Source organism: Dermacentor albipictus, chromosome 7, assembly GCF_038994185.2.
Source record: "Dermacentor albipictus isolate Rhodes 1998 colony chromosome 7, USDA_Dalb.pri_finalv2, whole genome shotgun sequence".
In the NCBI taxonomy this organism is placed as follows: Eukaryota; Metazoa; Arthropoda; class Arachnida; order Ixodida; family Ixodidae; genus Dermacentor; species Dermacentor albipictus.
The window spans coordinates 16,061,336-16,204,097 of record NC_091827.1 but is presented as its reverse complement, the minus strand read 5'-3'; the positions used below and the strand labels follow the sequence as shown (position 1 = coordinate 16,204,097).

Here is a 142,762-nt window from a genome sequence, read left to right as displayed (position 1 = left end):
AAGCTTGTTTATCAAGCACCACGCGCGCGGCCTCGATTGTCCATGGCTCGGTTTCCGCAGACCGCCTTGTTGCCATTCTCCGTGCGCACATGGCTCGCCTAGGCGACGACTATACTACAGAGAAAACTATTCACAAGAGGCTAATAGCCTTTTGCTATAGAGTTGTAGAACATAGGCTTAGGCAACTATAGAGTTGTTCGTAAGAGCAAATTCCAGCCAATCCTAACGCTGGGCTTATCATTAGCGAAGGCGGCCGACCAATGGAAAACAGCAATTACAAAATAAAATCTCCGTAAATTCGCCCCCAGGGGCCGAGTTCGAATAATTTTCACTTCGTAATATCCGTTACATCACTATTATAGTAGGTATATGTTCTTACGAAGAGCTGTAGAGCAATGCCCTTTTTTTGTGTGTGCGTGAATATGGGCCCACATTATGGTTCCTGGTTCCCGAGCAATTTGATTATTTCCGTGGGGACGTATCACTGAAACAATCATACTCAGGGGCGATGAGTGTTATTAAACCATGGTGCTCAAACTTTTCGAACATGATCCCCGAGTGGGTCTTTCTGAATTATCAATCAAATACGAATTGATAACTTCATTTTTTCGAGAATTAGATTTTTTGTTTAGGTGCGCGGCGGCGCTTTCAGTTACGCAGCACCGAGCGGGCGCTTTACTTCGCTTGTACTCCATCAGAGTGAACGTGCTCCACCAGTGCGCAAAGCACACTGTAAAATAGTGTACACCCCTAAACGTGAATAAGGGTGCAAGCCGATCTATAACTCATACCCTTATATCCGGAAAGGGTGTAAGGATGCGGATTATGGTGAATTTTACACCCTTATTTTCTTTTAAGGGTGTGACTGTTACAGTGCACATGGCAATGATGCAGCACGTTTTGAGACAGAGATGCTGTGGCATTCCTTGCAAGAGTGAGCACTTTCGTTCCGTATACACCGAGCTTTCACTTGAGAGTTCACGAGAACACTCGAAAGAGTAAGATAAATAGGGAATCGGCAGTTATGTGCCCCTGCAAAAAAAAAAAAGAGCAATCCCAAGCACTCCCTTCGCTCTCGCGCTGCACGGTTGACGAAAGAATATGCCTCCAACAAGAACGCGGCATCAGAAACATGTACGCGTAAGCCAGCTTGTGATTGCATGTGGCCGCGTCTAACACACGGTATAGTTCGTAAATAAATACAAGCTAAAATAAAAGAAAAATTGAATTCGGGGGACTTACGTGCCCATACCGCGATTTTGATTATGAGGCGCGCCGTAGTGGGGGGACTCCGCACTATGTTTGATCACTAATTAGGGATCTTTAATATGCCCCAATGCACGGGACTCGGGCGTTTTCGCATTTCGTCCCCATGGAAACGCAGCTCTCGCGGCCGTGATTTGATTTCGCGACCTCATATACTGAGCAGCGCAGCACCATGCATAGCCGTCAACCCATCCGCGGCGGGTGTAAAGAGAAATGCATCCGAGGCTATCTACATGACAAGTACGCAGGAAAAAAGAAACGCATGGTGAGCGGCTAGCGCTGGCGGAACGCTGTTATTTAACGATTAGCTAATTTATCATGTCGTTCGTAACATCGCCCTCTATCTAGCTCCGGACGCGCGGTCAAGACGCTTGCTAGGACACTGAGAAATTAGCGCAGGAATGCTGTGCGAGTCGAAAAAAAGTGGACTACATCGATTCGAGGCACGGCAGAGGGTGAGACATGGTCTAACGGGTTAATCCCATCACCGACCTGACCCCTATAGAAACCTTGTAAGAGCCAGTTCAGCGCGAGAAAAGCTTCCCGAAACAGCTTAATTAAGTGGCGGCATGGCGTCCAGAGAACTTGTAGTGTAACTCACGTTTATGTGTTGGCTGTCGTGCCGAGCTTTCTGGGAAGCTTGAGATGAGCAGAGCCATGTCATCATGGGCGATTTAACGAGCTGCGCGAGCCCGGAGCAACGGCGTTGCGGTTCTATATTCTGCATAAGAGTATCTGAGTAGGAGGCGGGAGAAAAGGTGGCAGCGTATCAAATGGCAAAGCAGGGTGGCGGCAGAACAAGAAGCAAAACGGTATATAACTGTGCCGTGACGAATTGTATGCGAAAGTGACGTAAGGCAAGACGAAGTCCCAATCGCAGTGATCAGGCGAAACGTGCATATGCTGTGTATATATAGAGCACGTTTCGCCTAGCATATGCATGCACCTTTCGCCTGATCACTGCGATTGGGACTTCGTCTTGCCTTACGTCACCTTCGCATACAATTCGTCACGGCGCAGTTATACACCATTTTGCTTCTTGTTCTGTCGCCACCCTGCTTTGCCATTTGATACGTTAGCGTGCCTGTGAGCGTTCTGTTAAGTCGCTCTGTGTAAGGCCGTTCGTCGGTGGGCAGTAATCAATTGCGATCTTGCGCTGTGTTGAACGTGAACGCAGGATGTCATCTACTACTCGCTGCAAGTAAGCACCAAGCTCGCCTCGTTAATTTTGAAACAATCGGTCATTCAAACACTTCAGCTTGCTAGCGCATACCACATCAAATCCGCGATTCGAAAATTTCAATATTTAGTGCCGAAAGGCAAAATATAGCACGATTTCGAAACCGGAAGGACCTACACAACGCAGGTCTCTATTACCTTTACGGAAGGCTGTAGCAGTGCATCGTGTTCTGAGCGCGATTAGACGGTGATTTACACAACTTAAGCGCTCGTAGAGCAGACGGAGCCTAATCGACGCTTCCGGAGAAGTTCGTGCGAGCCGAATCAACGCATAATCAACGCTCTTCCTGGTCCGGTTGCAGACGCTCGAAGGTATAGATCAAGATCAGGTTATTCGTGCCTCGTAATACACGCGAATCGTTTCTTTCATCCGGAACGAAGGACGCGTGAATGAGCGCCTCTCAAACGCGGCCAAATCGATTCTGCATGGCCCGACCGCGACGTTTCGAAATTTGCTCTTCGCCGTTCCAGGCGCTGCGCGCGTCCTCGAACTGTCGAACAAACCATGCCTGCAGCTGCAAGCGATTTCGCTCCACGGAGGATAAAATCCATAGGCGCAACCATTGGTTTGTAAGCCCGTTGCGGTTGTATTCTTTATTGCTCCCCGTGTGACACGAAATGCGTCCAATTCTCAGCTCCGCCGCCCGCTAGGTGCATTGGCGGGCTTGTAGGTCTTCGAGGTGCGGAACGTATAATCTGTTCTATCCCCCCCTCCCCCCTTCCACCCTTCCCCGCTTTTGTTTTCTGTTATGTTTAGTCGTCGAAGTTCCGTTGCGCGCTACGCAGTCCTTCGTCGACCACAAACCGGCGTGTCTGGCGCGCCATATTTTTTTTCAGATATATAGATAGGCTGGTGCGGTGATGGATCATGACGCGGGGATTGGAGCTTCGAGGTTTTTAGCGCGTAATTACAGCACCTGCCTCCGCGGTGTTCCTCGGTGGTGCATGCTCGCCGGAGGTCCAAGCACACGGGCGGGCGCGCATAAATTGTTTAATCTATTATCCGCGCGCTAATGTGTTGAGACCTTACACGCATGCAGGCCAGGCGAAGCTGCAGGAATAACGCTACTTCCTTTGCATGGTACCTTCGGGATTAACTCAGCATGGGAACGGCGTTCGACTTCGAAGTGCCGCCATTTAAGAGTGCGCTGGGCACTTTGGATTAACTCATTATGTATGCGCGCGCGTGTTTTGGAAGTTCTCCCGCGGACCTGGTGTGCGGCGAAATGTCTCGAAGGTCTTTCGTCGAAAGTGGCGTGAAGGTTCTTCGTATATCCACCCGCGCTGCCGGGTAATATCTCTCCGCTTAAGCTCCCGTGCGAGCTTGCAGTCCGCCTCTCTTAGTGGTTTGTTCAACTCGGATGTTTAAATTTCGATACTGTTATATCGAAAAGACCCCGAGACGCGACGAAAAAAAGAACGATGGTAGTCCTGTTGTCGTTGCCTGTGTTCCATATATATGGAACATATATATAGCTCAGCTCGAGTGGGAATAGCTCAGAATAGCTCATATGTATAGCTCAGCTTCGAGTGGGAATACTTTATAGCGGGACTAGTGGTTAGTTCATGCATGCATTTGAACTAGCAAGACCGCAACGCATTTCTACGTAGTTCGCTTGGTCCCTTCCTGGGTCACCAGAGGAAGCCTCACTCAACAACTGCGTTCTGTCCTAGCTTTTTTTTACTGTTAATACTGAATATTTAATTACCAGTACGTTACAGGAAATGTTTAGTTTTGAGTATATTTATAACCGTGTACGTTCATGCAACGGAGGGCTCGCTTCGAAGAACAGGCGTTCGCTAACATCTGTAGCACTTCAGCATGCACTGTTTCCCTCCTAGTGTCGTTCTTTTCCTGGTGTTCTTGTACCTTGTCTTGTCTCCTATAATTTATCGCCCTGATCCCTTCACTCAGTGCAGGCTTACAAAGCGTGCAGTCGTCTGCCTGTCCTTCTGTGTCTACTTTCCTTACTTATTTACCATAATACTTATTACCACTTACTTACTACCATAATAAACATGTACCTGTCTTGCCCAAGTGGACTTCATGTATGTATACACCGGCAAATTTCCCAATTTCGGCACACCGAATATTCGGCAGTCCCCGACGGCGTTTATATTGTCCGAGGACATATTCTGTAACTCCATAGTGGCCCACTGGTTATATACTGTACGAAGGTACTGACATGGACAGCCAAACTCAATTTATTCCTTTTGATTTCTATTATAACATCGCAACCACTCCTGTTAGCTTTCCAATCCTCTGCTCCTTCCCTCTTTCTTCCACCACTCTTTTATATCCCTTCATCCCTGTGCAGCGCGGTTGAGGTGTCCTCATCTGAGGGGCAGTTACTGCGCTGCACTTTACCCCAATTTTTCCTTCCACAAATAAGCATAAGAATCTCTATCTCTCTCACCGCTGCCTCCCTTTCTCCTAAAGTTGCGCCTAACACTTTTCGTTCCTCCGCTGGTTGTGTAGTGCGTAGCCTCTTCTGAAGCTGCTTTGTTAACCGCTAAGTTTCTGTGCCACATGTTAGCATATCGGCTGAATGCAATGATTGTACACTTTTCGTTTTAAGGATAGCTGTAAGCTGCCGACCATGACTCGACAATGCCTAGCTGTCGCACGTGATTGAAACAATGTTTAGTTATCTGTAATTTCGTTCTCATGATAAGCTAGATTACTCTTACACTTCGCCGGTTAAAGTCCTTAATCATCTACAAGTCATCTTCAATGCTTCTAAGCAGGGCAATGATGTTTTAAAATCACAGGTTTCTGAGATTTACCCCATTGATTCTCGTACTTAAGCCCTCTCAGCCTAACAGTTGTTCGAATACTTTCTTTTTCCATTTACTTAACATAAAAGCCCATGTGGGTATTTCATAGACGGGGAAGAGAGAAGAATTAATAAAGAAAAGTGTGAATTTTCTGATAGCCGGTCATTGAGAAAGCATCTTATTTATTATCTACACTAGAAAAATTATGCTAACCGCAGACTGAGTTACGCCAACGCATTGCTGGCGTATTTTTCGCTGCCAAATTAAAACAGCTATGTGACAAGCTTAATTAATAACGTATAGAAATATCATCAAATTGAACAAAAAAGTGACATGTTTAAACAGTTTCAAACATTATTCATAAACGTAATATAACAAACTGCAGCATTTACCAGTGACAATAAAAATGTATGCATTATCTAGCATATACAAAAAAAAATACTATGTAGGACTGGATTGGTTCAAAAGGAACTTTGTGAATTCTGTAATAAATGAGTTCAGTGTCATTTATTTCAAAAGAAATGGCAGATAGGAGTTAAATGAATGGACGAGAAAACGTTCTTTTAAACAAGGCCACTGTACGACACGCCATGGCAGACGATGTCGTTTCTTTATGGAAGGGGTGACGGCATTGCAATGTACCCGACACCCCACAATCACCTCCGCAAGTAAAGTGCTGTCTACTCTCCTGAACAAAAGCATATAAAGACCAGAAATTCTGCGATAAAGCCGATTTTATTCTTCGCCTATGAATGTAGTGAATTGAAATTGAGGACTGCAGTGCAAAACTTGGCATGACGAACTTTCCGGTGCACCCATCGATTTCAGCTCCTTCAATGTAACAAAATTTACGCCCTAAAGTGAATAACGGTGTAAATCTGTCCTTAACCCAAAAGGGATGTAACCCTTACCTTAACCTTAACCCTTACACCCAAAAGGGATGTAACGGCGTGAGTATATGACACCTTTACATCTTTATTCACTTTTAAGGGTGCAAATTATTTAACAGTGTGCCTCTCAATTACGAAGAAATTCAGTTCTCTTTTTTTTGCCCACGGGTTGTACGTGCAAAGGTGGTAATTCTGAGAAAAGTCCATCGTTCACTTTTATCAAACAACTCTGCTCCGAGGGAGCATCATCCTCGCGTGGGATGGCTGAGGACTACAATCCTTTTTGACAGGACTGAGGATATTTCAGGACAAGTAGTGACATAAGGCGGCACTGTCCTTCGAGAACTCGGTCCCGCCCCGGACTAGCCTTAGACGCTTATGTACAACACATTTCAGCCGGGATATAGCACCACCGTTATCGCGCTGCGCGAAATGGAAGCGCTCATACCGCGTCCAAACGCAACAGGCCTACGCTTCTCACCTTCTTTTCACTAAAATTTCCCTCCCTTTCTCCTACGTCAGTGGGCGCGACGCCGCAAAATACGTCGGAGAGGTGGCTGCGGTTCTACATTCCAACAGCAACACGATGAGAATTGCGGAGAAGTATATATACCGAAGTCAGAGCTGCATGCTCACGAACTAAGCGCAGTTCTTCATCTCGCGGCTTCGAGGAAGTTTGCTCTATCTACGTTAGCGATGAAAAGTGCTGACACACGCCGCGCCGTGGCAAGGCGTATATGAGCGGCAGCGCCAAAGACGCACGTGTTGCGGGTGGCGCATAAAAGCGATGGCTGCTATTAATCGCAAGCCGGCCCGGTCCCCTTAATAAAGCGGTTCCGTAAGCCTCCCGCGGAACCGACGATTTCCATTTTTTTTTTTTTTTACCGGAGAGCATAAAGTCACTTGATCCTTTTCCCGAAAAGAGCGCCGATGCCAAGCAGACTCGCGCAGTATACTATTGATATGCGTTTCATCCCTGAACTCTGGCCCGGTTTGTCTTCCTTTTTTTTTCTTTTAGCTCACCCGGGCAATCTCACAGCAACGTGCATCATAGGCGAATAAGTGGCGATTCCGGTCTATAGGGTGACGCCTTATATGCAAGGCGTCCAAAAGCACCCCGTCCCAATATACTCCCCGACCTCCGTCCTTAATGGATGTACAGCGCCATCTATATATAGGCTACGCCTCGGTGTCTAGAAACTCGAAACTCTCTTTTAAGCGAGGAAGGCTGGCGCGCGCACCGTAGTTTTGATTAAAGCGTTGAAAGGCGAACGAAAGCGACGGCGTTCACACCCACTAAGTGCGCGCGCCCGGATGAACTTGCGCACCACGTGTCCGGGTTGCACTCGACGAGCCTTCCTCTTTGGCTCAAATGAAACCGTCGCTGCGCCCCAACCACCCCTCCCCATTTCTTTTCTCTTCATCCCACATCGCTTCTACCTTCATCTTTCTTTTTTTTCTTTTCACACGGGCCGAGTGAACAGGTCGATAACCACGACCTAAGCGAAAGCGAAAGTCTCGGCAACTCTATACGCGAAACGACGGGAAATTAAATTGAGCGATTTCTCTCTCCACATCGCCTCCTCCCGCATCGGTTACCCACCGCGACAAGCAAGCTCCCCTGTACGCGTGGTGTAGTAGATGGACTCCGAGGTGCGACCTGCCGAGTTTCTAATGTAATGGGCGCAGCGATCGGCATTCTCTCGCTATATGGACTGCGTGCGTGCTCGTATTCGTTCTTCCCTCAGCGCCGCGAAAGATGAAAAGGAAACAAAAAACAAAAGTGATTGAAAGCTGGATAAACTGTTCTTTTCCCTGTTTTCTTGCTTTCTTTTTCGTTAGCATCACGCAGAGGAACCAGGTTCGGAGGGAAGAGGGTCTCCGCATCGTCGCCGCGGTAAACGCTCACGTTCGCACCGCGGGTAGCGTCGTCGATTTATTAGCGCGAGAACACGAGCTCACTCGTGCAGGGCATTTTGTTTTTTACTCGTTCATTCACGGCGTAACGCAGCGCAGAGAGAGATAAATATGGCTGGCGTCACGTCGACGCCGCTTTTTTCAGCACTCCGCGAATGAGAGAAATCATTGAGAGGCTAGTGAGCGTATGTTAAAGGATCCTCCCCGCGTAGAATCGCTGGCTGCGCAATGATCAAGGCGATGGACAAAGAGCGTAGAAAGAAAGAAAGAAAGAAAGAAAAAAAGAAAGAAAGAAAGAAAGAAAGAAAGAAAGAAAGAAAGAAAGAAAGAAAGAAAGAAAGAAAGAAAGGAAAACAAGGACGGACATAAGACAGTACTAAGTATAGACACTACGATGTCTTCCGCCCTAGTTATCGCAGCCAGTTCACCACCGCTTGTCGACCGTTTAACTGATATATATATATATATAATTAAGGGTTCGACGAAAGTTCGTCTGGTCAGGCATGGAAATGAAGGAATTACGGTAACTGACCAAGCCTGATGAATAATCTGACGTTTCGGAACCGCGTACGGGTTCCTTGTTCACTGAGTTAGACAAGAAATCGTCGTCACTTATATAGCCAGCACGTGACGTAATGAACGTGCGTAAATATATATATATATATATATATATATATATATATATATATATATATATATATATATATGAGGATGAAGAAGTTAACCACTTTCAGAAGCTGTCGCGTCCCTCGTAAGCGAGGTGTTGCTCTGCAAAGCCATATAGTTTTCATGTTTTGTTATCACTGACTATATGAAAACTGGTCGTGTGCTACAAAACAGTTTGTAAGACCTGCTTGTCGTCCCATTTTCTTCTGTTCATAATTAAAGAATGCGTAAGATAGATGCGATACGCGTTTAAAATAGCTAATTGCTCGAAACCTCCAGATTTATTAATTTTTTTCAGCTCAAGCTGGAGAAAACGAAGGCCGTACCTTTCGCCTGAAGAATCGTTCGACGCTGGGTTAGGTTGTTAGACATGGCTTTTAACGGTAAAATAGCGCTAAAAACGAAGACAGAAAGTACTTTGACTTTATTCAGGCATGTATACATATACAATGTACCTTACCAACAAGGATAGACAAAAAAAAAACAAGCAAATTAAACGTGTTTCCTGACAAGGCCCGCACCCCTGGTCCTGAAACGAGGCAGCATTGGGGTCGACGAACACGATCAGGAGCAATTCAGAACACTACAAGTTGTAATATTTACACGAATATACAAATAAGTAGGTGAATTACATAAATGAAATTTCTACCATCCTCGAGCAAGGGGGGAACAACGGGTGTATAACCAATATGCGGCAAATACAACAAGGAAAAGAAAAACACTGTATGTGTTCGGAGTGCGTTAATTCTTTCGGCCCGTCTTCGTTTCCTGCGCTGTTTCCTTCGTACCAGGTTGTCACTGAAACGTCAGAGAATTCAAAGCATCTTCTGGTATTCGCTGCAGAAAAAAAAGGAAACAAACAAACAAACAAACAAACAAACAAACAAACAAACAAACAAACAAACAAACAAACAAACAAACAAACAAACAAACAAACAAACCAAACAAACAAACAAACTAACTAACTAACTAACTCAAGAGGAAAAAAAAATGCCAGAACTTAGCTTCGCTAACTCTATAAGTATAGCACATTTAGATTTGGATGTTTCGCAGCTGAGCGGCGGCCTTACACACTGTCATTTGTCAAAGTGACGGTTTTATTTCCTGTGTCCTTTACAAACTTGCGATTTCATGCGCAATGTGACGAGCTGGCGTACGCTCACCGCACCTCCGAAGCGGGTGAAATCAGCTTATGATGCTTTACAGCAATGCGTGATGGAACCTCGGTTTTCCTGCAAAGCAGCCCAATGCTCTAACCTTGCTTATTTCCTGTCAAATTTGTTCTCGGAAACGTCTAGCACGTGCGCCACGTGTCAGTTCCTCGCATTCTTGCCTCGTGACAACTGTGACAATGCTGTGACAATGACAGCCATTAAGTTGGCCTGGGCCCTCCCCTTGCCATGGTAGATAGCGGCGTTTTGTTTAGTCGCACTAAGGCCTGTTCGGGTGCAGCAGAATCGAACAGTTTTTATTTGCAAGCTACTGTACTGAAGACCGCACACAGTGCTATATATCGCGCCTCTTCAAGAAATAGGCTGTGTACAACAGGCCGGCAAATGCGGTAGTACAGGTAAAGGCAGAGGAAAAGAAGGAGCAGGAAGAGTGAACGCGCACGAAACTAAATTGCAGCGTCAGTATTATCAGATGCTTAAGCTGTAGTAAATGAGACAAAAACATGGTGCCTATATGCTCAGCGTTGGGAGCTTTCGTAAGGGGTTCTCAGCGGGACGCCGGGACCTTAGCACTTGGAGATTTTCGAACGAAGGAAAGGTTGAGGAGGGTGGGGTCGAAGAAGCGGGGAAGGGGGGAGGGTCCTAAGAGCGATAGCACTAGAGGCTTTTTGTGCGGTGGGAGGACCCCTTGCCGGGACGAGTACAGCAATTAATGAGGCCTTTCAAGCTATAGAAAGAATGTACTAAACGAGGAACAGCTCCAGCGCTCCGATACGACCGCCGCTCCGCATTCGGCTGAGTATTGCCTTGTCTATTTTGCTGCGTTCCTGTCGACACATTTACAGGAGTGCTCTTATTTCGGTTGTGTGATCTATTTCTAGAACAAGAAACGTTGATGTGGGCCTAAAGGAACCTTTCAATAACTCACTTGCCCTTATCTGTGTTATGCACGCGTGCGAGGCTGCATTCATGCGAAATATTCAGACACTCGTTCTAGCGTGCGTTTATTTTGTGTACGTGCTCTGCGTTCGTTCGAAAGGCCAGATATCAACCACCTTACGGCAGATGCACATACACACGCGTACACAAAAACACACACGTTCTTTCGTTGTGAGCAGAATTCCCACGCAGCATGGTCCCCTCTCGACGCACATCGGAATATTGGCAGCCAGTACCGTCGTCGTTTTTGATGCTATCTCACTCTTCGAAGACGCGAACGCTGGCCTGTCACTCGATCACATCGAAAGCATAGGGAGATCAGGAGGGGTAGTGCGAAGCGCCACGTGAGGCAGGGAGGGCCGGATGAGGCGGTCGACGAGCTACGTGAATGGGCTGTCACGCACGCGGGTACACGCTTGTTCCGTCGGCATGCGCTGCGCGTTCCTATTATCCGTCGGACTGGGCGTTGCCGGTGCTCGTAATGGCTGCCACGGACCGGCCCTAATGCTGATGGATCGTCGCCCGCTTTGACGTCGGCCCAGGAAGGCGCACTCAGACGTCTCGGCGGCGTCCCGGCGGCCACGTTGCCCGCGCTTGTAAGGCCTAAGTGTAGCGCCTGGGCTGAAGGACGCGTTGAGAGCAGAGTTTTATTCTGGCCTCACCTGGCTTTCTGTTCAAACCATGGAATTCCTCGGAATTTGCTCACCGGACTGTTCGCAAACGTGCCTCAACTGGAATCTCTTTTTTGTTGCCTACACGGACGGACGGACGGACGGACGGACGGACGGACGGACGGACGGACGGACGGACGGACGGACGGACGGACGGACGGACGGACGAACGGACGGATGGGCAGACAGACAGACGGACGGACAGATAGACGGACGGACGACGAACAGACGGACAAACAGACGGACAGAGAGAATTTATTTATACGGGTGAAACCCGTATAACACGTTAGTTGTTTGAAAGGGAAAGATTGGCATACACCGAAATTGTAGCACGAAGCTACAAAAAGGAAAAAAAAAGCGTACTGGTTTCTCAAAAAGAAAGCCTCGTAGTTGAAGAAAGACTCGTAGTTGAATAAAAATTGGTCCTGACCCGGGATGGTCGCTCTACCATCTGAACTAACCAGGAGGCTGGCCGATCGCAGAGCGAGGGAGATATAATTGACAACTCGAGGCAGTGGGGCACTGAATATGGCAAGTCAGTTCTGCGGAATTAAGCCCGCAAGATTGGAGAGTACATGAAATGGAAAAATTGGCACCCACCCGAATCGCAGCACGAAGCTACAAAGGAACCCCGTGCAGGTTTCTCGGAAAGAAAGCCTGGCAGCTGAAGAAATGAACCGTTCACCGCGAAAGTAAGTGATACGAAATGCCTGAAAGAATATTAGCATAAACGGATTTCTTGCGTATCTTTATTGTCATTTTAATATTGCACCGTGCGGAGAAACACGGGCAAGACAACCCGCCGTGGTTGCTCAGTGGCTATGGTGTTGGGCTGCTGAGCACCATGTCGCGGGATCGAATCCCGGCCACGACGGCCGCATTTCGATGGGGGCGAAATGCGAAAACACCCGTGTGCTTGGATTTAAGTGCACGTTAAAGAGCCCCAAGTGGTAGACATTTCCGGAGACCTCCACTACGGCATGCCTCATAATCAGAAAGTGGTTTTGGCACGTAAAACCCCATAATTTATTTATTTTTATTTGAACAGCTTGCACGCAGGACAACACTCGCGTAACTAATTGGCCTATGAGCAGTCCCATTGGTACAGAACCCTTGCACAGATGTGTCGGTCTCCTTTCTCTGCAGAATTTCGCAGTGAAACAACAAGCGACACTTAAATATTCCCACTGCAAGAAATATGCGCCCGCCGTGGTTGCTTAGTGGCTTTGATGTTGCGCTGCTGAGCACGAGTTCGCAGCATCGAAACCAAACCGCAGCGGCCGCATTTCGACGAGGGCGAAATACTCTGGGTGCACGTTAAAGAACTCCAGATGGTCTAGAAAAAAAATTAACCTCACAATTGAATTTCTTTTTCAACAAATATGCGCCTCCAAGTGTGTCGTTCATTCAGCGTGCAAAGTCAGAAGCCCTGCGCGTCTCTCACTCCTCTGGAGACCTAAGCATCCACGCGTGAGCTGCGCTTACACCGTCAATACTGAGACAGCACGGCGACGGCGACGGCGATAATAGCCGCAGCGAGCACGGCGTGCACTCGCCTCGAGCTTACATATAATTTCTAGTGCAATTCCTACATCCCTACGTATCGCAAAAAGACCGGCGGGAAGTAAGACGAAGAAGGCCATCTGACGTAGCGATTCACGAAGATATTATTTCGTAAGTGCTCCTTGCCATTGACCGGCTTCCTTCAATAATGATATGCTCATCCTCGGGATTGGCTCAAATTTATTTCCTTGCGAAAAAAATCTATAGCGTAAGAAGTCTCCGAATTCGAGCTGTCGCCTCTGGGAGCGACCTATAGTTTCCCCATTGCTCTCTCGCCGGTCTGCATTTCTAGAACATTGCGTGCAGCTTGTCTTGTCCGTTGGAATTTGAATTAAATTATGGGGTTTTACGTGCCAAAACCACTTTCTGATTATGAGGCATGCCGTAGTGGAGGTCTCCGGAAATGTCTACCACTTGGGGCTCTTTAACGTGCACTTAAATCCAAGCACACGGGTGTTTTCGCATTTCGCCCCCATCGAAATGCGGCCGTCGTGGCCGGGATTCGATCCCGCGACCTCGTACTCAGCAGCCCAACACCATAGCCACTGAGCAACCACGGCGGGTCAAGCTGTTAAAGAAAGACAGGAGCAGCAGTCACGGTCAGTAAAGTCGGGAAGTTTTCTCAGTTAAAAAGAAAAAAAAAGAAAGTGATTTGGAAGCGCGGGCAGGCGCTTCGCGAGACGCTGGCCACATGTAGCATATCCTGACCACAGGTGCATTGAAAACGACTACGTCAGCGTTTCTCCCGTCTCGTCACGCGACGAGACTGAAGCCTACCTGAAGTGCATTCCGACATGCTTATATTGTACATCATCCACACGCCTCATAGCATTAACCAATGGCGGAAGCCTGTACCGTTGTGCTAGTTGCTTCATCTGACGTCGTTGTTCTGTCGTCGACGTTTTGTGCGCTGTTATCTCGAAAACCGTTTGCAAATAGAGATAGCCAATAACTGCTCAGCAGCAGACCTTAGCAGGGAAGTCATGGCTTGCGCTGGACAATCTTCCTTGGATGGTTTATGCTCACGCTTCATGCGCAAGCGTTGGAAAGGAGAGGGGTAGCGATGCTTCGCGCATGGGGCATGTCGTTTGGCCTATAACTAAAACATATACTTACGGACACCACTGTAAGAACCTGGGAATTCTCATGTCGTGGGGGCGCCTCGTGCACGTGGAGGGGTGGCACAATGCTTTTTTCGCATGCACATACCACAAAAGCGAACAGATTTCTTTGTCGCATTCGTCCGTTTTCGTGGTGGTAGGCGGGCGCGGCTTTCTTCAAGTGCGCCCCTATATGCAAATGGCACGTGCTCTCTTGCGGGGGCGCGTCTATCGTTAAACGCCCAACCAGCTTCTGAGGCGCACCCACAGGAACGCGAGGTCTTCGTGGCGTGTGAAGATTTAGATGCTGTGGTGGTGGTGGTGCTGCGTCGGACATTGCTCCACCGCCTGGGCTGACCGTTACGGGGCGCGTTCCTTGCCGAAATCAGCTGTGCATGTATACAGCGTCCGTGACGCGCCCTTTCGTCTCGCCGGTTTGCCACTGTGCGCCGCTCAGACCGTCTCCCGCGCAGTGCGTGGAATCGGCACGATGTTAAATCGAGAGGTTCGTAGGAAGCATCTGGCCGCCGGTGGAGTGAACAAGCGGAGCAGTGCGGGTGCGGAGCCGTTGTCAGGTCATCGTTGTCACGTTTTCGTCATTTCGTTGCAGTCACGCCGCCGTCAACGTCGTCTCCGTCTTCATCGTTCCATCGTTCCTCGCGCCGCCGCCTTCGTCGTCCTGAACCACGCTTTCCCGGCGTCATGCCGTACACCAAAACATGTCGGTGACACAATTTGCAAAAGTTCTCTACCGCGGGCTCGGCTAGCTAACCGCGCACTTGGTTAAGAAAATGGCTGTGGCTTAGCTAAGGTTAAGCCCAGGATGCGAAGCATACTAGCCTTTATTGCAACGCGACAGCGTTAAGGAGCTCGTGTCGCAGAAAAGCCGGTGTCGTCGGTGTCGGCTCAGGCGTGCGGCGCTTGCTCAGGCGCACATTTCGTTGTCGCGCCGAACGCTGCGTTGCTCGACGCTCACCGCGTCCGATGCGGGGGGCGACGCCGCGAGCGACGGCGCGAGTTGGAGCCCCGTTTCTCCTCTGTCGTGACATCACGGTGTCACGTGGTATTGAAGGCGACACCGCCGCGCCTGAGGAGCTGGGTTGAGCTCTCGAGCGACGGCGCGAGTTGGAGCCCCGTTTCTCCTCTGTCGTGACGTCACGGTGTCACGTGGTATTGAAGACGACACCGCCGCGCTTGAGAAGCTGGGTTGAGCTCTAGTAATATGCTTCGCATAAAAAGGCTAGCTGTGGTCGACAGCGGCCCGCGTATGTGCCACTGCGGACCGGAGACACGCGACGCAAAGTAAGGCACAGGCGTACACGTACTCGCCCCAAGCGGCTCCCACGCAAAAAGGCCCCCTCGCGAACTTGGAGGAGCAAACAGACACCCAACCTTTCTCTTTAAAACGCAATTTTACTCTCTCAACGACACAGGTTGCTGTACACCGCCAGGGTCGTATAAGACGCGGGGGCTCGAGGCGGAGGAAGATGCCTGCGGTCAGCGAAGGGGGTCGAACCGGGGGTGGCGGCGAAGCTGCAGCCCGCCGCTTGCGGGACTGTCTCCTCAATGTCTTCGAGGCACGTCATTTTCTGAGGAAAAGGGGGCGTAGTAGTGACGGTGCTGTGTTCGTTGCTTACGAGTTCGTGCCGTCATCTTCAAGCACCGTTATTGACGTCAGAAGTACATCTGTGCCCCGGAAGTACACTTCCGGAGCATGCATGTTTTTGTTTGCACAACTCAAACGGACACATATAGTGCGTGTGTCCGTTTGAGTTCTGCATTCCGCATAAGCTATTCACTTGCTTTGACAGCAATATTCGATGTTTTCTGCGATGATTTTTTTTTATCCAGTATACTCTGCGATCGTTTGAAGCTGGTAAAGCTGATAATAGTAATCTCGTGTGTCATATATCTTCTTTCCTGTCGCGCTGCCTTTGTCTACTCGTTTTTTAAAAGAATGAACGGGTCAACTCGGCAGTGCTGCGTTGTATTATATCCTGGTCGGTTATAGCCGTATCTCAGTGTTACGTGCACTAGAGTCCCTTCCTTAACGAGCGGCGGAGACCCCTGCGGACCTCCGCCCTGCTTGTCGCTCACGTTCACCTGAGTGATGGCCGTCGCCGAGCGGGGCGCGGTAGGAGGTGCAGACGCACTTCCGGTGCACAGCATCTGCGTGGGCGTGCTACGTATACAGTTCATCAGCACGTGGCGCGGGAGGTCACGTGGTTACACGCGAGCGCGCAGCGTTTGCCGTAAATGCAGCCCCCGCCTTCGAGAAGACCAAACAGTGCGCTGTAGACAGCAAGGCGCCTTGACCCTCCTTTCTAAGATCTCTCTTTATTCTTTTCACCTGCCTCATCACCTTCTATGTGGAGCGCCTTTCCATTTGTGTTGTGCCTTCGCAGACCACTCTGCTTCGCCCTCTTTGTTTGGCGCTAACACCCATCTTTGTTGCGTGGGGTTGATGACGGAGGCCGCGCTGATGAGCCGGACGATCTCTCCTTCTTTTTTTTTTCCAGTTTCCTTCAGTTTTGCTTTGTTTGCTGGAGCGTCTGCTATCCAGGTTGCTGTACTTGTCGCTTCAGTAGGTGTCAGGGTTCTTCAGAAAAGAAGATCTCCGCACCATGGCCTTGTGTGTCTCTGGCGCAGAAAGCAACGATAAGGTTACTGCTGTACGTCAAGTGGGCAGGTCTCGGCGAGCTTTCTTTATAGACTTGCGGCGCGTCATTCGAGTGTGTGCGCAGCTGCTGCCCTTTCCCTCCTCTTCTATCTCTCTCTCTTCATCCCCGTATCCCCTTGCACCAGTGTAGGGTAGCAAATAGGACGAGCCGTCTGGTTAACTTCACTGCCTTTCCATTGTTGTATATCTCACTCTTTCTCCCCACGTCACTGTCGCCACTGAACGGATACGCAATCAAGTTTAACAAATGTAATGCTTACGTAATCACTCTGGTACTCACCATGGTAGCATCCCTGGATATTGTTTTCTGAGGCGTTGCAGTAAGGATGTGTGGTGGTAAAATTGAGAAGAATGGTGATAAAGCAAATTAACGGGGGATGTCTTCTGCGTTTCAATTTTATATCGCAGCACATAACTGAAAGCAAGCAGATATTACTAAACGAAGGAGGTAAGCACTAATAAGGGTCTCTTAGGGTTTGCGCCCCCGAAGTTAGGGGACACAAGTCGCTGAGCGTACAAAATAGCGCAAAAAAAGTAAAAAAAGAAACGCAAGAATAGTACAAAAGAGCCCAAGCAGTGCACGGGGCTTTCGTTAAGAAAATACGGTCGGATGCGCTATTTCTCAAGCTCGCTAAGTTGATAAGTTAGTTGTTGATAATAACAGAGCCGACTTAATAGCTGTACAACGTTACTGCTAAATGGATGTCGTTACCGATACCACCTGCCAACTATACTGCTCGTGTGCAGGAATGCATCATGCATCCGCACTTTTCCAGTTGGGAAAAAAGTGGTACCGGTGAGGGTATCCCTATGCTAAGATATCTTAATATGTGAGCTACCGGGGTCGGACGGTGCTTGCTCGAACACGCCGCTTTACTGTATCAACCACAGTCAAAACTAGGTTTAACTAATACTTATTTCATGAAATTTCCAATTTAACAAAGCACTTTTGATTTCCCCAAAACACGTTGATGGAGGGCTTCGAAGACTTCAAAGCAACGGAGGGAATTCAACGTCGCGCCCGATTTAACTAAGCTTTCGCGTGAAATGTTGGTTATAACAATGCAGTCCACGGAAAGATCTGGTGTTCAAAACGCCTCGAAATGTACTGCTACGTACAGCAAGCGTATTACCATTCCTGTTACAGGGGAACCGTTTTCCTTTGACGAAACTGGCCGTTGCACAGTCTCAGTTTTGCAAGCCCAGACCAGATGGCACTAGCCAGCAGCTGCTATTAAAGGGGCTTTAGCTGCTATATGTCAGTCGACTTGAAACGTGTGCTGTGTTTTCAGTGTAACCTTATTTCACGGTTGCTCACTCCCGAGAAGGTCCACGCTCGCAAAAGCTGCATTCATTTGCGCTCTTGAACAAACATGCAATTCGCGCAAGCGCACTTAGATGCCTCCGATTTAACGCGAAGTCCTCGAGTTAACGAAATAGTAATTCTCGGGTCCAATCTAAGTCGTTTTACCGAGCTTCAACTGTACTCCGCGTGTGTGTCTCCTGTTATCGTGTGCTCCAATTTTACAGCTATTGCACCTACTACTTGTGGACGTGGTGATATCTCATATCGTAATTTATTGACACACACACACACGCACTGTGTGCGTGTGTGTGTGCACCCTCTCTCTTCTCCAACGGACACTGCGTGCGTGCGTGTGTCCGTGTGTGCGTGCGCGCGCGCGCGCGTGTGTGTGTGTGTGTGTGTGTGTGTGTGTGTGTGTGTGTGTGTGTGTGTGTGTGTGTGTGTGTGTGTGTGTGTGTGTGTGTGTACCTTCTCTCTTCCTCAACGGACAATGCCGCTCGCCCCGTCTCACGCCTCTTTTGCAACGACTGGAGACTGGCGACGAGAGGCCACGTGCGTTTTCGGGTTCAGGGCACGTCTGACACGTGTCGCCTCCCCGGTAAACGCACGCTACATAGCATCGCCACACTCGGCTCCTCGCAGAGACCCGAATGAATCCCCCAGCGCGCCAGGAAAGCTTGTTTTTGTCCGCCGCCGACGCCGCGTCGTGGGTGCGGCAGTGGCGGGCGTGTGCGACCCTCCCTGTAATACGGCTGACTCATCGCCCCGCCGCCGTCTAAGAAGCGCCCCTGAGCGTCATCACCGTCTCCTCGGACGCCGCGGTTCGCGGAGCGGTATACACGCTTGTTTTTATTTATTGCGGTACATCATTCGTGGCCTCTCACTCATCGCTCCGCTTATAAACCTGGCTCTGGCTCTGGATATGGCTCTTCTGTTTCATTATTCGTTTGTATTTCGTTCTCTGCCAGATGTGGTCGCGCGACGTAGGACTACAGTGCGTGCATGCAGGCAGGGACCGCACAGCGTATAAGCGGGACCGGGCCGGTTAGCGCCGTGTAGCCATCGTGACCGCTGACGTTGCCCCGTTCCCACACGGGTGTTGACGTGGGTCACGGATAGCGGTGACGTCGATTCCTGTCTGGACCTCAGTTTTTCAGTATTACGTCTCTGCACTCAGTTCTTTCTCCCCCCCCTCCTCCTCTTCTGCGAAATCTCATCGGTCGCTGATTCAGTGTCAGCGGTCCAGTGCGCGGTCGGGGATTTACGTAAGCCCCGAATGTGTGTGCTGGAGCCGTACACTCGACAGAGATGCTAGCCGCAGGGGTTTGAGTCATCCGACCGGTTAACTTTTCACTTTCGTGATTCGGTTCAAAGAAACGGACAGATACTTAAAAGAACACACACACACACAGGGTTCTGAAGAAAGCGCACTTATGCGCCGGTATATTACTCGGAAGACAACGCCGCGGAATCTCTTATTCTTATTAGCCTTTTGCGCGCACAAAGAGAGGACGTCGAACGAACAAGGGACACACAACATGTTGTGTGCGGCTTCTTCGTTCGACGTCCTGTCTTTGTGCGCGCAAAAGTCTAATAAGAACCACGTATAACCAAATCGCCAAAATGTAACGCTTTTGAATCTCTATTGTACGCAGTTATAATTAGTGCGGTCATAAATGTCCCACTCGGCGCGTTTCGTTGTCTAGTTATTTCTGACGTGCGACGGTCTCCGCGGAATTATTGCTTCGTATATTACAACTACAGCATGTGGACGCGAGGGTGCTCCAGATTGCGAATTATTTGCGCCCCTCTGTGCTTGATTACAAAGACGGCGCCGAATAAAACAACACACGAAGAAGGGGGACACGAGACAGCGCGTAGGCGCACTAACAACTGAGTGTTTTATTTCTTGACATAGTAACCTATAGCTGCTGTCAAGGATCAAAACAACAAGAATAAACAGGGCAGTCATCTGCATCGCACAAGGAAGCCAAGATACAGAATAACTGTATCTTGGCTTATCTGTATCTATCTGTATCTGTATCTTATCTTGGCTTATCTGTATCTGTATCTGTATCTGTATCTAGATACAGTTATCTGAAGAACTGTATCTTGGAATAACTGTAAGTGTCACTCTCAAGATTCGTGTGCTGTTTTATTCGGCGCCGTCTTTGTAATCATGCTTAACCAACTAGCCCACCAACACATGCTCGGTTCTGTGCCTGCGATGTGTGACGTGCTGTTGTACTTGGTCTTGAGCGCAAGCGACGGCGCTGTGATCGCTGCAGGTCGCAAAAACGTTGTCACTGCGTTTCTTCGGAGACACATGTATATAGTTCGTATCTGCGACGCCTTCGATGTAATAGCCGCGTCAAATTTAGCGACGTGGAATTACCATGGTCATTATTACATTGAATGAAATGCAGCTACGTACCGAGTACCTACACTGGTAAAATAGGTACAAGCGCGCTTCGAGCCTGGTTCTCGGCAACTACGGGAGTTCCAGATGCTTGGAAGGCTACCAATCTATTGGAAAGTTAGCGGCATGGGACCACCAAATTCCTCCTAAAGGTGCTTCTTCCAGCGACACCGCGATATATGTACGTTTTCACCATTCCCTCTTTCGTCAATTAAAAAAAATATATACTTTTCATTAAGCATTGCTTTCCTGGTCTATGGAAAATTGGTACGTTGTTTCCGCACTCATTTTCTTGTTATAATCCGTTTCTTTAGTCATCATCATCAAGACAACCACGATCATCCTCTTCATCAGCATCAGCCCATATATGTCCATCGCAACTTGTCTTCGTGCTGCAGAGGGCATAATACAGCGGTTTCTTAATTTTATCTTGATCTTCAATATTTATTTTATAATTTAGTTTGTGCTGGTATTACTCCTCAGTTACGTATGCCTGCAAAAGCGACGTTTTCTTCGTCTCTTCTTCCTCCCCGGCAAATGTAGCGGCGGCCAGCTTCCCTGCTATAGCTGCCCAGAAGTTCAACTCGCTCAATTTAACGTGATTCCGGCTGTCGCGCGCTTCTCGGCCTGTCTCGCTAAGTGGGTGCTTGCGAGGGCTAAGAACAATCATCATAATTATCATCATCATCATTATAGATATAAACATAGGGTGCCTCGCATTACCCGCTACTCGCCCAATCCCCGCAGTGGGTAAGGGCACGGGTACAAAGCAATGAAGCAACCGCCAGAGCCCGAGCCTTGACATAGTTGAGAATCATGATGATGATGATGATGATCATCATCATCATCATAAAAATGTGTATATGTTGCCTAGTAATGCCCGCTCCTTGGCCAATCCCCGTACAGTGGGAAAGAGCCACTAGTCGGATACCAAGCGATCGAGGAAGCGTCAAAACACGAGCTCCACGGTCACGCAGCGCGCGTCGACGCATCCCAGCTGCCATCGGTCGTGCCGGACGGTTACGCGCATCCACAGCTAGGCCGTCGCGCTTCCAAACACCAGGACGCAGGGACTCGCGGTGCAGGACCCAGGCAGGAAGGACACTCGACCGTGGGCCAACCACCACCGCAGGTCCGCGGGAGCATCGACAGCTGCGGCGAAAGGCGGGGATCCCCGGCATAGTCGCCCCACACGAACCTCGAGGAGGAAGTCCCTCTCGAGCAACAGCTCAAGCAAGACATGAAGCCCGCCCCCGGCGCAGCAGGAAGGGGTCGCGGGACGGCACAGGCGGCCGCCAAGCCGACCGCTTCGCGGAAGGCATCCGTCCCTGCCAAGTACGCGCTCTTCGAGAAGGCTTAGCCGTTCGCACTACTTACGGCATCTTACCTCCTTGACATAAAAATTGATACAGCGCAATCACATGCAACCACAAAGTACGAAGGACAGGACACAGGCAATCACATGCAACCACAAAGTATGAAGGACAGGACACCATTATTGTGTCCTGTCCTTCATACTTTGTGGTTGCATGTGATTGCGCTGTATCAATTTTTGTGTCAAGTATGCACCAACTCGCCCAGAAAGAAGTTTTAATGATCTTACCTCCGTATTCAGAAATGCAACATAATTTGAAGGTCATGCTTGACTTGATATAAATGACGCCTGGTGCGAACGCGCCGAAGAGGCTCATTGCGTTTCTTTCGGTGCGTTGAAGACAGGCGTCGCTTAAATCAAGTCAAGCATGGGCTTCAAATTAAGATGCATTTCCGAATGCGGGGGCTAGGCCATTCATTTTCCGAGCGTTCGAGTCGCACTGCAAACTCCCGCAAGACGGCGTTGGAGCTGCGTTTTGAGGATAAGCAATAGCTTGAATGGCGATAATTGTGGTGTCGTGAGTTTCGGTTTGGTTATTAGTTTCGGTTGCGTATACTGGACTCGGACGTGTACCCGCGGCGGTGGGTGACATAGTGGCTTTGGCGTTGCGCTGTTTGGCCCGAGGTCGCGCGATAAAATCCCGGCAGCGGCAGCTGCATTGCGATGGTGGCGAAGTACAAGAACGCCCGTGTACCTGCCAGTGCCCCACTGCGGCGTCTCCCATAATCATATCGTTGTTTTAACGCGTAAAACCCTATAATTTATTATTTATAATCGACTCGAACGCCTCTCGCGGCTATACAACGAAATTATTGATTTGGTCCCGCTTTTATTGTGAGCTGCGCGGTTTGCAACCTTTCGAACGAAGTGACCTGTATAACGAATTATTTCGGAGGACCCACGCACTAGGTAATAATGGCGTTCATCTGTACTGTGAAATGTGTCCACGACGTCACTCGTCACTGCTCTATATAAGGGCATGCTCGCGTCCAATAAAGGGGGGGGGGAGGTGTTAGTCTCAGTGCGTTCTTCGTGCCTGCTGACTACGTCTAGGTTTTCGATCACCGTCTTCGGCCGCGCTCCCTCGTCCTCCGGTGGCTTCGCCACCGTCTGTGTCGACAACGCGACAATGACCGAGATATTTCAGCTTCAATTTTACTGCGATAGCAATTATATGGACACTTTAGGCGACTTTCCGTCGCCGTCGCCGCCGCCGTGATGGTCTGCATAAACCTCAAGGGCTATAACATGGCGGCCTCGCGCCGTATGGTGTAGGTGCGAGCGAAACCTTTCGAGGGTGAGTCGAGAAGGATGTCCGATTGATGTGGCGGTGTCTTCTCACGCTCGCAAGGGAGAAAAGGGGGAAGGGTGCGCGACGTCTTCTCCCGCGAGCAAGAGGGGGGGGGGTTAGGAGTGGGTAGGTGTGGGCGTGCTAGGAGGGGTAGGGGAGAGGCTAGGTTAGCGTAAAGCCCCTTAAACTTCGTAAAGTAGAGCCACGCTTTGAAGAATGCCGCCTCCTCCTCGCACGCTCTGACCGAGGCCGACACCGCGTCGCTATTGGCCTGATAGCATCACGTGGGCCCTCACGCCGTGCATCAGCGCCATTTTTTGCTCGAGAAGCGTCCACGGAGTGGCGAGGAGCGCATTTTGGAGCCGTTGCTACTCTCGAGCAGTGTAGGAGGCGCCACGGTCGAGGAGGGAGCGTGAATAAGAGGAGAAACGAGGAGGAGGGAAGGCGGAGGAGGAGAGTGTCACTACTTTACGAAGTTTGAGGGGCTTTAGGTTAGCGTGTATCTCCTCTTTTGCTCTAGCTGCGGCTGCTAAGCGCGGCCTTGCGCGTCTTGAAAGCAATCTTCGCGGGGTTCGAAGGCTAGCTGGCCGGGGTATAGCTGATGGCTTCGTGAATGCTGTGTTCTGGCGCACTTAGTTCGCATTGAAGCGAGAGGCAGCACACAGGGGAATTCGCTCGCCCCTGCTTCCTCTCTTCATCACACCGGGGTTTTGACAGCGAGTGTCCGCGGTCATCGAGTGAGACGCGTTCGTGCTTGAGCGTGCGCACGTGACAAGGCGCTTGTTAATTTAGTTAGAATAAGCAATTGTTTACCACAGTATGTGCAGCTCATAAACGAACTAACCTTATTTCGTACAACTGCCTAATGATTTGCTATCGCAATCAGTGCTTCGACTGTGGGGCGAAAGTGACTTTTTTCGTCAAGCTGAGGGGCTGGCGATTGCGTTATATATAACGACACATTTCTTAACTTGAGGAAGGGGGAAAATAGGTTGCTGGAAAGCGCTAAATTGACAGGGTTCGTAATTCTGATAAAAAAACCGGACGATACTTTTCTTTCGGTCACTCCTGTCCTCTCCGTGTCGGTGTCACTCTCTTAATTTATTGCAGTGGTGGGTAGTGCGTGAAATTTGCTGCTATTCGGCATGCCTTCTTTGCGAACCTTCTTTGATTCTTTGTGACGCCGCTGCGCTGCGTGACAGCCTAACATAACATTTTCTTTAGAGCAGTGTAGCCTTTTACTCCGGACAACAATTTTACTCTGTCGGGTGATTTTGAGTGCATAAATTATATACTCAACACTTACGAGTTGCTGTTTTATTAAATATATAACACGTATGGGCAGTGATCCACCTTGAGTGATCAGCAGGGGTGGAACGAGCGATAAGACGTTTGAGTCTCAACACGCAAAGAACCTATGCCGGCCAATTCAGGACTGCTCGGAAGGTCGGCACTTGCATAAGAACTAATGCCCGAGCATGGACGAAGCCTCGTCAGAATGCGAACGTTTAGACGAGAGGTCTCGCTCAAGGGCTCTGTTCGCACAAATTGCGCCTGAATGAAGCTTGTGCGTGTGTGAATGCCGAAAGAACGTGGTATTCAATTGGTCTCCCTTTCAGAGCGGCCCCCGACCCAGCGGCGGCGGTACCGGCTGCGCCGAAGGCAGTGACGTCACCAGCGGGACCTTCGAAGCAGGCGGCACCCGGGGGCTCGCCGGGGCGCGTCGGCCGCGTCAAGGCTCCCGGCGGAGCGGGCACGCCCACCCCGGCGGCCGCTGCGGCAGGCAAGGCGCCGCCGCCTCCCGCCGCAGGTGTGAACGCTGACTTCGCTTCTTTGTCGTGCAGCGGCCAAACGGCTGGTATAGCCGGAAGCGTACGGAGAAAATGAACCGCGATCGCTGCGGCGTGCGGTCAGTTCGTGAAAAATTTTCGTCGCAGGTGTGAACGGTTTATCTTGCTTCTCCGCGCTCTGGCTCGATGAAACTGATAATTCGAAAAGGGGTCCCGTCCGTGTTCAACAAAAAGTTATTACGCCAGAATTGTTCGTAGGAAAATAAATTCAGCCAATACTGATGCTTACGCACTTACGCACTATAAAAACGAAAATCATTGTGAATTCGGTGCCAGGGCCCGTATTCACAAAACGCTCTTGCGCTGAAACTCTCCTTAAGAAGCAGCTTTAGCTCGGGCGCTCCTATCTAAATACATGTAAAACGAGAATTCGATTTTCTCGGCGACCACGGCACCAATTTTGACGAGGTTTGTTCCATTTAAAAGAAAAACTTCCAATCTAGTGACTGTTTGTTTCGAATATTTTATTTAGGTCGTCAATATTTTATTAAATGTTGGCAAAAATTGAAAATTTTCAAAAAACGAGACTCTCAAGCTTACAACTCTGTAACTCATTAACGAAAAATGATGTTACAATTTTCTGAATTACATCTGATAATACATCGCAAGCGGTCAAAATTAATGTGTTACACATGAATCTCAAAAACTTAATAACATGGAAATACAGCTTTTGCAGAACCCTTGTAAACAACGGAAAAAAATCACGTAAGATGTAAAATGACGTATCGAATTTGTCCGCTTTCAATGATCTAATAGACGCCCTTCACAGAACCGCGATATCTGTTCTTGATGCAGAGCTATGAATTTTTTAACTTCGTGCTTCTATATTTTTCAAACTTCCAAATTTTTGAAAATTCTTGTAACAAAATTCAGACCCAAAATCGACATTCCGCTTCCAACAGTCACTAGAATTTAGCTTTCTCTCTCAAGTGAAACAAATTTAATTAAGATCGGTCCAGGGGTTATCTCAGAAAAACGCTTTTGCGTTTTACATGTATTTGAATAGGCCGCGTCGGAGTTGGACCCGAGCTAAAGCTTCCTCTTAAGTGAAACTGTCAGCCAATCGCTATGGAGGACGCACTCTTAGTGAAGGCGGCCAGCGAATGGCTACAAGTACTTACCAACGAAAAGCTTTGTGAATTTCTGTGAAATTCACAAAGTGAATTTCACAGAATTTCACTTGAATTTCACTTGAATTTCACAGAATTTCACAGTGCATTTCACAATTTTTGTGAAAAGCTTGTGAAAGTCTTTCGTTCGTAAGTGCTCTTCGCTATTTTGCCAGCCGCCTCCACTGATGGCATGTCCAGCATCCGGATTGGCTGGAATGTTCTCTTACGAACAATTCTGGCGAAGAAGCTTTGCGTGAATGTGGGCCAACCTTCACGATGGAAAGTATAGACCGCCATCAGTTCGGCCGCGGCGTAACTGAGAAAAGTTACCCGCTGCCGACGTGACCGCTTTCTTCGCTTCTGCTGGCCCCGCTGGACGCACCTGACGGTTGTATGAAGGTCCGGACCACACGTAGCGCGTGCAAAAGTGTCAAGTATAAATGCTTTCTTTGCAACATGTTACTGACGTCACGAACGGAAGAAAAATTAGGCTTGCTGTGTGCATGAGTAAGCAAGTACGGTTAGCTGATATTCTCCGTTAGCTCAAGAGAAAGAAGCGCGGCTTTACAAGTGGCGAAATGCGCAAGCGATGGTCTGTTGGGTTAACAGAATGGGTGCCAATGGAACATGAAGTGCGTTAGAGAACGCCAGGTGATTAGATAGGGTAGTGTTCCTGTGTAGTGTTCTGTAGAGATAAGATATGGCTGGACGTCAAGATAAAAAACAAATTGTGGGCACATAATAGAGTCGGATGATGGAGGACTACAGTTGCTGGAAATGCTCGGGAAAGGTCTTATATACCGCATCGTACTTAAGAGGAAGCTTTATCTCAGGACGAACTACGATTTCCCTATTGAAATACACGTAAACTCGACACAAGAATACACTATAGTGACTGCGGAAGCGTAATTTTTGTGGACCTTTTTACTACAAATAGCTTTGAATCGGCAAGTTAAAGAAAAAAATATAAGCATGAAGTTTACAAATTTGTAACTCTGCACTAAAAACAGATATCGAAGTTTTGTAAACAGCACCTGTTAGAGCATGCAAAGTGGACCATTATTATAAGAGAATTTACAGGTTATCTGAATTTTTTTCAATGTTTACGAAGGTTTTAAAAATGTTCTACTCACAAATTAGTGACATACTTCACAGGGGTGTGTAATACATCAATTTTGTCCGGTTTAGATGCGTTAAGTAAATTTTACAGAATGTGTATCATTGCTGCACTACCGAGTTGTAAACTTGATAGTATCGTTTCTTGATATTTTTTTCAAAATCCTTTGTGCAAGAGAATCGATGTTGAACAAAAGAAATTTGCTTGCTATAGTCACTAGATTTAAACTTTTTCCTTTACATGGTGCAAACCTCATAAAGATTGGTACAGCTGATGATGAGAAAAATCATTTCTCCGTCTCCTTGTATTTAATTAGGAACTCCGAGCTAGAGCTTGCTCTTAAATAAGTCTGATGAAGATAAACCACTGTAGTCACGTTGTACAACATGTGTATGTACGCGACTTACTTTCGCCATTCGGTGCAGTAGCGGCAGGCAGAAAAACATGGTCATTGAGTGGGGGGGGGGGGGGGGGTAAATTGAACGCTCTGCTTACGGAATGCGGCTGCACTTCGCTTAATTTTGCAGAGTACTTCTACAAACGATCAACTTTACTGCAAGTACTATCATGTTTGATGCGGGATGTTGCTTCAGCAACAGTAAAATAATAGTTATTTTTCTTTTTCCTAGATCCTGCGTTAAATCGTCAAGTTGTGCCAGTGTTTATTTGAGCAGGTAATCCAACTCTGTTTAAGAAGCAGACGTGACGTGACATTAGAGGAAGTAAAATCGTTGAATATTTAAATTGCGTTATTAATTTAGCAGGACTCACTAGCAACTGCACCAAGGATCATACCAATACCACCTTGACTTTCCTATAACACTTATACCAGCTGTACCACATTTATATATAACTTTGTATACCCCCCATCTTTCGGTTGGTGCAGCACCTTTACAACCTCTACCACTTTACCACCTAAACCTTATACTACCTTTATATTTTACCTTTATCCTATACCACCTTGACTTTCGTTCAGTGTAACGCACATCACCTACAGTTTTGGTGCCGTAGTTTGGTGCCAGTGTTGTCTACAGCTCCAAAATCGCGTAACATTTGCACATTTACTGACAGTACACCGCAATACGTGTCTGAAATGGTTAATGCTGAAGGTGCAAGTTAAACGGTTCAAACGATGCTTTGGTGAGTCGTACAGCCAACGTCATTTCTCCGCTCGCAGCAGCGGCAGCGCCGGCAGCAGCCGCTTGTCCCGCCGACGCCGCCAAGCTGGGCGCTGCGGCGGCCGCCAAGGCTGCCCAGGCAGCTGAAAGGGCCGACGCCTTCATCTACGAGGAGTACGGCTTCCCGTCGGCGTGAGTATACGGAGCGCTTACCGCTTTAGAGGAGCACTGGGCTCGGCGCGAAATAACACCCTACAAGCGCGCAGTTGTCTACGAAAAATTGACAGTTAAGCCCGAAGCTCCGAGCACCGAAATCGGGAGCAAGGCTTAGTGCTGGGCTGGAGCTCCTCGGGCGGTGTTCAACGAATATGCGGGGGGCGACATTTTTGTGCGCCGCAGCACGCGAGGCAACCGCTGCGCTGCAGCAGAACTTGCGCTCCGGCAGCTACCAGGCGTCTCACAATGCTGGTGCGACGAGGAGCGCCACCAGGGGGCGTTGCAGGCGTCGCTTTTCGAAGGCGCACGAGACAGAAGGAAAACCATGAGCGTCTGTACTTTAAAGTCCGTTACACGCAGACCACCGCGTGCACAGAGGTTTCGTAAGCGCGCAGTGGCCCAGTAGAAAAGCTATAGTGCGTGTGCGCACAACGCTGCATGCCAGCAGCGGCAGGCGGAGCGCTCCGCTACGGAGTCGATGGAGTGTAGCGTGAGGGTGTACTGTACACCATTTTAAGTGAATAAGGGTGTAAATCGGTCTCCACTCGCACCCTTACAACCAAAAAGCGGTGTAAAGGTGTGAATCGTAAACCTATTCACATACTTATTTGTTTTTAAGGGTTTAAGTTATTTTTCAGTGTGCGGCTGCTTGGCTTTCTATTTTTGCACCCAAATGCACAGCGCGTGAGCCGTCGCGTTTGGAGGCATTCTGACCTTGCACGCGTGGGCCGCGCGCGCGCCCCGCTGATACCGTGACAGCACGGCGGCGGCGGCGCCGACGGCGCAAGCGCGCCTCGAGTGTTTGCATCTGTTACTATCTAGATAAAAAACAATTGCTAGACGGAAATCTGGCGCTGCGATTCCTCAGCGTCGACATCACGAACGGCGCGGACAGTGGGGCAAGTGGTTCGGACAGCGCAGACATGAGCTGATTGTCAGCTGATTGTCCCCCTGCATCATCATGTATGACGTGATGGTCGGAAATAAACTTACTTACTTACTTACTTACTTACTTACTTACTTACTTACTTACTTACCTACTTACTTACTTACTTACTTACTTACTTACTTACTTACTTACTTACTTACTTACTTACTTACTTACTTACTTACTTACTTACTTACTTACTTACTTACTTACTTACTTACTTACTTACGTAAATTCGGAGTCTGATGACACACAGGCATATCCGCCTGATGTACTCTGTACGAATCCGAATAAAAATCGGTTGATGGCCAGCGCATCTGTCCCGCCAGTGTTACTTGCCATGTCGCCTGCGCTGCTCGCCATGTTGCACACAAACCAGAGAGATCAGCTTGAAGCCCTCATATCGTTCCCGCTACCACCCAGATACTGAGAAATGCTATGTCTCTCTCTATATATATATTGGTATGTGTGCCTCAGGCGTTGCTATGGGGTGGTTTATTAAGGTATAGTATTTTAATGTTTCCGATCAATGAATCAGGCAATATGTATCTTGAATATATAGGCAATAGTTCTTGAATATAGCATTATAATTTGGGTTTCCGCACACGAAAAAAAAAAAAAAACGTATGGATAGCTTAGAAGCAGTGCAAATGAAAGCAATTAGATTATGCAACAAGTATCGACGTTGTGATTCGCCTTCTGACCTCCTTGCGAGAGCAGGTCTTTTCACAATCAGCAAACACGCAAAGCAAAGAGATGTGTAATCCGACACATCTAGTGAATAGGAGTGCGTGTCGTGCGCGTCTTCCTTCACATGACGTCATGACGTGACGTAACTGTCTCGAAGTTATCTGCTCTGCTGAAGTGTTTCCGTGCTGTACCATCGCAAGCGTTACAAACGGGTTTTTCCTGCATAGCTTTTACTCACGTCGTCGTATATGACATTCTCATATTGCAGCTTATATATCTTGGGTGGCATTCTGGACGCTGTAGCATTACGCCGTATCGTCGAAATCGTCCGCGTATCAGATTCTGATTTACCCACAGGGCTGCCGTGTCTAGTACTTGTCTGGTTGGCTCAGTACGCCGCCACCGCAGAATTTGGCAATCTGGCGGAATCTTAACGGCGTCCAAGACGGCACCCATGGAGTCACGCTTCTGTCGCACCAAGTTTGTTGCAAACATTTGAAGATGGCACGTGCCGTGTTCGCCCTAAGCGCGTACCTTTCACAGTGGTGAGCACTTGGGCTTGTTCGTTTACCGTGTTTTCATTGATTAATTAATTCAATAAATGATTCATTCATCGATACTGTCAGTTCTATGTAGGGCAGAGAGTATCACTGTATGCAACTATATGCATCGACAGGAGGGACAGTTATTACAGTACACTCAATATTCACGCACCAGGTAAAAGATTACACAATACCAAAAGAAAAACATTAATTATGCATAAAATCTACAGCAATACACTCGATACACAACTAGGGAACAGTGCTCACGGCGGAGGGTCAGAGAATATTAGTGTGAACGTTATCTAAGAGGATATCTATATCAGGTTCGCCGATAGAAACAGCACCTGGCAACCCATTCCATTTTGTAATAGCTCTAGGAAATTAAGTATTCTTGAAACAGACATTTCGCACTTTCGGAGAGGAAATAAACATACTATGGCGGTGACGGGAACTATGATTAATCTTAATTATGAAAAAATTAGTTTGATCAAGTTTTACCTAGTGGTGTATAATCAGGACAAAGACTTTAGCTGTTCATAGGCATTGAGGACTTTTATGGGAGAGATGTGAGATCCTGCACGTGCGCTTCCCCACACATCCTGTTTGACCCACTCAAGATGGCGGCCGTCGTAATGGAAGTGAAAATAAAGCGTGAGTGCGTGAGTTGGGGTCGCCTGTTTTATAGACACCAATTTTTCCTTCCCACATCCTCGCTGTTTGCAAAGCTATCCTTGGCCCAATGGTGCCTTGAGTGGGAGGTCGGCCATCGTGTATGGGACAAACTAATTGTGTGGAAAAGCCTTCTTACAGCATTTAGCACAGCACCCAACGTAGCGCATGAACGAGAGAAATAAAACGAGAACAGAGGTCACGTAGGTACTCTTCCTGTGTTTCTGACAAATAGTTGCAGTAACTTAGGAAGGGATGCATGCATCAGGGATCACGTGTTGTTGCTGAAGTGTATAAATTGCTGTTGCCTCGAAATAATCGGAAATGCAAACTTCGACGTTTCCTCTGGTACTTGAAGTCATTAGAGACGTTTAGCTTGTACGCTATTCCGGTAAATGGGAGCGGTTTGGGCGGATTACCGGATGGTCGGGGCGTAAACGTGAGCGGTGAAGCCGCCTGGTGTTGTAGAGCTCAACCAGACAAACGCATAGCTAAAACTGCCGTAACTCACCATATCCTGCTTCGCCACTCGTGCAAATTTTTGGCAGCGGCGTAATTGTGAACACGATAATGCCACTGTCGAAAATTTACGCCAGCAGATAAGCAGAATACAGTAATTAGCTCTGTGTTTGTGTGGTTGAGCTTTGCGCCACCAGCTGGCGCCACCGATCGGGCCGCTCACCTTGACGCCCCCGCTAAACCGGAACACCGCCCGCGCTTGCCCGGATACCGGACACGCTAAAGGTCTCTATTTACTGCGATAGCGGCAGGGTGTTGCAGCGGACATGGCAATCTTGACAAGAAGAACGTCATCGTTGCAATGCACACAATGTTGTCCTCCTCCGCTACAACGGTGTCTGTTGCGGCCACCAAAGTAAGCGACGCCACAACACCCAAGAGTTTGTGCGATGTGCAGGACCCCGCACGAATTACAACGCCACCTGCGTCGGTGATTTGGTCCCGAACGAATTTTAGCTGGTTTGACAGAACGTAAAAGCGACCTGCTTGACGCTTCAAGTGCTGCAGCCAGATAAATGCTTTAGAAACCTATCACTTTGTTTACACTATTATATTTTCTTCCCTCGTGTTCCTGTACTTACAATGACCTTATTCACCTTCTCCAATACGCCGTACTCTTGTTGGCAGGCACCTGTTGCGGTATCCCTGCGTCTATGGCACTCTGCTGCCGAGAACAAGATCCCGGGTTCGATACCCGGCCGCATCAACCGCACTTTAATGAGGGCAAAATACAAGAAGGCTCGCGTACTTAGATTTAGGTGCACGTTAAAGTACCCCATCTGGTCAACACAAGGTCGCAGCCTCAATTCACCACAGCGTGCCTCATAATCAGCTATGCAATTTCTGGACGTTGTAAGCACACAAACTTAATTTTTTTAAGGGCCGAGCCCATGCCAGCGGCCAACCCGCTGCTCATCTTCTCGGTGCTGGTCTCTTACTTCCTGTTCGTGGCGGCCTGCTTCCTCATCATCAAGTACGCCTACCACGGCTACGGTGAGCCACAATGTCTTACTCGCTCATTGGTAGCACCACGTCGTTAGCTCCCTTATTATCATTATCATTTTTTTAGAATTAGACTGCAGGCACATGAAGCAATCGGGAAAACCTAAATCAATAGTTTGTCGAAACGGAAAATACACATGGTCGCAAATGTTTTGAGCATTATTGTGATTAAAGTTCGAGTGGACGAATAGTCGGTTTGAATGCGTGAAACTATCTTATAGAAGTCATGCAGTGTGGTAGTTCGTTCTATAGTTCTGTTGCGGCAAACGGAAGCGAGAAGAATGCATAATTTGCTCGATTGCGTGGTGATGCCAGAGAGTTAGCTGAAGTTAATCGTGTTTGATATGCAGCTGGAGGATTCGTGATGTTTGGGGAAGAGCGATAAACTATAATTTGCGATCTTAAGTGGGAAAACATACGTGCGAACAGAAAAAGAGACGGCAGACGAGTTTGTCCCTTTTCAATGCCGGTCTGTGAGTTTAAGCGTGCTACTAATTCTGCTGATCACACACCGTCTTTGGTGCACCTTGAATATCCCTCCAACTTAGAAAAAACAATTCTGAGTTTTTACCTGCCAAAACCGGGATCTCATTGAGGCACGCTGTAAAGTACTCCTTACAGTGGAGGCCTCCGTAGTAACGGAATCCATAGTGGGGATTTATTCCCAAAGTGTGCAACGAAATACTTGGACGTTTCAGTTGTTTCTGTGCTTCATTGCACAAAACCGGGTATCGTTAAAAAAAAATCTCTGCCGCCTGAGCAGTGAATGTGAGAGAAATGCGTTAGCATTATTACATCGGGCCTCTTTGAGGTCCCGGATTCATGATTTAAACCGCATTCACCATGCCATGTGGTGAACGCAGTTTAATCATGGTTTAATCATGGATCATGAAGGTTTAATCATGAAATAATGAAGTCCAGCTACTCTGGACCACCGTCAGTTTGACGGCGTAAATCTCAAAACGGATGTCATCCTCAGAATTCGTTCACAGTGGGTATGCCTTGCAAGTTCACCGGCTACAGTTCGTAAATCGCAACATGATCCGTGAAGTAGTTAGGTTAAAAAATTAAAGAGTGAACATTTCGTTAATTAGTCGATTACGCATTTTCGTTTCTGATTGTGCTGATTGTGCGTTTCTGATTGATGATTGTGCTATCTGCCACAGGCATTTAAAGATTCTGCGAATACTGAAGAAAGGCAAAATGTCATAGGCTACAAAACTCCTCCGCACCCCATTTGCGGTCAATGACAAGCCTAGGAGCACGGAATCGACAGTGGGTGAACGCTGGGAGTCGCAACTTGAAGCCAACGTTCTCTTTTTTTTTTATGCGAAGCATATTACTAGAGCTCAACCCAGCTCCTCAGACGCGGCGGTGTCGCCTTCAATACCACGCGACACCGTGACGTCACGACAGAGGAGAAACGGGGCTCCAACGCGCGCCGTCGCTCGAGAGCTCAACCCAGCTCCTCAGGCGCGGCGGTGTCGCCTTCAATACCACGTGGCACCGTGACGTCACGACAGAGGAGAAACGGGGCTCCAACTCGCGCCGTCGCTCGCGGCGTCGCCCCCCGGATCGGACGCGGTGAGCGTCGAGCAACGCAGCGTTCGGGGCGACAACGATTTATTCGTGAAGTGCAACGCCGCAGACACCGACACCGACGACACCGGCTTTTCTGCGACATGAGCTCCTTAACGCTGTCGCGTTAAAATAAAGGCTAGTATGCTTCGCATCCTGTGCGTAATTTTAGCTAAGCCACAGCCATTTTTGTTTTGGAAAAGGGACTAGTGTTCGTAACGGCCCTTCGTCAGGGGACGTCGCCTCGCGTTGAAACGTTAAGGTATCTGAAGCCGAATGTCTCGACAGGGTTACACGTGCTCGTCAGGGCGCAACGTTAGTTCCGTCTTGAGGCTTCCATTGTTCGCCCATTGTTGAGTCACTTCGAAAGTAACGTTTTTGTCTGAACTACTGTTTCTTGTTTAGCATCACTGAAGAAAGTGCGTTTTGTGCGCCGCAGATGTGAACGCGCCGGACGTTCACACGGTGACCAGCAAGGACATTCACTCGAAGCTTGAGTTTGACCCGAAGGGTGAGTACAGAAGTGGGTTTGTCAGTTCGTCAATTCGCCGCCCAACGGGCTACTCCTTGTAATTTGGAGACAGCGTATGGCGTTCATTGACGTCTCTCGAGAATTGTTATTGTGATGAGCATGATTACCTTTCAGTCAGTGCGAGCTGTATAATTTCTTAGTATATATAGTGATATGTCCGTCAACAATGAATATTAGAAGTTTGTGCGCTCGCAAGCTAAACAACAAAGGGGCCAGATTAAAAAAAAAAAACTAGAGTCGGCATTTTAGGCGCGCCAGCTGAAATCTTTTAAGTGATACAGCTTACGTGCGCATGTTCGACCAATGGAATTCCACGTTGCGGAGCTGTGCTAGACGAAAAAAATTCAGGGCCAAACAATGAAATCTTCCTTACCTCAGTAAGGAAGCCTTCATTGCGATGCGGCTACCTTATGTCACTCTGAAAGCTTCCTTACTGAGGGGCCCTCGATGAAGGCTTCCTTGGTGCTTCCTCAGCATAAGGTAGCTCCAAAGCTACCTTCATGCGTCCTTACTCCGCTGCTGGCCCTCAACGAGCGCTTCACCTCACTGCTTAACCACGTGACGTTCGCTTGCGCATGCGCGCTGTCGCCCACCTGCGGAGAAGCGCGAGCACGGTACGTCTTGCCAGGCATGTTCGTTTCAGTCACGCGTGCGGCGTGAAAGCGTTGCCAGGCGTTGCTAGGCGTTGCACGACGCCGGCGTGCCAGCGTTGATGGAGCACATCAAGTTTTGCACTGTAATGCGCTACATTTTTTAACTTTAGTAAACGAAACTAGAAGAAAGCATTCACGCTTCTCTATATTAGCGCTTCAATTTAAAGATTGTGCGACGATACAACATTTTTTTTATAGAATAATGGAGTTCGCGTAAAGATTTTAAGAGATAATCTCGAACCCAGGCATGCGGCAACCTCTCTTTACGTGAGGGCGGGTGAAGGGAGCTTACAGAGTACGCTTACTTCCTCCATCGGTCCTTTGCTGTGTAAGGAGGCCTCACGTAAGGTTACGAAGCGCTCGAAGGAAAGGAACGTTTCATTGCTTGGGCCTAAGCTTTTTGATGATATGGACGCCAAAATTTCGCTCGTGAGTGGACATTTTGTTTACTTTGTTTTGCAATGCTTAAGTTATGTTAACTTGCTTGCAGCCTGTTAGGCGCTGCCCTTCAAACCCTTTGTTGCTTCAGCAGACTTCTCATTACTGCACGCATTTTGATGGATTAACGTTATTATTTATTATTATTAGTGGGCCGCATCAGGGACAGCGAAGTAGCGCGAGAATTACATCGACATAAAGAATAACGCGCTGACGCACAGCGAAAAAGATCGGAGGTATTGAGTGGGTGAACTCATTGTTACTAACGTCACAATTAGGCCAACAGACAATGAAGCCAAGAAAAGCATAGAATGAATTTACTGCCCCGATAATTCAAATACGGAAATAACAATGAAAAGGCGAATGAATGTCGAAGTAAAGGACAACTTGTCACCAGTGTGGCAGCCGCACCGGCAATCTTCGCACTATGGCTTGTGATGCTCCCACAGACGTTAGGCCGCGGCTGTATGCTCGTCCACTTGCTTAGGTCTTTCTGTACTGTACGTGAACTAAGTATATAGCCCTGAGAGTGTTAGACAGCGCTACTCAAGGCTATGGCGGCGAATGTGGAAGATCGTTGAAACCGCGTCTGTCACATTGTACCTGTGCTGATGAGCAGGAAACTGGCTGACAAACCCTTTGTCTGTATACGGCCACAGACAAGCGCACAGTCGCGGAATTTGTGTGTTCGTAGGTCTTCCTTCCTGCTCGTGCTTTTCGAGCAGCGTCAACCGACCCATAGCACGTCAACTAGCTCGAGCTTTCACTCCGCGGGTTGGTCAACTTTATAAGTATTTTGTAAAGCGCCCAACCATTCATCCTGACTATCAGAACTTCTCCAGAACAACTCTCGAGAGTCACTTTTGTCTCAGGAGCGTCAGTCTAATTAAGTGGAAAAGTTGAAATCGGTTCACTTCCAACAAACTAATTTTTATGACGGCCATCGCATCTGCATCCGTGGACTTGGCGCCAGTGTATACCTCTGATTTGGACAACTTGCTTTTTTTTCAGACCTCGAGGACAACAAGCCTTCGGCTAGTGCAAGGCGCTTCGCAAGTTTCGGTAAATACACAGATGCTTTGATTAACTCGTTTAAACTATAGCTGTCGCCATGTCGGCCACAACAAGGCTCGGTTGTCTCCGGCGGCTGACCATTACACTTAACTTCAGGGTATCAACGAACAATTCGGCGGGCAGAGTAAGCGAAGCGATTATACCGTTGCCAGCTTTACGTGATCTATTTCCTCCCTGTGAGTAATAGGGGGTGTCCAAATTCATCGTTCAGTGAGTGCTTGCGTTGAGTATCAAATACAGATCATGGGAGGCTATGCGTTTGCGAACTGCATTTGCCGAGAGCAATTTTAGGAGCCGGAAGTACGTCATAGACCTAAGATATTTTACACATAAGCTAACGTGTATCTCACAGTACGATATGAGTGCTTAAGATTTTTTTTTTCAAAAGCGTAAGCATCTCTATGCTTACTCAACGAGGAAAATCGTTAAAGACGATCTCCATGCTTACCCAACGAGGAAAATACCGTAAGACGATCGCTTTCAAGATAGCGCCCGTAGCAGCGAGTGAATTCACCTTAGTTCTGCCTCTCGATTAGGCGGCGAGAACACAGCGCGCGAAGCTATCAGCAGTCGGCGCTCGCTGTCCCCATCGCAGATCGCTTTCAGGATGCGGCCCGCGCGGCCGTGCTGTATGCAGCCGCCGCCGGAGTACTGTACAGTTCATGATGGTTCGACGCGTATGGATAAGGCGCTAAAGAGTGATAACGGAGTATAATGATATGAACGTCATCAGCGCACCTGGCGCCGCCACCTGCAGTGCTTTGCCTGCGTCATCAATTCACCTTGCGCTGCCGTCCGCAGCAGTTCGTGTCTTTGCAGCGCTGTCGTTTGTGCTAACAGGATGAAATTTCATAACACTGATTATCACACCAGGCTGCGTGGAGATGAGCACGTGGGCAATGCTCAGGCATACTTAGACAACTCCAAGAGGAGTTTCTGCGTGAATTTTTTTTCTACTGATAAATGAGCTTCACACCACCTCGTTCATGTTTCGTGGCATCACAAAGTTAGTGAAGTGATGAACACATCGGGGCAAGGAGTCGCTAAAGTGCTGCATTCACGTCTCACTGCGACCACTTCATTTGTTTGAAATTGCGGCAGATGATATTTTAGTGGTGTGCTAGGATCGCCAAGACCCGCCGTGGTTGCTCAGTGGCTATGGTGTTCGGCTGCCGAGCACGAGGTCGCGGGATCGAATCCCGGCCACGGCGGCCGCATTTCGATGGGGTCGAAATGCGAAAACACCCGTGTACTTAGATTTAGGTGCACGTTAAAGATCCCCAGGTGGTCGAAATTTCCGGAGTCCTCCACTACGGCGTGCCTCATAATCAGAAAGTGGTTTTGGCACGTTAAACCCCATAATTAAATTAATTAATTAGGATCGCCAAGGGTCCACAAATAGACTCTGGTGAGCTGAAGGCGTGAAGATTGCGCATCGCGTGCTCGACGCGTGCTGTTGGTGTTCTTACTATACAGCGCAATGCCAAGTGCTTCTGTACATCGTCATTAAATATGTGAGAGCATTTGCGGCAACGCTACAACCACGGAACAGACAGACTTTAGAGGATATTCGCTGCGTACGCGCACGCGTGCGTTGGCTTGCCTACAGTGGGTAGCAGTTGACGCGAGGCGCCATATACACTTGTGGCCTCAGAGATCGCACCGGATAACCCGAGCACCGATAAAACTGGGAACTGTTGCATGGGCCGGGACATCTCGCGCTGCTCACTGCTCTATATATGCAAGTGCGAAAGAATTTTTGACAGGACGTAGATCGTGCGCACGTTCAGCAACCAAAGAAAAATGAGTCATGGCAACTTAATTACGCCATGAAGGGGACGTTAAAGACAAGTATTACGGGGAAGCTGTAGCGCGGGAGATTTTGTATAAAGGCAAGGGATCCTGTCTAAACACAAGATCCTGTCTAAACTAATGCAATGCCCTCGGGCAAGGTGTAGGTTGCATATAAATGAATGAATGAATGAATAAATAAATAAATAAATAAATAAATAAATAAATAAATAAATAACAATAGAATTCGTTTTTCTCGGCAACTGAACCGAATATGATGAGGCTTTTTCATTTAACAGAAAAAGAAAAAAAGTTAAATGTTGTGGCTGTTCGAAACGAAATTTCGACTTAGGCCGTCAACTTATTGGTAAAAATTGTTGAAATTCGCAAGTCTTCAAAAAACGAGACAATAAAAACGATATAAAAATTCCGCAAAATGCATCTAATGGTACATCCAAAGCAGACGAAATTGTTTCGTTGTGCATGGCTCTTAAATATACACCACTAACATGTAATTAAGTAGGACTTTTGCAAAACCTTTGTAAACATTCTATTAAATTCACGTAAGATATCGATTGACATGTCAACTTCGTCAGCTCTGGATGTTCTAACGGATGCAATTTACAGTGATGCGATATTTGTCGCTTGTGCAGAGTTACGGATTTGTAAACTTTGTGTTTCTGTTTTCCTTTTTTTTTCAAATATTCAGCAATTTTTTAAAACAAATTCAGGCCCTAAATCCAGGTACTTATTTCAAAAGTAACTATAATTTATATTTCTGTTTCAGCTGCGAGAAATTTCGCTAAGATCGACCGAGGGCTATCTCAGAAAAGCATTTCTGCGTTTTACATGAATTTGAATGGGTGTTATCGGAGTTTGGCCCGAGCTAAAGCTTCCTCTTAAGTCGAGCTAGACTAAAAAATTAGGCTTCTGGAATAGCAAATTTGTCATTCAAAGCGAAAACAGAGATATTGTACGCGAGAAAATGACAAACTATGGGTAAATTAGGAGTGGTGCTACCTGTTGTGGAGCTATGGGACACTTCGTTGTTACGTCAGCGCCCGCTAATTCACAGAGCACCATAAAGGGAGATCTTGTGAAGATTACGTCTCTACGTGACCTCCACGGGAAGCATTGACTGGTCAGCAGCAGAGATAAGCAAGATATGTTTAGAGTATTGGTGGGAAAAAATGGACGGAAGAAATTGATAGGACCTGATCCGTTACAGGCAGAGGTATATGTGCTGGGTAGATATATAGAAGGTTTGAAGCAGAGAAAAAGTATTCAGTAGACATAGACACAATGCTAGACTGATAATTATCTATAGATTACTTGATCAGGTCAGGTAGGCTAGGTGACTATTTGTCGCCGCGCCATATCAAAGGGGGCGCCAATAAATCATAATTGTCCTCGTCAACTCGTATTTTTGGCGCGGGTGGTTCAAATTGTAGAACAACGGCGGGGACATGAACGGGACCTTTGGCAGCGATGTTCTGTTCAACAAAGTGACATACTGGCGCAGAGAAGACGATGACAAACTTCTAGACGAATAATCTGTTTATCTAGCTCGACTTAAAGTTTCTTCCTTGAGCTTATCTTTGACGTTGCACTTCATGACGCATGTATCAGCGCATCTTGCGTAGCTTTGAACAAAACAACGAGATTAGCTTAATCGGGGATAATTGATGGCTTTCGTAGGCTCGTAAACGTGTCGTTTCGCATGCGATGTGGCTTACGTGTACATTGACAACCTTGCGGAAAAATAAACAGTTCATAGTATGCACTATGTTTCACGTGACTGCATGTGGTTCAGTGTTCACTTTTAAGAGAAAGCTTTAGCTCGAGTGCTCCTATCTAAATACATGTAAAAGGAGAATTCGTCTTTCTCGGCAACCACTGCACCAAATTTGACGAGGTTTGTTGCATTTAAAAGAAAAACTTAAACTCTAGGGTCTGCTCGTTTCCAATTGTTGAGTTAGGTCGTCAATTTTTTATTAAAGATCGGCAAAAATCGAAAATTTTCGAAAACGAAACTATCATGTTTTCAACTCTGTAACTCAACAACGAAATATGATAACACAGTTCTGTGGATTACATACAATAGTATGTAATTCTAAAGCGGGCAAAATTGATATGTTACACATGAATATAGAAACATTTTGTAATATGTAAATACAGCTTTTGCAGAACCCTTGTAAAGTAACGAATTCACGTACGATGTAAAATGACATATCGAATTTGTCCGCTTTGAATTATCTAACGGATGTCGTTTACAGAACAGCGATATCTGTTCTTGATGCAGAGCTATGAATTTGTAAACTTTGCTTTCAATTTCTTTCAAACGGCCGAATATTTGAAAATCTTTTTAACAATATTCAGGCCCTAGATCAAAATTCCGCTTCCAACAGTCACTAGAATTTAATTTTCTCTCTAAGATGCAACAAGTTTCATTAAAATCGCTACAAGGGTTACCTCAGAAAAACGTTTTTTGTGTTTTACATGTATTTGAATAGGCCGCGTCGGAGTTGGGCCCGAGCTCAAGCTTCCTCTTAATGATGAGACACGGCCATGGGTGAGAAACCGAGAACAAGCATCATGGCCTACATCGCATAAACGTAGCGCTTTTTACTGCCATACTTTCTTTGCCTGTGTCAGAGGTATATAAAAAAAAATTCAGACAGAGTCGTGAAGTTTTCGTGACGAAATTTCCGGTGTGTTCGTGTTTAGGGCGCAATGCTTCTTCTCTATTTGGCCGCAAATGTTAGATGCGTATGACCAGAAATACAGGACGTAAGGCATGCGAGATATATGGCGTCGAATCATTCAATTGGACGAATAATATAAGTTCGTCATCTAGACATATTGCAAACGATTGAATGAATGAATGAATGAATGAATGAATGAATGAATGAATGAATGAATGAATGAATGAATGAATGAATGAAATTTGCCAGTTAATAATTTTAACAACCTTATCATGCAGGACGGGTGAAGAGAAAGGGCTCGAAAAAGCCAGTCCGAACCAGGAGTAAGTGAAATCGCCGTAAGCAACTTCGCTTCGGCAAAGCAAAAATTAGTCTTGTATAAGGCGCATATTTTTTTATGATAATCAAAACGGAAAACGTTGTTAGCTGCGTTTAGAGCTACGTTCGCTCCGCAGCACGTCGGTACTAATAGAGCATCAAGCTGCGTGACTCCAGGCACATCATGTTATTGGATTACTTTGATCCGTCTCGCCAACTACGTCAAGTCCAACGAAAAATATGGGCTCCATCAGGCCAGCCAGAAAAGAGAACCAATAGGCTTCTCGCGCTCGACGCCGACTTGATAGAAGCTTAATGTAAGGAACTCACGATGGGTAAGCTGTACCTCCTGATCCTTTCTCTGGAACGACACACGTAGGCCGGCATTCGATCATTACTCATAGGCTGATCCTAACGTTAGACTTGGCTGTGCTTCACAATTTTGCGGAGACGGAGCACCGAACGAAATGCTCGGTACTCATCGAACTTCAGTGGGAATGGGGGCCAGTAAACAGCTTTTCTTCATGATATGTTATACGCATTACTTGAGTAGGCGCAGCTTTGCAGCTTAGCCCATTCTTTCTGCTTTTAAGGTAGTCCACGTTACACAAATGACTCTCTAAAGGGAGCGTTTTACATTTGCGAATAATTCATTCCACTGCATAATTTGGAGCGCATCTCGGCGCCCTTTTTAGTTTGCGTGTCACTTAATCCAGTTGTTGAGTAATAGTTGTCATCCGTAATTACAGCCATTATATTGTTTGCAACGTCATAAGGACCATTGAATCGTAAAAGTTATAGGCCACGTATTGCGAATTGTGTCATTACAACAACTCTGCCATAGAAAGTGAGGTTCAAAAACTTTGATATAAAAATCCACAAGGTCGTTCGAAGCCGGAAGGACGAAGCCTATCGGCCGATTCATGTGCTGTTTATCATCACCATGCTGGCTGAACAACCACGTCGCCACTCGCAATATATATATACCATACGTCGCGCCTCATTTCCCTCTTGTTCTAGGTATGAAAGTCTACAACGCTCTGTTTACTCTCGACAACATAACGGTTTTCTGTGTGAAACCCGTACAGCTGTACCGACTTAAGGAGGTACTTATAGAGAAACAGCAGCTCCTGCATCTACCAACGGTGATTGACTCGAAGCTCTTTCTCGACTCCACGATGATGATGATGATGATCTGAACAAGTACAGTCTACGGCGCCGCCTCTAGACCGAACAATGAGGTGTGCTTCAATACCACTGTGTTGTGATTCCCATAATCAGTAGTTGCTAGACCAACGCACCTTCACTCTGACGCATTCGAGTAGACACTGAGAGTGCCTGCTTACAAAGTGCAGTTGCCCTTCAGCATTTGCCGGGATTGTTGCTGAAGCGCAATTACTATATTAACCGAGGGGCAGCGCTGTCATTCACAATTATTCGCAAGACGGTAAATTCACCCACCAGACGGTCAATTTTATTCAAAAGATGAAAAAGAAGTCCATGCAGATTTACAAGCGCAGCAAGAAAATGAAATCAGGAGAGAGATTCTGTACGATAACACAAAGCGCAGTGCCTGCTATTCGAGGCCGGAGTTGGTTGCCTAAGGATAAAAGCATACCGGATAAAATATTTGCAACAGGGTAAGGCGTGTGTATGCTGCAATTAAAGCCCGGAGATTACTCAGCACAATGTAATGGAATGGCGAGATATTCACCTGGTATGACTAGTGTGGAACGTCCACCTATCCGGAAGCGTTGGGATTCAAAGCGGATCGAATCATTAAAGGGTCAGGAGGAGAGACACGCAAGATACGTATAGAGTATATTGATGGAAAAATAGCAGGGGGGAAACGCATAGAGCCCGAGTCGTTATAGGCATAGGTTACTGTATGAAAAAGAAATAGGGGTTATAAAGAAGAGAGAAAAGATTAAAGAAGAGAAAAAAAAGGAGCTTTTGTCTACACGACAAAAATATTTGCCACTGCGGAGGGTTATCAGAGATCATCGCCGAATTTTGCGACATTCTCTGTTTACTTCTTCAAGCGGACTTCACCCTATTGGTTGCTGAATCACAGGTGTCGTGCTTTCTTTTTGTTTGTTTTCACATGCACCATTTATAAATGTCGTGTTAGTAATACAGGCTAAAGAAACAAGAAAAAAGCCTCAACTTTCAGTTTTTTTTTAGGACGCCGTGGTAGCGACACTGCCTAAGAAACTTTCCTATTGCACACTGCTCCACGTTCCTCATTCCCTCCATTTCCAGAGGTTGGTCGGCGGTCCACGTCGTCGGCTTGGGAGAACGAGCGGGTGACCATGATGGCCGCCGATGTGGACTACCTCGCCGAGGTGCTGGGCTCGCGGGTAGCGGGCGAAGGCGCTGGCCTACATCAGCGCGCCAAGACCACGGTCCACGCCGAGGGTGAGAAATGCTTCTTCGTCATTGGGCAGTGTTCTACATTTCCACTCGATGTTTAAGAACAGGAACGAGGACGTTTATGGAGATAACGGGAAACGTATGGAAAAGTGCAGTGAGAGCTATACGAGGCACTGACAAATTCATCTAAATGACTGCATAAGCCTAGCGCCATTTTTTCTGGCACAAAGAATGCAGGTTCGCAAGATTTACACACCACTGGTTCGATCACCCTTGCGTTATTCACATGATTCCCGCAGTTGCTGTTTTCGCGGTTATTCCCGATCCTGGCTTCACTCTTCAGTACGAGTACCGCCGCTTGCACGAAGCTGAAACTGGCATCCAGATACATGGCCAGTATTCTTGTATCTTAACGGTCATTTCCAAGAAAAAAATAATAAAAAAGTAAACAGAGCCTGATTGGTAATTCAGCTTTCTTTCAGCTCGAAGAAAACAAGATTTACTGGCAGTGTATCGGGAAGCCACGTTCCCGATTCGTGCAAGCTTTGGTATTCATACTGGAGAGTGAAGCCAGGATCGGGAACAGCCGTGAAAACACGAACTACAGGAATTAGGCAAATGACGCAAGGGTTATTGAACAAGCTTTGATTCTCTCGAAGGAAGCGATCATTTCCGGATGACTATGAGTGAATGAGCTTGTCTAACTTTATTCTTTTAGAGGCAGGAGAGCAGAGCGTTTTTATTAACGACAGCAGATAAAAAATCGAAGTGGGGTTCCTAGGTCCGACCTCCCCTTTACGCCATCCTAGTTATCATCGAGAGTCTGCCTTTTGATCGTGGTTGGGGTTACGAATAGTGATAGTGATTCGACAGTTAAGACCCCAGTCATGCTGGGCACTTTCGATCGCGATAGGCTTCTTTACCCGGGCTGTGGAAGGAAGCCAATCATGATCCAGAATATCTTCCCGGATCTGGCTCGATCGCCATCGAAAACGCCCCGCCGTGAGTGGGGTAGAATGCCTTACTTATACGGGGCACACTCCATCGCGATGGAACCCGATCGGGATCAAACTTGTCGGACGCGATTGGCTCGACCTTCCACAGCTAGCACGAAGCAACCAATCGCAATCGAGAATCCCAATTGCCATCGAAATTACCCTTGTAACACCGGTAATTACCCCGCGTAACACCGGTATAAAGGCCGTTATCGGCTTGGCGTAAGCGTAGCAGACAATACTAATACAATCACCTCACACTGTCCAATTTCGAGAAATTAACGTTTTCCTCGTTTACATCATGAACTGCAGCACGGTCACCTGAAACTGTGCAATGTCGACAAATTCACGTTGTCGTTTATTCTCATAAACTGCAGAGGCCGACGACTCTGGCGACGACGCTGCTCCGTCCTCCCCGGGTCGCCCAAGCGTGCGGCCGAAAAACTTGAATAAGAGCGGTTGAGCGGCTGTTCGCGCCCGAATGTTGTGTGGTCCTCGCTGCTTGCTGTGGTGGAGTGAGATGGTGATGATGATAATGATGAAGCGAGCCTACGTTCTGCGCTCGCTTCGGCAATTTCTGTTTTGTGCCGTGCGAACTTTTCTGTAGTCGTTTTTCTTTTTGGAACATGAGTGCGCGCATAATAAAAAAAAAAGAAGCGTTTGAGGACGCACCCATTACGCCCCCCTTAGGATACGCAGTATAACATTTCGGTGGCCCTATATTGCAGACACGCCATCAACTCCGCTAACAAAAGAAACACGACTACCTCGATGCCTTGCACTCCCCCATTCCCCCCCCCCCCCCCACCCTCTCACCCTAGGGACAACTAAGAACGTCATAGAGCTTTCCGAATCCAGCAATTGGTGAATCAAATTCAATGCAATTTTTCCATGAATGTGACTTCGAATATCGAGTGGTATACCGAGTGCTTTAGCAGAAACTTGCGTCTACGAAAGATGGCAAGAAGAAATAAAAATATGGCCGATCGCACGTACACGTGAGAATCAGTTACGAGCTATCGAAGCTTTTTTTCACATGCATGTTCATTTCTAAGTAGCTCAAAAGTCTTCACTTAATGCATGCCCTTGCCCCATTTTATTCAATTAAATGCCATCTCCGCCCTCGGCTGCTTCTGTTGCCGACTCCTCCACTTCTTGTCTCTTGTTCTGCTTGTATACTCGATCACATTCCTTGTGGCACATACCATTTCTAGGGCATTGGCCAATAGCGTTGATATGCCCAGTTGTACATAGCATTCAATGTTCGCTTTAAAGTGCAACTCCGGCAATCTTACAGCGGAGCTGTATATGGCTAGGGTACAACAGTATTCTCCTGTCGGCACTCGAAAACTATCATCATCAATGACTCGGTCCCCCTTGTAAACACTCATACCCGCGCAAGCAAGCAAAAAATGCAATGGCTCATAGCTCTGTAAGGCAGAGGCTACAAGCACTCAGCAAAATGAAGCGAACAGTGCTTACATTCATTATAATCCCGCATACAGCATACAGAACAGCATGTCGAAAACTGTCATCACGGATGGCTCATACTCCCATAAGCAAGCAAAAAACGCAGTGGCTCATAGCCCTGTAAGGTTCATGGCTACTCTGCGTGGGTTAGTTGCTATGCGATCCTCTGAGGTCGTTGTCGGTGATATCAATGTGGATGTGTCGGGATCGAAAATGAAGTGGTTTACGCGTTTCGTGTTGCAGACATCGCTTGCGAAGTCACACCGATCTGGCCCAACCAACCACACAGCAGCGTACGTGTATCGATTTGACTTTATCAAAGAATGTGTTTGCAGTTACGGGTATGCAGGTCAGTGAATATAACAGCGACCACAAAGCCATTGTGACCATTGTTAACAAGTGACAATGACGGATGCAATAAAGTCATTACCACAAGTTTTCTTACCACGATTTTCACAGCTCCTCTGGTCATTCACCTTCGCAGGGCGGAATGGCCTTGCATTTTTTATATCTCCCCTGACCTCAAAAAAATTTTTTTTGAATATACGTTCTCTTTCGCGCCATGGTTGTCTGTGCCAAGCGATATGGTTGAAAGTCATTTAGTTCTACTGAAAATTAATTTTAAAGGTTGGTTGCGTGTTCCCGACTCATGCCCACGAATTTTACTGGCCACCCTGTGTTTGTGACATCAGAGACTACACCGCCACTTCGCCCAGAAACGAGGAAGCTGGCCCCTTTTTCTATGAGACAATGACTCGCAATCATCGTTTTGAGGGACGGGATAACCGGTGCTCCTCATCCTCATCCATGCCGCTGAGTGTGCGGCAGGCGAGGGACCAATCCTCAGCCTTCTCAGCCTACTCAGCGTTCTCAGGAGAATTCTCATCCAATGTTTGCAGAGGTTGTGGTTACTTGGCCGTCCCATACGCGCCATAGTGACTCAGCGGATATGTCATTCTGCTGATCAGGATGAGGTTGTGGGTCTGACCCTGGTCTGCGGCTGAGCTGCATCCTTGGGAGACGACATGCAGAAACGCTTGTGAGCAAGGTTCCAAGTGCATGTCGAAGGGGCGGGAAAGTGGTATATTAAGTCGTACTCTAGAACAGCACGTCTGCACTAGCAAGGTGCCACTGAGGAGGCTCGATCGGTAAGCCAGAAAAGACGCAAAAGCTAAATACCAGCGACGACGCCACACTGATGAAGTGCTTGCGTCAGCTCGCCGTCTCGTGTATTTGGACAGCGGGTGCTACCAACGAAGTGCGACGTGGCATTCCGGAGCAACCAAACGGACAACCTTGCACGTTTCAAAGAATTGTGTTTCCCAATCCAAAATTTACAGAGTATTAGGAGCTATCTCTTAATATATGCTACGCCTCAGTTATGCAGCGGTTATGAGGTTTCGGCGCGAAATTAAATGAAGGTTTACTTTGGCTTTCTGTTATTTCCACTGCCAGTCTATCTTCTCCCGTCAAATGAGCAAAAATAATAGTTTTGAGATAACTGTTTACTACGTTTAGTAGCTTTGCTTGGTCTTTAACATCCCTGCAAAGATACGTACCCCGGGGCAGACAATAATTCGCAGACAGCTTCCGCTTCATTTACAAAAAAAAAAATCGTTTACCATTTCTCCAGTGCTGGGCGCTATCGAATCCGCGTCACATAAATATATGGAGAACATCTTGTCTGAATATGTATTCACACACGCGCCTCGCGCGCATTTCGCGGCGGCGCCGCTAGATGGCCCAGCGGGTTCGGAGGGAAACGTGAGAAAAGAACATGGCTGGCATACAGACCTCAATACATGACGCGCCTCTGCTGTATCAATGCGGTGTGACGCTGCACTGCTTCAATGCTAATCGCATTGACGTCGACATCCATCGTTAGATGGGTTCCGCCGCAATTTATTTCAATTCGACTCAGTTTTGTTTCCCGCCAAATATGCATTTCTTGGTTGCCTCCTTGACAAGATTTCTGCCTAAAACAGCATGAAAGGACCAAAGGGACGCTGGCAGGCAGAAGAGCAAAAGTAATAGTAAACAATTATTGTGGTCAAGTACCAGGTTATAAACATAATTAAACGCACAAAACTCGGTAAATAGTCAAACAATATTGTGATAATGTATTACAAAGGCTATGGGTATTCATATCCCGCAGCTCTGCCAGTTTTGTCACGTAGGCTTGACAAAAATGGGGTCGCATTTATTACGAACAGATGGATAGATTCGATTGGTTGTTCCTCACGCAAATGGCTCGACGCACACTGGTGGAACGGCCACGAATAAGGCGGTACGAGGGTTCAGGACACTAAAAATTTCGAAGAAATTAAGATCGGTTCTGGGTCGATCTTGTACTGAGCGTATACCGACTTCGTTTGTATTGTATTGGATTAGATTTCCTTCCACGACATCCACTAATCCCTTGATCTTCTTCGCAGGGCGGCCAGAACCGTAGGCGGCAACGCGTATGTTTTGTTATTTTTAACCACTCGTTGGTGGCGCATTCGTCTGGGCTGTGGTGTCCGCCGCGTGGGTGTATACGCACCACGGTCTGCGCGCGAGAAAGAAGAAGTGGCATCGGGAGCCTGCCTTCGCCTCTCTCCATCGTTGCAGACGCGTACTATCAGCCGTGCAGTCATGGACGACTCGACAGTGACGACCTTCAGCGAGAGCACAGCGACTCTGGAGCCTAGCAGCACCACTTCGGTCGTCGAGTACAGCGAGAGTGAGTGGCCAGCATACGAACAGTGCGCGTGTAGCGAGTACAGCGGCCGAGGCTCTTAACTGGGACACTTGGAACTAAGCTCATTTTATTCATGTCTCTCTGCGGCGTCGTATAGTCTTTATATCTTACATTTCTCCGCGACGCCCACGCGTTAATTACTTGCCTTCGAAGTGAACTTGTGCTATTCGTGTTTACGGGACGGGGCGTCAAACGTAACGAAATTGGTGTTTTTTGAAAGATAGCTTTATTCGCATGTGCTGTTTGTCGAAGCAAAGTGCAATGGACGAGGAGGTCCCGCAGTTCGGAATTGTACCGGCAGGTGTGTATAAAAAATAAACACGCAAACTGTGTAGTCGTTAATCGGAAGCTAACAAATAATACAATCAGATCAAATATAAAAACGCTACAGAATTGCACTTGAATATAATAGAAACAATGGGGCAATAGCTGAGCAGGTATACATATGCACGTGAAGAGAATCAGCACGTAATACAGAACCAGTAAGGCTCAAATTGTAAATATTTGAAGGCAATAGCTTTCAGGCAGAAGACCAAATGCACAAACTGGCTATAAAGCAACTAGTTCGAGTTTAATGGCGGTGAGATTATTGTATAGTTCTCGTTGTGGTGTGAAAATGCGAAAATGTTTGGACGCGATTGCATCAAAATTTACCACATTGTGAAGCTTTCGCAATATTACGTCATTCGGTCAACTGTCGAATTTTTCACAAAACATTGCCCAGAGTGGAGCTCCAACAATTTTAAGTCCTGTAGCAAAGTATAGGAAAAGGTATTCCAGAAATTCAAGCTCTAAAACGTTTACGACATGTCGTAAAATACTGCAATTCTTAAAAAGAAGTCGCAGTTTCGCCATAAAGTTGAAGCATTGACAGTGATAGCAAGTAATCCGAAGGCTATAGGAAGTAAGGTGAGCAGTTTTATTGGCCCTACAGACTGCTGTAAACAGCCGCTTATTAAGTAATTTAGCAAGCGTGCCGTCACGCGCGCAGAGGCAAAAATGCTCGCGGACACTCGCTGTTAGAACGCTACCGTGATGAAAAGCGGCAGCAGCGGTAAGCGAATTGCCCTTCGTGTGGCCTCTCGCTTCAACGTGAACTGTGAACTAGGTGCGCGGTAACACAGCACGCTTGAAGTCATCAGCCATCTCGGGCTGCCTAGCCTTTGCGACTGCAGATAGAGCGCGCGCGGCCGCGGCCGGAGTAGAGGGGGAGGAACGCGCTAACCTTCCTCTCTTTTTACCCTCGCCTTCCTAGCGTGCGCACATCTCCCCGCGGAGCGCTGGAAACTCTGCAGCACGTGCCCTGCGAGTGCCTGGCTAACGCCGCAGCGTGAAAACCCCTCGTCAACATCTACCGTCAGTACAACCTCTCTTCCTCGGCGGTGCATGGAACACATTCTGCACCCTTCGGGCTGCAACTTCCTTCCCGGGGTGCTGTTCCGTGCTCTGCTAACCTTCGCCGATGATGCCGGTCTTGCCGACCGTCTTTGAGCTTGTCCCATGACGCTCCTAGGCATCCTCTGTTGTCGCTGCTACTGCCACCTCACCTTTCTCTCCCTTCCCCTTTGTGCAGTGTGGTTGAGGTGTCCTCTATTGAGAGACAGTTACCGCGCTGCACTTAGCCCCACCTTTCACCCCCCCCCCCCCCAATCAAGAATCTCTCTCTCTCTCTCTCCCTCCCCCCCCCCCCTTGCGAGTTGTTGAACGAGCCACCATCCTTATCGGCTCGCCTTCGAACACTTTCCCTCGCCCCTACATCACACGGCTCGCGGCTGCGATCGTATCGCACTTGGACCTTATACGGAACGATCCCGACGCCGCCGACGATGACGCCGGAAATTTGCTTGGAGCGTCCATAAAATTGCTCGTAACAGACACGGACAGAAGCGAGGAACGAAATTACACATGCAGCGCAAATGACACGCTATGGCACACTATCGCACTATGACACACTAATGGCAGCTGGCACACCATGGTACATTATGGCACACCATGGCACACTAATGATATAGCAAGAGGTCCAAGTAGCACCCTAATAAAATTGATATCGCAATAAAAATCATTGCACAAAATATGTCAGCACCTAGAGAGTTTGAATTTCGCTGTCTCCTCCTGTGCTGCTTGGCTGCTTCGCAGGCGAGGAAGGTAGCCGCTGCGTAGACTGGCTGTTTCCCGGCGTCTTCTACGTGTTCCTTGCCGCGCTGGTGATCGGCCTGGTGCTCTTCGAGTACAAGACCGCTGGTGAGTGCGGGCGAGCGCGACATTCTTTAACAGCGTCAGCGTTCGAGACTACCTTCGTGGCATAGCAAGCGTAGGTCAAACAGCATTAAAAAAGTTATTTCAGAAGGCCGCCCGAATTTCAATAACTTTCAGTTAGGAACGTCGAGAGGGTACGCCTTTTTATGAACATGTCTATTTACGGCAGTTAGTAGTAACGTACTCGTCGCGTTATAGCGGAATTTCGGCCAGGTATAGAACATTGCTATAACGGGCGTTGTTATAGCGGAATTTCGGCCCGGTATAAAACACTGCTTTAACGGGCCGCGTTTTAGCGGTATTCCGGTCAGGTATAAAACACTGCTATAAGGGGCGGCGTCATAGCGGAATTTCGGCTAGCTATAAAGCACTGCTATAACGGGCGGCGTCATAGCGGAATTTCGGCCAGGTATAAAACACTGCTATAACGCAGCAGGAAAGTCACGAATAAGTGCCCTAAATACGCATTTTATTAGAGGGCTGCATCTTTCGACGTTGCGAACGAAAGGTGGTTGACATTCGGGTGATATTTCCGAAAAAAAAATATTTTCTTGTTTAAAAATGCTGCCCGTTAAGTTACACGCATGCATTACGGAGAAGTTCGACAGCAGATAGCCGCAGGGGCAATGTTCAAAATTCTTGGGTATGGATACAAAGAAAACTCCAAGTAAACCCAAGCTCCAAAAAAGTTTTCTTTGTAGCCTCGCGCTGCAGTAGAGTGGATGAACTTGTGTTTCTTCATTTAGCTAAATGTAATGGCGTTGTACATAAAATAGAAATATTTATGGAACGGCGTTCTTTATATCTGAACCGCTTTCTCTTTGCAGAGCCTCAACAATAAATATATAGAACTACATTCAAGTGAAATGGATATACACTCATACTCGCCCGATCTGCCGTTCTTATGTTCCTCATACCTGTACCTATTTCCGAGAGATTGTTCCACACCTACACCTGGCAGCCTATTTAAGCGTGTGGGACATGGTGCACTCGTAAAATCTCAGAGGCTCAATAATAAGGAGCACCGGTCCTTATATACTTTGATTTTACGTAGAACATAACTTACAAAAATATTAACACGAGTTTATCGTAGTTAATTGTAGCTTGTAGCTAGAACTTTAGTGGAGTGAGATTAGGCATGTGTGTACGTCGCTGATGTTAGAACAATTGCTAGAGGAAAACGCAGAGGTGCATTTTGAATACAACTTCACAGGAATCGAGTAGCTTGTTGGACTCTTAAAACAGTTTTCGACTTATAGAAAGCAGAATCGTACCCATTCTACGCATCTAGACGCGCAGGCGCACACAATTTCGCGATTACCGTCATGATTAGGCTGCAAAAGTGGTGTGTGCACTCGCGAATGGAGTACCACTGGCGTACCGAGTCGAATTGAAGCTGGTTCTCATTTGGGAGCCCTGGTCCATGTTCACGGTGTAAGACCTTTAGGAGGTGAAACTCCCGTCAGCGCGAGCGAGCTAGGGCGACCAGATAAGGTCACAATTGTTGTATGCGCCGACGGGGCCTTATACAGTGGCGGCGCCATGCGGCGCGTCGTAGAAGCCGCAGCGAAAAAAAAATATGCAGTGCCCGTGGCAGGCGGCTCCGGCGCGCTCTCAACGGCGGTAATTTCTTTCCAGGCCGCCAGGCATCGCCAGCGCGATAACGGCTCCGCGGGCTTGTGACCTTTTCTGGTCGCCGCAAACAGCGGAGTTTCCACTCCTAAATCTTTCTTGCTCCGTGTCCATGTTCCACTCATCAGTGGTAGCAGCAAGGGATGCTAAGGAATAAGTAATGACAATCTTTCTTTTCATAAACCTTCCCCCACCTTGCGGACTTCCGCTTAACTGATTTGCCACATTCATAGCCTCCAGTGTGCGCTGTCAGCGCGCGCCCCCCGATCTCGGAGGCCGTGCCATATTCAAGATCCCAGTGCCTCGAGTCGTCGATTAGTTTCGGCCTAGCTTTGCGACCAATTAAAATTAAATTATGGGGTTTTACGTGCCAAAACCACTTTCTGATTGAGGCACGCCGTAGTGGAGTACTCCGGGAATTTCGACCCCCTGGGGTTCTTTAACGTGCACCTAAATCAAAGTACACGGGTGTTTTCGCATTTCGCCCCCATTGAAATGCGGGCGCCATGGCCGGGATTCGATACTACGACCTCGTGCTCAGCAGCCTAACACCATAGCCACTGAGCAACCACGGCGAGTTTGCTCTGCGACCATGTGGCATACCATCTCCAGAGCGATTGGGCAGATCCGTTATACATAGAAAAAGAAAGGATGCATAGAAAGGCAGGTAGGTTAACCAGAGGTAGTTCCGGTTGACTACCCTGCACCGGAAAAAGTAGAGGGATAAAAAAAGAAAGAGTGCGGAAGGGGCGGGCGAAGAGAGAAAGATAAGCAAGCACAAACAAATCGCGTACACTAAATTACTAAATTGCACAGCATATGGCTTTGCAAGGTGCGGAAGCTTGTGTTCGATTTTAAAATGGTCGCTGAGTAATAAGCAGCATTTGAATGTTCTTGAATAATGGAAGTTGGAGTTGGTTGGCACCGGATTTAAGGAACATTAGGGAAAACGTAAAAATACACGTAATGTGGGTCGTACCTCTAAAATGATCATGCGGTGCATTATAAACGCTCGGTATACAAAGTAAAATATGCATTAATGCACCTTTACCATCTGTTTCTCTATACAGGCGTGCGCCAAATGATCTTCGCACCTCCGGAGATCACGCCCGAAGTGATAGCCCCTGCAGTCATACGCAGTAAGCTGGCCTTAGGTTTTTCTATTTTCTTTTCATTATCTAAGAAAGGCCCAAGTGACCACATAGACTAAAGATCATCGTGTTTGTTCATATCTGGACACCTCCTTCGATATTTTTTTTCTTTTCACGGCCCGTGATAAACAAACCTAATGACTTGAGAGAAAATCCGCAGAGTATCTACAAAGTTATTAAGCCTTACTCTTGCTAAGCTCTATAACATTGTGCTCAGGTCATGTGGTATAGCGACTGTCGCCGATGTAGGCGCAGGTCTCGCATTCGATTTCAAGACCAGAAATAATACTTCTTTTTTTATCGGAACGTATAGCTTTCTTTCCGGGGAACCATCTTTCCTCGTAACCTTTAGCTTCACTCAGATGAACGCTGCTTTGCCTTCCTTTTTTTTTATATAACAAAGCGGCGGGGAATGGGGGAACTGAAAGATTCAAGGATAGTGCTTATAGTTTGGAAAATACGGTTCTGCGTTAAATCCTCGGTCTGCCTTGAACCACCCATTCTTGGTCAAAGGGACACTGGCAAGGGATTGCACATGACCCATTTATTTCAAGGAGTTCTTCGATACACAAGAAATAAGTGGCGTAGGTTTATATCAAACAATATCTTACGACCCATTTCGTGGATGCAGATATTCTCGAAAAACGTTTTGCGCACGTAAGCAACCACTCGAGCACATCGCCTGGTATAACGAAAAAAAAAAAAACCTAGGCCCCAATTTAGCAGCGCTAGCTAAGTGTGCGATAACGTACTTAGATTGTTATGTATGTGACGCCTTGACAGCTGCGTGCTCTTGCGTCACGCCGAGCTTGAACACTTCCATTGATCTAAGTTTCAGTTTCAGTTTATTATTGGATTTTTTTCGACGAACAGTCGGTGCATTACAATAGATACAAAGTGAGGTTTTTATAGGTATAGACTCTTACACATTTCCTATTTCGTGCTTACTGTTTCGTGTTCAATCCTCTAAAGAAATGTGCTACCGAACCTCTGTTTTCCGGCACAGCAGCCTAGCGTTACCAACAATATCGAATTTATCGGGACGGTCCCGACTTTGAGTACATGTCCCGTGTCCCGATTTCACCTAGTCGGGATGGCATTGTCATAATGAAACATACAGGCGGTTTCGTTTTTTTCATTGTTCAATTTCTGTTACAACACTAACTGTTCCCAGTACCTCTATTCGTATTGCTTGATGTGTTAATCTGGCAACCAAACTGCTCCTTTCTTGTTGTAAATCAACGCTAAAAAAATTTGGCGAGCATTCCGGATGTGAATCATCTCAAACATGCTCATTTTCATACGGCTTATTTTAGAGGAAAAACCCCTTCTTATTAAGAGCGTTAAGATTAGGAGTGTCTCACAGAAGTGCGACGTAATGCTAACGTATTTCCCATTTCGTATTAAATGACCACAGAGTTTCTTTTAATTTTGTGACCTTCCGAATTTCCGGGGTTGGCCTGGCATCGAGCCCGTCAGAATAGGGTATGTAAACCCTCGTTCCGGCAGGTGGCGGTGGCATCGACATGGCTGCGACAGTGACGATTGCCGGCAGACCTGCGGGTGCCGCCGCGACGCCCAGTAAGAGCCAGGCCGGCCGCACGGTCGCCGTCACCAAGGCTAAGACCAACAGCTCGACGGCCGGGACCCGGGGTCTGATGAGGCGGTTTCTGTGGCCCTTTGGCACCACCACACCCGTCGCCAAGAGCACCGGGCCGCAATGGCGTCCACCCGGTGAGCAAATGCACGCCATGAGTTCGCGAAGTTGGCCACCACATGTTTTATTTCATGTCGAATTCCTCCAGATATTTCTCGTGGTTTGGCTGAAGGCGGGCGAAAGAGATAACGCGTAGTTATCTGTTATCTTGTCTAGCGACAAGTTGTGTGTCGCAGTCGCTAACGCTTGTTTTTGTTGTACGCAATAACTATATGTATATACACAACCTCATTTTATCTAATCATTTGATTGCGATGATGCCAGTTACAAAGTACTTAGGGAGGGAAGCTGGGGAGACACGCTTCCGGTGTATGTGTCAGTTTGCCCGTAAGTTTATTAAATTTCACGTAATTGCCGAGACGCTGACCTGAGCAGCAGCGATGGCGGCGCCATTTGGTTACATTGAGTTCAACCAGAGCGTACAAAAATCATTATTAAAATTTTGGGCTCTCAATCAGCCGCTGGCGTGAAGCCGTCAGACACAGCATAATTATAAGCATATACTGCTTTGGAAAATTAAATTTCTTAAGCGAGAACAGCATGGAACTCGGAAACGTTTCCGACGCTCAGTGGTTGAACAAATGCCGAAATACGTCGTCAGTGGCGCTCCTGCTGCTGCCATCGGCGTCTTCCAGCGTACCGTATAGTTCCGTGAAGTGCTATGCGTGCGCAGGACAGGCTAGAACTCTTTTCTTGTGCCTTTTCAGAGTCGTGCTTCAACGTGACCGTGGTGACGTGCGACTTCGAGTCGTTCCGGGAGCGGGCCTTCTACGTGGCCGAGTCCTCGTACGGCGGCTTCTTCTGCACCGAGTGGCTGCAGCACACTCACTGCCCCGTCAACGAGGATCGCTTCAGCGTCTACAGCCACTGCGACTCGAAGTGCAAAGGTGGGTGTTATATCTGTTACATCTTGATTACTGTGGATTACAACTGATAAGAGAAAGGACAACGGACGCCATGGTGAGCGGGTTGAATCAGCACTGGCCTATCCCGCAGTTGGGAGTGGCGTTTATTGCGTAACTAGCAGAGGGAAACGTAGGGGGCGCTAGCTATTACATAACAGTGGGCACCTAACTTCGGCTTATTGCTCACACTCGTGAGTGATTCTGAGTAAGCGATTGGGTTTGTCACCATGTGTGGAAGCTTTTTATAGGTGAGAACCCACGTAAGTTCACTGTCACCCATAGGGACCTGGCGAACATAGGCCATGCGTCTTAGATGTGATCATAAATTACGCACAGTGCTTGCCCTGGTTCGTCAAGCATCTTGCCTGAAGCCTCTTGTGTGTCATATGTGCCTCCGTGATGCGTGATCACGAAAAATTTCCCTGCGATAACAATTCGTGATGGGTACTTAGAAGGACGGGCGCATTCTGGGCAGAAGCCTCTTGAGCCTCATAATACGTCAGATCACGCGAAAACCTAAAGAGAAATAAGAAAGGCGGGTAAGTATGCAAATATGTGCTACGAATCTGGGTGGAAACAACGATCACTCACTGAGTGCATGCTAGATGGCACCACCATATCGCTCCGCGTGCAGCACGGGAAAAGAGTTCTCGGCGAGCAGGATCTGCACCCGGGTGTAATGCTGTACTTTGCCCGTGTGTGTGTCAACGTGCAGCTGAAGCGGCGATAGAGAAAGCAAGAACCGGCACGTCAGCGGCAGTTTGGGTAAGGGAAACCGGTACTTGCTATCACGTGTCTATTCAGACGAAGTTTTATGCGAACGGTATTCAGTTTCGTCCAGCTCAAAGCATTTGTAGCCAAACAAGGCCGTAGCGGTCCACACATCCGAGCCTGCGAGACCTTCGCGTTCTCGTCGTGTCTACAATGATACGCAGCAAACGCGCAACGAGTGAAAACGCGCGATATTTCACGGCATCCACGCGCTTGCCGACGCAGCCACCTCGGGCGAGAAATGCGACGAGCCGAGGTTCCGGCTGTGCACCACGGCCGACAAGGTGTACCAGTACTACTACAGCCAGGGCAAGTGCGAGCCTCTGGACAACGACGAGACGGGCTGCCTGGCCGGCAGGAACCGCTTCGAGAACGGGGACGCCTGCACGCAGGCCTGCGGTGGTGAGTGTGTTTGTGTGTGTATGTACGGACGAACCACCGCATGCCACTGAAAAATGGGAAACAAACGAGCAAACAAAGCACTCGATCCGTCGGAGACTACTCGTCGCAAACATATCGCTGCTCCGGTTACTGGAATTGGCTGGAAATATTTCGACGTTGAGAGAAATCTGTAAACATTCTAATTCGGATGTTTATATAACAATTAACTAATTAACTAACTAACTAACAAACTAACTAACTAACTAACTAACTAACTAACTAACTAACTAACTAACTAACTAACTAACTAACTAACTAACTAACTAACTAACTAACTAACTAACTAACTAACTAACTAACTAACTAACTAACTAACTAAATAAATAAATAAACAAATATACAAATAAGAAAAATGAAATAAAAGAATAAATTATATTGACATAACTATCGTCGTAGCGGAAACCGCATATACTACGTTTCCAGCAGGTACCAGTGGTCTGTTAAGCTAACGTCTTCCCTCCTTCGTTTTCTCCGGCCGTGGCGCTGTAAATGGCATAGCGTGGTGGAGTTGCCTCCATTCGTCCTCCACATGCTTCCAATGCGTGCTGTATGCCGAGGTGTCAAACGAGGCTCATTATCTGCCTTTGTTTTCTTCCGCTGAGCATGACATCCCGTCGCCCTGTCTCATCTGCAGGAGTGATTCAGAATTGCAACGGGGAGGGCTCTTGCGCGCGCGCTGATAACCCGATGGTTTTGTATTGCTTAAGATCCTCTAAAGAGAATTATTAAGAAAAGCTTTACCATTAAACTAAATTTCTGTAAAAGAAACACGTCCACTTTTACCCTGAGAGGAGGCTTGGTAAACCCGAAAAGGCATAAAAAAAGATAAAGCAGGTGGTGACGCCGTGTGAAAAAAAAAAAAAGAAGAAACCCAGAAACTTTGCCTTCGTGCATAGCGGTCTCCGCAAGTGTTTCCCGGTAAAGATGACGGTTGCAGAACTGTAGTTGACGAGAAGCGTGAGAAGCAGTCAGGGACTCCTTAATGCTATCGCGTTCTACACTTAAAGCCGAAGCTTAAGCGTGTCCCAACTTTGTTTAAAAAGGACTTTAGAAAACTTACAGTTATACTGTTTGTACCATAGAGCTTGTTTATAAAAATAACCAGACGGAACACTGGCTCTGCAATCATTTCGCTTGCATGGAAACAGGTTTGTCTCATTTTCGTGCGTGTGTCTTCAAATGTTCTTGCGAAGTTAATTATCACGTTTTATCGTTTAAAAATTTTCAGCACTGATGATTTTTAATGCATCAAGGCAATTCACGCACGCCTATTTATTTGTGGCACATACCGAAAATGGCCGGTTTGCAAATTCGCACAGCAGTTTTAAGTCATAAGAAGCGGAAAGTTTAGGAACATCCATGTACAGTGCTCACGGAATGAAACGCGACAGCGAGTATTTGGTAGAACCCAGCATATGTGCAGAGAAATCGAGAGTACCATGTCATGTCGCTATGAATCTGGTCACTAAAGGTGACTCTGACTCCGCTCTAAGTGTACACACCAAAGTTACGTCGATGTGACACGAACTGCAGCCGGTACAAACGAAAGTCTGGGCATTAGTTAGCCCTAAATTGACCCGTTTCATTCCGTGAGCACTGTACTGCCCATCATTGGCATGTATAGGCTCGACCGCCACGGTAGACCTTGAACCTCCCGAAGACACTAGCGCCAGCATTCCGTCTAGTGAATTTTGTAGGAAACTTTAGGTACGTTTCAATTCTGGCTAGCTTTGAAGATAAACCAAAGCCAATGTGAAAAACAAAAGAAAGAAAAAGATCAGTACGGAAGTCCGTCGTATGCGGTTCCTTTGTTGCGGGCTCCGAAAAGTCCCCGTTTTATTTATTTTTTAGCCTTAACACAGTCAGTGGCCCGCAACTTCTTCGGCGTCACATTACCCGCCTGTTTTATTTATTTTTAGCCTCAAGATAATCAGTGACCCGCAACTTAGTATAGACAGCTGGGCTAGTTGGTTATGATTAGCATTATGAAACATTGTTCCAGCGCACATGTGGACACGGACGAGGAGAGAAAGACAACACGAACGCCGGACTTCAACTGAATTTTATTCATCGAAAACAGGGCTTTATGTACACATGGGGAGGGGGTGGGGGACTGCTAGTGCGCAGGACCACTCAAAAATATTTCCTTGGTCTAGGCAAAGTTCATCAGAGGTGTCAAAAACAAAAAGAAAAGCTTTTCCCTCTCTTTTTTACATCACTCAGTGCAATCTTGTTGATCTCCCGCCCTACTTTGCTGATTCGACAACTTGTTCGGCCTCAAGTTACCCGATGAGACGAATTTTCGTCGAACCCTCGACTAAAGAAAGGCCCTCTGCGGTTCGCGTCGTCGCACCGTTCTCGTCGCGCGCGCGCAGACGAGGACACCCTGCAGAGCCGCTGCCGAGACGAGTGGGGCGTGACCACGTGCGCGTTCGACCACCTGCGCTACCTGTACTACTACAACGCCGAGAACCGGGCGTGCGAGATGTACAACTTCTGCGGCCGCAGCGCCTTCCGCACGGCGCACGAGTGCGAGCGGGCCTGCCTGGCCGAGCAGCCGACGCCGACGCCGTCGGTCGCCGCCGCCGACCCGAGCTCGACGGCGACGGCGCAGAGGCGTTCGACCGTACACGACGACGCGGCCGACGGCAGGGCGGTCCGGGCGCCGTACGTGAGGCGGCGAAGGCGACCGCGCAGGACGCGCTGACGCGCACCCGGCGCGGACTTTGGACTTTGGTATTATGTAGTTCTCGTCGTCGTTCGTTACGATTTGAATAAAGTAGAGCGAAACAGCGCGTATGACGGCCTCCAAGCGTAGAGAGAGAGAGAGAGAGAGAGAGAGAGAGAGAGAGAGAGAGAAAAACAATCATGCCTGTCCCACGTACTGTGGCAATCGATGTGTGGTGCTCTTTGGCCATGCCCATGGCCCTTGCGCCAATAAAAACCACACAACCCGCCGTGGTTGCTCAGTGGCTATGGTGTTAGGCTGCTGAGCACGAGGTCGCGGGATCGAATCCCGGCCACGGCGGCCGCATTTCGATGGGGGCGAAATACGAAAACACACGTGTACTTAGATTTAGGTGCACGTTAAGGAACCCCAGGTGGTAGAAATTTCCGGAGTCCTCCACTACGGCGTGCTTCATAATCATATGTTGAATTCCAATGGCAGATCCAGATCAAGTTTTTCTGCTCTGTATGGAGCAATCCTATTCCAATGGCAGAATGGGAGCGTGAGCTGTGTGTTCCAATGGCAGATTGGGACCAGCCGCTGATCCCGGATTGCTCCGACGAGCAAAAATATTTGCTCCGCCGAAATCGGCAGATTTGACCGCAAGTCCTCGTGACGTATTTCCTTCACCCGCCTCTGCTTCCTGTCACGGTCGCCTGTTTCCGGTAGCGGGCAGCTATGGACATGGAAAACGTGCACGCCGCTTCGCGCCGTGCGATTTTGTTCGCGCTCCTAGACAGCTCCGACTCAGACAGTACGATTTCGAAGTCGAGTGATGATTCTTCTGACACGGACAGTGAAATGGGGTGGTGGGTTGCGCTTCCAAGCGCTTGTTCCTCTCTCTATTCTAGCGCCCTCTCACTTGATGTTCCTGTACTAAGTGCCCCCGCGGGAGCGCACGCATTCCCTTCGCAGATATGGTGTGAGCAGATGAGAGCGATCTCAGTCGGAGCGACGCGCTCCGTTCGTGATCCGGCCGAGCGCTCGCGATTTACCATTGGAATTAAACAATAGTGATTTTGGCACGTAAAACCCCATATTTTTTTTTAAACACCACACATTCATTCGTGGGAATCGATGTAGCGAAGCTTTCTACGCTGTTTGCTTTGATTAGCGTTAATTAGCGGTGATGTTGACGGCGAGTGTTCAAGTTCTTCGGCGTTTAGTGCAATACGAGAGCGGTGAGTTGATGTTGTTAAGAGGATACTTTGCGTGCACCACTGCTGTTTGTCTGCGTAGTCCGCAGAACGCGCGGGGAGGCGTGTTTGCTTGCCGCGCTTTCGTGCGCATGTGCAGACTAAGAAGCTCAGGTCGTCAGAAATAATCTACAGGTTTTCAAGCGACGCACTTCGTGACATCCGTTTTTGCTTTGTGATGTGGAGATCAAATCAGTTAATCAAACGAGCAAGCGAGCAATCGTTGGCCGTGCTATTAATTGACTTTCCTGGCACCACTCGCATACATATACATGCAACCTGGTAGCCTACAGTCATAACCTATGCTGTCTCTTCCGCAAGCATTAAGTGTTGTGAAATGCGCTTCGGCAATCGGGCAGCGTCAGAGCGCTGCAATCCACAGGCGCGGCACTCGAGAATTTCCTTGAGGCTTAAGCCCACCCGGTGTCTATTCATACTCGCCTTGAAGTTTCATTCCTCTTACGTCACCATTCTGTAATGTCCCCCTCGCCTATAAAGGTGTTGCTCTGCTTTCCCCGTCACAATTTTCTCTCGTCCCTTCAGTGCTAGAAAGTTAGATTGGCCACATTTGCCATGTGATGATAAATTTACCGCTTATCGTCATCACCAAAGCTAAGCAACATTATGCTTAGTCGCCACTTCGGAGTGATCGCACTTAGTGGATTCCTAATTTTAGTGTTCATCACTCTGCTGCTGCCGCAGAATACTTGAGGTGCTTATACGTTCATCGAGGTAAATTAGCTGTCCTCGTAAGATGATGTCCCTCTCCCCAGACGTTTAACAATGATAATTGTTATGTTAATCTTGTTGTTGCTGTTTTCTTTTACAGGAACTCGGGTAGGGAGACTGTCAAGGACGTTGTCAGGGGATTGCTCTGCGTAGTTATATTGTACTGGAATATGGGAAGGTAATGGGGATGATGAGGAAGTACAAGCGAAGGAAAATGTTATGAAAAAGGTTAGCACACTGTTGCACGTAGCCTCCCACGGAAGGAAAGCCTGAGCGCCTGAACCAACATTTAGACAAATTGTGTCGCAGGAACATGGCAACTTGAAATGATCAACAGCGTCGGAAAGAAAAAAAAAGAACTCGCAGGCCTTAGCTAACGCTTAGACAAAACGTTGTCCAAATGTTGGCTCTGGACTGACGTTTCTTTTTCTCAACCGTTCTGGATCGATTCCTTCTGCACCTTGTTGTAATCCCGTTGCACAGCCTACCACAGTATCACGACGTGTCCCACTTTGAATGTGACAGCACCGAACAAAGTAAATGGGTTGGCCCCCGGCTAACGCCGCAAGCGCGAGATATTTGTTACAGCCCGTGTTTCTTATTTCGTGGCGCAATACAAACAAGTCATCCAAGGTCGCTCGCACGGCGCATGCCCTAATCGGCGCTGCTTTTGCCTAACAAGTTCACCGTGTCAAGGGCCACGCGCAAGGCAGTTAAACGCTGACGATGTGTTGACAGCGCGGTGCGAAGAACCGGTGTTTGCATAATGGCGCGATCTAACCCCCATCTTTGTAACCTGGAGAGCGCATGCGCGTCTCTGACGGTACTGTCCGAGCGCAGTCTTGCTGACCGGGGACGGCGGGCGGTATACAACAGGCAGCGACCGAATCTCGCAGAATGGAAGCCCCCGTCGACCCCCGACCCCCTCCCACAAAGCACGGCGGGTGGCATATGTGCCCCCACGCTGGCGCCTGGACGTCGCGGAGGTGTGAACATGACACGCTCTTGTAATTTTGGCTCGAGTCGAGGTTCCCGGAGCCAAAGCGCTGGGGCCTTTTGTTCACGCCTCAGTGAGCATCCCCGAAGGCCAAGTACTTGCCGCATTCGCTGGACGCGCGCGGGACCATTCAGGATTGAATTTTAAAGAGCGGGGCTCCCTCTCCTCGTGTTTGTAGAACTCTCCTTGAAGACGTCCTTCTCCATTCATGCTCTCTCTCTCTCTAGATCGCCGATGTGATGGCGAAGCCGTCAGGTGGTGCACAGAGACTGGAGTGACCGTGCACCGCTGAGCTCGAGGTCGCGGGTTGAATCATGGCTGCGGCGCAGTCGCATTTCTATGGGGTATAAATGCAAGAAAACGCTCGGGTACTTATATTTAGGTGCATGGTAGAGAATCCCTGGTGGCCAAATTAATCCGCAATCCCGCACCGCGGCGTGCCTCATAATGAGATCGTCGTTTTGGCACGTCAGATCGTGCCACGTCAGGTCGTGTTTTGGCAATCCTGGCGCCAGAACTGAACCATGATGAAATAGTACCGCTTTGAGGTAAACGCATTACCGCTAGTCAGACATAAGTGGTTCATTAAAACTTCTTTCTGGGCGAGTTGGTGCATACTTGACATAAAACTGTTTACAGCGCAAACACATGCAACCACAAAGTAAGGGACAGGACACAGCGCTTGTGTCCTGTCCCTTACTTTGTGGTTGCATGTGTTTGCGCTGTAAACAGTTTTATGTCAGACATAAGTGGACAGGAGCGAATAAAAGGTTATATCAAAATGTGAAATGACTGCGCACGGGCCATATTGCGGTGGTAGCAAAGGACTGCTAGGTATCGTCTATAGGCTGGTGAAGGAGTCTTACAGCGGCTACTTGGTCGCCACTGAGCTGAGTGTTCGAGTATTCTGCTGTGGCCGTCATCCCGAAGTCTGCGGTGTGGCTCTATGCGGGCGCGACATTAGCAAAAGAATGCGGCTCCTGTATCGCATTGTGATGCTTCTGACCCACGCTCTGACCCTGACCCTGAAGTTTCTGTGCAAGAAGTCGAATCTGCGTCGTCGTACCCCACCGCATATCGTCACAGTTTACAGATAGCTAACTGTAGTGCTTACGATTCGCGTCAATCACAGATCGTGCCAATCACAGATCGTGCCAATCACGGTTGTTGCCATTCCCCGTGGGCCAGGTCGCGATCTCCCCGCCTGCCAGGCACACATAACCGGCTGACGTTGACAGCCAAGTGAGGTCGTAGGTGAATTTTTCGAGCACCATTTCCCCCGGGCATCCTGCTTGGAAGAATCAAAACTATACCAAACACGTTCCACGGTGCACGGGCGTTCTGTCTGTTCCCCGCCCACTGTATACGCTTTCGACATTGTGGAACTGTCGGCGGACACCTGTTGGCTTCCGTTGGCAACTTCGCTTTTAGAAACCTAGTGAATAACGGGCTGCTGCCGCACCTTCAACCGCGAACCTCGCGGTGTTGTTCGCGCGTTGTCTCGCTTGAAATCACGCCAGGAAAAGGGGGAGGGGCTCAGCTGGACACCGTCCCGGTGCGATCGACGCTGGCGTCTTGCGGCAGAGACGCGTCCGTCCACGTTAAATTCTCAATGACTCAATTTCTCAGCTCTCTATCTTTTTTCATCATCTCGGAGCCTCTAATACACCGACGCTCTAATCAGAGGAGGATCGGTTTACTCCTTTCATGCAGCCGGTAGATGGTGAAGCTCCTTCCTGCCGTGAAGAAAATTAACTCTCACCTGCCGCCGTGTTTTCCGGGTCCGTTCAGAGACGATTAATCAAACCTCTCGCAATTCGTGCGCGTGGCCTTGTGCGTGTCTTAGAAGCCGTGATCGTGTAGTAGTAGCTCGTGTGCTGCGGGTTCTTTTGTTCGGGGACTAACTCCCCCCCCCCCCCCCTTGTACTCTCACTCCCCGCCCCCTTCGTTTCTCCTATGAACCGTGGTTCTATGCAGGTACGAACATTACGTTCTACACGCATGCGGGGCTATCTGATATTACGATACATTAAAACCGTGCTCCCGTGCGGGCGAACCGAGGACGTGTAATAAGCGTGCCCGAATCTAGCAGGCTACCAGGTGCGATATAAAGAAAGATAAACGCAAAGAAAAGCAACAAATTGACGAAGCTTACGTGTGAAACGCTTTAGCAACGGGTCGATAGATTTTGATGAACGTCCGGAGGAAAGAGGAATCACGTTGTGAATATACAGGAAGAAGAACTCGTATGAGGGTATCGTGTGCGCATACAGACACAATGAACGCTGCGGCTGTTCTTTGCGTTCTTTTGTTGTTTTGTTTTCGTCGAAACGAATTGCTCATGCGCATGTGCGTCAGAATCCAAAGTGACTTCCTCATTACCGCCTCGCACTATAATTGCGAGGAGTATAATTGCAGAGTTCGCAGTCGAGATGGCGGCGCGACGCTCTTACGCGCTGCGTGTAGCGATGCTCCCATGAAAACAGGCTGCGTTTTATTAATAACAAAAATAATATAACATTAGGGGAGAAGGGATCGAGTATACGCAGGAGGCGAGGGTGTGCAAGAAAAAATGGGCCCTCGGAGAAGTGTTTGCCTGGTGGCACGCCAAACGGCAACCACTCGTGTATACGGGGTCTGGTCCCCTCCACGGGTGTACCGCGTTTTGTTTGACCAGAGGAGGGAGGACTGCACGCTTGGCCAGGGGCAACACCTCCGGCGGCAGGTCCCACCCGGTGTGGTCGCGCTGGTCCCGCTACCAGGGAGGTCTCGTCACACTTCGATCGGTCGCGCTTACGCAACGCGTGCGCGCGCGTGTAGACGCGCGACGCCGCCCTAACTACACCATTGTTCTTGCGCCAGCCACATGGTGTACGCGCGACGCTCGCGGAAGCGCTAACCTTCGCCGGCGCAATGAAGAACTCTCGCCCGCCCTTCTTTGTCTCATTAATTCGCAGCTTCAAGGTTAAAGTTGTCGCATGAGGCAGACATTACAAGCTGATGCGACTCGGCGATATCGAATAACTGCTCATATCCGCCGGAGGGCATCCTCGTGTGTAAGCGGCATCGTCGTGTAAGCGATGCCGTGCGCCCCGGCGGTGTTTAACGTAATGTGCTCGTCGTCTTAAGATTGTGATGAGGAAGGACGTTGGGGGGGGGGGGGGGGTGCTTGCGGAATGCAAAAACAAGACCACCGGGCTAGTAGAATGTACGTGTGGACGAGGCAAGGTCGCTACTGGTAGTCTCCAGGTAACTATCTACGCTCTAGCATAGCCTCCTTTAACCGACGGCTAATGTCCATGAGCAGTGACGTCACTGCTGCGAAGTGACTGGGCGATTGTGGCTCATTGTCAGCGAGAGGAAGCCAGGCTTTGCTCGTACTCCATTCTGGTGATGCCACGGTGTTGAAGGCAATTTAGAACGACGCACATGATAGAGGTATTCCTCAAGCGTATTTAGTTAAGCGTGCCGTACAGTGACGTGAAGGAACGTACACGATTTCATTTCTGCTTCGAAGATCTGAAGTCCTCACGGGGTGTCCTCGTTCATTTATCCGTCGATTCCTTCTTCGAAGTGTGCCTCTTGTCAAAGAGGAGATACAGAAAAAAGAAAGTATAAGAAGTCACTTATTAACTCAACACTCTAGTAAAATTGTTCATCTCGTTAATTTTTGTCAATGTCGCTGTTATTTTTGTATACTTAGATTTTGTTTAAAAAAACAACATTCTTGGGTTTCAGCAAGTGTTTATGTGTATGATCCATACATCTGAATTTGAAATAAAATGCAAACTTCTTTCCTTTTCAGGCGTGTTAGGTGAAAAAAAACTACTTCAATAAATATCACAGATATGTGTATACTTCCAAGCGACTGGACGTAGTGCCTTGTGTTTTTGTCCTCTTTACGGGCGCCGAGTGTGGCCCTCTTCAGACTGTTCAAGCGGCTGAATTACATTTAAACCTCGTTATGGCGAAGCGGGATATAATGAAGTGAAATTCACCTTCAAATTCCCATAAATATTCATATTGCAATGCATGTACTAGTGAATATAAGAAAGTAATGTATGTAACGAAGTAATTCTGGCTCCCCTAAACTTCTTTGTAACTAAAGTCTTACTACTCAAGACAAATATATTCTACGACCCTGGCCTTAGGCTTCGAAGGTTCACAAAACAATGCGAGCACTGTTGCAGTTTGCGAAGTCGAACGGTCTCGGTGATCGATTGCGGACGCGATGGGCAGCCCAGCGTGTGAGCACTGCTGGTACTGCACTCCCTTCTTAGACGGCAGCTCTTAGGCACCCGTTCCTTCGGCTAGCGTCGGCGTTGCCGTAACCGAGCGAATGAGCAGAGCGAAGGATGAAAGAGCGAACGGGGGAGCGTAGCGGCGGCTGCAAGACGGTGACAGTGAAAAGAAGGCGAGGAGGAAAGCAGACGAGAAGGATGCAGCGGAACCATGAGGCGGAAAGTGGAGGAGGAGGGATGGCGAAAGCGTGAGAAGAAAACCGTAGAGCCGCGCAAGACGGGCTTTGCGGAAACGATATCTACTAGATGGCGCCAAAGTAGTAGCGTGTTTCGTCTGTTCGCCGATGACGCCACCGATACCATATATATGAAAACAAAGGACTGCATAAACGGAGGTCTGTCTGCGGCGGCTGCTGTGAATTGGGCCCACGCGCTGCCTCTCGCGATCTCCGGCTTAGCGAGGCAGTCGCGCTACACTTCGCTCCGTTTGCAAAGTGCCGCACGAGACATATTGTCCGCGCCAGCCAATATATCGCGAAGTGAAAATACGTATAGAGCTGCGCTCCAATTTCGCATTAGGGGTTATCGTAATCGTCGGCGAATTTTTTTTACACATTTCTTGGTGCACGGTAGCAAACCGAATGCGTTTGCGGTTGAGCACGCTATCTTTCCTTTTTTTCTGCGTTCTCTCTTAACGCCTGGCTTACCCGGTACGAAAAGATCATGTTGCACCATTTGTGGCTCGGCGTCCCATCTACCAGCATGTGTGCCTTCCTCATTGGTATGGCCAAAGCCCCAGGTGGGGCACATGCAGCTGTGACGGGACGTTCATGCATGTTCTTTGTGTCTTCCCATGCTATAGCGCCGAGGATCAAGTGATGTTCGCAGTTGTAGACAGAGCGCATAATCGGCCACTACTAGAACAGGAAGTTCTAGGCTAAAGCTCGCTAAAGGAACTCGATGCGAAAGGCTTTATCTGGGCTGCGCACGTTCCTAAGGTCTATGTGCGTTCCTCAAGTCCTTTCCCTCGTGCAATATAGCAAACGAAGACTACCTCTGGTTGGTTCAGGCATGCGTTTGGGATAGTTCGAATAGTATACTTAGAACACAGCGCTGCCGAAGTAAGACAGAGAAACAGCCGTTTGTTGTTGTAGCTACCAAAAGGAAGTTGAGGTCTAGGCAGTTCAGGCGTTGCGTAAGTGCTATGCCCTGTTGCGGCAGTTGTTGATGTTATCCTGAATAGTTCTGGCGCATTCTCACAGTGTGGGGTTGACCATGAATCATGTTGTTCAGAGAAAGCGACAAGAAAAGGGGAGATCACGAATTATATATAATTGGTAATTCACTGCCTCCCAGTATAACCTTTTTTTGTCTTTCTCTGTCCCCTCTGTGTCCACCAACTTGCCCTATGCTATGTTGTGTTTGTTTGAGATTTTTCGAGCATGCGATGCCCGATAGGCACCGTGAAGCAGGCGCCAGCAAGGCTTTCGTAGGCCACTGGCGATCTAGACGTTACCAACTTCATAGTTTAGCAAGCTCCTCTAGTCTCCGGTGGTCACGAAAAAGAGAAAAGGAAAGTGAGGTCAAAGTAAATCGCGCCCGCTACCTTGTCAAGCCAATCAACCCACGACCCCTCAACCTGACCAACTACAGCCTAATGAGCTCATCGTCGCCAGAATCTGTCTGGGCGCATTTACAGCATGGACGAGAAGAGACGCTATCACCTTGCTTAGGGTTTGTAATAACACAGGACTTGCACTGCACGCAACCAGGAAGTGGAAGAACATGTATTACTACGAAGAAGAACGCACCAGACACTGGGGAGCAGTATCCGGTTTCTGAAGAGGAAGCAAACGGGCTATCTACATCGCCTATATATATAGATATACTGTTGAGCTGCAAGCACGCAGAAGGAGAACTGAATAAATGCTTAGCCAAGAGAGGCATGCACTCTGACGATGCAAGCTACTATAAACAAATCTGCGGAGTCTGCCCATATATAAGGGTAAACTGGATTCAGACAAGCCTTTAATAGCAGTATATAGTAGGCCTTGGGACCATGACCGTGTTGCTCTTCTCTTTTTCCGGTGTTGTAATAAAACGATTTCAGTGATGACAATTTCGTTTCACAATAACGACACATTGAAGCGATAGCGTGCGATGAGTTGTGCAGCAAGGCTGCTTGAGTCTGGGCAGGCGGTGTTCTTAAGAGAAGTGAGGCACGACATACTGGACAGATGTGTCCCCACGACCTTGCTGGTGATTGGCTGAGCCTGACTGTAGCTTTAGCCACAATACTACGTTGATCTGGAATAGAAAACAATCTCTCACGAAATGCACAAGTAGCGAAGACGAAGGCGATAACAAATACCAAAATGATGACGAAGATAAAGTGGTTCCATTAGACTCCGAACAAAACAGCAACACCACCAAGAAGAACAAGAAGAACAGCGACAGCGGTAATTACATTTGGTTAACTCTGACTCTACAGTACTAAAGTCGCTGCCTTGAGAATGTCAAATTAATTATTGCAAATAGCCAAATAAACAAACCAGTATTCGTACAGACGACATTGAAGATATTGAATACCTACTAACAAGTCGAGAAAAGTATTCAAGTGACACAGGTGGACTAAAATCAATGTCCCAAATTCCAGATTACGAATATTGATTGAGAGCTCGCGTAGATTAACGGATACGCTTGTCTGAGGTGTGCTGCCAACCGCACTGCCCTCCTTAGGAGTGAAATTAACCACACGTCGAATGAATGTACAGGCAACAGCAGCGCTGTCCGTTTTTAACATTTTGTTTGTTAAATTTTGTACTCATCTCACATGAAACGTTCTAACACATTCTATGGAGCAATGCCTAATGCCGGAGCCTCACATTCGCTTTCAGGGACCATTTAAACTGAAGACCATTGAAACCCGCTTGTTTAATGACTCCTTTGTGCGAGATTGTGGAAGCGAGCCAATGGCTCTCGCGGATTTGAATGGTCCTTGAGAATGCGTGTTTGGTTGCAGCATTAGACTGTGCAGGATATTGACTCCGAAGGCGATTCACCGTGCTCTTGCTTGTACACGTAGCACCCCGCCGATGTCGAAAGTGCCAACGCCAACTGGACAACGCCAATAAAGTGACGACTATAACATTCTCAAAGGAAAAACGTCCTTCCCACAAGATTTCCCGTCAAAGTACCCAAACCACGCTTCTACAAAGTTAGCTAGAGACGTCGAGTGAAACATCAATTCAATGCCATTTTTATATATATGGACATGCCCTCTGTTCGCCGGCAACGTGTCATTGAAACTTGACGCGAAAGACAGCGGCCAAGTTGAACCCCACGACGTCGAACACTGCCGAAAGATTCAATTCCTCGCCTGTCCATCCACACGCCGACTGATGCCGACACGAAACGACGGCTTGTCTTGCACGAAGACTGCTCGGCACGACAAATTAACTGCGTTCGCGTTGAATAAATAGTCAAAAACAAAGAAATACAGCACCTAGATAGAAAAGTACATGGAAAAAGCGGCTGGAAACGCGCATTATTCCTTTTTTTTCTTTTTCCTTTTCTCCAATAGGTCGTCGCCGGTGTCAAGGGCCATCACCACGGGTATCAGCGGCCGAGGTCTCGGCGCAAGCCAAAACAGAAGCCGAAAGTCAAGTCAAGAAGCAAGCCGACCCGCGCAGCACGCAGCATGCAGGCCGGCGATTCCAAGCGCACCGCCGCCTCTGGCCGCAGGAATGACTCGCACAAAATATCGGCCGCCGGTGCGTGTGTATACGTTTCACACTAATTGACTTCACGCTTTGACTGGGCAGGCCTTGAATTCAAGCGCCGCGGAGGTCCGCGCAAGAGATAGGCGCCGCGGCCTTTTTTTTTCTTTCTCTTTTTGTTTCGACATTTGCATCACCGTTGCTTCTTTTGTGGCACCGCAGGAAGCTCCTTATCGTCCAGCGCCGTTGGCGTCGTCCCTGTCATGGCGTAAGTGAGACGGACCTTAGTGTAATCGAATTTATATTTGCGCGCCAGCACGCCTGACTTGTTTTCTTGCGCGCTCAGCAGGCGAGCTTGCCCCCCTCCGTGATGCGACTCCCAATCCGTTTCTTGGCCGCTTAGTCGTGGGGCTACAACGGATCTGCGTGAGAAACGCCGCTTAAAAAAAATGCGTAATGACAACCTGCCGTGATCTCGCGGTGTTCTTTGCTTCTTTTTTTTTTGTCGTCTGTAGCGTCGAGACTAATGTTGCGCTCGTTTGGTCTAAAAGCTACTTACCATCTTGTTAGCATACATAGCTGCCGCTGTACCTCTGCCGAGTTTTATAAGTACACTTGTCAAGGACTAACTTGGCTAGGCTTAGCGTGGTATAGCTGATCGTGGGAGCAAGTATTAGTAGATGGAGTGAAAAAAAAAATCTAAAGTTATGGCAGTAATGCCGCCTCTGTTGCTGCGATGTTCAGCTGAGCGCGAACATCATCATTGGGTTTGGAATGCCAAACCCAATGTGGGTTTGGAACGCCGGTTACATATACATTGGCCCCACAAGGAGACAGGGGCCCCTGACGAGGACAAGTTCTCTTGTCAGAACGTTGGCTCTCAACTCAGGGTTCTCATCTCCGTCCGACTCACGGCGTTAGTTCAGCGGTTACAGCGTAGCGAGGCTTAGCACGAGGACACGGGTTCGATTCCCACTCCGGCATACCACAGTTCGACGGGGGTGGGATACAAAAGCGCTATAGTGGCATTGAGCGCACGGTAAATAACCCCAGGCCGTTAAAATCAGTATCCGGATTCCCGCACTAACGCTCGTTTGCCACTCTACGGCGGGCCTCGTGATGAGATAGTAATTTCTTTTGTTGTTGTTGCACGTAAAACATCATCATACCTTGCTGGTGAAGCAGCGCACTGACACGGCCACAGTGAAGACACAAGAAAAGACGACACTCGCTGCTTGTGTGTCTTCACTGTGTCCGTGTCAGTGCACTGCTTCACCAGCAAGGTATGGTGATTACTCACCAACTAGCCCAACTTTCCTCTTTACTGAACCCCATTTCAACTGTGAACGTCATCCACGGCTTTTCAGTTGTAATCCATTGCTATATGGCCTCGCGTTTCTGTGTTCTCTCGTCTTAGTATCAGTCATGGTGCATTCCCATCCTACAGATTCCTACAGATTCCTACATCCTTCTTTCCTACAGATTGCATTTTGAAATCCTTACGCCACTTATGTATTCTTTCGTAGCATAGACGCTAAACTTGAACTGCATGGATGCCTACTGAAAGTTCCCGCAGGTATTCTACTAACTTTTAATGAAGGGTTTTGGGGGTTTTGCGTGCCAAACAACGATCTGATTATGCGGCGCGCCATAGTGGGGGACTCCGGGCTAATTTTGACCACCTTTGTTGGGCGCACGGGCGTTTTGGAATTTCGCCCCCAGCGATTGCCGAGATTTGATCCCGTGACCTCGCGCTTAGCAGCGCATCGCCACCGGTCGCTAAGCCAACACGGCGGGTCAGGTCCGCTACTAAAGACCTTGACTCGGGAGGGGGTTGGTTCATGCTTGGATGCAGGGCAGCGTTACCGGAACGAAAAACAGAACAAATGCGCACACCGGAGATAGATAAACACACATTTGGCCATAAAATCCTTTCACGCCTGAGGTGCGCTATCCGGGTGGATTTGTTCGCAGCCCCGAAGCCGACTTCATGTCTTCGTCGACCCCTCGCCTAGGGGGCGCCCTTCCTCGCCTGTATCGCACCATCCTGGCTGTCTCCAGTGCCGCCCTCTTCTTCCTCTGCCTCTCCGTCCGGTTCATGGCGTTCGACGAAGTCGGCCCGGCACGCTGTACGCACGCATACATACGCACGCATACATACGCACCTCTTGCATTTCATTTATAGTCGCAGTTAATGAAGCCCGAGTAAGCGCGAGGGATATCAATTGTTACGTTTATTTGAAATGTAGGAAATAGTGGGCCAAAGGGAACTGAAAATAGACGAAAAGAGTACTTGCCCCAGTAATGGGAACCGAACCCACATCTTCTGCGTCACGCGTGGGGTGCTTTAACAAATAAGCTACCGCGCAGTGGCCATCCTGCCGTCAAATTTCCGGAGTATTTGTGCGTGTGTGAGAGGCGAGGCCTGGGAGTGTTAGCCAGCGTCGTTCACCGCCAATTGACGCGGTAGGTGTGGAACGTTTCTTCTAAACCCCAGGCGTCGCATACGTAGTACGTGAGGTTAGGGAGCAGCCAACCGGCCAAATAACTGCCTGTTTATTGGCATGCTAGTGACTAAAAGGACATCGATACCTCTCGTATCCCCTGATCCTCCTCGCTCTTGAATTGTTATGCATCTTGCCCTTCAGTTTGCTAGAGTTTGCCGAGCTTCAGTGGTGCTTCTCGGCAATACTTGCCACGAGGCGTTGTCTGGTCAATGGTACAGCTGAGTGGTCCCTTTCGACCGGTCTATCAAGCGCTCTCACTGGGTGATTTAAAAGCATTTTTTTTTAAATCATGCGCTCGAAACACATTCATCTGGCTCAATCAGAGTGCCGCGATTCAGCTTGGAGCGCTGGGAGGTGCTCTCGTCTTAGAGCTGGGAGCGCGACCGGAATATGACAGACTCCCGTGACAACCTCCTGTTGCTCCGGGAGAAACTGTTCCTTTGCCTGGGGTGTGCCCACTCTGCTTTTAAACGTCGAGGGGCTTCCGCATCGGTGCAAACCATGTTGTAGCGTGGCAGGAACCAGTTGAACGTACCATGAGAAACATCCCACGTCAATCCCAAAGAGAAGGGGGCCAAAGGTCAGGCTCGTTTACACATGTGCTGTTGAAGCTCAACGTTTGTCATGCAGTTCAAATGTCTTATCGTGGAAAAATCATCGCTCAACGTACTGTCTAGTCTAACACCCAGCAAACAGAACCATATTTCATGCTCTCTCATTGAGCTATCGAATTTCGGAATTTCATTATATGCAAGGTGCGTTTATTCTGATTTTGCAACCAGATATCGAATCGTCACGGCTCCCGCCATTGCATCTGATCCGGGTCTTCAGCGCACATAGAGTCACGTTGATTTTAAACGTATAAGACGTATGATTTGTATGCACTCTGTTTTTATATAAGACGGGAATGTAGAGAAGCAAATCTGAAAGATTGAAGGGAGCTGTCATTTCTTTTGAAGGTTTCGCGGCTTTGCCCCCTATCGTTGTTTTATATCTCGTTTATCTCTCGCTGGCGTTGAAGAGATGTTGAAGCGAAAAGGGTTTTCGCAATAAGCTGTCAAGTGTCTTGAAGATATTGCGACTTTGCCCCCCCCCCCCCCTCCCCGTCGCTGTTTTATATGTTTGTTCTTCATTGTTGCCTCATACCTGTTGATGGCTGATAAGCAAGGACGTTATCGCAATGACCTGTCAACCGTATCTTGAAAATTTTGAGAGTTGGCCCATCGCTCCTTATTTTTCTCTGCTTTTTGACACTGCCTCATACCTGCGCTTTGCTTCGTTGCCTTCCGATAACTGCATAGGCGCTGGGAGCGCCGTCTGTTCCGGAACGGAAACCGACTCGTCCGTTGGTGTCGCCACGGTGTCTCCCGAACCAAGTGAGTTGGACGCTTACTTAATTCGTGCCGACTGTTGCTTTTGCGCGGTTGTGTACGTAGCGAAGGTGCCATTATCAGTGATAACTGCAAGGAGTTAACAACGGAGTTGAAGATTGGCAGCGCGGCAGGAAATAAGAGCATGAACGCAGTGGTGTCATCTTTAAGTTGGCGCGACCCTCGAAAAGAGCATGCTTAATATTCAACTATACCTCAAGAGATAGTGCATTGAAACAACAACTCCACAAAGAGACGGTATAATTTGCATACGTCTTTCGGAAGGTCATGTCACTGTTAAATATGTGGGCTCACAAGTGTAGGTTCGTGGTTGTTCCCGGGCGTGCTGATTTCGAGAACGCCAGAAGACGCAGAGTCTGCGAATCAAGAATGGATGAGGAACGAATGAATTTATTTATAATTACTTCAAGAGACATTGGGAACGGAATGTGCAGAGCTCGCTTAACTTGCTTTTAACCAAGTCGATTAGGAACAACTGTTGGTTTGGTTTTTGTCATTTATAACGTAGTTCATGCTGGTAATGTGCGACAAAGCTGGTATGAGGGGACGAAGTTAGAACATCGGTCTTACGCCTCTTGCTGCGACGAGAGCTCATAGCTTGTTCACTGGTTTTCCGTAGTGGATTCATCTAAGGAGAAAATATATGTACAGATCCTTCGCTCTTTGGGAAGCAATGTTATGCGACAAGTCTTGGAAGTAACCGGATATCGGGATCGTTTAAGGACCTGAAAATGTTTTAGAAAATGCCGCACCATGTCCATATTTAGGACGATAAATTGCGATTAATATGGCTATACGATGGCACGACAGTGATTGTTGCATAACTTCTGATTTGTTGTGCTACACTGTGAAGAAACGTGGGCAACCATCGATCCCGTCTTCCCGAAAGTGGTGCGTTTGGTGAAACGAGAAGTTCTCGCTTGTGCAACCATATCGTTGCTATGCAGCCTTGGCGCGTATGCGTCAGTCGCCAACAAGAATCACTGTAGCTTGTACGAGGGTATGAATGTTGCTAAGAACCCCGCGCCGTGCATGTATATTGAGTTGGGGAGGGTCTCTGGTTCGGGTCCGTCGACCCGAAGCGCATCGTTAAAGCGAAGCTTTCTTTATAGTGAATCCTCCCGGGTTTTGCTACACGTGGCGAGTGGCGTTGAAGCGTGTATACTTGACGGGATGACAAACGTTTTCAAAAAGGAATCACCTTTGAAAAAAAAAAGAAATGCAGGATGACAATTAGGTTTAGCTTTATTACAAAAATTAATTCTTCATTAATTTTAAATGGATGTGATACGCAAAGAAGGCGATTGTCTTTTTATGTTAGTGTTATGATTAAGAAAAAAATGTTTTTAATAGGATCCCTAGAAGGGGGCGTTCACCCTGCTATGGTGCATATGCGTGGTGCACATATGGTGCGTGGCTTGGTGTGTTTAGCCGGCTTCGAAATAATTAACGATTAAGGGTAAAGTTAATGAAGTCACGAACACGCCAAGTACTCATTGTCGCAGTGAAACAAAGGCCGGAAAGCCAGTGTGTTCAAAGTTATTTGACTTGCCACTAGTCCGCATTTGCTAAGTCTTCAGGTCTAAAAACGCCATCATTGACCTGAAGCGCCCATCATTTTACTCCCCCGTATTCAGAACTGTATCTTAGCTTGAAGCCCATGCTTGACTCGATGTGTATACGACAACCTGGCATGGACATGCCCAAGACGCCCATTGCGTTTCCCTGGGCACGCTCACGACAGAGGTCATTTAGACAAAGTCAAACATCTGATTCAAGTCGAGATGCGCTTCTGAATGCGGGGATTAAAGTCCGCTAATACAGCACGCTGCGACGTATTTTATTTTTTTTTCTAAGCGGCTATTGCACTGTCTTACTGAGAAATAAGTCGCGGGTGTGATGCCCGGCCCCGACGACGCACGTTTAAACATGGGCGAAATGCGAAAAGGATATTGTAATTAGGCGCGCATTAGGAGAAAAAGAAAAGCACCAAGTGGTCGTACTTGTTCTGGAACCATCCACAACGGCATCCCCCAGTGACCAACTATGCTGTTTCAGTGCTTCGAATCGCACGCAAAAGTTAATAAAATATCGTAGCATGCGTACGTGCATCGTTAGAACGCTTTGCATGCTAGCCTCATTATATTATTTGATGTTTTCTCTTCCCTGGTAATATCTTTCCCCCAGAAGTTGCCTGTCGTTACAGTGTACTAAAAGAAGTGTTTGAGGGAAGTCAAAAGCGTGGCAGTTTGGGCGAGTTGGTATGTCATGACTGTTTTAGCCTTAACCTTAACTAGCCTTAACCTGAGGGAAGTCTTAAGTTGGGAACTCATATCTAAATACTATAACCAACCATCCCTACTGAAACAAACAAACAAACAAACAAACAAACAAACAAACAAACAAACAAACAAACAAACAAACAAACAAACAAACAAACAAACCCCATTTCTCATAACTCCCATGTCCAATAACATCATATGACATGTGGGAAAAACGGTCTTTTATATAGGATCCTAAAAGTTTGATATCGTATTATTGTATATAGGCGTTGTGGTGCATATGTTCTTTTCTTTAACAAGGACTGCACCTAAACGGCGATATTTGTTGCATTTAAAAGAAAAAAATTAATATCTAGCTACTTTTGTAAGCAAGTTCTTTACTTAGGTAGCTAATCTTTAATAAAATATTTTCATTATTGCAAAATTAAAAGAAAAGTAGGAACTACTACTCGAACTCCATAACTCGGCAATCAAAACCGATATCAGAATTCTCTCAACTGCAAGTAGATCTAAGAGGGACAAAGCTGATATAGACTACCCGAAATTATACCACTAATTCACGAATTGGCCTTTTGCAAGGCCCTCTTAAACGTCTTAAGAAATTCACGTGAGCTGTACATTTATGTGTCACAGTTGTCCGCTTTAAAGATCTAACAGATGCAATTTTCACAGCTCCGATATTTATTTTTCGCGCAGAGTTACGAATGTGTAAACTTCGTGGTTCTGTTCTTTTTACTTACCTATTTTCCAAATTTATGTAAGACGTACCAGGGCGATAAATTAACATGTTGTTTTCAACTCCCCCCCCCCCCCCCCACCCTAGAATGACATTTCTCGTCCTCTCATCTACGCAGGCGCACGCTCTTCGAAAGAAATTACAACGATGGAATACACGCCGTACGGTGAGTCATATACACGTCAATCCTATTAGTGGATATCATAAAAAATACGATGGAAAATAAGACATTGTGATTCCATCATAAAAGTAAAAAAAAAAAATCCCACAGAACCCTTCTCCATGACTGTCGACAATAATGGCGATTAAGGTTGAAGCAATGTAGCAACGCACCGTATTGTCGAAGACACCTTTATTCAGAATCTGTAACGATCATTCCGAGATTCTCTTTGCTTTGGTCATACGCGGCAAACAGTGTGACCGGGATCGGCCCACTTTGCTGTGGCATTTACTCGCCTGGGTCGGCCGTGACGATAACGGCATGTACGGCGACTTTATGACGACAGCCCAGTGACGAAGAAGGAATGACGTTAACGGAACGACGAAAGCAGTATGCCGACGATTGCATGGCGACGATGGGATGAGAAATCTGTATTGGTGACGATGTACATAACGACAACCGCGTGATGACAATGGGATAATGAAGAGGTGTGTATGGTGTCGGTGGCACGATGGCTGTATTACGACGGCAGCGTGATGACAATTGGATAATGACGAGGCTTATGGTGTCGGTGGCGCGATGACTGTATTACTACGGTAGCGTGATGACGACAGTGTGGCGTGAATCGGGCGTCGAAACTGGAATGACGCCGCTGGAACGGCCACGACGCCATCAAGACGGTGATATGACAACGAATGCACGAGGATGACGTAATGATGACGATGGAGTGACAATGGGGGCATAATTGCGAGTGAATGACGACAGCATGATCACGATGGAATGGTGAGGGAACGAGTTGATGGAACGACGAAGGTGGTATGCGACGTCGACGGAATAGCAACAATGGGACGACCTTTCCTAAATGATGACGACGTTATACTACGACATCGTGTCGACTACGGCATGGCGACGATGGCCTCGCGAACACAGCGGGACGAGAATCAGGTGATGAAGCTGGAATGACAACGATGGAACGGGACGGTCACGATGGCATCACGACCGTCATGGACTGGTATTTTGGGTCACTGGGTCTGGGAAAACTCGGGTATTTAACTATGTTCGCGGAGAGCTACGGGCATACTTGAATACCGTAAAGTGCGTGAAGTATCCTAAGAAGGCTAATTCCATTAAGATTGAGCATAAAGCACGGGAACATGATTGTCAAATTAAAGCGAGAGCTTCCCATTGGTTCTTCTGAAGGGTACTTCTACACTTATTGATTTGCTCTAATCGTTAAAGGCTTATGAGGCGTGTAGATGCTGTAACGTATGGACAGGTCGGATGGCACTAGCTAGGTAGTCTTCAGACTGATCATGTTAAGAGATGAAAGATAGACTGATGTAATCATTTTTCCTGCACATATGGTTATTGTTATAGTATCAGGTTATCAGGTAGAATGAGATCGGCCTCGTTGACCGTGTTGCAAAGTGCTTATATATATATATATATATATATATATATATATATATATATATATATATATATATATATATATATATATATATATATACACCGTGCGTGTTTGTTTCGCAAGACAGTCGTTGCTATTGTCTGCCCATTCGTACGCGGGATCGAATTCCGGCCACGGTGGCCGCATTTCGATGGGGGCGAAATGCGAAAGCACCCGTGTGCTTAGATTTAGGTGCACGTTAAAGAACCCCAGGTGGTCAAAATTTCCGGAGTCCTCCACTACGGCGTGCCTCATAATCAGAAAGTGGTTTTGGCACGTAAAACCCCATATTTTTTTTTTCTGCCCATTCGCGCCTTCTGTCGGGCCGACGTGAACACTGTGTTAGATTCTTCGAAACGAATCAGTCATAGAAACGCTTTTGTAGTGACGCACACACGCACGGACGCACGCACGCGCACACAGGACCATCTATAAAGATTCATGCAGAATATACAATCTATAAATACTCACGCAGAAAGTTGTCAAGTATGCGTAAGCATCGTACCTCTTGCTCATCTACACGCAGCCCGGTGTCATTATCAATGTTATGAAACTTATCGAAACGACCGAAATGAACCATAGCTCTGCGGCAAGACGAACTGCTGCGGAGGGCGGCGCAAGGTGAATTGATGAGGCAAGCAAACTATTGCAGCTGGTGGCACCAGGTGCGCTGATGACGTTCCGCTCATTGTAAGCTGGCATCGCTCTTTAGCGCCTTAACCATCCGCATCGAACCATTATGCGCCGCGCGGACCATATCTTGAACGCGATCTGCGAAGCAGACAGAGAGTGCCGACTGCATGATAACTTCGCGCGTTGGGCTCACGCCGCTTCAAGTTTAAGAGAGACGCGCGGGTCCATATCCTGAAAGAGATCTGCAAAGGGAGCAGGGGGCGGCGTATGCTGATAGATTTGTTAGCGCTCTGTTCTCGCCGCTTCGTTCACGTGGAAGCGACAGGCAGCACGAAGTTAAAGCCGTTCGCCGCTGCGGGCTCCATCTGTATTGTATGCGTGATTCCAAAGAATGTATGCACTTTTCGCTTCAATTTGCTGACTGCTTGAAAGCTGCTTCGCCTCCGCCTCGGGTCGGCCCGGTATTGCACAATCTCCGGGACCTGCCCCCATTTTTGTCTTACGTGACGTATACCGTTTTCAAATCAGCAAGTCTTTTTTCATTCATTTAATCATCCTTATTCACCCCCATCCCATACTCCTGTATGGCCTGAAGCATTTACCCTCGCATTAAAAAAAAGATGGGTAAGCATAGAAATGGAATGCCTATTGCACACGACTCGCCCTTCTGCCACGGAATAGTCTCGCGCCTACCTCATCCTCTATAGTTCGCGCCTCTATGACCGAAGTATAATCGAGCTTGCCATCAAACGCGTCAGCTGTTGAGCCACCGATCAACGCCTTCATTTTTTTTTATTTTTTTTTTGCGCTGTGCAGAAGACAACGGACCAGCCGACGAACGCTGCGAGCGGGCCGCCAAGCTTCGTCCGTGCTCCTCGCGCGACATGACCTTCACGGTGCACTTCTCGGTGCGCCCAGGAAGAGTCGGCACCTGCGTGAAGCTATCGGCTAACGTGTCCCGCTGCCTCCGCGGAGCAAACCGATTCCGGACGCTCCGTGACTGTGAGGCTGCCTGCAATCGTGAGTGAACCATGGCGTTCAACAGGGCTAGTCCGTACATGCCGAACTGTCTCTACACGCCACGCTGTCGCAGTATCCTAAATTGTTGCTACGCGACGTAACGAGCGATGAAATGAAAAATGGTACGCGCAACGCTGAAACACAGGAAGACAGCGGTGTGGATTAAAGCGCAAAAAGGGGCCACCTTTGTTTTAGTTAAGAATATGGGCTAACCTAGGGGCAGCCGTTAATAGAAGTGGTAAGAATGCAGGAGAGCGGCCTTTGTAATACGTAAGGCTGATAACCGATGGTCTATTAGGGTTACAAAATAGGTGCAAACGGAAGGGCAGTGCAGTCGAAGACGGCATAAGGTGGTGTGTAGAGGTACTGGCGTGTAGGCCGTGGTAGGTAGTGTGAAGAAATTAGGAAGCTTGTAGGCATAAGGAGATGCTAAACAGGGGTAATTGTAGACCGCTGGGGGAGGCCTTCGTCCTGCAGTGGATATAAAGATAGGCTGATGACTATGACGGGATGCCCGCGCCATGCCTCTCAAAAGGCTCTCTTGCATGCATGAAGAAATAGTGAGGTCGTTATTCTCTTGTGCTATCCATGAGTTTGTGGCATATATTAGCATATAGCTACGGCCTATGGGGACCTTGGTTCAACTCCTACCATTGGACAGAAACTGTTTCTATTGAGCGATAGCTTGGGTTCGACGCAAACACATGCACGAAATTTCGGAACGAAAGCGACAAGCGACAGCAACGACCGTCAGGTTCAGCCGTCGCGCAGGGTGATCCGTCGCTTTCGTTTGTCATGTCTCCGGTTTCGCGGCGAGCCAGAAAATTTCGCTTGTCGCCCGGAAGTCCGCACGCTGGCTGTGTGCGAGCATGGTATTAGGTTTCGCTATATCGATCTGTGCTAGTGACTGCTAGCTAGAATTACGCAAGAACGATCCCAAAATTTTAACTTGAAAAGAGGCATAGCGTTTGATTTTCCGTCGTTACTTGTTGCTTCTTATTGTATCGTACATCTGCTACAATTCGCTGGTAGCGAGAGTGCCAATGACAGTTGACCTCGGAAACTTCTGTTGACATTGACGACGGCGTGAGACTGGGTCCAGCTTGATAGAAGACAAACTTTTTTTATGCGTTGCATATTGCAATCACTCAGTTCAGCCCTTGGGCGCGGCCGGGCAGCCACCATTGACCTTTAGCGCAACCACGTGACGTGACGTCACAACAGCCGGAGGAAAAGCTGGGCCCCAACTCGCGCAATATGCAACGCATTCTTGGCTTAACCAAGCTAAGCCTGTCCATTATTTTTTTTCTGTAAAAGACGCGCAGGCCGGCAATCGGCGCGTAGTTCAATCGCTAATTGAAGCACGCTCGAAAGTGTCCGGGAAACAGAGGCAATTGCATTTCGTGTTACGTGCAGATACTCGATCGGTGGCGCCGCTCAAAACGCCCTCGAACAACGCTACGACTTCGACAGCGACGACGGCCCGTAGCCGTAGCCATCGGCGGCGCCGGTGCGACGCCCCGGTGTCGTTTGGCCCGTGCTCTGCGGCCGACCGCCGGCGGAAGTCGTCGGCCAACTTCGCCTTCGAGCACGGACGCTGTGTGGCGCTGCGGGGCAGCTGCGCCGACGCGGGCTTCTCCACACTGAGACAATGCCAGTCCGCGTGCTTGAAGAACGATCCATTGCAGATCGGCGAATCCGTTAACTCTACGCTTGCGTCGTGACCTTGGCACGACTTGCAACCTACCTCACTACGCCGAATTGAATCTAACAAAATAAAGCGGAAAGAAATCAATACGGAAAACTTAACGTTGCGCTTAGCTGAAAAGAAACACGTGGAACCAATTTCTGACGTATCGTACGTGTCGCGACGCCCGGCCGTACTTCATGCTGTACTTTGGTCAAGATGCATATTTTGACGGAGTGATCAGTGAATTTGGTTTCCTTACACTATTGCTAGCGTTCCTGTTATGCGTCCATTATAGGAGGCCCAGAAGGCCAGAATATTAGGAATGGAAAGTTCCTCCTCCTCAATACAGCCTGCTTTGCGATGCCCACTGTCGTTTTCGTTCACTACAGTTTTGCGTCTACTGTGGCTTCCGAAACACATGCACAGACACTACAAGTCTCTGTGTCAGCATCTATTTCTCACCCTTTCTCTCACGCGCGTCTGTCTCCCAGCTCCATATTGCTGTAACGGCATGACTTCGATACGTATGTGGCAGTGGCGGACAACTAGGTTCGTTTTACAACGCTAGCTTTCTTCAGCTACTTCGGCTGCTTTAAATGGCTGGACTGTCTCGCACAGTGGACAGCGACACATACCCAGTGACACTTGTGGTTTCCGAGTTTGGGCCACGCATATACGTGTGCATACTGACCGCTGTCTTCCCGAGCGGACTACGTGGACCACTGGGTATGTGGCTGAACAGACGACCTCTGCACTTTTCTTATGTCTCCATTCTCGGCCATTCCTCTAGAACGGACGTGTCATGGTGACACAGGGATTGTCGCCTTGAAGTAAACTAAAGCGATAGCGACCATTACGCAACAGACAGCTCCGCCGTAGTTTCGAAGGGTCGCGCTCAAGCGGACGCACTGGACGCTGAAAATGGGCAATACTAATTGGACGGCCATTGCAAGTTGCAGCCACTACATATGCTAGGGATAATAGGGGTTGCCAAGGAGCTTCAGCTATGGTGCAGCGATTACAAGATTTAGCGTGTTGTGGTACATAATTTGGCATTGTGGTTGGCTGCAGCGAGACTGCCGCTTCATTTGTCCGGTGATGTGCCCTTAAGATGTAGCGATTCGGAGTGGGCGGGGGGTACACATGCAACGTGTCACAAGAGAGAGGTGTCGTTGACGTCGACAATCGTCTTCAATTGCTTCTGCCGCAATTTTGTCTTCGTCATACTAGAAGGGCGCAGCCAAAGATTACGACGTGATCTGGGGACGACGGCGCAACGAAAAAAGAAAGTACACAGCGAACCGAGTTAAGTGCATTTAACTCGTATTGCTATAAAGAAATAAGCTGGTTGCATAGGGTATTCTTCTTTTGCGTTCGCATTGCAGGAGCAAATATAACACGCCAGGACTTTAGCGCGGATTTCGTCACCTTTTTCACCCCCGCTGCAGGCGCTTGTCGCGTCACTGCAAATAGTATCTATTGAGACAGCAAGTCTATTTGTAGAGGCAACTCTAGTTGGGCGGAAGAAAAAAGAAGTTGGGCGGGTCAGCTAATAGGTAAAACGGACAGTGGGTCGTCTGTACGCTGCAAGTATGGCTATGTCGTTTTAATTCCCTGCGTCGGTAGGTTGTTGTGGCATCAGTCTATCACCCGGCAGACGCTCTAAGATATGTGACACCCCCGCCCTGCTGAGGTGTGCCGATCAAAAGACGCACGCTTTTACGCACTGCGCCATGGTGGCGTACGCCTTGAACACACACACGTCCTTCCAGTTACGGCACACGTGCAGCAGCGGATCGTAAAACCACCACTGCCACACCGTGCGCGTCGCGTGGGTGTCCGGTTGCTCCGAGTGTTTCGGAGTCAACCCTCGTTTTGTGACGGCCGTCTTGCGTCTGGGAGGTTGTGCGGATCTCGGAGCCTCTTCGTATCTGGGAGCCTCATCCGCGTCACTGGATGCCTCCTCGCGTGTCGGAGGCAACCCCCGGCTCGGAGTCTCCACGGGTCTCGCTGTGACCATCGGTCTCGAACTCCTAGGTGCGTCAGCCGGGCCAGAGTGCACACAGTCGTACACAGACTGCAGGTCCAGCGGCCGCGTGCACTTGAGGCGGGGATTCCCTGCATTACGACGTAATAGTTACCACTATACAGTATAGTCACGGGTAGGACAACAGGTCGCAGCCGACGTGAGTCGACGGTGATGTAAAATTCACGCGAAAACTCGTCTGGTATAGTTGTCTAAGCATGCGTAATGCATTGTGCCACCTGCTCATCTTCAGGCAGCCCGGTGTCATTATCGATATTATGGAACTTGATCCAACCAGTATAAACTCATATCAACCCTCATCGGTGGTTCGCTTATCATGTTCGATAGCGAACTTGATAAAGCGGGTTTAATTAAAATAGAGTTCACTAGAGTACTCGAATTAACGACCATTGTTGGTAATTAAGGTGAAGTTAATTAGTCACAGTCAAATAAGATATAGTTCATTGAACGAGAAGAAAGCGGGTTAACTGAGGGGCCCGATTTTGCGAAGGTTGTGGGATCGTTCCCCACCTGCGGCAAGTTGCTTTTTCATCCACTTTCATTTTCATTAATTTATCGTTTCTTTATTTCGTTTATTAAGCACAAGTAATTTCCCCTATGCTGTCCTTGGTGTCAGTGCCTGTTGGCTTCTTATGGTATAGTTAATTAAGACACTCGAACTCACTACCTTTAGTGTTAATTATGGTGAATTACCGTTAATTTAGCCAAGCTGTTGCAAAACCACCATTCATTTCCTGAGGGACGTATGCAATGCTTTATTGATGGTTAGGATGCTTGTTTTCAGCTTGTTCTTTATTGAAATGTATGCTGTTCTGTGTGTTGTATGGGTGGTTGCAATGAATGTATGCACTGATCGCTTCACTTTGGTGAGTGCTTGCCTTTGCCCTAAGCAGGGGACGGCGGGGGGGGGGGGTAGGTTGTACTTGCGCCATTGCATTTTTGCTTGCTTCCGGGTTTTGTTTAGCCATTGTACTTAAGCCGTTGTTTAGGGGGGTATGAACCATTGCATGCGTCTTACGTGACGGACGGACAAATTTCTTGTCGGGTAGGCATAGAAGTGCTTACGCATGAAAAAATTATCGTGTTATATTATATTATATCATATTAAAATTAGATTAAATTATATTAAACGATTATATTAAATTATCAAACTCCGTTAACTTTTCAGCTTTTGCCACAAACGTACGTTGGTACCGGCAAAATGCAATGATTTTACATATTTCAGGGATAGCGGTAAGCTGCTAGTCATGATAAAACCTGTCGTATGCGCTGCCCCCCCAACACATTCATATTCTTCTCAAGATATCTTTATTCAACCCGTTTCTTATTGCAACATATTCTTATTCTTCTCTAGGATTCCTTGTGACTAACTGGTCTAGGTAAACCTGTACTTTTGCACAGATTATAGAGACTGACTTCTAATCACGAATTGTCATTCTATTGCCGTATATATGTCTTTTACCGTAACGACACATATGCTATAGCTTTTCCTAAAAAAATGCCGTGCATTATTGGATAGATTTAGATGAGGGGACGCAAGCCGCTTGCGTACGCAAGAACCAGGGGCGACGGTACTGCGCATGGGTAGACCCACACGTAGGCGTCTGCGCATGCGCAGTACCGTGCGGCCCCTAGTTCTTCCGTACCCAAGCCGCTTGCGTCCCCTAATCTAAAACTCTCTATTATAAAGTTTTAGTTTAGGGGACGCAAGCGGCTTGCGCACGCAAGAACTAGGGGCGACGGCACTGCGCATGCGCAGACCCCTACGTCTGGCTCTGCGCATGCGTGGTACCGGCCCACCTAGTTCTTGCGTGCTAAACTAAAACTCTCTATTACGTGCTAAACTAAACTGTCATGCCTGCTAAACTCTCTTGCGTGCTAAACTAAAACTCTCTATTACGTGCTAAACTAAACTGTCACGCCTGCTAAACTCTCTTGCGTGCTAAACTAAAACTCTCTATTACGTGCTAAACTAAACTGTCATGCCTGCTAAACTCTCTTGCGTGCTAAACTAAAACTCTCTATTACGTGCTAAACTAAACTGTCTTGCGTGCTAAACTCACTTGCGTGCTAAACTAAAACTCTCTATTACGTGCTAAACTAAACTGTCATGCGTGCTAAACTCTCTTGCGTGCTAAACTAAACTGTCTTGCGTGCTAAACTCTCTTGCGTGCTAAACTAAAACTCTCTATTACGTGCTAAACTAAACTCTCTTGCGTGCTAAGCTTCCCTGCGTGCTAAACTAAAACTCTCCATTAACACGAGAGGGAGGCACGCACCGCGTTCGCACGCTTTGCGGCATGCGCTGCGGCTGCGGAAGCGGTTTCGCGAGTAGTCGTGGCACAGGTGTCCCTGGATCCACTCGAGGCAGCGGCCGCCGCCGGCGACGTTCGCGTCCGGCACGAAGAACCAGGCGTGGTGGCGCACCAGGCCGGTCAGCTTGCGGCCAGCCGCCGCCGAGCAGTCCACCAGGTGGGGCGGCCGGCAGCGGCGGCGATGACGCGCCGTGGCGTACAGCGCGGACCCTGTTCGCCGCGGTGCGTGGAGGGAGCGGGGGAACAAAACGAAAAAATTCGTTATAGCGAATCGCAGGTGTCAACGAAGTTGCGGACATAAAGAAAACGCCGAACAGCGCAGACGTTGTCGCTGTGTGGCGCGCGGATAGCTCTTTAGCATTATTGCCTCGCGTTACAATGAGTTGCAGGTTTGGCGAACCTTTTATGGCGCAACGAACAGATGAAACACGGATAAACGATTGCTAACACATGTGTGCAATTTTGTTTACTTTTGCGGTTCCTCCAAGAAGAATATCCTTTAGATATAATTTTTTGTTGCCCGTGTTTTTCTACTGAGGTGCAATCGCTTTTCTTTTGTTGCGTGTGTGTATGTGAAGCCTGTGCAACAAACCTTTCATTTGCGGATAAGCGGCTTGTTCTGCCGTTTTCTTTGTGCATCGTCCATTCGGGGCTTTCGTAGCTTTTCGTAGCCCTTTAAAAAGTTCTCAGACTGTACCTCAACCGATGAGCCCGTTTTTGTCCAACCTTGCTGCTGCTGTAACGAGATTGCTCATATACAAGGAAACCGTCGCAAAACGCATCCCCTATCGTCGCGATGAGTGGTGAAAGAATGAAAACCTCGTTACAACTTAGTGCAGGTGTAACGAAGTCGCGGATACAAAGAAGCCGTCGCATACAATGCAGTCGTCGCGCGGTGGTTCGCCGAGGAACAGCGAAAACACCTTTGCAACAAATTCGGAACTGCAACTTAGTAGCGCATGTAAACGAATCGCCGTATGCAGCGGATCTCTGTTGCCTTTGTATACACGGCGAAAGAAATCGGCGCAGTTAGAACGAATGACCGAACTAACGAAATTACAGACCAGGGAGAAATTGACAAATACAGACCAGCCTGTGTCATGATTAGGAATGATAATGATTACCAAGGCCTAGCAGTGTAAAAAATAACAGCTGATCTGAATAATTGCGATGAAACATTCCTACTACATATCCCTCATCGTGGGATGAGACTATGGGAAGGCTGAATTTACCATTAATTTCTTGCTGCCAGTACGGATAGCTAGTAGCAAAGTAGCATAAGGGTCGAGATGGGTGGCCTGGGTGCTGTCGTGTTGTTGCGTAGTCATGGCGACAGGCGGAAATCGCCTGATAGACTTGCCAGACGGTATAGCGGCAAGCCCGATAAACTCCAAGCATGCGCAGTCGTGGCCGACAGGTGTCTGTAACTGAAGGACGGTAACATTTTGCTCAAACACTGCAATCACCGTTCAGTTGTGTCCAGGAGCCTCATATATCAGTTGTAGCTTTTCGTGTCATGAAAAAGAACAGCACAAAAGAAGGAATTCTTTTTCGAAAAGCTGCGATTGTCCGTCGGCGCTCGATGATCGATAGCTCGGAAGTTAGACGACCGTAATAATTCTTGCAATTTTTTTCCAAACCCCCGACGGCATTGACAAAGATCGCAAGACACGAGGGCTCACGTCTTGTGGTGGCAGGCGTCTCGGTGTAATCTTCTTGGATGCCGGTAGAGTCGGCTTCGCTGACAATATCTGTTGTCTCCATCTTGGGCATCAATTTACCGCTGGGAATGACGGTGTGACGGGTTCCTGCGTATGGGCCATTTCTCCACTTTATTTTCAATCTCGAACCAGTGCACGTAATTGTGGCAAAATTAGCTCGAACTCAAACAGTGGCTGATTGACGCACTGTGGTAGACTGAAGCTGGAAACACATGGGGCGCATTTCTAGCGTATTTTCGTGCATGACGTTGTCCGTTGACAGCAGGAGGAATCTGTACAGAAATGTGTTATGAGAGTCGATCGCCAAGGGGACATTTTTTAAGGCAATGTAACAGCATTGCTGTGGGCCTTCGTTAAATGGACGCGCTGCCCCAGCACGACGCCACAAGTACGTCATAAATTCCGTTCCACGCGATTGTCGCTTGTAGTCGACGCACAGTGTCTACGAGTAGCAGTTGTTTTGGACTCCGGCCCGAAACCCATAGGCCATCCTGTGATGACAGAGTACGACTGCTGCTGTTATTAAAGCATTTGAATAGAATAACCTTGGCTCAAGGTGAGCATGTCTTGAGCAAACTTCTCTTAAATATATATAGTTTCGTAATTTGACACTTGCATTCAGATCAAGCGACTCGCTAGTTCTCTTGAGCGCTATGTTGACTCCTATGTAAGAAACACGGCCTCAATTTTTTTTAAAGCTTCGAATGTCTGATGTGTCAGTCTTGCTGCAAAATTCACATGAATCTAGGTGGTGTCATGTCGTTTCAGGTGACTGGTGCCGGACAAAAGTGCCCCTTTGGCCTAGTTTGTGTTGCGTTTCACAACAAGGCGCCACTTAAGTCCAGACGAAGACAGACAACCTCTACATGTAAAAGCGAGCTTTAGATCGCGGTCGATAGGCCCTTGATGTAAAAGATAGAACCGGGTGACACTCACTTTAGCGATTTACAGCGATTATTTGTTGAACCAACTCGCCTAAGCGCTGTAAATGACTCAGAAACTTCGCTTTCGGCGACTGTTAAAAACAATAAATTCTGGGGTTTTACGCGCCAGAGACGCAATATGATTATGAGGCACGCCGTAGTGGAGGACTGCGGAATAATTTTGACCACCTAGAGTAATTTAGCATGCACTCAATCAGAATCAAAATTTATTTTTAGAATTTGGGTCAAATTACAAGTATTTAGTATGCAAGAGGAGGTCCCATATTCAAAGACTGCACGGGACCTCCTGTACAAGAATAGTTATGATAATTTACATCTCAAAGCAACAGTAGCATATAATAAGGTATTATACAAGCAGCAGAAAACATGGTAAGCATGGTACACAGGCGTTTCTTGCATTTCGCCCCCATCAAAATGCGGCCTCTGCGGCGGCAGGGCAGTGCAACACCAAGCACGCACGCCACCACAGCGGGTGTCCGGGATTGTTGCTTCTCATTATTTACACCAGCAGCCAAGTAGAAGGTGGTCATCAGAACCCTAGTAATGTGCCCCTTTATTTAACTACAGGTCCTCGTCTTCATCGTTTCCGCGAGGTGCGTACCATGGGAAAAAAAGTAACATACTTGATGAAACGTTAGACACGAACATCACGACGGCGACCAGGACGATGAGGATGAAGGTAGTAAAGAGGGCGCACCCGATGTTCGCGACCTGCACCCAGGGCCCTCGTTTGCTGTGCCACCAGGGAGAACAGAGAGAGAATGAGGGGTTAAAGAAAATTCGACGTTATGGCAACGTTGAACGACACACACACACACACACACACACACACACACACACACACACACACACACACACACACACACACACACACACACACACACACACACACACACACACACACACACACACACACACACACGCACACGCGCACGCACGCACGCACGTACGCGCGCACACGCGCACACACGCGCACACACGCGCACACACACACACACACACACGCACACGCACACACAGCGAACGTGTGTGCGAACACGCTCCCATGCACTACGGAGCCACTGCGCAGGCACTGGAATAAATGTCTCACAAATTCCGCGCAATGCACCAAAAGCTATGGGGCTGGAGTGAGTCAATCGACGACGTCTACGATAGAAGAGATGTTGAAGAGGGCCAGCCCACTGTGCGCTTCTAATCCTAAGTATGAAAAAAAAAATTTTTTTTTACAATAGAAGAAAGTAAAAATAAAGAGAAAAATAAGTGCACATGCTAAATGTTATTTCCTCATGATCTTTTCGGTTTTAGTGACACGAGTGCTGGAAAGTGTCGCGGTTTACTTATGCTGAAGAAATAAATCAATAAAATGTTTTGTTGTAAACGCGAAGCACTTACATGGTTCTGAAGAACGAGAAATGTTTCGCGGCTATGTTCACGTGGTGACAAAGTGTTCACTTCAATCGTGCGCCCTTTTGCGAGGGATGCGCGCGCAGCCGTATACTGTTAGCATATTTTTGAATAGCAGCCAAGAATAATGTTGCCTTACTAGGCGTTCTGGTAGCCGAGGCGCTCCTGGCCGTAGAGAATCGTGCCTGCACACGGGAAAATGCAAATGTGAATTGCTTTGCTTTCTTGAAGTGTTCACTGTAAACCGATTTGCACCGATAACGATTCCTTGTGTCTATAACTGTATAAGGGTGTAAGCACTTTTAAGGACACCTATGGGCGTAAATCGGTTTACAGTGTGACTTAATTGGTGTCCTACTAACGACACATTGGACTGGTAGATTAAGAGGGCTCTGGCTGTGTTACAGAGTATTACAAACTTCGCAGCATACTTTTACACCTGCATTAGCAGAGCCAGCGCGTACAAAGTAAACATTTTTGCACCCTTACGGTGATTATTTGCCCAGTGGTTAACACCTTTACATGAAGGGTGTAATTATCTTTCCTGCACACGACAGTGAGCTCAAATTACACCAGTGATGAGAGAAGCCGTATTTGAAAACTGTGTAATAATACTGATGATCTGGTGGGACACCAAAATATCTGACACAGTAGTTTGAAACTAATAGTATGCAAGTTTATTTCATGCGATTTTCGCGCCGTATGATTACTGTTTCTACAGTATACGTGTTGTCGCGTTTACTTGCCACAAAACATTGACAGAAAGAAAGCGTTATCTGACCTCATAAACGACTTGAACTTTGCCACCAAGGGTGAAGGTGATGGCCCTGAGACAAACCATGGGGCCTTATATAACATGGAGCTATTCCAATTTGATTTGATTCCAATCTCTTGACGTCAAGATTACGTAACCGATGCCCCAAGCATCAGGTGCCCCAAGCATCCGCGGCGTTCTTTAAACAGCCCAATAGAGTGCCTTACTTGTTTAAAGGAGGTCACTTTTGTTTGCTGTCAAAGTGCTTACTATTTCCTATTTTGACAGGTATTTCTTATCTGACTGGCTTACAAAATGAGAGCGGTGCGCCGAAGTATAGAGGGCTTCGGTGGAGTCGATCTAGGGCAGTGAGGAGTAGATAACCGGGTGAGGACAGTGGTACCTGCGTGAACGATTGCTTGTCGCGGTGGCTGGTCGAAAATATCTACGGCGTACAAGGGGGAGGTATAAATGCCGCTAAAACAGTTTCTAAGCGAAAAAGAGTTGCCAGAGCGATGTCGTATAAGTGCCGAAAGGGCCCTATTGCTTCTAACTTCTGCACAATAATTTTTATTATAGGGAACAAAATGAATTTTGGCCGGCAGCTCTGATGAGCCAGTGCCAGAGCATTCGGCAGGCAGCCATCTTCTATTCCTTTCGGAACGCGGCAGTCTCCGGCTATTAAAAAAATGAATTTCAGTTTTGTTCACAATATTAATGCATCATTACTGCGTACACATCACTTTGACGAAGTCAGTTTTCGCAGTTTCAGGGCGTCGCGTGACAGACTGGCGAAGTGGGCGCAGCCCGAAATTATTTTGACCAACAGCGGAGAACTAATGGCGAGAAAGACGTAAACTGGGAAGGAACTTTATATTTTTTTGTTGGGCCTTATCATGCATAATAAATGTGTTAACGACATATCTGATGGGAAGTTCTCGCAGTTCTCCTGACTTCGCGTGACGTCGCGTGATAGACAGGCAAAGTGGGCGGGGCCCGAAATATGATGACGAGTTGGGGAGAGCAAATAGCAGTAATGGCATAGGAACAGGTTGGAATAGCTCTACGTTATTGCGCCCCAGCACCCTTAAGGGCGCAATGACTGTAATGAGTATGGCAGTGACAGTCTGATTTCAATAACTCTAGCGGGACTTCTACTGCAATGCGCGTTTATCCTAGCAATGCAGCTTTCAAATTACTGACATCCAACTATAAACTGCATCATCTCCACTAGAGCAAGCTCTCTCATGTCCGCACCAAAGTTTAGGTGGCGTCTTAAATGACCTTTCTAGCACTACAGGAACACTCTGAAATTATCATAAGAATGTTCTCATGCGGGAACAGCGCCACGGACAGCAAAAAAAGGTGAAGATACATATAAAAGGAGAGAAACGCGTCTTTTTCAATGCGTCTTCTACTTTGTCCGTACCTTCAGCGCTGTTCCCGCCAGGGTATGAACAACTAATTAGACGATCACGCTATTCAAAAGAATGCGGCATAAGAGGGAATTAGTACGACTACTGCTTTATGTTTAATATAACAATCCATTTGGAATAGACAATATCATTCTGCACGCTACTATAGGTGCTTATTTAAATGGTAATTATGAAGGAATGCTCACGCCAGGAAGGCATTGTTGTGCGAATGGAGACGTTGGGTCCTTGACTGGTTTCGGCGGATCCAAGCAAGTTCCTCTTCCTCTTCGTTTACACCGATCGCGCTTCTTTTCTTTTCCGCGCCATTCCCTTTGCAATTGTGGTACGTAGCATGAGCGAAAAAAGGATTGTTACGATTTTTAATTATATAGTAAGGAAAAAGAAAGCAAAGCTAATGCCTTATGCCTTCAGAATGCCTATTTCTGCCAATGTCTGCATTCGTAATCGTGGTGTGATTGCGAAATATTCACTCGTGCCATAAATAGGATATGATGATGATTAGGATGGCGATGATGATAATTATCTTCACGAGTGTGGCGCGTACCCACTCACGGGGATTGGCCAAACTTCTTCGATATTGCCAAATCTTCGTTGTCCTCCTCCGATTTTTCGCATCTAAATTCTTCTTGGAACAATAAATGGTGTGCTACTAGAATATTAGAAGTGTTGCTTACGAGTCTACATTGAATGAATCAATATGCCTGTAACCTGTGGGGGATCTAATGGCAAGGAAAGGGGAAAAATAGGGCAGACAATTTGAGTATGTTCAACAAGTTTGGTTCACTCTGAGCATAAAATCTTTGTGTTAGTTATGGATTTAAATTCGTATCCGTCATTGCAGTTTAGTGGTTAAAGTAATTGTTACTGACCGTTAGGTCGACAGATTGTATCACGGCCGTGACAGCTCTGTTCTAATGGGAAGCATGCTTTTTGTGCTGTATAAGCCCGAGGTTGCGGGATCGAATCCCTGCCGCGGCCACCGCGGCCCGATTGGGCGCGAAATGCATAAACGCCCGTGTCCCGTGAATTTGGGGCGCGTTAATAAATTCCCTGGTGGTCAAAATGAATTCTGAGTCTCCCACTACGGCGTGCCTCATAATCAAATCGTGGTTTTGGCACGTAAGACCCCAGAATTCAATTCGAAACATGCTTGTTAAAGAAACCCTTGGTGGCCGCAATTGCGACCGCCGTTACGGTGTGTCGCATTGTGCACAACATAGGTTTCGGGCGTAACACCTTAATTATTACTGATCAGCAACGTCATCACAATTGGTTAGACGGTTTGGTGTAGCGCAGGTAAAATTAGAAATTTACTTGTACGTTCATTGGGGCTTCATATTCTATATAGTTTCGTTAATGAAGTGTTAATTATGACATGGTCACGCAGTCTTTGGTCCTGTAATGCGACAAAACGTTTTTATGAAGTTAACCCATCGAGGCTTTGAACTCTCAATTGAAGTACCCGCCGTGGTTGCTCAGTGGCTATGGTGTTGGGCTGCTGAGCACGAGGTCGCGGGATCGAATCCCGGCCACGGCGGCCGCATTTCGATGGGGGCGAAATGCGAAAACACCCGTGTGCTTAGATTTAGGTGCACGTTAAAGAACCCCAGGTGGTCAAAATTTCCGGAGTCCTCCACTACGGCGTGCCTCATAATCAGAAAGTGGTTTTGGCACGTAAAACCCCAAATATTATTATTATTAAGTGCTAATATTAGTGGCCTGAAACTCATTATCCCTATTAGTAGTGGTGGCGTGGTAATCGATGTTGCTGACTACCTTCAACATGGACGGCTTTACTGGCGAGGAGAAGTTTTGCACATTTTTTCTACGCTGGCTCATGACGCCTCTTGTCCGAAGCCTTTCGTGTGTCATATGTAGCTTTGAGACGTCCACTCGTGCAAGCTTTTGCCTTATTGTTTTCCACTCTTTCGTGTAATCTTGTCTGAAAGCAGTTGTGTCGTATGTATATTTATCTAAAAAAAAAAACAACAAGACTGTAGAAAAAGCAAATGTGCACGCCGGTATCTCGGAAGCAACAGCTGTCATTGGTTGGGTCCACTCTATAGTTGGCGGCAAATTATAGCGCCATGACATTATTACGGCTCCAGTAGTGGGAAAGCCCCAGATATAGAGTAATATCGAACAGAAGAAAGAAGATTAATACAGAAAAAAAGGAAAATCGGAAGGGGAATGCTTTATAATATCAAGAGAGGGGGGAACTTTGGGCCAGTTGGTCCGACATGTTTAAAGAGGACGAGAACCTCGACTTCAGACGAGACTTCAGTGGACGGGACGAGCGGTACCGCTCCTCCTGTCCACTTTTTCATCTTACGTCCCGTTTCAGATCGCGCTTCTTTTCCGCTTTAAAGTATAATTAGAAGGGGAGTTGCCTATACTGTTCGTAGCGAGAACAGAGTGTCTAAGGACGGCTAATTATACGAGAAAACATTCAAGTGAAGAAGGTTCATAAGTAGTGTGTGGATTCCCTTGCTCTTTTCTTAAACATACGCACTGTTGCCCACCGGGATATCTCTTCCAATAGAATGCCAATGGCAGCAGAGCACTCAAGGCAACCTGAGCCAGACTGTAACACAGAACATGATTTTATTATCAACCGTTTTTTTTTTGAACAATCACACTACCCGATTCATTCTCCTACTGTACACCTCAACCACGTATTCTTGTTAGCTGCAGTATTAAAAAAATGCATAAGAGTTTATAATTCATACTTTGATGCAATGTATCTTCGCCTTTCTTACAACAGCCTCCCTAAGGAGGCTAGCAGTAGGTGTGAGATAAATTAAGAAATTGTCAAACGATGTACATATGTAAACGTACACATTCTAATAATGCAGAATTATAAAATTGTACCTGACCATGATCTTTCGCAATGCAGTGTAATCTAAACGTTTCATCTTCGCAACCGGTGGTGTACATTTCACTTCTGTGAATTGCCACTGTTTGTTAGGGCTCCTCTACTAGTAAACAACAATACCTCGCATTACGGAGCTGGAGTTGTGGCTGCCTGGAGCTGTGGTGGCCAGAATTTTTTAACGTGCCTCACTTCAGTGGCGCCGTGTGCAAGAGAGATCAATAGCCAGTCATTTAACGCTTTTACCAATTTGGCTTGTTTAAAAAAATTTCTGAAACCTTCTTTCTTCAAGTGACACAAATAAACACTTCTTTTTCTGGGGAGAAGTATTTGGCTTCTTTCGAGCTATGCTTTAGCCGGCCGCTCCTCTTACTTTGCGCTGGCTCTGAGAAGGGTATCCTCCTCGTTTTTACCTGACACACACTGGACGATATCAGCGCAATTTATTTCACTCGTAAAGCACAGACAAATACGAGAAAGGCAACGTCGGGTACACGTTAGGTCGGCGCATAGCATTTACGTAGGCGCACGATATTTTTTTTTCCGCAGCGTTCGGCTCGCGCACGTGTATAGGCACGTGGTCCGTCAGGAGTGCGGCGGTTAGGTCAAGCAGTCCTGCACGCAGTCGGCCATGGTGGCATACGACTTGTAGACGCACACGTCCTTCCATTCGTGGCACGCGTGGCTGACGGGATCGTAGAACCACCAGTGCTGCTGGCTCTGGTTCGCTGAGTGCGTGCAGTTGTAGATGGCCGAGAGGGGAAGCGGTTGCGTGCAGTCCTTCCGAGGCATCCCTGCGTACGTGCACGCCAGCGATGGCATCTTTTCGTCAGGTCTCTGGGACGCGTGCTGTCCAAGAAAGATTTCGGCGAGGGGGCCAAAACAATTATTGCTTCTGCTCCAATATAATCGTTCGAAGTTAGTGGTGACGTGGGCTCATAACAGCCTAAAGGACGTCGCTATAGTAGGGCAGACTTTACCAACGAGAAGTCTTAGAGCTTGCCATCATTACCTCCGGCTTCTTGCAGGCGTATACAAGAACAGGTCTGTGAGGCGTGGCCAAAATGCTCAATGTCTTGATTTACAGACCTTTGCAACGAGAGATCCGTGGGCCCCGTCATTATGCCATCTATATTCTTGTGAGAGCGCGTGAGCATCTGCTCGAAATGCAAGAGCCCGGAGTTCACAGTTTCTAATCATGATTTGTAATTTTCATCTTTCATCCTTTTCAGTCCCAGTCTGTATAGCGATGTATTTTGTGATGGTACCCACTGGATCAGAAGAAGATATTGTAATAACAGAATTGCTTGTTTAAGGGTAACGAGGAAGAGGATATACCTATACCAGTGAATACGTATGCTTATCTTGCTCAATGCGGACAGGTGAACTATTCCGAGACAGACGGGAAACAATCATCGACCATCGTTCCCAGACGTGCTCTTTTTTAGAGACTGACTGAAAGTGTCACTCAGCTTCGGTGATCACCCGAGAACCGGCGGGTGCATTCGCAGCGTGACATGCCGTCATACGACGAGGGCGCGCGTCACGCAAAAGCATTGACACAGCGTGAAGTGACACCGAGGAAATGCCCGATCGAGGTTTCACCTCGTTCGCAGAGCGAGCTGCACTCCTCGGGGGTGTTGTACCGGTACCCTCCACCCGAGGAGAAGCCATCGCGAGCGGCGCAGAAGTGAGCGGGCAGCCACTCGATGCATCCTCCGGGGTGACCGGCACCGGGCATGTAGAACCAGCCGTGGTCTTTCACCAGGGCGGTCAGGTTGCTGGAGCAGTGCACCAGGCGCGGTGCGCCGCACCGGCTGTCGCGGAGCGGGCCATCGGGCGCTTCCGCCTCGAACATTGCCCCTGCAGTGCAAAGAAGAGGAGCACGCATGAACCTTGATATTCGCAGTGCTTTTAGAAAAAAAAAAAAAGGATGTATGGAATGGGGCAGGTTCGTCCTGCGCTCATGGTGATGACGTTAATAGTTAATAGCCTAGTGGGGTGAATAAGCCGTCGCGTTGTACTTGTACAAAAAACGGAAACGAGAGAAGAACATACAAGGGGATCAGGTCGCAAGTGGAGAGAACTAATCTGGTAAGTCAATGGTAAGTCAAGAACAGTCGCCAAAATAAAAAGAAAAAAAAATGAAGGAAAAGAGCGATGCTCAGGCGAATTTAAAGAAGCATGTGTGAGACTATCTTGTTGCTGTTATCGTGTTCCCTTCTGTCCCGAGGACGTTGGAAATACCTCATGATCTAGCAGCAGTAGCATTTGCCTCAAGCTAGCCAAATTAGCAAGTTTGTTCAACATAGCGTCAGAGGTAGTCTAAAGTTATGGCTAACGCCTCCGCCTTGCTTTACGCGTGCTAACCGCTCAATTGGCATATCAGCGCCGCTTATCTATAGCTAGCAGGAATCCGTATAGCGTTAGGCTTGCTACTGAGTGAGCTCTCTATAATATATGGATGGACGCTCACGTAATTGGCCTACACATGTAGAGTACGAATCTGATGGGCATGTGTACCTGTAATTTTGAGTAGAGGAGTTGAAGGAGACCCAAAACACCCAAAAGGGTGATAAAACACTTAGCTGCAGACCTGAGCAGGCGTCGTCAGAATTTGTGGTGTCAGGGCTAGCGAGGACAGGAACTTCGTGCATCTGCTCATTTTTGTGTGTCTGGACCGTTTTTCAGCATTCGAAACAAAATTCACATGGCCCCAATACCGCGAAATAGGCATCCTGTCCGTCAAAAGGCCAAAGACAGGCAAGAGCACAAGGCTTGGCTCGACTCTTTGGCGACGGCATATCGGACGCACCGATCCTATACAACGACGTGGCCCGGTACCCACAAAGGCATGTCCTGTATCTAGTCGTCGTACAGACACTCTGAGGCTTTCGGCCCCACGCTCAACACTGTGGACAGTGGCACAACGGAAGAGGCTGCTATCGCCCTAGCCATCGTACACCATTCAACCTTACCGGCAGCGGATGGACCCATCACAGCGGCCACTGATTAAGACGAATGGTGACACCCTGCGCACACCGCATCCTTGCATCATTACACGCCCCCGCGTTGGACACGTCCAGACACCTGGACACGTTTCTTTCTATAGTAATGAACGTGCTAATGCGGTAGCCGGAGAACTCGCTATAACCGGGCGCCATCGGAAATGCTGTCCAACTCAGACGACGCACCGACGGTACCACTGAACTACGCTGAAACTCTACAACATTACAGAGGTAGCAGGATACACTTTCCACCCACACCCTTAACCGAGAATAAGTCGTCGCGTGGCGAAAGCTACAAACTAATTCATTCTCCTGTCTCTTTTATCTTCACCTCTTCCACGCCGCACAACATTCCTGATACTGTCCCTACTCTGCAGAAATGCTCACGGTGTATCACTGCACCTGGGAATGCCCACGCCCTCCGGGTTACTTCCCTATTTCTTCACCTGCCTCCTGGGAGACTGCTCTGACCAGTTTAGACCCTCAAGAGCAGCGACGGCTGATCCAGCGGGCACGCGGAGTGGCACGAACCAATGGCGCCCCAACTAAGGAGTCCACCTTACGAGGAAGTCGCCCCACCTCATTAGGAATAAATGTTTTTTCTCTCTCTCTCTCTCTTTCTCTCTCTTTGAGGACATACAGGCGAGGAAACGCTTTTCCTTGGCGGAAACATGTGCCGTGACGGCGACGCATGACGGGGCGGGAAGATGACTGCGTGAATCGTGCCTCAGAGCGTCAGTGACCGCCTTGCTATTTCAGAAGCACTGTTCACATATTCAGCTTAATTGCCTTGAGATTCCCACTTAGTGTGCCCTTAAGGCTGTATTCAATTATCGAGCATCGCAAAATGACGAGCTTACTCGGCTGTAATGTCCTCCTGGACCTGTCTCTGCGCAGTGGCGGCGTCGAGTCGACGACTTCCGTCCTGGTCTCCGTCCTGGCCTCCGTCGTGGTCGTCGTCGTGGTGCGTTGGTGGTGTCGCGCTGCGCAGTAGAGCTCACTTGTCTTTTACGGCGATCGTCAATTGTTACGGATGTAGATGAAACCGGCCGGCACCAATGCGGTTACCAGTGATTAGGCACGCGCACCTTCTAGTTATCGGGTACGCTCGCTAGGTAAACTCACGTGTTTGCAAGGCAGCGATGGAGAGTGCCGCGGAGACCAGAAACAAGGCGATCATCACGAGGACGATTACGATGCAGAGCACGGCGGTCACCCTGTTCTTCTGCTCGCGAACCCTGCGACGAAACCGTGTAATAGGTATGCTGTGAACAGGGTGACTTCGCGTGCCTATTACTTTTTTTTGCGCCCCCGAACGACGTTTACACGCCCCAAATATTGCTAATATGAGGCTTCGCCTGATGTCATGGCATGCAGTGTTAGATCTAACCTAATCTTAGCTCAGTCGGAGTAAAGTTTGTGAGGGTCAACAAAAGTCAATGGGGCTGAGCGCCACAGAGCCACCTATAGGCAATGTCGCTATTCCTGGTGGGGGCATAGCTGTGAAACCGAACGGTCTATTCGTAGAGGTCCAGCTTTTCCGTAAGCGTATTAGCGTTTGCGGATTATCGCGTTACCGGTGAAACGTATACGGCATGAATAAAGCTGGTAGCGACACAGGGGGTATTCTGTGAGAGTCCACCTAGTGGACTGACCATTTCAACCGCCGCTGATTGGCTGGGGTCGCTCGTCTCCTCCTCGCTCGCACAGCTCCATCCAATCAGCACATCAGCAGCCGCCGAAATGAACAGTCCACTAGGGGGCCTCTTACAGAATACCGCTCCAATGGTGACGCGCAGAGTTCATAACCATAGAGAACACAATACTAATGCTGCAGTGACTCGCCATATTCTGCCCGACTGTTTCTGCAAAGCGTCTCTTAGCAGCGCGATCGCATGCAAGCCTTTAATGAGTTTCCTGCGACGCGCGATGCAAGAAAGTTTTTTTCAGACTCGTTTTAGCTGGATACACAGGTCACAATACGTCGCTACCAGCCCTGCTACTGGCGTTGATGGCTCCGATAAATTCGCAGCCCGTAAGCGATAACAAGTAGTCCACGGACAAGCTAAAACTTGTTACTCTATAAATTTTATCTGTGTAAGGCCCTGCAGCCCTTACAATCGTTCTTTACAAGAATAGACTGGCGCGAAGGTACGAGACGCTCACAAAATTGTCTGGTGTCCCAGGCGTTCCGGGCCGTACAAGATTGAATCTGCAATAATAAATAAATAAATAAATAAAAATAAAAAAGAAGGAAAAAAATAGAAACGAATATCATTAGCACCTCGCGTAAGTGGCTTCATTTCTTGTTGGAGAGCACCATGATATTTTAGTACTCCGTCTGACTGCGATATTTGAAAGCTACCGGATTGAGTCACCATCTGTGATCCGGACTGAGTGGCCGATCGATATCCCCAGTGGACTTTCGCTTCTTTTAATCTTTCCCTCCACTTTTCCCTTTCCCCAATGTAAGGTGTCAAACCGGGCTCAGTCCTAGTTAATCTCCATGCCTTTCATTTATAATTCGCTCTCTCTGTCTCTAGTACTCCGTCCATCGTTATTTTTACGAGTACCTGCAGGAAATTAGCTTGAGTGGAAGCCATGTTTTGATTTCGTGCACAAGCCAAGCTAGCGAGTTGACGATGCGTTGTGTTGCAGAGTAACGTTCTACAATATATTAGGCCTTTCTTCTACACCCTCTGACACTTGCAGCACAGGTCTTCTTGAATATTATTAGCCGATGCAACTTGCGTTAAAATGGCAAAAAGCAAGCATCCCATTTTTTTGAATTTTCGCAATTCCTTTCTTTTTTGCTGCCGTTCAACTTGTATTGCGGTTGCTTCAGCCTGCTTGTTCTGTTGAAATGTAATGCTGGATCGTTGAATACGTATTCCTAAGGAATGTACTCACTCCACGAGGGCATGTCGAAGGGTCGCAAATCCAGCGAGCCGTCGGTTTTCTTGAAAACAACGCACTCTTATTGGTGTTTAGCAGGCTCGTAGCACTGAGGCGGCAGGTGAGACCAAAGCGTGCAACCTCTTCTTATTCTTCTTCCTCGCCTTCTTGTTATTCTAGATGTAGATGTAGATCCTTCATGTATACTGGCACGCACCCACTCTGGGGAATTGGCCAAGAATCTGGTAGGTCAAAGTTAAATGCAAGATAAGAGTCCAAGATTTTAAAATAAGTAAAAAGAATGGTTAAATAGGTATAATTGTAGATAGGTAAAAATTGCCGCGCGATTTCACGCTCGAGGCACATCGCGTGTATTCGCGGGCTTCTTTCATGCTCGGAAAAAGACTTTTGTGCAGCACGTATTAAGAAACAGAAAGCTGTATCGGGAGTTTTCCATGTTGCTCTACGATTTTCTTTTACACTTTCGATCTAATTATAATATTTGCGAAGTTGGTAAATAATTAGACTAATTATGTAATTAGGTAGAATGAAAGAAAGATAATCTGAGTATCTCCAAGCGATGGCAAACAACATTACCCTGGTTCTGTCTAGCTACGTGGCATTCGCATATTTTTTGTACTCTGATTAAAGTTAGCTGGGGCATCCTGTATGCGGGACATACGGCGGACATCCTGTATACGGCGACGGCAGAAATTCGCTTCGACTGTCCATATTATTGCTATCGCGACTAGTGAGAAACTCTATGATCGCGACAAAAGGTGTTTAACATATCAGCCTCCGTGTAGCAATGATGTAATAATGCACAAATCGATGGTAGTATGGCATGAGGCGGCATCCTTCGTCTCCTCGGTCATCATGATGGAAACCTGTGAACGAAATAGATCGGCTCTTGTCCTGTCCTCTGCTGCAAGGAGGCATGAACATAGGGAGACCTGGCATTGTCGTGATCAAACCCACCGTGGCCGTTCACAGGCCAGGGCGTTTTGCTGGTGTCGTCGAGGTTAAAGGTTCGATTACACGGCCGCGATGTTCGCATTGCAAGGACGCCTCCGTGCCGTGCTCCAGAGACGTGTTGAAGGTGGCCAAATCAACGCGAAGCGATTCACTATGTACGACCTGTATCACAGCCGTGTTCGGGACGTTAGCTTCAGTCAGTGATCGTCGGGAAGATACGACGCTCCGGACAATACGATATATATGTTAGAAACTCGTGCAAGCGTAGGGTTGATTTGTGGCTTAATCTTGTGTAGAATGCTGTCTCCTTCATAATTTTGTCGGTACACCAGCGATCTCATTCGTTCACCCGTTTTAAATGCGGGAATCTGGCGGCCACGTTTCAGCCGATCGTTAGTTAGCTGGCCTATGAGCGAGCTTCGGGATCAGGTTGCCTGATCTTGCATTTTGGTAGAAAGAGGTAGTGTAGCTGCCTCTGAACGGGCGTAAATTGGAGCAGCGTATACCGCAATAGAACGCTCTCTCCCTCCTGACCTGTAGTGTCACTGCGAGCGGCCTCCTTACCTGATTCTTCCTGTGAATGTTTTTTTTAGATATGAAAACATGGGAAGGTAGACTGCTTTAGAGATGGCTATCCCAAAACCCCAAATTAGTTGCTAAGACAACAATAAAACAAGGGAAGTACAGAAAGAAAACACGCAAAACACACTGAACACAAGAACTTAAAAAAAGTTTCTACGGGTACAAGCACTGAAAGCACAGTGCAATACTTATAGGATGTTGCAGTAAAATGGCCCACATAAATCTCTCCATGTGTACATAGCAGGTATTTTCTTTTCCTGCACCAATTTTTTTTTAAGTTTGCCTGTGGCGCAGATCACAATTCTCAACCTTGCGTTGAATTACTCGATGAGGCGGCCATTACTTCTACCAGAAACCAAAATGCGTAATTTAAGAATATAACGTAGTTACACTGCTTAACTTTTTATTTAGTGAATTTACCGCAAATGTTTCAATTTCCGAATTGCAGCCGGTGACTTCGCAAGGCCTCTACATCTGGAACAAATTCTGAGCAGTACGCCAGTTTCGAGATATTAATTTTCAAAGTGTGGGAGGGAGCGCATTCGCATTCCAGTTACTGTTATGTTTCAGGGCATAAAACGGCGTTTTATTAAGAAGGTAAGCTGAACAACAGTGTATTCTTTTTCTCAACTTTGGCGGTTCACACCTCGCAGGTGGCTACATCCTCAGAATTCGTTCCAAGTCAGTATGCGTTGCAAAATCACTAGCCACATTTAGTACATTGAAATGTGTGCCGTAAAGTAATTAAAATATAAATAGTTTAAATGTATTGGTTCAATTAAGCATTTTGGTTTCTCACAGAAGTAATGGACGCCTCATCGAGTAATTTAGCTCAAGGGTTATAGTTGTGCCATCTGCCACAGTCAGTTCTTTTAAATTCGTGCCGTTAAAGAAACACTTTATATATAACATTTGTAAAGGCGAGCATAGCGACGGCTATAGAAGAAATACCTGGAAGAAATTCGTAAAGAACTGCTGAGGTTACTGAAGTAATGTTTAGAAGCTGTATAGAGAAAAAATTAATGATGGCTAATAATAGCTCACCGAAAATGAAGACGAAATCGAATCACAAAATAACTAAGAAAACAACAACAACAACAACAACAACAACAACAACAACAGCAACAACAAGAACTGCAAGAAGAACTACAACAACTACAACGACGACGACGACGGCGATGACAAAAACAACGCCGATGGAAATTACAAAAAGCGCTTGTGTTGTGTTGCTCGCTGTTTACACTCCGATATTCCATGATGAATTTCTGGCAGTTATTCTGGCCATCCGAAAATTGGGGCCACGGACATCTAAAGTGATAAGTGTTACAGATGCGCTTTCGGTCTGTACACATTTCAATTCTAATAATCGGTCCCACCTGTTGAGTATATTTTCGACTCTTATCCCAGGCAATTTGACTGAGTCCTCTTTGTCTGGGTCCCCGGGCATAGTAGAATCTCTTTAAATGAATCAGCTGACTCTCTCGCATCGTCATCACTAAATGGTGTGGTGTTAAATGTTCTTCCTGATTTCTATTTTATAACAGGAGCTAGATCTAAACGCCTTTTATTGGTGAATTGTAATGAACCATCCATACTTTCCGCAGGTGATTTTCGACATCTAAAATTTCGGTGGGGCACGAGCAAATGGCTTTCACGCCAATGCGAGGTGACGTTATCAAGCTTCTGCTGTAGAGTTCCCCGCCTATGTTCTCACCTTCGCAGATCTGGTTTATCCATTTCTAACCTCTGCTCTTTCGGTAATTAACCAGAGACTGTTGACCATTTCTTTCTTTCTTGCCGTCACTTCTCCTCCACCAGCAGAATATTCCTCATATTTTCAACTAGTAAACTTGATTTAGCACTTACAGCACCAAACATTCCCTTTCAGTGCCTGTCAATCGGGCAAAAGCCATGGTTCGAATATTACTGCTCTGCACAAGATCATTGAATCATCTGAAAGGTTACGCTGCCAGGGTACCAGCCGTGGGATATCTTCTTTTTAGTTTTTCAGTTTATATTTACTTTATTAGTTTATTATTTTTTTTATGAATACTGCGATCTTGTACACAAGATCATAGCAGGTGGGAAACATTGTGTGAGATACAGAATTACAGACACAAAGAAAACAAAATTGCACATAGAGATTCAACAAGAGAATACAGCGACAAGGTCAATTAACAGCAATCAATTCAAATGCTCTTGAAATGAATGTGATGATGTCTGTCTGACAACGTCATCCGTGAGGTTATTCCAATCAGTGATGGTCCTTGGAAAAAAGGAATATTTAAAACAATTAACTCTCGGATTTAATGGTGTTATAGAAAGAGAATGGCGATTTCTAGTTTGGTACCCCGAGGAATAGGTAAGGATATTGGAGGTGTCAACTTTGAGATTATTATTAATTAATTGATAGAAAAACTTTAAGCGACATATGCGATTTCTGTTAGGAATAGAGGGTAAACCGCTTTTCTTGAGGAGGTCCTCAAGAAAAGCGGTTTACCCTCTATTCCTAACAGAAATCGCATATGTCGCTTAAAGTTTTTCTATCAATTAATTAATAATAATCTCAAAGTTGACACCTCCAATATCCTTACTTTATTAGTTTATGTATAGGTCCTCTCAAAATCTGTGTTATCTGCTAGTTTCCAAATGCCTTGTTTGGAATGTTCGCCTTTACCCCTTTTCGCATGTTTTCAGTCCATCCAGTGTGGCGTATCCTCCCCCCCCCCCTCGCCCCCTGGGTACGAGCCATGTTTTGAGGCAACAACAACAACCACCACCCAGGCTTCTTTATCTTGAATTCGTACTTTATCTTACACTTTATTTAAATCATCATTTCTAATTTTTTTGAGGGCAGTGGTACTGAAGCTTTGATATTTATATATTTTATTGACACAGCACAAAAGAAAACGTACAGTTTTCAAGGATGCCGCGGAAAAGACAACGAAATGTCCGACACGCGTGATGGATGTAGATGGCTCCTACAAGTTGAACTATATTTGATATCGTTCAAAGAAAGGGGGAGGGGGAGATGAGGGGGGTTCGCAGATGATGAAAGGAAAATGAGAAATCAGGTGAACTTTCCATGCCTCGATGCTTGCGATATACGAAAGGTGCATAGCGGGGAAAACGAAGAGCTTCACGTGCTATCTTTTTATTATTCATTTTCGACCGCACAAGTGGTACAAGACAAGAAGCAAACAAACCAAGCAAGCTCCGAACTGAACGTTATACATCTGGCGAGTTCATACTGAGTCAATATACACAATTAGGTTTACTGGAGCCCGCTTCTCTTGAAACAACCGACAACATTCCTAGACGAGGACATATTTTAAATGTGCACCGCCTTAGTCCGATCCACTGGCATGGTTCCGAATCGATTCGGTACGAAGGCGACTTGAGGTGATAGGCGACAAAGCCGAGCCGAGCCGAGTCGAGCCCTGGCTGGTCGCCGCAAATCCGCGTCGTCGTTGCGGAGTCAATGCTGCCTGAGGCAAGAGGTGACGCACGCACGCAGGCTGGCGTAGGCGTTGGCCAGGCACACCTGTCCCCACTGGCGACATGTCTTGTCCTGGCTGTCGTAGTACCACCACGTCATCCTGCGCCCGTGCTGGAACTCCTCGTTGGTGCAGTGCAGCATGCCGGTGTCTACGGGCTGCGTGCAGCGAGCGCTGGGCGGGTCTGCGTATCGGAGCGCGCGAGGAACAAATTGTACCGACCTCGTATTTCGTAACTGCGGTCGACTTCGTAAAGACTAAGGCCCTTGCCAAGAAACAGTAAGCATAAGCATCCTCTTATTAAGGTCCGCTACTTGACGAAATGTGCGAGGCTTGGAACACTCACCGTCATATTTAGGACCTCCCAAGAGGACGAAGCCCGCCAAACGGTGAAGGCATCATGAACACCTCAATAACCTCTTTTAGCCCGTTGTCGCGATTTCACGACATACCGAATGTTAGCACGTAAATCTATATGCGGCACGCATAAACGACATAAATCGTGATTCGTTCGTCGTCTGTGGTCACCCAATATGGAAACGTCTCGGTGTAGCCATGGTAGCGTTCAGCTGCTGGCGGGAGCGTTGTGCGCACGCCACTATAAGCGCACTATAGTTTTCCTGCTGAGTATGCACTCCTCTGAGCGGGACGGGCAGAAGAAGTCAGGCTAACGTTATCTAATGTTTCGCTGGGCGCAGATCCTAATGCAGACGATAACCCGTGGGTCTAGTCTCTTGCACCATCGAGGTGAGTCTTGTGCAGCGCCCTCTGGCGACGCTCCTCGTCCCGCCAACGTTGTGAGACGCCTGGTAGCTGCCAGGGCGTTGTTCCTTCTACAGAGTAGGGGTTGCCTTGTCCCTTGTCGCTAACATGTCGCGCCCGCGTGTAGTTAGAACATCGCCAGAGGAGTACAACCGCATCTCTAAGCCTTGCTGTCGCTGTCAAGGCATGGCCCTCTGGTTGGAAATGCCATATTTTTTTACACAAATTGCAACAATGAAACGGCAACAAATGCTTCAAATTATCTCCAGCTAGCGCACTACCTGTCTTCACGTGTGGGTCACTAATTTGAGTTTCGGCTTCTCGCCTCAAGGAGATATATTTTTTAGTATTCGTTTTCTCCCGAGGATCAGTAATAATTGGAATAAATTGCCCTCAGATGTGGTTGACCGAAGGATTGCTGACTCGTCTTTTTATGCGTTGTTCTCCCAGCAATAATACCAAATGGCGTGTGTGTAACGTTGGAGTAAATAAAAACAAAAGCACAAAGCAAACAAACAAAGGCGGGACATTGTTCCTTCTACTGGTGTTACCTATCGGCTAGTTTTATACATTTCATGCTTACGAAGTAAGTAAGTGTCAGCGAACGCTTGTCCATCCTACAAAAAGCCAACAGGACCTACCAGCAAGACGCTGGTAGGTTGTGTTAGCTTTTTTAAACTATAAATAAATCTCGTCTTTTAGAGCCCCTGTATGACGCACACATTCTGGGACATCTTAGAATCGCGAGGACTTATGCCAGAACAGCCTAGTGCTGTTGGTGGCGCAACACGCAGAGGCATGGCAGCGTCGCCACAACAGGAAGAACCACATTCCTTAAAGGGACCCTGAAACGATTTTGGCGATTTTCCACAAACGTACTGAGTCGTTAGAGTAGGTTCTTCTGATCATTAATTGATGCATCTAAGTGCTCTGCGTAAAGCGTGTAATTTATTATAAGGTTTTAAAAATACCCATCGCTGCCGATCGCAGCGCACTGCTCGGCGGAATTTTAAGCCGCCCCTACCCATATGATGCAAATAACCCATATTACGTCACATGGGCGAGCTATCTGATTGGCTGACCAGGGCGCGTGGTCGATAATTTTTCCAACTTTATGGTGAACAAATGATGCTCGTAATAGTTGGAATGTTAGTTACTTTGTTTTTGTAAAAAGAAAATAACTTAAAGAGAATACACAAGAATAGTTTTTAGTACACTTCAGCACTTCCGGCACACAGCAAGTGTCGTCTGCTTGTGTTACAACGTACTCCATTTTGACGAGAGCTCCGCGGTCAGAGTCGGTCTGTCTTTTCGCGAGCACTATGATTCGACTTTGTTGCCTTGTGGACTGCAAACCTAGCGACCTGCAAACCGCGAGTCCAGTATTAGGGCAAACGCAAGCGCAAGGGGACAGGGTCTGGCCGCTTGACTGTGCCGGGATGAGCCACGAGATGAGCAGAAGGGCAAATGTGAACGGTCTGCATGGTGCAGCCACCTGGTGGCACAGAGCTCAACCATACACAGTAGCAGCAACGAAGTGTATTCTTTGCTGCTGGTGTGTATTTTTCGCAGGAGTGTAATCATCAACACGTTGATTTATAAATGTTTAAAATGCTTTACACTTGGTTAGAGCAATATTAGCGCTTTGTTTGACTGGTTAAGCGCAGCGCCAGCAAGTGTCTGGACCGTGCAGACCGATGAGGCTGCTCACGTACGTCTACGCTAAAGTTCCTTCATCAGCTTGAGTTTATGCCTCCAGTCATTTGCCGAAATGACCAGCTTGCCTGTTTTTAGCGGAGTACCGGACACGTTCGGCGCTACGGCAGAATGCTCGCAACGCACGCTGCTTCGATAGCTCTCGGTCGACGGCCAAGCGGCTAGCGGCTAGCGGAGAGGTCTCGCGCGGAAGGGGGCGTGCTCCTAAACAACCGGAAGTGAGCGATGTGACGTCCATCGTGACGCTGAACCAGCGAAGGCGGAGCTTAGCGCCGCTCGCTCGGCGAGCGAGTTGAGGAGGAAAAGCATAGCTAGGGAGGAGGGTAACTTCTAATCGCTTGCAGCTCCATTAATACGTAACGCTTCGCTTAAATTGTGGTGCGAATGTTCTACTTAAGCTGTATCCTACGCGCCTACAAAATTTGTCCGAACCGTTTCAGGGGCCCTTTAAGACTCGTTTCGAAGGTATCCCACCTCTGCCACCAGTTACGACGAAATGCGCGGGACGGAGGGAAAATACGTTATGTTGGATTCGCACTGACGTGATCGTGTCCACCACGTTGCCGCATTTCTCGCACCTGGCCCTTATCTTCTTCGTCTCTGAATTCTCCAGGCACCGGGGCCAGCGCAACCCGCATGTTCACAAAGCAGCCTTATTATATCCAGTCTTTTGCAGTTAGCTATCACCACTGGCTGGTGGTACTTTCCGAACCGAACTTTAGCACCTGAAAGGCTTTATGAACGTGGGTTCTGCTTATTTTGGTCATATTTTTCGTGAAAGAGTTCATGAAGCCTGGTGGCATATACCTCTCTCGCAGTAGGCTTGGCACAGAGAAAGGCTGTCGAAGTGCAGACGCGACAGACCCAGGCAGACTTGGTCGGCGTTCCAGTGCACGCAGTGGCCCCTGCGGCGGCTACGCACAAAGAACCATGGCGCAGAGCGCTGGCCCGACGTCCTCGAGCTGTCATTGGTCCTTATGGCGCATTCGCGGAGCGCAGGTGCCAGGCAAAGTGGTCCTGCAGATGGAGGAAGATGCCGTTCTATACATAAGAACGGAAATAGAAGTACGCTTCGAAGAACAACAAGGCAGGCTAGGAACACGTCGGTGACAGGAAAGTTTATGACCATTGCCTTGAACAGCGTGGCTCATATTTGGTGGTACTTTGTACGAATACTCCTGAATACATATTGCTCTCATTCCCCAAGCATCGCCGGCACAAAGGGAGAGAGTACGCTGAAGCATGAAGCTTACAAGTGCAAAGCTATAGAATTAGCACTTTGGAACAAAACTGGAACGTGTTTCAGTTTTGTTCACAGTCACTGCGTTGTCGAACAAGAACATTTGGCTTCATATTCAGTGGTATCTTAAATAGCAGTCAGTTCAAACAAAATGCCGAGTGGCATTTCAACCGTCATCCCAGGGTGTCTTCACAGTGAACAATGGCAAAAACGCCGAGAGCAAGTGGGGCTATACTAATCCAGGTACAACCAAATTAGGAAGACCCACTAAGCTTCAACAAGACGCCCCCTCACCAGAACAGGAATTTGCCTCCCTGGTACAGTATTCGGCCACTCCTTCCCGAATGACTCATTAGATTGCCCAATGGCCCTCAGTCCCCAGCAGCTGCGGAGCACCTGACCAAGGCGGTGGTCACACCTGTAACGCGGCAGGGGGTGTTTCGTCGCGCCAGCGTTCACTATGTTCGCTAGCAAAACGCGCACTCGCCCTCTCTTGTGGAGCCATTACGATAATTAGGTTCGAACTATTGAAAGACGCAGCTAGTCGGTGCGTAGACATGCGATGAGTTGCATTAATACGAAATTATTGCCACGCCTATATGTGATCTCTCCTACAAAAAAAGAAATGCCTGGTGTACCAACATCGAAAAATTCACGCGGAATCTCCTCCGACAGTTGTATACGCACGCGTAAGCATTGTGCCACTTGTTCATCTCCACGCAGCCCGGCGTCATTATCAATGTTATGAAACTTTATCGAACCAGATATATAAAGTCTTACCAACCCTGATCGGCCGTTATCAGCCTTATCGCAATAGATCCGATCATTATCAACCGTTATCGGTTGTTATGAAACTGATCGGACTCGATCCAACCTTTATCACCCCTTATAGGCCGTTATTAACCTTATCACAATTGATGCGATGCTTATCAATTCTTATCGGTCCTCGTCAACTTTACTGGACATGATCCGACCCTTAAAGCTTTAATCCTACGCTCCAGCCTTTATCGCAAAATTGTTTACACTACACCAACACTTAGAAACGAGCTTTTCCTCCCTCCAGATAACGCGTGTCTTCACGGATCGATCGTAAACTCAAGTTTAAGATTCCTTTATGTCGCACTAACACTTGCCATGCCCCTTTTTTGCCACATAGAAGCAGTGACTGGGACCACCTTCCCGCCTCCGTAGCTGCAATCGAAGACCTTCTCGATTAACAATTTATTGTTAGAACACTCCTCTCTGTAATAGCCTCGGATCCTTAAGTATGAAAATAAATAAATAAATAAATAAATAAATAAATAAATAAATAAATAAATAAATAAATAAATAATTTATTTAACTATTGTCGGTCCTCATCTATCTTATCAGATTTACTCCATTGTAAGCATTAACAAGCGCAGTATCGCTATCTAGCACCTTATGCATCCGCGTAGAACCATTATCAACCGTTGTTACGCCTCATTACGGTGATGAGCATTCCTTAGACGTTTATCACGAGGCAGCCCCCCCACCCCTTCATTCGATCATTAGCGCCTACCGAGAAGTCGACGCAGTGTTGACGCCAACTGTTGATGGGTCAACAAAAGACCCCTCTACCTTAACTGGATAACCTGAACGAATGATGAAAAGCGCCAACGTCGGATGCTACCGTGGGAACGGCGCCGACCTCGCATTCCCAGATTACTAGGCGCTTGCGCCATATGCAAGGCTAAGGTTCAACATAGGACGCGGAATTAGGCGGAACGGTGCGATATCATGTGCGGGACTTTGCAACCGATTTGACGATTGTGATTGGCCGTTTAGTCGCCTAGGGAAGAGAATGGTATCAGAAGCGGATACCTTTCTTACATTGAGGGGGCTGACGTGTCCTGGGGCGCTGTAACGTAGAGCCATTCCAAACTTTTCTATTCCAATTCTGCAATCATCCCTCCGCCATTGGCCAACATTTTTTAACCACCCTCACTTCACCTGTCTGTCACGCGACTTCACGAAACCCGCGGTAACTCCCCATCTGATATGATATGAACGCACTGATTATGCATGACTGCAAAGAACAAAATAAAAAAAAGTTATTTCTGATTCGAGGTCTTTTCACCATTAGGACTGGGCAATTGATCAAAGGTTTTCGCGCTGCACCCACTTCACCTACCTGTCACGCGACGGCACAAAACCGCGAAAACTCACCGCGTCAAAGTGACATGTACGCGTTAAAGATGCATTAATATGCCGAGCAAAACTGAATGTTTCTCTGAATAGCCGCAGGCTGTCCCGTTCCGAAAGGAATAAAAGATGGCTGCCGCCGATCGTTCAGGCACTGACTACTCGCACCTGCCAGAGAACATGGGTTTATTTGCGTACAATAATACAGTGAAAGCTCGTTAATTCGAACTTCAATAATTCGAATTTATGGATAATTCGAACTGTACGATTTGGTCCGGCCAAGCTCCACAGAAGTCTATGTATAAAAAAGTCCGTTAATTCGAACGCGAGAAGGTTCCCTCATGGATAATTCGAACTACGCTCGCCTGGCACACGGCCAGAGAAACACGCCTACTGCCTACACACAAGGCTGTATTGCCTCCGAAACGGAGAGAACGGCGAGAGAAGGCAAAATCAGAAAAAAATCTAACCTGCGCGGGGTCAGCCAGAAGCCAGCGGCGGCTGCCGCCTCTCCGTTCTACGTAACCTCCGAGACTTCTTGCCCGTTGCGAATCTCGGAGGCTTTACAAATCTTGTACAGCTGCTAATGTTGTGCGGAGATGGCAAGGCCAGCGCCAAAACACAGCGAATCAAGTACGTCGCAGCTGCGCTTGCAATCAAGAACCAATGAATCAGGGCCTTCGCCGCCTTCACATGTTCAGCGTCTTTGTCTTGGCAGTCTTCATCGGTTGTGCACCTCTGTTTTCAGATTAGGAGGTATCGGCCATCGCGATTCATTGTGATGGTGTTAAGCCTCGGCTAAAGTTCGTTTTGGTGGGCATCGGTGGTGTGGCACAGTCGGACCCAGAGCTTCGACTTGAAGATGGCGTGTGCCCGCAGCAAACGCCATCACTTTCTGACAGGCCCTACTGCTTCCAAATCGCAGTGTACTGTTGCTTTCCTTCACTTTCGTTAGTTCGAACTTTCGTTAACTCGAACTCAAGCGGCTTCCCCTTGCGGTTCGAATTAACGAGCTTTCACTGTACTTTTTGCGTGGCTGTGTAACGTTTTCGAGCACTTTCGGCACGTTTACGACCTCGCTCAGTCAACTTTTCTTTTCTGATGATACTTTTTAGCGGCATTCTTAACCTTTCGTTGGATGCCGCTGCGATTTTTGATGGCCACCCCAAGCTAAGTAAGGGAAAGCGGACCAATCGCAGACGCCGCATTGCGCATTTTCATCCGGTTATCGATTTTCAGTGCACTGGCTCAGCCCCATTGAATCCCTCTCCACTTGAGCCGTGCTCCTCGACTCTTATCAGCCGATTGGATAAGACAAGCCGCTCAGTGTAGGCATTGTTATTCGGTGTTAAAGCAAACAGAAGTGACCTCCTATAAACGAGGAAAGCATTTCATTGGTTTCTTTAAACAACCCGGCGTGTCACCGCCCGATGCTTGTGTCGGCGGTTACGCAAATATGACGTAAATAGGTTGGAATAAAAACATTGGAATAGTTCTACGTTATAGGGTCCCTGATGTGAACTCAGAGGTTTAATATGCTCCTGCTTGAAGTGGGCTTCCGTATCTGGAGCCATTGTAAACAATGTAAAATAAACCCTTTTTCCTTCATTCCTACTACTGGACGTACCCGTCGAAGGGCTTGGTGGATTCCTGGCCCAAAGGCCACCTCGAGCCGCAACAATGCGATGAGATCCATATAACTCCTCATCACTCCTTATCACTCTTATCAACTCATTCACTAGTTATCTGTCAGTGTTGGGCAACGCGAAGCGCAGTAGGCCTCAGATATCAGTGGCACTTCGGTCGGGGGAGGGACGCCCCAACGGAAGGCTCATCCGGCGACCATCTAAACGCATTGGGGATGATGTGGCGTGTCTGGCAATAAATTTTCGCGATGTGGGGTATTGATTCTGATGTCTACAATGCTCCAAGTAGGCTCTACACGTGGTCCTAGAGATGGCTTCTAGAGCTCATCTCTTAGGCACCCATTCCTGCGGCAAGCGTCAGCGTCGGCGTAACCGAGGGAACGAGCACAGCGTCGGATGAAAGAGCGAATGCCGAGCGCAGAGGGGGATGAAAGAAACGAGAAGGAAAGCGGAGGAGGAGAGTGTAGCGGTACGATGAGGCGGACAGCGGAGGAAGGGGGTATGGTGAAAGCGCAAGAAAAGCGCAGTGCGGCGCCGATGGATATGAGATGGCGCCTGAGTAGCGCACGTCGTCTGGGAGGTCTGTCTGCGGCGGATGCTGTGAATCGCGCCGACTCGTCACCCACGCGCTGCCTCTCGCGATCTTCAGATTAGCGAGGCAGTCGCGCCAAACTTCGCTCTGTTTGCAACTTGTCGCACGAGACAGATTGTCCGCGCCCAGCTCATATATCGCGAAAGGAAAACACGTATAGAGCTGCGCTCAAATTTCGCAGTAGGGAGTATCGGAATCGTCAGTGAACTTTTTTTTCGCGCTGCCTCATTATGTGCTCAAAAATGTACTAACTATGCAAAACAAATCATATACTTGCGCTGTGTGGGTACGAATACCCGCTATCATGAATGCACCAACTTTATGTAGAACAAGCATTATCGCGGTACTAGTGCATGTCTTTGGAGCCAATTCCCAAAGCAGGGCCACGAGATGGCACTTTGTATAACCTCCATAGTTTCTCTAGGTACCTATGTAAATTATTTTGCATTAGTATTTTTATTTTAATACTCTGCAAAAAAACTTATTTGGCGCAATGCAGTTATAAACCTAGCATAATCCTTTTATCAAATTTACGCTTGAAAAAAAAAAAAGACGTACCGTCTATCGCAAACACATAATAAAGAAATAATTGGCTCACCATCCGGGCCGTGCGAAAAGGGATGTCCAGCGAAGCTGTTGAAAACTACCGCTACAACGGCTGAGGGGAGTATTGCTTTAGAGTAATGGTACTAATGGTAATTTATTGTAATTGTAGTAATGGAAGTAATGGTAAATTGGACAGCACGCCGCCACTGGTCGTATTGCCGTTTCTGTTATTCCACCATTACCAAATCTTTCAAGAAAGCCTTCACAGAAACTGCTCTCCTTTGAAATTTGTTTTGTACCGCTGGTACAACGCATTGATACGGTTCAGATATATTCTTCTGCAAGCGTAGGTGTTTAGCCGTGAGGGTAAGACGCTTGCATTCTGATCTTAGGATGGTATGTTCTAAACTCACCACCGTCAACGCTTTTACTTTCGAACTCATTTTGTTTTATACATTGATTTGTTTGTAGCGATTCGTCTTACGTCACAGATAGAAGGACAAACGGACAGGTTTCCTCGTTGGGTATAGCATTGAAGTGCTTGCGCATTAAAAGATGGACTGGTTCGATCAGAAAGGGAATTACTAAAAGCAAGAGCAAGGTTTACCGATTGCGCTCGAGCTCCAAGCTTGGACAGTGTTCTGAGAATGCGGGAGTGTTTTGGTGTGACAACTGCTGCTACGAGACAACTGCTGCTACGCATAAGAAACAGCGCGCTGGCAGCTGCCAGGCGTCTTTAAACTGGAATGGCGGCTTTAAACTGCAAGGCGCGCGCCAGCGTGCGCCCACTTAGCTCACTTGTTTCGCCTGAGTAGACATCGTTTCGTATATTAACGCGACAGCGTTAAGGAGCTCGTGTCGCAGAAAAGCCGGTGTCGTCGGCGTCGGTGTCGGCGTCGGCGTCTTCGGCGTTGGCCGTGAGCGATAAATCCCAGCAGGCACTTCATGAATAAAAAACAACTTGCAACATGGGCTGGGTGGGAATCGAACCAGGGTCTCCGGAGTGTGAGACGGAGACTCTACCACTCAGCCACGAGTTTTTTTTTCTTTATTTCCATCAGCCACGAGTTCGATGCTTCAAAGCGGTACAAAAGCGTCTCTAGTGAATGCGGTGTTGCCTTAGAAACGAGCTGTTTCTAAGGCTCAGGCGTGCGTCGCTTGCTCAGGCGCACATTTCGTTACCGTGCCGAACGCGGCGCTGCTCGACGCTCACCGCGTCCGATGCGGGGCGCGTAGTCACTGCCCCGTAGCCCACTGTCTTAGACCCCTTGGCGGGTCGACGGGAACGCTGTCGCGTTCCACTCTTGAAGGCGAAGCTTAAGCGTCCTCCAATTTTTTTTCAGGCAGCCAGAGCATTGACAAATGTCTGGAGAAGATCTATGTGCCCGCGCCGCGCTTCGACGCGTACGATATGTCCCGAACTATCTGCGCATGCGCAGGCGCGCGGGCGCCTGCTTTCGCGCGCCCACAAGCGTACATGTAGTTTGGCCTTTAGGCTCCGTTCGCCTCAGACTCTTCCGGTAAATACTTCGACAATCCTGCGAGCTTCCGTATCGCGGATGAGGACATTTGCGGGCGAGTTTAGTTCTTCACGTGCCCTTAATTGCACTTTTTATTTTCTGCCCGTGGGCCGCACCACGCACGAACCTTACACGACCTTAGTATATAGTTGCTTTTTTACCCATGCGGAAAATGTATAAATTCTTCACCCACCCTTGTATTATTTGCGAATAAACAACCTAAGCAAAATACTATTCTACTGGAAGTAGAATACTATTTAATAACCCTATGCTATCATCACCGAAAATCTTGGATCGATGTTTGTTATTGCGACATGTATAGCCCAGTAAGAATGATCCCAAGGAGGCGAGAACGGGCGACTTTTAGGGTAAACACAATTTAAAAGAAGCGAATGCAAACGTCCGCTTTGTAAAGAATGTGACTATATAGTATATTGATATAGAAAGGAACGTCAACTTCACCATACTCACTCTTTGTTTAAGAGCAGCCTAAAAGAAATTGAAGGGCCGTGGAAGCGGAATCTCGATATCGCCTTAACCGTTGAAATTTGGGGAGAATTAACAATTTCTTTTTGTTCACAAGAGCTCTTTCCCGTTGTACGGCTGCTTTCGCCGATATTGCGAACATCACAGTTTCCTGGCACCTGCTTGTACGAACATTTGTAGCGTATAATCATTTTTATTAGTGTACAGGCCCTGCCTAATTCCCCGCTGGTATCGATACGTATAAAGCGCCGGAGTACAGAAAGCTTACCGCTCATGAGATATATTTGAAATTGACCGGCCGCCTTCACTAACAATATGCCCAACCCCAAAATTGGCCGATACCGTCTCATACGAACAGTTCTGGCGAAATAATTTGTGTGTGTGTGTGAATACGAGCCATAGTTGCCACAGTAATCGGGAAACCTCAATGACGAGTCTGAACAAGCACTCAAAGAAGCAAGTCATAGCAAAAGCTAAGCGAAAGAGCAAAGCAGCCACCGCTGTTAAAGGTGACAGCGAGGTTCGTCTTTGTCGAACCCTGGCCAGTGTGATCTGCCCATTTTATTCCAGTGCTATTCCTTATCGCTCTTCATCAATTATCTGAGCGGTGCTCTCGCACGCTATTACCGGGATTGGCCGGTCGCGAGCACTGAGTGATAACAAAAAAAGAACAGAGAGAAAGGAAGCGCTACATTGTACGGGCTTTGTACACTTTTTGAACAGGTTACGCACCACGGGCACCAGGCTCGTATGCTGGGTAGGTGAAGGCCATGGCGATGGTCGCGCCCATCAGAAGCGCGGCGCTCACCACTCCAAACATCCACTTGCGCCATACACCTTGAAACTTGACATGGCGCTGAAGTGGTTCGCCTCGTGAAAATGATGCCGCCATCTTTGGCAAGGACGTGTCTCGATCTGCACGGTCGTAGGGAAGTCATTAGGCTCAACACGATATTACTAAAACTTGGATATTACCGGTCGGCGCGCTTGTACAGCGTGGGGCAACTGCGCGTTCCCCATATGCAGCAAGCATAACGTCTGGTTAAGTCACTGAGTGACGCATTAAACGACTAGAAGTGCGCCAAAGTTCAGGTGAAAAGGTTCAAAGGTAACGAGTTGTCGAAGATTCACACTGAGCTGCAGAATCGGCCCCGAGTTTGGAAAGCGTGGCGGGCTTGATATGGAGACTGTCTATTAGCTCAAGTTTTTCCCACTTTGCGCGATGAAGTCAGATTTGTCGTTTATGTTCAAATAAGCGCAGCCGAAGCATAAGAACGTGTGGGATCTAGTTACCAACGAGTGCCGAATTCACAGAGCGTATTCTTTTGCAAGTGCCGTTTGCCGTATGCCAGCCACCTTCCCTAATGGTAGTAAGTCCGTGTAATGATTAACTGACATCTCACCTTGCGAACAGATTTAGCAAAGGGACATGTTTGTGAATACAGAACTAGGTGGCGATACGTGGGCAGCCCGCTGATCGGGCCAAGATTCAGTGTCGATTTCGTCGCAAAATGCTGACAGAGACAACTTCGTTTGTTGTATATTCATCACCGAAATTCTCAGGCAGGTCTCTGGTTCGGGAGCGGAGTAGGAACCATTTTCTTAAAATTGGCCATTGATGAATATAGCCCGCGGTCAATCAGACAGAAGCATCTCGAGGATATTTTTTATATTTTTATGGTTATTCATTAAAGCATTTTTATATTTTATAGACGTACTGGCTGCTTCGTCGCGTAAATTTAGTTAAGGGTTAGAATGTATGTATGTATGTATGTATGTATGTATGTATGTATGTATGTATGTATGTATGTATGTATGTATGTATGCATGCATGCATGCATGCATGCATGTATGTATGCATGCATGCATGCATGCATGCATGCATGCATGCATGTATGTATGTATGTATGTATGTATGTATGTATGTATGTATGTATGTATGTATGTATGTATGTATGTATGTATGTATGTATGTATGTATGTATGTATGTATGTATGTATGTATGTATGTATGTATGTATGTATGTATGTATGTATGTATGTATGTATGTATGTATGTATGTATGTATGTATGTATGTATGTATGTATGTATGTATGTACACAGCTGTGTTGCAAAATGGTACCCAGGAAATCTGACCGGGGGGACAAGAATGTCGTTTAACAGGGTCTGTGATTTAGACTGCCCCGAAGTTGATTTCGCAACAAAAGCCCAGTTTCCGGGATGTGGAACAAGAAGCCTTCACACTAACGCCGTAAAGCAAGTAATGTACTCCTAAACGTGAAATTAGTCACTGGCAAACATCTGGGGTGCTACAGCGTAAAGCTATTCTAAACCTGTTTCTATTTCGTTTTTTTTTACCGAGATTGGTCAAACATTTTAGGGCGATGTCCACTTCGCCTGTCCTGTCTGTCGGGAGATGTCACAAAAGCCGCAATAACTTCCCATCTAAAGATGACGTCTCTCGTCTGCCAATTCGTTTAAAAAAATTTGTCGTGGTAGGCAAGGCTATATTTTAGGAGCGCATTTGTTTTGTTTTGTTTTGTTTGCATGATATAGGCCAAACTTAAAGAAAAAAAAACACATTTCGTTCCTATTCTACGCTTTTGTCATCATTGACAAGAAAATATTTTCGGGCCGCTCCTAGTTTGCCTATGTGTCACATGACATCACAAAACCGCAGAAAGTCACACGTCAAAGTGACGTGTACGCACTAGAGGTGCGTTGATATGACAATCAAACTGAACTTTCTTTTGGATAGCGAGAGACTGCCCTGTTTTGAAAGGAATAGAAGAAAGCGGCTGTCCACTGATCAGTTATGTAATCGGAGCTGCCAGCGAGAATTGAATTATTTGCGTATAACAAAACATTTTCGCGGCAGTATAACGTTGCCGAGCCTGATTGGCCATGTATACGACATCCCTGTGGCAAATTTTCTTCATCGAGTATCCGTTTTGGCGGCATTTTTGAACGCCCCGTCGCACGGCGCCGCAATCGTCGACGAGTCACCGCAAGCTAAGCAAGGGGAAGCGGACCAATCGGAGGCATTGAAACTACTCTCCTCACCCGGTTGTTTGCTTTCACTGCGCCAGCTCAGCGCCACCGATATTCTCTTCCCTTCTGTGCACTGCTTGCCTCTCGTCTGCTAATTCGATTAACGAAATTTGTGGTGGTAGGCAGTGCTATATTTTTGGTGGCATTTTGGAACGCCCCGTCGCACGCCGCCGCAATCGTCGACGAGGCAGCGCAAGCTAAGCAAGGGGAAGCGGCCCAATCGGAGATATTGAGACTACTTTCCTCACCCGGTTGTTTAGTTTGCCTGCGCTAGCTCTGCGCCAACGATGTCCTCTTCCCTTCTGTGCAATGCTTGTCTCTCGTCTGCCAATTCGGTTAAAGATATTTGTCGCGGTAGGCAGTGCTATATTTTTAGGAGCACATTTATTTTGTTTTGTTTGTAGATCAAATCATCTTTATTTCCCAGAAAGAAAAGATTCTGGAGGGGTTTATTGACTAAAAGTTGTTATGGGCAGCTCTACTGGGCCAATGAACCCTTTACAAGGCAGTTGGGACTAGAAGAAAGATTAATCAAGAAGTATAATACATAACATCGGAAATATAGAGTAATGAAATTTTTTTTGACATTTCGTAAAGCAACACACTGAATAAATTAAATAATCAATTACTTGTGTCAGTACATTATACGCAATCACATTTCATAATTAAAACACATAACCAGATTATATATAGGAGGAGGTGAGATACAACGTTAAAAAGAAACATGACTGAAAAGAACGAAATAGCACAGAAATAACGTACTTTTACAATGTAGATTTCCTTGCTATGGCGTTTTGAACTTGTATTATACAAAGTATGATAAGTCAGAAAGGTACGAGCAAAAAGAAATACCGCGGTTGCTTTGAAACCGAACAAAACTCAGCTCCTATATATTAGGAGAGGGTTTGATTGGGTTGTTGAAATAACCTTGTGGGTCACCGCCCGTACTAGCATTTGGCGGTTACAGAAACTTGACTGCGGAATGTCGGAATTGAATAAGTTTGCGTTATAGCGCCCCTGAGCCCGTACTCACAAAAAGCTCTTATACGCTACGATACTTCATAAGAGAAAATTTGAGCCAGTGCTGGCGCTGGACACGTCATTAGTGAAGGCGTCCGGCCAATTGCAAAATAAGCACTTACCAACGACGGGCTTCGTGAATTCTTTCCCTTGACAGAGCTTGCTATGATTCGCAAGAGATATTCGCGTTGGCCGGGCGTTTTCGCTAATAATACGTCCAACGCCGTGATTGACTCACGCCTGCTTCTTACAAACAGTTATGGCGTCAGAACATTTTTGTGTATAATGTGTGTTCCATCTGACGTTAGCCAAGCTGTTGAACGAAAAAAGAAAAAAAAATTAAAGAGTACGGTGCAAGTTACGATTATAAAAGCTACGGTATTTGGTTGTCCGAGGGCTGACGACCTTACACCCCAGGTCTTAAGATTGTATCTTGCACCATATTTATTAAATCTATTTTTTTCTTTTTCACTAAAGGGCGTGTATAACGTTAACTGGGACACCCTATATAGGACAAGAGGTCTGTAAAGCATCTGTCACGGTCACTTCCAGTCGGAAAGCTGCCCAATCCCGACTCCTCGCCACTTGCACATGCCGCATGCGCACATGTGCATGGCAACATCCTTTGTGCATCATCCTCCTCCACACGTTCGAAGAGGAAGAGGAGGATGAGCCTATGGCCATTTCCAACCATAGACCCAGGCAGGCGACCATAAGTATCGATACAAAACGTAGCAGGAAGTGAGCACAGCGTTAGCGACTGGACGCCTAATATATACGGCTCTAGTAAACGAGTCGGAGGTGCGAGATGCTCCGGAGTTTGATAGTAATTCATATGCGGTGCCTTGGCTCAGAGTAGTTGTACGGGGATCCCGCTTACGTGCGATTGCGGTTCCGGTCACGCGTGAAGTGGCTTGGAAACTCTCGAAAGAGGCTTTGCGTGGTGATGACTTACGTTGTTCGGTGTCGGCGAATCTTGGTCTTGCGTTCGGGCTCCTTCACAGCTGCCGGGGAGAGAGCGCAGTATGGTACTTGTTCTTATTCACACTCAATGGAACTTACCCACTACGTGGCATTAGCCAAGCAGCACGAGGTAGGGTAAGTAAGACGATAAAATAAATAACCAGAAAGGTTCAAAATTAAGAAGGTAGTTCTTACAAACTTGTAAATCAAAGTGAAACTTGTGATAATAAAGCGAGATGTGTGCATAATAAGCAGTGCAGGTTTGAAAAAAGGAAAAAGAGGAAGCAGAGTGTTAGGATAACCGGGGAAAAGGAAACATATTTGAGCACTACCAATTTGAGAGCACGGGACATGCGAACTTAGGTAGTCGACTTGTGCCACAAAGCAACTTATGTCAACAAAACTATTTCTCCAAAAGCGGTCGCGAACGTCTCCTCGCTGTTTCCGTCGTTCTCGTCGTTGTTTTTGCTGCTGATGATGATAAGGATGAGGATCTCAAAAATTAAGGCGCATACCCACTGTGGGGTGACGGCAAAAGTGCGGGTGGCGTCAGCAAAGTCCAAGTTGCCTAATGTTGTTTTTTATTGTTTACTTAATTTGTAGCCGGCTTTTCTGTTGTTGGGTGCAATTTTCATTATCTCCAGTGTGGCCAGTTCCTCTAGCGGGCACGAGCCATGTTCTGAGGCAACAGTGACGAGAACACCAACAACAAGAATAACAAGGACAAGAAGGACGCCAAAAATAAGAACAAGAACAACACGAACAACAAGAAGGACATCAAGTAGAAGAAGAACAACAACAGCAACAACAAGCACTAGAAGAGGAGGGAAAACAAGCTTCATTGCTCACAAAAGAGGTCCGCGTGCTTTACCACCACATTTTAATCGCACCAGCGCATTTAAGACCGCACACCCGTTTTCGTGCGCAGGAGGCGCGGCGTGGGACAATGTTCATAGCCATGCCGTAAGCATTTCAATGGTAGCCACAAGATGCAATTTGTATGGTATGCACATACGAGTTAACGGGATAACGAAAATGCAGCACACCCGCCGTGGTTGCTCAATGGCTATGGTGTTGGGCTGCTGAGCACGAGGTCGCGGGATCGAATCCCGGCCACGGCGGCCGCATTTCGATGGGCGCGAAATGCGAAAACACCCGTGTACTTGGATGTGTACGTGAAAGAACCCCAGGTGGTCGAAATTTCCGGAGCCCTACACTACGGCGTGCCCTATAATAAGGAAGTGGTTTTGGCACGTTAAACACCATATTTAATTTTTAAAATGCAGAACACAAACATACCATGTGTTTGTCACGAAAGGGGCCTATAGTGTATACCCTTGTATGGCGACACCAGCAAATGCGCTTATCGCGTGCTCAGTAGCGCTAATAGTCTTGCCGCTGCGCGATCATTGCACCGGTTCTTGGAATGTGCTGGCTCCGTTATTACCAGTGTTTCCTTCTGTATTACTGATAGCTGGCCAGCACTGACAAATCAGTTCATGAACTGGCGCCGAACTCGCAAAGCTTTTACTTGCAGCTGCTGCTTGCCTTTGCTTACCGCCTCCCCTAAACACATGTCCAGCGCCAGGATTAAACACAGGAAAGATGAAAAGGCGAGAGAGAAAGTCGAATATTAGAGAGGAGGACAGGGAAGGGCGACTGTCGATTTCCTGCAGGTGGGTCTGTCCGGGGGTGCCGTCTACGTGAAACAGAGGCCAAAGAGGTGTGTTGCCTCCGTATGGGGGCCTTATAGGTCCGAACACGCGGCATCGGCTCAACCCCCAGGATCTCCCATTCCACAGACACGGCTAAGCCACGCACGGCTACGCGCGGGAGGGTCCAACCCTCACGTGCACGGGTGCGTGGTGTCGCAACACACCAAACGCCTGCAGAGGCCGCTGCGGTCGAAGAATATGTGAAACTCTGGCGCAACAACGCAAAGCTCGGAAAAGAGAAATGACAGTCGGTTGTGAAAAGTATCAAGATCATGAAAAGAAGCTTTATAAATACTCTGTATTTTGCGGATGATTTACTGTTGCTGATGACCGGGACGACCATTCGAGAACCTGGATTCTTCAGGTTCTCGAATAATTTGTCCAGAGGTCGTGACGGGGAAATAACTATTACCACTATAGTGACGAAGCAAGAAAATTAACGTGGCCGTTAGCGAAAAAGTTGGCCCGCGGCCGCAGTTTCTTACCGGTTCTCTAACAGAACGTGGCGCGCGTTGCGGGCACCTGTACGTTTGCACTCTGACATTGGCGTTGAGAGCGCAGGAGTGGTGTGGAGACACGCCCCCCGCAGGTCTCGCCGCGCAGCGCCCGGGCAAGCGAGCACCGACGCGACGGTCAACCAGGCAGGGGTGCAGCGGCCCCGGTTGGGTCCGACCGGTGTATGCGCGCTTCAAACACCCGTCGGACGGTTTCCGGCTCGGGTGGCTGGCATTCGAGCGAGCAGCCATCGGGCCGTCACGGGACCGTTCCTCTGACCCCGGTCCATCATCCAACATCTTCAGACAGCGCGGGTACTCACACCGACTCCATCGGCGGCGGGTTTCCATTACCTTCGGGCGGTACGACGCGCCCACCGTCCGGATTCGAACCCGTCAAGCCTTCCATATCAGCGACGATGAGGGTCGATGCTATATGTCATGCAATTCTGACCCCATCGTCACTGCTCTGGTGATTATGGGGAGGATAAATGTGTTATATATGCCTTTGCATCCAGCAATCACTCACGTCGACGGTAAAAGTTCAGGGTAATAGCCCAATATGTCTCTGTGGGAGCACAATATAACTAAAATATTACGCGGTTAACGACGACTCCGGATATGGCTTTTCACATCACGCAGCTACTCCAGAGCCTTGAAGTCGCCGAGCGAGCGCTAGCCAACCGAGCGACAGGCGCACTGTTATTTATTTATTTATTTATTTATTTATTTATTTATTTATTTATTTATTTGAACATGCTGCCAATCCATTGGGGGTCACAGCAGGTGGGCATATACGGTGGGCAAATACAAATAAGACGAGATTTTTTTATGCACATATAGGAGGAGCCGTGTGTGTAGTAGATTTCTATTGGCAGTCAACTAGAGAAGTATCTATACAGAGCTGTTTCACGTAGAGATCCAACACGAGCAGCAGCTATGACATCAGTGGAGGAGATTCACGAGGAAGCACTCGGGCGTACTGGCACAGGGGGGTTGCTTTATGTTGCTTTATACAGAACAAGTTTCGAATGTTGTTCATGTAGCTCAATTTACGACCCCTAGAGACAGTCGCCAACGTATCGTTTAGAAGGTTCCATTCGTACAGTTTTTTTTTTTTTTGCAAAAGGTGTAGACGCGTTGAACGTTCAGCGTGAAGTTTCTATTGCTCAGCAACTAGCACCATACTTGAAATTCCTGCGTGCACCGCTAGGTGGCAGCCGTAGGGGGTATTGATATGCCCAAACGTAAAGAAATAGAGATTCTTCATTTCGTTCAATAAATAAATCTGGTTTCATTCCTCTGCATATCTTCAACACAAACAGTGACATCCCATCCGTGACATCACCATATAGCATCTGCGTGGCGTAAACATGGCAGCTACATAATGTTACATATTGTCGGATATTACTATAAAATCGCATAGCCCCATCACATAACGTCAACACAGAGCATCTACACCGAAGGTTCTTCGCGTCCGATTCCCACGGTGCTGGTGATCTGCATATTTTATTATGGTTTCATGGCAACGTTGCACTCTTGTGTCCGCTACTAACACCTCTCAGACACTTCGGTGAGTGAAGAACTATAACTACGGCTGCTTCCCTACGGTTGTACCGAAATAACTATCGTCACAATTACTGTTGTCACTGCTAATGCGTAATAAAATACTTGCTTTATAACCTCCGGTCGTCCGATGCTGCGGCAACATCTCCCTGGTTCGCTTTTGCTGCCTTTTGTTTCGGCCTATTTTCTGTGCTAGGACGGCATCTCAGCGGCGGCAGCTTTGAAATGATCATCCCACTGTGAAGACCATGCTCTTTGATTAGCGCTCATGCAAACTAAAGATAGACACGCGGTGACAATGTTTAGCATCGTCATATGCTTAGCCTCGAGATTACTACGTCGCATGGTTGTCTCGCGTTTATAGGAGGAAGTTCAGAGACGGAGGCGTGCAGATTGTGCGGATAAATATGCTGAATAAGCGATAAAGAAAAAGAAAGAAGGGAAATAGATAAAGACATAAAAAAAAACGGGCGCTGGACGTCAGGCGTGGACTTTGCGACGCCGGCGGCACCGCTTGGCGCAGGCCCTGTACGACGTGTAGGCCGGCCGCACGCACACGTTCCTCCACTTGCGGCATCGGCGAGAGCGTGGGTCGTAGAACCACCACTGGGGGGCGCCCTCGTCGTTTGAAGAGCAGTTGCTCCGCAAGGGGGCCGGAAGGTGACGCGTGCACCGGCGTTGCGGTGTGCCTGCGAATGCGTAATCACTACGTAAAGTTTCCTGCTAAAGTTCCTACTAAAGATTTCGCCGGGACCCTTGGATTAGAAATTATATAAAAGGATAAAGCGGAATGCAGAGCACAGAAACAAAGCATGAAATAAGCAAAATGTAATCAAGGAACTGACTCAGATGACACACATAAAAGCAAAAGGAAGAGGAAAGATGCATCATTATTGTTAATTACACAGCTACTAATTAGCTCAATTTGCCAGCTAAATTTACCTCAAATAACTACACCAGAGCACTGTCCAAATCAGTCTCCTTGATGGAGAGCAGGCGGGGGAAGTCCCGGACGACGTCGCTACCAGCCTTTGGTCTTTGCGCGTAATGCATCATATACTTGGTAGGAGCGAGTGTTAAAGAATGGCGGCCAACACGTCGCACACAGCGACTGCAGCGCGAAAATACATTGCCTTCGAGATCGGTTACCGTTACTCTGACGGAGCCGTCATTAGTGCGCGTGCGATGTCACGTGGAAACCACAGTATCTCCTACACAAAAATTACTGCACGGTGCTACGTTGCTCCAATTGTTCAACTACCTCAAGAATTGTGGTTAGTGAGTGGTTTTGTCTCATCTTCGTGCTTTGCTGTTCCAGACTTTCTTGGGGCACTATTTCTTACGCTTTAACCTTCTAAATTTTCGGGTGATCATGGCTTTCTAAAGACAGCCACGCACTTAGACGCTGCGCGCTTGAGTAACCACTGCAAACTGTTACATTTACAGAGTGATACATCGCTGAAAATAAACCAATTTCAAAACAAGAAAGTAGTTTGAAGGCAGAAGAACGAAGTTTCAAGAAAATCTATGCACGGCACACCATTTGCACGTTGGCTGAACCGAAGTACTTGATTTAGGCTTCTGGCAGAGAGAAGCCCCAGCGTTCCGTCTAGTAACCTCTTAAATTCATAGAGGACACCACTAGAGCAGACTTGAGCCCACTGGCTCAGGTCGACCCCTTTGCCTCTCACGTAAATAAATTCTCTCTCCTTAACGCATGCTGCAGGTTAGCGTAATAGTTCACTATAGTGTCCATTTAAAGATTTCCGAAGAAGATATGGTACTACCTCGTTCGCAGTGTCGTGCGCACGTTTTTTTCTCGGCGAAGTGGGCACGCGATTCTTCCAGACAGAACGCCTCGGGTGTCCACTCGAGGCAGGAGCCGCGCAGAAAGTACCAGGGCCGACCCGACGCGTTCGTGTCCACGCCGCGCCACTGGTCAAACCGATCGGCCGTGGGGAACGTTTCGTTGACCAGGCACTTGTGGAACACCGGCTGCTTTCGGCACTCTTAGCGAAGACAAAAAGAGAAAAAAAAAGAAAATAAGCAGGCATCAGCCACTGATAGGGCTTGAAACGCAATGAAGATGCGTTCGCACCGACGACCTGGAGAGGGAGCAGGAGAGGGGGGGAGTTGCTAAACCGGGCATCAAGTACCGCCATGCTGTCATACTCGCCATATTGTAAGCCCTGATTGGTTCAGAGGGTTGGCCTCTCTTATTGGCTCAAAGTGCTGCCATTGCAGAGTTTGTTAATGAGGCGGAACTTGGCAATCAGAATAGCGGCCCAGATTTTGCGCCAAAAAACAACACACACAAGAAAGACGACGACACCACGGGCGCTACTTAGTGCTTAATGAGGGTGAAAGCACTCGACATATATAGCCCTCCAAAACACCGCGCACGCGTACAAGGCAATATGGACAACAAAGTCTTATCAGAGTAGGCGCGATAGAAACTTTAGCTCAGCCTCGTAAAGAAAAACCGATGTATCGCTAACTGTGTTAGCGATACATTTGAGCTGAGCTGAAGTTTCTATCGCGCCTACTCTGATAAGACTTTGTACTCCATGTTGCCTCGTGCGCGTGCGCGGTGTTTAGGAGGGCTATATATGTCGAGCGCTTTCACCCTCATTGAAGAGTTGAAGTAGCGCCCGTGGTGTCGTCGTCTTTCTTGTGTGTGTTTTTTGGCGCAAAATCTTTTCAGTGTGCAAGATCACCAGCTAGCTCAGCAGTTAACTCTTCTTGGGTAACTAGGTATGTGTCACTGAGAATATGCCGCTCTACATCGACGAAAGGGATCCGTCAAGTTTCTTCGACACTTAGCGGAAACGAGCCCGCGTCAGTAGGATTTCTCAAGGACAGCAGCACGAGGCATTAGCAGGCTGCGCCACAAATGCACTGGGTGTATCTACCGCTCTTCAATGAACGCTTTTCGCGAAAACGCTTATGCGAGCTGCACCATGAATGTACCGGGTATGTGCCGCTCTTCAATGAACCTCTCAGCAACCTGGGTCGCTGAGTCTGTGCTCCTGAGTGTGTGACCAAGCGAGGGAATCGTTCTCAGCGCTCGCAGGCACCGGGGCGCCGCGCTTGTCGTCTCGGAGGCCACGCGCGGACTTCTCGGCACTGCTACTAGATGGCGCAGCTTGTCTAGAAAGAAGCACGAGAGGGGAGCCCGGTTGCCGTCATATAAGGATAGATCTTATGGATGCATATAACCCTTTATTTATAGTATTGTAGCTAGCTCACATTTTCTGTGTTATTAAAATGATGAGAGAACCCCAGGTGGTCCAAATTTCCGGAGTCCGCCAGTACGGCGTGCCTCATAATCAGATCGTGGTTTTGTCACGTAAAACCCCATAATTAATTAATTAAGTACAGAATTGAACTTCTTTCTCCTAAATGAAACATGCTTCAGTCAAATCGGTGCAGGGGTTGCCTTATAAAAGCAATCAAGGCAGAAAGCTGGGCTAGTTGGTGCGTCATCATTATTCAAAAGACTAGCGCAAAATAACAGGGACACAGACAGAGAAGACGACAGGACGAGCGCTAATCCTGTCGTCTTCTCTGCCTGTGTCCCTGTTATTTTGCGCTAGTCTTTTCTTACAAAAGCATTTCTGCGTTTTTCATCTTCAGAGTTTGGCCCCGAGCTGAAGCTTGAATAGTAGGCGCCCGACAACCGTGACGTTGCACCTATCAGCGAAATCAGCCTGTCAATAGTACGCGCAGCACTTATGAACGAAAACCTTTGCGACCTCGGCTCCAGTGTCACCGACACCAGCCGCGATGGAGGCGAAAATTAAAGAAAGTGATACAACAGTTCGAACAACAGTTCGTGCCCCTACAAAAATTACTGGAAGTTACTCAGGTGCTGTGATGTCTCAGGTGCCACGGAAGTGATCCGTAGTAAAACCTCCGTCAAAGCTAAGAGGAACAACGAAGACACATTTAGATAGCGGCTTGAATTTCGCACAGGCTGTGAAGAGAATTGAATTGTGAGGTTTTACGTGCGAAGACCACTATTCGTTTATGAGGCGCGCCGTAGTGGGAAACTGCAGCTTAATTTTGACCACGCTCTTTGACGTGCCCCCATTGCACGGAACAAGGGCGTTTTTGCATTTCGCCCCCACATAAGTGCGGCCACCGTGGCCGGTATTTGACCCCGCGACCTCGTGCTTAGCAGTGCAGCGGCATAGCCGCTAAGCCACTGTGATGGATCAGGTTGTAAAGAAAAACATTGCATGCTTTGGAGAAAAAGACGCATTGAGCTAGCGCATTCAAGGCATTAATTTTCGTAAATAAAAAAAAAACATTTTGGGCCCTAAATCGAAATTCTGCTTCCTACACGCACCGGAATTTACCCCTCTCTCTCTCTCTCTCTCTCTCTCTCTCTCTCAAACACAACCACCTTCACTCAAATCAGTTCAGGGGTTATCTAAAGAAACATTTCCGTGTTTTAAATGTATCCTGAGAGGTGGCATCCGAGTCGATCCCGAGCTAAAGCTTCCGAGCTAAAGCTTCCTCTTAAAGAACATTTGTTGTGACGGCATGGGGCGTGGCATGATCAGCAAGAGCCAGAGCCCCAGTACCTGGCCTGTGCGAGGAGCGTTTAAATCGCGCTTACCGGCTGGCAGTCCGGGTGAGCGATGGCGAAGGTGGCTGGTGTAGGCGGTCGAAGCGGTCACCGTGGTGGACTCCTCGACCGTGGTGCGAAGTCGACCCGGCTCTCCTGGAAGGGAGGAGTCACGCGGCGTTTAGGTCAAAGACGGGGATAACGAAGGGACGACAATAATAATAATAATAATAATAATAATAATAATAATAATAATAATAATAATAATAATAATAATAATAATAATAATAATTCAGCGCGCCTCTAGCTCATCGTGAAACTGACCGGCGTTCATTGCCAGGTATACGAGATAAACCATGAGCAGGCCCAGAAAGCCAGCGGTTGCGAACGCCACGCAGCAGACGAACATCATGGCACGGTGGACGTGGTCCCTCATCCTGCGCCAGGAGGAGGCGAACAGTGTGGCGTTAAAGGTGTGAAGAAAAAAAAAAGCACGAGAAAGAGCCAACGAATCTATTCTTTGGCATTTGAGTGCACTCACTCACTCACTCACTCACTCACTCACTCACTCACTCACTCACTCACTCACTCACTCACTCACTCACTCACTCACTCACTCACTCACTCACTCACTCACTCACTCACTCACTCACTCACTCACTCACTCACTCACTCACTCACTCAAATTAACAAACAAACAAACTGCCGAGAAGGTGCACCTGAAATTTAGTTGTCACTTGCAAACTTGGCTGACCTAGTTCATACGACCTTCAGCTGTTGTCTGTAATAACATGTACCATGGAAGCGTGATGCAGGATACATCAGACAGGAGCAGTTGTTCGTTCCCAGAATTATGGGCTTTGCTCAGCTAATTTCATTTATTACTCGACAATTACTCATTCCCACCACACGCACCTCCTGCTCATGCGCGTATCGTATTTCACCGATCCTTCTCTTGGAAACCGCGGCCTTCGCGCAGGAATTCTGGCTGGGCCCATCGTCGCGACCGTGCAAACACAAAAATGAGTTACGTAAGCATGGACTTTATCGCACTGCTATATCTCATGGGACAATTCTAAGGTTACGCCCTTTCGTCCACTATGTCCGCTATACATTGCGGGTTCGGCCGGGGAAGCATGAACATATACCACTGGGTTATCTGATATACAGGATGTCCCAACTATCATGCGCCAATATCTTTCATAGCCCCATGCGCATCGCCACCTTGTATCCTTCCCCCTACACGCATATCTCGCCGCACCAGCCGTCAGCTACAGGTTGCCCGTCCACGCTTATGCACTGTCATGTTTTCAGCTACTTTTTTTCCTCGCACAGCTGCAGATTGGAACGGCCTTCCTAACTACGTTGCTGTCATCATGTGCCCATCGAAGTTCGTTGAAAATGTAAAATACTTCCTGTTATTGTGACTATGTATTCTTGTTCTTGCGAACCCTTTTGTAACACCCCATTTTTTGGGTCTTAAAGCTAATAAAATGAAATGAAATGAAATGCGCCAATATTTAAGAACGTGCGAATGCAACATAGCTGGACAGAAAAGAAAGGTAATGTTTGCCGTTGCTTGGAGATAGTCAGATTATTCTTTTTATTCTGCATAATTACATAGTTAGCCTTAATCGATTACTTAAACAACTTCTCAAATATCGCATATATATATGAGAAGTGTCAATAAGACAATTCTAGAGCAACATGAAAATCTCCTGATACAGCCTTCTGTTGCTCAATACGTGCTACATAAAAGTGTTTTTCCAAGCATGAAAGATGCCCGCGTAATACTGCCGCGTGACTGGCTGGTCGAGGCACTTCGCGTGTATTCGCGGGCTTCTTTCACGCTCGGAAAAACACTTTTATGTAGCGCGTATTGAGCAACAGAAAGCCGTATCGGGAGCTTTTCATGCTGCTATACAATTTTCTCATTGCTACTTTTCATATAATTATAATAATTGATAAGATGATTAACTAATTAAGACTAACATTGTAATTAGACGGAATGCAAAAGACAACCTGAATATCCCCAAGCGACGGCAGACAACATTTCTCTGGTTCCGTCTAGCTACGTGACATTCGTATATTTTAAAATCTTGGTGCGTGATAGTTGGTAAAAGGATGGACAGTTGGGCGAGTTGGTACGGTAACATATTATTGGTTTGTAGCGCGAAGTAACACAGACGAAGACTAGAGGAAGACAGGACGAGCGCTCGGTCCTGCCCTCCAGTTTTCGTCTGTGTCACTTCGCGCTACGAACCAAGAATGTGATAGTTGGGACACCCTGCTTAACGAAGAGCTTACAGCTCGCTTGTGCCTTGTCACGCAAGCAACAAAAGCCATAGGTATCTGCCCGAAATGACAACTTGGGTAGCTTGGTATGAACAAGTGGCCATGCCACTGGGTATCTATCTCTTCAGTCTTGTCCAATCTCCCATAAGAGGCTTGTGCAACTGTGGTACACGGGATATAGAAGCCTTCAATGCATTTAAACATATGTTGTACATCTCTGTGCATGCAGCAGTCACCAATATTATTCACCCGACAAGCATCACATACATCGCCTTCGTCCTCGCGACAAAAACAAAGACAGCAGGCGACAAGGCTGCATGTGCTAGTGTCGTCAGCTACGGTGGATACCTGGCTAACTGATCAAGCAAGCTTCGCGTCGGTGTGCTTATGTACAGAAGTACTATAGCGCCAAACAGACGACACAAGAAGAAGAGACACGGACGAGCGCTCGTTCATGTCTCTTCTTCTTGTGTCGTCTGTTTGGCGCTATAGTACTTCAGTAATATGCACCAACTAGCCCAACAAAAAGTTCTGCTGCTTATGTACACCCGGCCACAAAAGTTTACGGACCAGGGAATTGTAGAAAACGTTGAATTTCCAAGCAGTCTGTAGCAGTAGCCAGTAGAACTGTATACGACTGTGTTGTTAACATATTCTAGTCGATGCCCGAAATGCAAATACCAGGTTGCGTTGTGAAGTTGCGGAGATATTCAGCTTTTTCTCAAATTTTATGGTCCGTAATATTTTGTGGCTGGGTGTACAGTGTAGACAAGGACAAATAGCGATCATTTGTGGCTGTGTTTAGATGTGTTCGTTGAATGCTGTTAGTCCCAAGAAGGGACACCGAATATGCCACGAGCTCATAATGCGAAAAGCTCCACCTCGCGAGCCTCGTTGAAAACGCGTGTACTGTGGGCCCTCGTCGTAGTGCGTGTGCCCACGCAGGCGGCTGCGACGCTGTAACGTTTACTATCTATACTAACAGCAGTTACAAATAATTTTAAATTCAGCAGCGGCTACAAACAGCTAATTACATGCAAGTATGTACAAGTCTTTCTGCTATGGACTGGCCACGTCAGCACAAAAATGATGTTAAGTCACGCTTACAGCTGGGTCTGATGTCCGAGACGCTCTTCTCCGTAGATCAGTGTGTCAAGCGCCCCTGCGCAGGTAATATAAGTGTACAGTTCATTCGTTCGAATCTATAAGAAGTAAACTGTACCGACGCTTACGCTTCCGTCTTAGAGTGCAGTTAAAATGAGCGTAAAGTCCTCTTCATAATAATTATGTCATTATAATTGATCTTTGAACCGCGTAGTTGGCTTGCCTAGTGGCGACATCTGGTTTTGCCGCCCCAGGAGCGACTAGGAAACTGGATACAAAATAATTGCGCCGAGCTGTGATTTATCTCGCGGAAGCAATTTCCCGTTGGGTTGGTCGGAAGCAAGTTGTCGTGCCTGGCCTAAATCAATCCAACCTGACCAGTTTTCTTTTTTTCTTTTCTTCTTGCCGGCAGAAGCGGCCTGTCCGGTAAGCCGAAGTGCATCAGCCTATCGATTGTGCGGGTGTGTTCTGACGCATAACCACGCTGGCCGGTATAACTCTCGTTATTGGGAGCACGTTATTTATACAAGCGTCGGCGAAGATTCGAACTGACTGGGGCGGTCCTCTATACTCTCCGACGCGAGAAAGCATAATGCGCACTCTATATCAGGCCAGAGTTCCCTCTTCCGTGCTCTGTCTGCACACGTAGTGATTGGTGTAGCTTAAATTTAGCCTACACAATGAGATGTATACACCAGCGGTTGCAACAACTCTTTGCACACACGTCTTGTATTGTTTGCATGACGCGACTTTCAATGTCGAGCGACTTGGACAGTTTCTCATCACACTTGCTTACAGCGCTTACACACTACACTCTAACAAACAGTTGCTGTATATTTTGCCACGCAACGATAATCGTCATCTGTCTTGTCCGCATTTCCTTTCTTTAACGCGGCGAGCCCGGTACTTTCCAGTAACGAAGGACATGCGTGTTATCAGCATGACATAGCATTCCTGACAAGAAAGTAACGAGCGCAGCGTTTTCAAGAAAGGAAATGCGGGCAAGGCAGATGACGATTGTCGTTGTGTGGCAAATATACACACCAAAGGGTGTAAACGTTTCTTAGTGTGTAGGCAGCATGTTTATGAACGCAGTCATGGAACGCCATGTTCTCAGTTCATCCGTCGCGCCGTTGAAAGGGCCGTTGTTAGTAAAAGTGCGTGAATATTCGCAACTTTTGACTAACGAATCGGATACCGTCCTATTCGCTTCGGTCTCTGAAACAAAGAGGGCAATATTCGATTGATTTTAAAGTAGTGCCTTTCAAATATAAATGAATGACGCCGTCAAGTCTTTGAATTCAATAGTCGCAATTTAGGAGCCCACAAATTTTTGAAGAGTTTTTTAATAGTTCGAATGGCGAACTCTGCGCTATTAAAGTAAAAGCAAGGTATGACAAATACCGTCCCGGCGTCTGTACAAGGCATTAAACACGATACGTTATTTAGCGGAGCACGCAATACGTAGCTCAGGAAACCAGACATTTTCTGCGAGAGCGAAACCGATTATTTGTTCCTAATGCGCTGTTTGTTGCTTTAATAAAGATCACTTTATAACGTGTAATGTGAAAAATGTTACCATATAACGATGCGAATATCACGATGTCAAAATATTTTATAGAAAATGTGAGAACAGGTGTTGAGCATTCGAAGACTATTCGAAAAATTTTCGATATTCGATTCTGTTCATTTCTGGCACTATCCGATAAGTAATAAATTCTGTCTCAAAATTAGTATTGGCACGCCCCTAATTAATAGGATACAGCTTATTTTTTACGCAAGCGATAATTGTTTTTTTGCTTCGATGAGCCAGAGCAGACGACAAGACAACGTTTAAGAAACACCGATGGTCGTTAGACTCGATCTGTTGGACTCTGAGAAACGTTGCCCGCGTAAAAGGCGGAACCTTGGATCTGCGATGGAGGAGCACCTGACCCACGATAAACTGGTGACGTGACGGGTTTTGTCAAGCTTTCACGTGCGAGAAAATTAAAGATAGAAGTTAATGGAGCACACGGCTGTTGCACTTACTGCGCCAGGACATATTCATGGTGGATCGTCGGTGAAGGGATTGCGTCCTGGAACGAACGGGCCCTGACGGCTCACGCAACAAAGCGCTTCTTCTTTCTTTTCTACGCGCCGGTTTTTTCTTGAGTTGACACAGGAAGTTGGTGAGCACGGGCTTAGTAATATAGCGGTGAAATTGCCCATGTTGTCTACTAAAGAAAACTGGAAAAAGAGCATCTATTGGAAGGACGGATGCTTCAAGGAACTTGCCCCACAGCGTCCTATGCTACTAGTATAGTTTTTTCGCTTCTTAGTAAACGAACAGTCCACACGGATGACGATGATGATTAGGATGATGATTATGGTAACCTTAAGCGCCACTCAAGAGGTCTGGCCAAGTGCCGAGTGGATTTCATGAATGTATTAGTGGCACAATGACCTTTAGTACATCGTGATAATCATAAGCCGATATGCACATGAAAAATAAATGATAACAATCTGGAAACTGCGTCATCTTTAAGCAAAAGAACAATATGCTATGTGAGGAGAGCTCTTTAAAGTGGCCGTTTCGAAATCCGAGACTTTTTTTCTGGGTGGTTCTCCTCTTGACATTATCATATGTGGCTGCTTGCTCAGCTGTTTCTGCTTGTTTCGAGGCTGTTTTCTTGTTAATGTATCAGCACATACATCGTGTGCTTTTCCACTAATTTATACCTACCCCTAGTGTTTCCACTAATTTAAACCTACCCCTAGTGTTTCCGTTCAGTTTCAGTCCCCAGCAGATGTCTCTCTCTCTCTCTCTCTCTCTCTCTCTCTCTCTCTCTCTCTCGCTAGTTCTATCCGGCTTTTGGCCAATCCCCTCCAGAGTGAGTTTGTGCCATCAGTAGGGGCAAGTATAACCCAAACTGCGCTATATTTTGCAGTGAAGCATGTTGCTTGGTGCCCTACAGAGAAGGCGTGTCCCCCGAGAATGTGCGCTGCCTTTAGTGTTTTCAGAAAGTCGCAGTATGTCTGGAAAATCACATTGCGCTTCATGCTTCAGGGTTCTTCATAGCAAGGAACAAAGAAGCGCTGTGCGGACAAAATGAATTGGAGCAGGGGAGTCGTGGTCGAACTGCCTCCCCATTTCCTCTAGCAGCCTCAAGGCTGCTGAAGGGGACTGTGGTCGAATGCAATGGAATGGAAAACTTTATTGACTCTTTTAAGGTTTTAGCAGGTCGAGGCCGAAGTCTTCATTCTTGAAGCTTGGGTCCTCTTCAGCCATGGATGGGCCCCTAGTGCAGGGCTCCACTGAGCCGGGCCGCCTCGCACGCGTGCGCTATTAGAGCTCTTTGAGCCTCTAGCTCGCGGCTGGTGAGCCAGCTCTCCCATTGCTCTTCACTTGGTGTTTTGTGTTTGTGGAATGCCTGGTTTCTTGTACACTCCCATGTAATGTGGTATAATGTTGGTTTAGTTCCACAACACGGACAGGTTGCGCTATACTGCGTGGGGAACATCCTACTTAGTATGTGTAAGTTTGGGAAGGAGCCCGTTTGCAGTCTCCGCCATCCTGCAGCCTCCTCCTTTGTTAATGCTTTATGTGGTGAGGGATATTGATATCTTAGCCCCTTATAGAGGTTTAATAGCTCTGAATAGCTGTTCCCGCAGTTGATCTGTGGCCCCCCTGGGGCGGCTGACGTTCCTGCTCGGCTGGTCATCCCTCGAGCTAGGCTGTCTGCCCCTTCGTTGCCCCTGATCCCTGCGTAGCTTGGTATCCAGATAATGTTATGTGTGGGTTGTCCCTCAGCGATTGGAACTCTGCTGAGGATCTTGAGCGCCGTGTTACTAATTCTGCCTCTTATATAGCTGTTATATAGCGGTGGTGGAACTTCAATGAAGGCCTACCTGCGTGCGTACGTAATCCAATATCTTGTTTTCCCTTGAGGATGATGGAGGGCATATGAATGCAGCTCGGGCACAGCTCCCGTGTTCGGATTATTTTCGTCCACACCTGTACATGACAGGGAAATTACCGGCCTCAACTGCCAGCGTAACCCAGCTTTTGGAACACCACCGTGGAGCCGAGTGGACACTTGTTTCGTGCTCCTCGAGATCCACGGGACTGCGAGCGAGTACTTTCTGTTGCTGCTGCTGCTGCTGATGTGCGTTCAAGATATAGCACGTACCCACAACAGTGGATGGGCCAGGGTCGGGTGGTTTAAAGGTACTGATATTTACTGGAACGAATAGAGAGTTGAAAATGTTCAGAAACCTCGGAGGAAGGTGTCATTTATGAAAAAATTAGGACTAGATGTACAGATGATTGCTTTGAAAAAAAAAATAAGGTCCCCCTGAGCGATTTAGGCTGGAAGAAATTTAAAAGTACAGTAGGGGATGTAACAGAAATGGTGATCAGCATGGTAGCCTTTTTGTAGGTTCGATGTAATCTCACACAATGTAAAACACATCCTTGTGGCTAAGACTTAGTACTAAAGATCCAAGCGAGAGCAGAACCAAAGCTCCTTATTTATTCGAAGATAACGAACCGTCGCTTCAAGTAACCTATATTTTTGCTCCTCTTCATCGTCATTTGTTTCTATTTTTCTCACCCACCATATAGCGAATAATGACCATGTTGTGACGCATCGGCAACGACATTAACCACGCTTTGCTAGCTACCAGGACTTGGGATTGAGCTCGTGATTCTGCGGCAGCTTGCATGACCACTCACCTATCGCGCAACGGTGGCGTTTGGCAATCAGCTTCGGGAAGTAGACTCTGCGAGTGGCGGCGCGCCTGTGCGCGGATTTCGGAGGCCACGACGGGCGATACTGCAGCGAACGAGGATGACGCACTGCGCATCGCTAGGAGCCTGCTCTTGATGAGACGGCGAGAGAGAGAGAGAGAGACAGAGTGAGAGAGAGAGAGAGAGAGTAAACGAAGCAAGGCAGGAAGGACAGCACAGAGCTCTAGACTACAACAGTTGAAGTCTAGCTCTCTGTCCTGTCGCAACTTTTTTTTTCGTCAGCTTAGTCCGCGCTAGTGACTATGCCACAGCAATTGCATCAACACGAACTAGCCCAACTCGCTTCGTTAAGCCTCACCGAAGTCGCGGGCGTGGAAGTTTGAGGTGCGAGATTTAAAAATGGAAAGCTTCTCCCTTCGTTGTCATCGCTGACAATCAAATTTCTTCTCTATAAAATGCGGGAATAAAGTATTTAACTTAATATAATGCTACTATGAGGTGAAAAAAATATGTTTTGCTTTGATGCTTCCGAAACTTCAGGCGGAAGTGAGGCGTGGGCGCCTCACTCCAGCTGTGCATATGATCTCACTTACCAGCCTTGTACGCGTCACCGAATATCTTTCTTTATCGTCTGCACGAGCCTTTTCCGGCGCCACGCGCAATCGTCCACAGAACCACCAAACTAACACATTTCGCCTCATTTGCATTCGTTTATGCAAATTACAAGCCTCCTCGGGCTCCAAAAACCTAAGCAGCAGCGGAGGGAGACGAGCTTCATTTTCAGTGGCTATCGGTGGCCTGAGAAGCATGGGCGAGTGGTCAAAGGAGTGTCCCGCGCAAAAAAAAAAAAAGGAAGAACGCGAATAGGCAAAACGCGTATTTGTCTTGCGCCAGCTACGGATAAGGTTAATGGATGGCGGCACGGTCTTCACGACCTGACGTTCTGAGCAAACACGAGGCGCTAAGAGACACTTTTATTTTTTTCTTCTCCCCCCCATCCTAAAGTTAAGATAACAGGGGACCGGTGGGTTACCGTAACCGGACAAACTACGCCCGGCCTAGCGGCCGCTTACGCGGCTTTGCTGGCGTGCTTGTATGTCGGCTGAAAGATTGCGAAGAGTGCAAGTAAATTGACGAAACTATCGCGTCGACCGCGCCTTTGTGCAACCGTGCAGGACTTGTCGACTACGGCCGGTTGACTTGCTCAAGGGATTTGATGAGATACCAATATTTTTGCTGACGTTGACCCTAGAAAGCCAAAAACGTCCTTCCATATCAATTTATTCATAGCGAGGGCCTGGAATTTGGCAGCCTTGATGCCTCTAGGTAGCATGCGAGGGTTTATCAGCCAGGTACCTACTAACCTAACATCACGTGTTACGTGACGCCATCGGGCTAAGAAAGGATGCTCAATATACGCCCACTATAGCTCTGAGTGGCGCTGGCTAACACTCCTATAGGGCTAGATTTAGTAAACACAAATACCTCAGTTAGTGGACGGATCGACAGCCGTCGCAGTATAGCACAATCGCTAGTGCAACGCACGCGTAATGCCTATGTTGTGGATTCGGCTCCTACAGTGATAAGTTATCCTTTCGTCCACTTTCATTTACCTTCATTATTTTCTACATATTTGGTTTCAACTATACAGCTAATTTCCCCGGTGCTTTCCTTGGCTTCGTTGGCTATCGGCTTTATGTGGTCATGATTAAGAAAACCGAGCCCCTCGGTTCCCGTTCTTCTCTTCCATATCATGGAAAATGAGAAAAATTGTTCACTATTATTTCCAGCCGTGGAGAATGCACTCGTGCAAGAAAAAGATGAAGAAGAAAAACTACAAAATGTTATTTGTAAAAAAATAACATACCGAGGATTAGCCTTCCTTTTTTCGATCAATCAATCATTCAAACGAGCAAGAAAACAAGCAAACCAACAAAAAACCCAAGGCCTGCTTTGTCAGCATTAACTCGCGCCGCATGAGATCTCGCCCTTTTCTCAAGGCAACCGCTCAGGTCCGGACGAAGGCGTATGTATTATGGAGCGAGATTCACCTTCTCGGGAAGCAACCGCAA

General features: G+C 47.5%; 6 protein-coding genes across 14 annotated transcripts; 2 read left to right on the top strand and 4 right to left on the bottom strand.

Annotated features, from left to right (window-relative positions):
• Window positions 1-21,530: 21,530 nt before the first annotated feature.
• On the top strand, window positions 21,531-46,167 carry LOC135914342 (uncharacterized). 2 transcript variants are annotated; one of them, XM_065447142.2, is made up of 9 exons: window positions 21,531-21,941; window positions 24,892-25,082; window positions 28,532-28,661; window positions 32,914-33,026; window positions 35,053-35,124; window positions 37,248-37,298; window positions 42,085-42,129; window positions 44,387-44,542; window positions 45,870-46,167. In XM_065447142.2, exons 1-9 carry the CDS (start codon window positions 21,847-21,849, stop codon window positions 45,953-45,955), a joined length of 939 nt encoding a protein of 312 aa, XP_065303214.2. In that variant the 5' UTR covers window positions 21,531-21,846; the 3' UTR covers window positions 45,956-46,167. The 2 variants fall into 2 exon arrangements, with proteins under 2 accessions (XP_065303214.2, XP_065303213.2); XM_065447141.2 differs by having other exon boundaries at window positions 21,533-21,941; window positions 28,529-28,661.
• A 3,301-nt stretch (window positions 46,168-49,468) lies between these two features.
• LOC135914389 (uncharacterized) lies at window positions 49,469-85,220 on the top strand. Of its 6 annotated transcripts, none has more exons than XR_010568300.2 (9): window positions 49,469-49,684; window positions 51,839-51,943; window positions 54,661-54,729; window positions 56,251-56,475; window positions 57,166-57,345; window positions 58,360-58,536; window positions 72,050-72,239; window positions 75,994-76,068; window positions 79,220-79,267. XR_010568300.2 is itself a non-coding variant. In XM_065447208.2 (9 exons), the coding sequence occupies exons 1-9, from the start codon at window positions 56,462-56,464 to the stop codon at window positions 84,086-84,088; spliced, it is 1,242 nt and encodes a 413-aa protein (XP_065303280.2). In that variant the 5' UTR covers window positions 56,311-56,461; the 3' UTR covers window positions 84,089-85,220. The 6 variants fall into 6 exon arrangements, 3 of the variants coding, with proteins under 3 accessions (XP_065303282.2, XP_065303281.2, XP_065303280.2); XR_010568299.2 differs by lacking the exon at window positions 79,220-79,267 and adding an exon at window positions 72,408-72,453; XR_010568298.2 differs by lacking the exons at window positions 75,994-76,068; window positions 79,220-79,267 and adding exons at window positions 72,408-72,453; window positions 74,160-74,253 and having other exon boundaries at window positions 49,470-49,684.
• A 414-nt stretch (window positions 85,221-85,634) lies between these two features.
• LOC135914391 (uncharacterized) lies at window positions 85,635-94,975 on the bottom strand. Its single transcript, XM_065447211.2, has 6 exons — window positions 94,861-94,975; window positions 92,625-92,670; window positions 91,705-91,814; window positions 90,099-90,224; window positions 88,381-88,626; window positions 85,635-86,172 (listed from the first exon to the last, which is right to left on the bottom strand). Exons 1-6 carry the CDS (start codon window positions 94,871-94,873, stop codon window positions 85,757-85,759), a joined length of 957 nt encoding a protein of 318 aa, XP_065303283.2. The 5' UTR covers window positions 94,874-94,975; the 3' UTR covers window positions 85,635-85,756.
• A 2,996-nt stretch (window positions 94,976-97,971) lies between these two features.
• LOC135914341 (uncharacterized) lies at window positions 97,972-103,606 on the bottom strand. Its single transcript, XM_065447139.2, has 6 exons — window positions 103,466-103,606; window positions 102,722-102,767; window positions 101,681-101,793; window positions 101,416-101,538; window positions 99,153-99,410; window positions 97,972-98,341 (listed from the first exon to the last, which is right to left on the bottom strand). Exons 1-6 carry the CDS (start codon window positions 103,476-103,478, stop codon window positions 98,148-98,150), a joined length of 747 nt encoding a protein of 248 aa, XP_065303211.2. The 5' UTR covers window positions 103,479-103,606; the 3' UTR covers window positions 97,972-98,147.
• Window positions 103,607-108,145: 4,539 nt separating this feature from the next.
• Window positions 108,146-124,306, bottom strand: LOC135914340 (papilin-like). Its single transcript, XM_065447138.2, has 4 exons — window positions 124,204-124,306; window positions 119,908-120,090; window positions 111,790-111,999; window positions 108,146-108,688 (listed from the first exon to the last, which is right to left on the bottom strand). The coding sequence occupies exons 2-4, from the start codon at window positions 120,065-120,067 to the stop codon at window positions 108,486-108,488; spliced, it is 573 nt and encodes a 190-aa protein (XP_065303210.2). The 5' UTR covers window positions 120,068-120,090; window positions 124,204-124,306; the 3' UTR covers window positions 108,146-108,485.
• Window positions 124,307-128,328: 4,022 nt separating this feature from the next.
• LOC135914338 (uncharacterized) lies at window positions 128,329-138,102 on the bottom strand. Of its 3 annotated transcripts, XM_065447135.2 has the most exons (7): window positions 137,990-138,102; window positions 135,962-136,016; window positions 132,884-132,996; window positions 132,611-132,715; window positions 130,957-131,136; window positions 129,774-129,995; window positions 128,329-128,675 (listed from the first exon to the last, which is right to left on the bottom strand). In XM_065447135.2, exons 1-7 carry the CDS (start codon window positions 138,006-138,008, stop codon window positions 128,467-128,469), a joined length of 903 nt encoding a protein of 300 aa, XP_065303207.2. In that variant the 5' UTR covers window positions 138,009-138,102; the 3' UTR covers window positions 128,329-128,466. The 3 variants fall into 3 exon arrangements, with proteins under 3 accessions (XP_065303207.2, XP_065303209.1, XP_065303208.2); XM_065447137.2 differs by lacking the exon at window positions 130,957-131,136; XM_065447136.2 differs by lacking the exon at window positions 135,962-136,016 and having other exon boundaries at window positions 137,990-138,076.
• Window positions 138,103-142,762: the final 4,660 nt, after the last annotated feature.

Excerpts from the sequence above, each read along its gene's own strand:
- LOC135914341 (XM_065447139.2), bottom strand. Across the intron at positions 101,539-101,680 it reads CATCGCTGCCTTGCAAACAC|CGCGACACCACCAACGCACC; the intron begins GTGAGTTTACCT and ends TCTACTGCGCAG. Across the intron at positions 98,342-99,152 it reads CAGCTCGCTCTGCGAACGAG|GGATGCCTCGGAAGGACTGC; the intron begins GTGAAACCTCGA and ends GCACGTACGCAG.
- LOC135914338 (XM_065447135.2), bottom strand. Across the intron at positions 132,716-132,883 it reads ATACCTGGCAATGAACGCCG|GAGAGCCGGGTCGACTTCGC; the intron begins GTCAGTTTCACG and ends CCTCCCTTCCAG. Across the intron at positions 131,137-132,610 it reads CTCACCCGGACTGCCAGCCG|ACAAGCTGCGCCATCTAGTA; the intron begins GTAAGCGCGATT and ends GCTTCTTTCTAG.
- LOC135914389 (XM_065447208.2), top strand. Across the intron at positions 72,240-72,407 it reads GCACAAAATATCGGCCGCCG|GAAGCTCCTTATCGTCCAGC; the intron begins GTGCGTGTGTAT and ends GTGGCACCGCAG. Across the intron at positions 72,454-75,993 it reads GGCGTCGTCCCTGTCATGGC|GCGCTGGGAGCGCCGTCTGT; the intron begins GTAAGTGAGACG and ends ATAACTGCATAG.
- LOC135914391 (XM_065447211.2), bottom strand. Across the intron at positions 90,225-91,704 it reads CGTGTCTAACGTTTCATCAA|GAACCCGTCACACCGTCATT; the intron begins GTATGTTACTTT and ends GCCCATACGCAG. Across the intron at positions 86,173-88,380 it reads CCGCAAAGCGTGCGAACGCG|GGAATCCCCGCCTCAAGTGC; the intron begins GTGCGTGCCTCC and ends GTCGTAATGCAG.
- LOC135914340 (XM_065447138.2), bottom strand. The coding sequence starts at position 120,067 with ATGGCGGCATCATTTTCACGAGGCGAACCACTTCAGCGCCATGTCAAG. Across the intron at positions 112,000-119,907 it reads ATACGAGCCTGGTGCCCGTG|GACCACTTTGCCTGGCACCT; the intron begins GTGCGTAACCTG and ends CTCCATCTGCAG. Across the intron at positions 108,689-111,789 it reads CCAAGCCTACTGCGAGAGAG|ACCCGCCCAGCGCTCGCTGC; the intron begins GTATATGCCACC and ends TCCGATACGCAG.
- LOC135914342 (XM_065447141.2), top strand. The coding sequence starts at position 21,847 with ATGAAGCCCGCCCCCGGCGCAGCAGGAAGGGGTCGCGGGACGGCACAG. Across the intron at positions 37,299-42,084 it reads AAGGCGCTTCGCAAGTTTCG|GACGGGTGAAGAGAAAGGGC; the intron begins GTAAATACACAG and ends CTTATCATGCAG. Across the intron at positions 44,543-45,869 it reads GACCACGGTCCACGCCGAGG|AGGCCGACGACTCTGGCGAC; the intron begins GTGAGAAATGCT and ends CATAAACTGCAG.